The sequence below is a fragment of the Callithrix jacchus genome, chromosome 19 (assembly GCF_049354715.1).
Source record: "Callithrix jacchus isolate 240 chromosome 19, calJac240_pri, whole genome shotgun sequence".
Taxonomy (NCBI): domain Eukaryota; kingdom Metazoa; phylum Chordata; class Mammalia; order Primates; family Cebidae; genus Callithrix; species Callithrix jacchus.
The window spans coordinates 26,118,221-26,262,399 of NC_133520.1; positions in this window are offsets into that span (position 1 = coordinate 26,118,221).

Sequence of the window (144,179 nt, forward strand, 5' to 3'; positions counted from 1 at the left end):
TCTCCCCACTCCCCATCTCTCCCGCCTCCCAGCCTCTCCTCCCTCCCTGATGTTGTGTTGATACCCAGTTGGAGTTGGAAACCATAGTTAACCAGATGGGGAGGAAGGCATGGAAGTATACATAAGGCACTTTTATACCTGTAGTCCCTGTTTCTTGCCCATAGTTGCGTCTATCTATGGTAAAAGATAATCTTTTTCTTTAAATAAAATGAAGATTAAATTGGACTAAATTCAATAGCTGAATGGGCTATAAGACTTATTACCTAGATATAACCAGAAACATCATGGACATTCTCAAGTTTTTGTTTAGAGACAGGCAAAGAACCCATGAACAACTATTTAGTGGAAAGTGGAGGAAAATGTAAAGCTGAATCTTTTCATATACCCCAAGTTCCACTTGATTCGACCTGCCAGGTTACACCTTAATTCCAGGTGGTATTTAGATTGAACATAGATTATATTAAATCAAAGCTTCTGGGTTGAAGCTCTCCTCTAGCTCTTTGTAGTCTCCACTGAGTTGTCTAACCACACTGACTCTTGAATCGTTGATTCCCACCCCTGCTGAATCAGCTGCCTAAATAATTAACGAAATTCTCTCTCAGCATTGGAAGGGTGCATTAACCACTTCAGAGGCAGCTTTGCAGTCTCCTTTTATTCCACCAATAATCTAAGAACAAGTAGAGAAAGCTCCAACAATGGAAGCCACCTTGAAGGTGATGTGATTGAAAATGATGTGATTCCTAAGATATGGTGTGACTCCCATTCAGGGACCGAGTCGTATGGTCTGCTCTGCACCTCTCAGCCACAGCATCCTTTTTCTCCTTGTTTCAGCTTCGATTTATGTCTTTCATTAGACAATTGAGATACATGGGTCTCCTTCACACCTCACTGGAACGGAGGGAGATGACGAGAATCTCTCTCTGCCTTTTTTCCTCCCCACCCCACTCACATTCTCTCTCTCTCTCTCTCTCGTGAACATTCTTTAAGGCTACTTCGAAACAGGTCATAACATGTTTCTCTAGAAATAAAATCTATGAATCTTGGAGCACAAAATTAAAACTGTTCAATATGTTCTATGGTGCTGGGTGCAGTGCCTCATGCCTGTAGTCCCAGCACTTTGGGAGGCAAAGGTATAAGTATCACTTGAGCCCAGGAGTTTAAGACCAGCCTGGGCAACATGGTGAACCCCCATCTCTACTAAAAATACAAAAATTAGCTGGGTGTGGTGGCACGTGCCTGTAATCCAAGCTACTCGGGAGGCTGAGGCACAAGAATCACTTGAACTCAGGAAGCAGAGGTTGCAGTCAGCCAGGATCACAACAGTACACTCCAGCCTGGATAAGAGAGAGAGATTCTGTCTCAAAAAAAAAAAAAAAATACCATGGATTGGACAAAGTTAGATCATAAGCAAAGTGATTTGGAATAAGCAAATATTTATTACGTGTCTTTTTCATGAGAGGCAACATATTTGGAGTCAGACAAGCTAAAGTGCTGACAAAGAAAGGAGGACATAGCTGAGAAAGCTATAGCTGAAGCAGGACTAGCAGGATCTGGGTAGTTACTGGAGGTGGGGTCCAAAAGAATCAGATGATTTTCTCATATTAGTAACTGGGAAAAGGATTGTGCCATTGGCATAAACATAAAACCAGGAGGACAAACAGGTTTGAATTCTGATCTGAAGGTGAAGAGCAGAGGGTCTCAGAAGGGCAGCCAGCAGGCCTTGGAAATCAGGCTCCGAGCTTGGGTGTGAGGGCAAGACTAGCAATTCACACTTGGCTCTTATACCCAGAGCAGTGTCATTGGAAGCTGTGGGAGCAGATGTGATCACTAAGGGAAGAGAGAGTTGAAAGATAAGGCCAAAGTTGGAACATTTGTAAGGCCCTATACTAAAGGGGACAAGAGGAATAAAAAAAGTGAAAAAGAAAAAATATAAAGGTCGTATCAGAATCATTTTTGTGGGAGATGTCTTAGCATACCCCTTCAGAACTCTTTTCCTCAGACCTACACAAACTAAATTGGATTCAAGAATCCAAATTTAACAGATATGTTAAACACATGATATCTATCAGTAAAATGTTCTGTAATTATTAAATAATAAAATATGCTTATGTAAATCAAATACATGTCTTTATGACAAATAATAGGTGCTTTCCCCAGTAGTTTCCTTAGATCAGTGTTTAATTTCCTTTCACTGTTCCTCGGAATATAATGCCAACTTTATTTCATCATCATCACTGGAAAATTTTGGAAAGTAGGAAGAAAAGAAAAAAGTCTATCTTACTATTTAATAGTTTGATACAATGTATTAATAATCAAATGATAGTTACTTCAAGTAACCCTGGAATCTGATAGACAGGAATTCAGGGAAATAAAATAACTCAAATATGATTCAGTTAAGGACATGTTAAGTAAATTTTCCCCTTTCCTGTTTATATTTGTGCTAAATAAGTAAAACCAATATGATTGGAGAAGAATGGGAGGTGATACTACATTTATTAATAGAAAGGTCACTAGCATGACTCCCCCCAATGATTAAAATAATAAAATATACCACAAAAATTGAAAAGGAATAAAAATTCAAACAAGATTGGTATAAATTTTGCATTAGGAGCTACAGAGGTCAAGGATGAGGGCTTCAGACAAGATTTTTCATTTTTTAAATATAAAAAGTATTGTAAATCTTGAAAAATCATATTCTTTAGAGTTGAAGGTAGAAGTCAGATTACCATAGGATTCAGCGGTGTGTAGAGACAGAAGAAGGAGAGGCAGATTGTCTGGTTGTGTCTCTTATGAGGAACAGCACTGCAATAAAGAAAATAACTAGGGATTTTAACTTAATAGGTGACAGGATTGAGAAATGGTTTTCTTTCTTTTTTTAACATTGTAATTTTCAAAGTGTTTGTTGATTTAATGTCTGACAAGGGACGGAACAAATAACCATGTGATTGAGAGAGTGATATCCACAGAGAATTACATGCCCTCCTCAATTTCTCCCAGCCTCCCTGAGGTTAGGTTTGGGTCACATGGCTAGTTCTAGCCAATGGACTATAAGTGCAGTTGATGTGTGTCAGTTCAGAAGTGGATTCTTCAAGATCTCTTTCCTACCTGGAGGCAAATTTGAAGTCTCATGTTGCTATGGTTGAATCACAAAATGGAGAGCCTCTGGATTCCCAAGCTATCAGAATTTTACCTATCTATTGTTGTATAACAAATTACTCCAAAATGGATACTTATCGTCTTACAGTTTTTGTGGGTTAAGAACCGAGGTATAATTTACCTAGATGCCCGTGGCTGAAATTCTCACAGAAGGTTACTGCAAAACTGTTTTCTTGGACTCTAGTCTTCTCCAAAGGCTCAGCTGTGGTGAGGGAGTACCTACCTCCAAGGTCACTTAGGTCACCTTGGTCCCTTGCCATCTGTACCTCTCCACAGGAATCCCTTATAACATAGCAGGTAGCTTTTCCTGAGGTAACTGATTCAGAAGAAAGTTTGAAAGTGTTTTCAAGATGAAAAGCACAATCATTTTATAACCTACTATTGGAAGTGATGACCTATTATTTCTGAGTGTTTAATCATTAGCAGTGAATCAGTAAGTTCAGTCCATATCCAAGAATACAAGATGACTCAAGGAGACATAGAAGGAATGAATACAAAGAGGCAGGGATCACTGTAGGACCATCCTTAAGGCTACCCCACCACACCAAATGAAGGTGAATACCCACTAAAGGCAACTTCGCAGGAGTACAAACAAAATCTTTTGTTCTATGTTACTGAGATTTTGGAGGTTGTTATTTCAGTATAGCCTCATCTCTCATGACTAATAAAAGCTCTAGTAGGAGACAGAATGGAATTGAACCATAAAAAGCAAACTATAAAGAGTAGATGAAGATAATAGGGCATGATAATACATCGAAACTGTATTCAAATTATATGCTCTTAAGAGACTTCAAAAACAATGTGGTATAGTACTTTAGACATGACTATGTGTACCTTTCATTTTCAAGGCTATTCTTATATGATTTCAAATACCGTTAGTACTCCTAAATGATGTCAGTGTGATAGAATCTTTTTTTGTGGTGATTATCTAAGGCTGCCTGTATGCATGACTGTTAAAACATGCCTAGAGACTTTACAAACAGATGGTTCTTTGGATCTTCCCACAGACTGTCAGCATGAAAGTGCAACTAACAGCTTTCTGTGATCCTCTATACCTCTACTTCCTCCTTTTAGTTACCAAAATTGATTTTAATTTTTTTCTCACACCTCAAGTTTAGATAATCTAAAGTAGGTCACTCTGTAGCATCTAAAACACTCCCAGTAGCTCTGTTCAGAGTGTGAAGTCAGACACTTTTAAAGCATTCAAAGTGAAAGCCAGCACTGGGAACAGAAACATAAAATGTGTTCAAGTAGTTCTCTAACGTAACAAGAAACAATCTAGTTCCTTTAATAAATACAGTAAAATATCATAATAATTTTCAATGTTGTTTCCATAGAGCTTGGGATAGACATTGCGTCTTGTCATGACAAAAAGTCTTAGCATTGTTCTGTTGTTGGTTAGCTGCTTTCCTGCTCCTTTTGTATTTGCAGGTGGAGGGACATGAGCTCAGTCTCCAAAAGACCTACCAAAGAGGTGTACTGGGTTGAATGAAATCTCCCCCAAATTTACCAGAACCTATATAAATGTACCCTTTATGGAAATAGGCTCTTTATAGGTATGACCAAGTTAACATGAGGCCATGCTGGATTAGAGTGGGTCCTAAATACAGTATGAATACTGTCCTTACAACAATAGAAAAATGCTGATGCAGAGACACCGATACAGAGGGAAGTAGCCAGAGACTGGAGTGATATATTTATAATCCAAAAAGTGCCAAGGATTGCCATCAGCTACCAAAAGCTAGGACAGAGAGATGGGACAGATTTTCCCTCAGAGCCTCCAGAGGGAACAAAGCTGATAACACCTTAATTGCAGATTTCTAGGCTCCAGAACTGAGAGAATACATTTCTATGGCTTTAAGCCACCCAGTCTGTGTTTCAGGAGCCCCAGGAAACTGATACAAGAAGAGAGGAAGAGACTCATGCTTGGGCAAGTGTGGCCGCCCTGCCTCACCCTAGCACTAAACTCAGCCCCAGCCTCTGCTCTGGCTCCAGCCCAGCCTCAGATCCAGCCCCAGCCTACGCTTCACTTCTAGCTCTTCCTCCAGCTCCATCTCTATTTCCAGCTCCACCCCAGCCTCAACCCTAGTCCCAAGGGCAGCATTTTATCTCAGGCTCCTCCCTGTTTCAGAGGGTTGGCAGGAAGTGCAGTGAGGGAAAAGCTCCAGGCCCCGTCCCGGTCTCTAAAGTTCCCTGGAGCTTTAAAAGCAAGTTAGTTGTTCTCTGGAAAGTCCCATCAGTTAAAGAGCTTCAAAACTGAACTACGGAGACAAAGTTCCTGCTTTCAAAAGATCTATAGCATCTTTTCTCACTTCCTTTTCCTATTTCTTGTCTTTAATTTTACGGTTTACTTCTCCAATTTCAGAAAAATCCTTCTTTATTGCGTCTTTTATATTAAGGTTAAATTCAAGAGACTACGACTCTTAGAAGAAATCATAAGGGTAAATTTTTGTGACTCTGGGTTCAGCGATAGTTTTTTAAATATGACACCACAAATACAAGTGACAAAAGGAAAGAGTAGATATATTGGGCTCCATCAAAATTTAAAAACATTTTTGCTGCAAACTATACCATCAAAAGAGTGAGAAAACAATCCACAGAATGGGAAAAAGATCTTTGCAAATCACATATCTGAAAAGGAACTGGTATTCAGAACATACAAAGAACTTTTACCACTCAGTAATAAAATAGACAACCAAGTCCGGTGAAAATGAGCAAAATATTTGAATACATGTTTTTCTAGAGAAGATACACAAGTGACCGATGAGTTCATAAAAAGTTGCTCAATATCATTAGACAGGAATAAAGTACAAATCAAAATCTCTTTAAGATAACACTTAACACTCAATAGAACGGCTACAATAAAAAGGGCAGACAATAACAATGTTGGCAAGGATGTGCAGAAATCAGAACGCTGGTACACAGCAGCGGGAATGTAAAACAGTACAGCCATCTTGGAAAACAGTCTGACATTTCATTGAAATGTTAGCCATAGAGTTGTCACATGACCCTGAAATTCCTCTCACAGGTATATACCCAAAAGAAATAAAAACTATGTCCATGTAAAATATACACATAAATATTCATATCAGCATTATTAACGATAGTCAAAAAGTGGAAACCATCCACCTGTCTTATCCACTGATGGATGGATATATATAACTGATGTGTATATTCATATAATTGAATATTTGTAGTCGATAAAAAGAAATCAGAATCAAGTGATGTACATGCTATAATATGAATGGGACTTAAAAATAATCATATGACAGGAAAGCCAGTCACAAAAGACTACACATTGTATGATTCAGTTTATGTGAAATGTCCAGAATAGCTAAATCTATAAAAAAAGACAGTAAATTGGTGGTTGCCTAAGGGATAAAGAAAGGGTCTGGGTAATGGAGAGTGATTGTTAATGGATGCAGGAGTTTCTTTCTGGAATGATAAAAGTGTTCTAAAATTGAGTTACAGATAAACAACTGTTTCTGGGGGGACTGATAAAAGTATTCTAAAACTGGATGATGGTTACACACTCTGAAAATACTAAACACCACTGAATTTTTTAAAAATCAAGGACTATAGTTGAAGATCGTTATTATTTAAATACCACAAAGCAAGATGAATTTTAAATAATATTCAAATGAAAAGTTTTGTGTAGCTCATATTTTAAATATTACATTAAAAAGAAATTATCTAAAGGGCCTTAAATTTAGCACTCTTTTAGAATTAATGGTGAAAACATCTTATTTCAATAAATATGTTTAATCACTAGCATTTTTCAAGTAAAATTGATTGTTGTAAATGTTTGTTTAGTTTAAATTTTCGGATTAAGAATTTGAACTTTTCTTTGCCCTTGTCTCTTGGGCATGACCTAACTACTAGTTTGTAAGTCAGCTGGCTTCTCTACACATCAGCCTTCTCAGATTCATAGACACCTACGCGTGAGAGTTTTTGTCCCGGCTTTCCTTTTCCTGCCTTTCTTACTTTATTTTTGCCTCGAGATAATGAATGTGGAATGCCATACTTCTGCAGGGGCTTCTGTAGTTTTATGCTTATAATGGAAACCAGAGAGTCTTCTGCCATATTTCCATATTTTAAAAAATTAATTGTGATGCAAATGTAACTTTATTTCAGTCTATCAGTTAGTTTATCTAAATTAAAGCATTTTGCCATTCCCGAAGTTTTGTAATCTGTCCCTGCAACTTGAAAAGCACTTTTGGCTAATGTTAGGTGATTCTCTTGGTAAGAGTAAATATGAATTGAGATAAATTATTCTTTTTAAAAGTCAAAGGCAATTCCATTGTATTGTGTGATTTTAAACTTAGACACCGTTTAATGATAGCCACAGAGAAGCAGCATTTGCCATGTCCTTGTGGCTAAATGCCATATATACAACGTATTAGAGATGCTGTCTCGTGGGAGAGGGAGGCTGAGCACAGTCACACGCACCACAAAGAGAAAAGGGAAAACCAAAGGATTCTTTATGGGAGATAAAGAAAGAGGCTTATGCTACTGAGTGTTATGATATCTCAAATTCCATAGAAACATAGAAACAAACTATTTTTCTTTCTCAAAGGATATGTGAAAGACTTCCTGTTCAGTTCTTCTACAGTATACTATTGTGGAATTTTCCTTTGAGGTTAAAGTGCCTAAATTTTTCAGCAAGAGACTCCCTTTGAAGTCAATCTGAAATAGTGTCAAAACATATGGGAACTAACCCAAAACATTTAAAATACTCTCCTTAGAAACTGTAGAATTTCCCTCTTTAAAATAATCGTTGGAAGGCGGTAAGATGCTCGTGTTGAAAATGTTAGTGTTGCTCGGTTGTTTTGTTTGGATTTAGGGGAAGGGAAGGGATTACACTCTGCATTGCTTTCCTTCTTACTGGGACCATAGTATTGATTTCATTTAGCTCTAGTTTAGACATAAGCATTTTCAGATTTATGCTTTGCATGTTCTTATAATAAAGCTTTTTCATTCCAAAGACAGACAATTTCAGGAAGTGTTTAAATTTTTACCCACAAATATAGATTCCATATTCAATTTACACATTATTTCATGCACTATACCTCCAAATATTCTAGAAAATTAAGAGAGAACATAAAAGATTAGTAGCTGCTAAAATTAATCATATCCTGCACTGGGTCTGCCAATACATAAACAGTAGTCTGATTTGGTTGAAAAGAACCAATTGGGAATTTTTAATGCACGTAAGTTTTCCTTTTGTGGAGTTGTTTGAAGAAATCACATTCTTATTTATTCCTATAAAATCTCCTGTTAACTATTTGGTTCAGAATCATTCTATAATACCTGTTTGATGATTTGATCATAATTGAGTGGAAAATACAGAAAACTCAAGAAGAACTGCGTAATAGGTTATTACCATGGGGCATTTCCAAGTTATGTTGAATATTTCCATCTCTATGTTACTAGCATCTGAAATTCAAAATATCCCGAATTAAGTTGCTATACGTTATGTACTTCTCATTCCCAATCCCTAATCTTTCCATTCTAGTCTCTATCTCTACTAATGCTACAAGTTGTTCCAAAGCATCAAGTCTAGAAACTTTGAGTCATTACTACTTCTCACTTACTCACTTTACTTTTCCAGTCACTCACCAAGTTCTATATATTCTATTTCCGTGTATATTTCATATTCATATCCATCTATACATTTCCACTGCCACAATTATGTATTGCTTAGACTACTTCCAATCTCTTCAGCCATCTCACTTACATCTGTTTTCTTTCCAAATATAAGTCAAAAGGGTCCTGCTTTAAATTAAAAAAATCAAACAAATTATTTAAGAATGCCTTCACCATCTGGACTCACTGTATCATTCTAGCCTCATATTTCTTGAAATCCCCTAAAATTCTCTACTTTTGCATTCTTATCAAAAAATTCAGTCTACATTGCACCTACCTGGATCTTTCATGTTTCTGTGCATTTGCCATGATACTCTCTGAGCCTGTCAATAATTCTCCTTGCCTATCAAAAGGTTATCATATTTGGATACCCATATTGGATATGATTCTTTAGTTTCAAGTAAGAGAATATTAAATATATCTTTACAAATAAGGACATCTATTATCTCACACATCAAGAAGTTCGTTAATTTAGTAGCTCAAGATGTTGAAAGTTATATTATAATGGCCTCCCTGAATCCTTCCAAGTTTTCCTGCATAGTAAGAAAATAGCTAAAGTTCTCGCCATCGCATCCTAATGTGACCATATCTAAAGGCAGGAAGTGTCACATTCGCAGGTTATGTGCCTTCTCGGGGTTCTCCTTATTGTTCACTGACCGTGGTTACATCACATGCTCTGTCTACAGCAAAGGAATTATATACCATGGTTGGCTTTAACCAACAGAAGCATTATTATCCCTAAGAGTGTGAGAACTGATTGTTGGGGGATGAAAAAAGTAATACTCTTTTATGTACAAAGAGTAGGTAGATATACATACAGTACATAAATAGATGTATATTATGTCTGTGATATTAAAATGCCAAATGGGAAGGTAATTAGGAAAAAAAGTCTAGAAAAGCTCTTGAAGGGAAGGATAATAAAAGAAGGGTTGATAAACCCCAAGTTTAATTAATCAGCATTCATCCCTTGGCAAATGATAGTGTTCATGAAGCCTGTGACAACCTAACACTGAAAACAATCAGCATCTTATTAATAAACAATGACCACTGGTAATTTCTACCACAGCACTCAACTGAAATCGTAAATCTTTTGCAAAGTAATTCCTTATCTCCTCCAGTTGGATTTCTTATCCATCCTCCACGGGTGGACTTAATTGCATCCACGCTGCTCTGTCACGGTTTTCATGTTTGACCGCTATTGTACTAACTTTATGCTGTTCTCTATTCCCGTTCGTTGATTACAGATACACTCCCTACCCCAACTGCATGATAAGCTACTTCTGTTAAGGCAGGGTGTCTTTGGTATTTTTTTAGCTCTTCCAAAGATCCTCGAAGTAGGAGGCACTCAAATGTTTATGAAATTGTATTAACACATACACGTTCACTGTTATAGATGGAATGTTTGTGTCACAACTAAATTGAAATGTTAAAGCCCTAATTCCCAGCATGACATTATTTGGAGATAGGGGCTACCTTTGGGGTGTAATTAGGATTATATTAAGTCCTGAGGGTACAGCCCTCATGATGGAATTAGTGGCTTCATAAGAAGAGATTCTCTCTCTCTCTCTCTTCCCCCACCTCTCTCTATCTCTCTGTCTCTTCTTCTTCTGTCTTTTCTCTCTCCTTTCACCCCTTTCCCACTCTGCTCACACTCACTGAGGAAAGGCCATGTGAGGACATGGAATCTACATGCCAGGAAGAGAACTCTTGCCAAGAACTGACCTGGCCAGCACCTTGATTTGGGACATGCCAACCTCCAGAAATGTGAAAAATAAATCTCTATTATTTAAGCACCCAGTCTATGGTGTTTTGTTATGGTGGCCCAAGCATATGAATACATACACATATATATACACATGTACTCATAAAATGTATATAATTATATTCATCTATAATTTGGTAATTTGTTTTATAATGCAATCATTGAAAATCAGCAGAGCAAGCATTAATACTTATTTTACGGCAAGTATCAGCCATATTTTTTCACATGAGAAAACCTAAGCTCAGAGAAGCTAGATGGAAGAGCTATCAATGGCAGGAGTAGGACTCAAATTCACACTAACTTCTATGTTTTCTAAAATATCACCGTTTAATTACTACTGAAGTTGCATCTGAAAGCAGCAGACATCTAGTTATGAACTATAAACTAGATGTCATATGTAAGAAACGGTCTTACTGATAGCATTATTATATTCATGAAAGACCTGGCAACATGTAAATACTCAATAATGTTGAATGACTGAATTTTCAATTTACAAAATCCATTTTTCTATTAGTCCCATATTAACTCAAGCTTATTGCAGTTGGTTGTATTGGATCAGCAAAGACTTACATGTCAGTCATGAACTCTACTTAGAGCATCACCCTTGACTACTGTGTGACCACAGACGTGTTATGTAACTGTTATATTGACCAGAAAGGACATATGGAATACAATCACTAAAAACAATTTTTTAATCAGCTTCTGTTCCATCAAACCTCTTCTGTGGGGCTCCTGAAAGACATCTAGACCAAGTTCAGGACTTTTCTTGTTACTTATAGTTCAGTAACTATTAAACTCCATCCGATGTAATAGTGAAAATGTTTAACCTCATTTGAAACATTCTCTTTCCTCAGCTCTGGCTGACTTCTAGCCTGGCTGCCTGTGATGGAGCAGGTGACATGGTAGCTTCCTCTTAGTCCTTCCTAGTGTTTCTCTTCCTCCCCACTCATGGGCTGCCACTAGCTTCTCCAGGGTTGGGGAACTGAGAGGAGGAGAGAGGGTGAGAGACAGGCTGGTGCTGTTCAGGTGCTGGATGCTTTCTGAGCATGGAAGAGACAGAAACTTCATGGGAAAACTGCCAGAATCACTCAGAACCTCTCATATACAGTGCCCTTCAAGTGGGAAAATAGAACTCCTCTGGCTAATTGAGACTCCTGTAACCTACAGGATTTCAGCAGTGCCCATATAGCATTGCTCATCTCTCTAAAGAAAAATAAGGGATAAAGACTTGAAGCAGCATTCCCTGAACTATTTTTGGAGTGGGGGGATTGTTGCAACTTCCTCAGAATGGAAAAATCTAATGGAGGCTAGGTTACAACTGCTGATTCTTTGGAAGCAGGAAAACATTGCCAAAAAAAAAGGAATTGACAACATTATAAGAAAAGAATTATGAATATTGAGGTATCTAAATATATCAGTTTAAATTACAACAAAGCTTCCTTTTAAGGCCTTTTCTGTAATTTAGCATGTTAACCACAAATGCTGTTACCTTATGCCTTCAAAGATTAACACCACATTTCCTTGGATATGGTTAAGATTTTACTATGCAAGGTTTACTATAAAAAGGCTTACAAGAAGAGTAATAACTGGGAAAGGTCAAAGGACATGCTGTTTTGTTGACAAACCACTCCTGCATCTTGAGTGGCCTAAGTAGGGGATGATTGTAAGAAACAACAAAATTACAATATTATTCTGAAATGATCACTGTGAAATGAGAACAGTTGTCAGTCAAAACAACTGTGAGAAACCAAAAGTACTTACAAAGATTTTATTGACGTAACTGAAGGTGTCTTTCCTGGAATTTGGGTTGGATAAAGTAATGTACTTTATTTATTTATTTTTTATTGCATTTTAGCTTTTGGGGTACATGTGCAGAACATGCAAGATAGTTGCATGGGTACACACATGGCAGTTTAATTTGCTGCCTTCCTCCTCTTCACCCACATCTGGCATTTCTCCCCATGCTATCCCTCCCCAGCTCCCCCCACCGCTGTCCCTCCCCTATTCCCCCCAATAGACCCCAGTGTGTAGTGCTCCCCTCCCTGTGTCCATGTGTTCTCATTGTTCATCACCTGCCTATAAATGAGAACATGTGGTATTTCATTTTCTGTTCTTGCGTCAGTTTGCTGAGAATGATGTTCTCCAGATTCATCCATGTCCCTACAAACAACACAAACTCATCATTTCTGATTGCTGCATAATATTCCATGGTGTATATGTGCCACATTTTCCCAGTCCAATCTATCATCGATGGGCATTTGGGTTGGTTCCAGGTCTTTGCTATTGTAAACAGTGCTGCAATGAACATTCGTGTGCATGTGTCTTTATAGTAGAATGATTTATAGTCTTTTGGATATATACCAAGTAATGGGATTGCTGGGTCAAATGGAATTTCTATTTCTAGGTCCTTGAGGAATCGCCACACTGTATTCCACAATGGTTGAACTAATTTACACTCCCACCAGCAGTGTAAAAGTGTTCCTATTTCTCCACATCCTCTCCAGCATCTGTTGTCTCCAGATTTTTTAATGATCACTATTCTAACTGGTGTGAAATGGTATCTCAATGTAGTTTTGATTTGCATTTCTCTAATGACCAGTGATGATGAGCAGTTTTTCATATGTTTGTTGGCCTCATGTATGTCTTCTTTTGTAAAGTGTCTGTTCATATCATTTGCCCATTTTTGAATGGGCTTGTTTGTTTTTTTCTTGTAAATCTGTTTGAGTTCTTTGTAAATTCTGGATATCAGCCCTTTGTCAGATGGGTAAACTGCAAAAATTTTTTCCCATTCTGTTGGTTGCCAATTCACTCTAATGACTGTTTCTTTTGCCGTGCAGAAGCTGTGGAGTTTGATTAGGTCCCATTTGTCTATTTTGGCTTTTGCTGCCAATGTTTTGGTGTTTTGGTCATGAAGTCCTTGCCTACTCCTATGTCCTGAATACCTAGATTTTCTTCTAGGGTTTTTATGGTGCCAGGTCTTATGTTTAAGTCTTTAATCCATCTGGAGTTAATTTTAGTGTAAGGTGTCAGGAAGGGGTCCAGTTTCTGCTTTCTGCACATGGCTAGCCAGTTTTCCCAACACCATTTATTAAACAGGGAATCCTTTCCCCATTGCTTGTTTTTGTCAGGTTTATCAAAGATTGTATGGTAGTAGATATGTTGTGCTGCCTCTGATGCCTCTGTTTTGTTCCATTGGTCTATGTCTCTGTTTTGGTACCAGTACCATGCTGTTTTGATTACTGTAGCCTTGTAGTATAATTTGAAGTCTGGTAGCGTGATGCCTCCCGCTGTGTTCTTTTTGCTTAGAATTGACTTGGCTATGCAGGCTCTCTTTTGGTTCCATATGAAGTTTAAGCTGGTTTTTTCCAGTTCCGTGAAGAAGGTCATCGGTAGCTTGACGGGGATAGCATTGACTCTGTAAACTGCTTTGGGCAGTATGACCATTTTCATGACATTGATTCTTCCTAACCATGAAAATGGAATGTTTCTCCATCTGTTTGTGTCCTCTCTGATTTCACTGAGCAGTGGTTTGTAGTTCTTCTTGAAGAGGTCCTTTACATTCCTTGTTAGTTGTATTCCTAGGTATTTTATTCTTCTTGTAGCAATTGTGAATGGCAGTTCGTTCTTGATTTGGCTCTCTTTCAGTTTGTTATTGTTGTATAGGAATGCTTGTGATTTTTGCACATTGATTTTGTATCCTGAGACTTTGCTGAAGTTGCTTATCAGTTTCAGGAGTTTTTGGGCTGAGACAATGGGGTCTTCTAGATATGCTATCATGTCATCTGCAAATAGAGACAATTTGGTTTCCTCCTTTCCTATTTGAATACCCTTTATTTCTTTTTCTTGCCCGACTGCTCTGGCTAGAACTTCCAGTACTATATTGAATAGGAGTGGTGAGAGAGGGCATCCTTGTCTAGTGCCAGATTTCAAAGGGAATGTTTCCAGTTTTTGCCCATTCAGTATGATATTGGCTGTTCGTTTGTCATAAATAGCTTTTATTATTTTGAGATACGTTCCATCAATACCGAGTTTATTGAGGGTTTTTAGCATAAAGTGCTGTTGAATTTTGTCAAAGGCCTTCTCTGAGTCAATTGAGATAATCATGTGGTTTTTGTTTTTGGATCTGTTTATGTGGTGAATTACATTTATAGACTTGCGCATGTTGAACCAGACTTGCATCCCCGGGATGAAGCCTACTTGATCATGATGGATAAGCTTTTTGATGTGCTGTTGCAATCAGCTTGCCAGCATTTTATTGAAGCTTTTTGTGTCTATATTCATCATGAATATTGGCCTGAAGTTTTCTTTTCTCGTTGAGTCTCTGCCAGGTTTTGGTATCAGGATGCTGTTGGTCTCATAAAATGATTTGGTAAGGATTCCCTCTTTTTGGATTATTTGGAATAGTTTCAGAAGTAATGGTAACATTTCCTTTTTGTGTGTCTGGTAGAATTCGGCTGTGAACCCATCTGGACCTGGGCTTTTTTTGTGTGGTAGGCTCTTAATTGCTGCCTCAACTTCAGACCTTGTTATTGGTCTATTGACAGTTTTGGCTTCCTCCTGGTTTAGGCTTGGGAGGACACAAGTGTCCAGGAATTTATCCATTTCTTCCAGGTTTACTAGTTTATGTGCATAGGGTTTTTTGTAATATTCTCTGATGATGGTTTGAATTTCTGTGGAATCTGTGGTGATTTCCCCTTTATCGTTTTTTATTGCATCTATTTGGTTATTCTCTTTTTTCTTTTTTATCAATCTAGCTAGTGGTCTATTTTGTTGATCTTTTCAAAAAACCAGCTCTTGGATTTATTGATTTTTTTGAAGGGTTTTTCATGTCTCTGTCTCCTTCAGTTCTGCTCTGATCTTAGTTATTTCTTGTCTTCTGCTAGGTTTTGAGTTTTTTTGATCTTGCTCCTCTAGCTCTTTCAATTTTGATGATAGGGTGTCTGTCAATTTTGGATCTCTCCACTCTTCTCATGTGGGCACCTATTGCTATATATTTTCCTCTAGAGACTGCTTTAAATGTGTCCCAGAGATTCTGGTATGTTGTGTCTTCATTCTCGTTGGTTTCAAATAACTTCTTTATTTCTGCCTTCATTTCATTGTTTATTCAGTCAACATTCAAGAGCCAGTTGTTCATTTTCCATGAAGCTGTGCGGTTCTGAGTTAGTTTCTGAATTCTGAGTTCTAACTTGATTGCACTATGGTCTGAGAGACTGTTTGCTATGATTTCAGTTCTTTTGCATTTGCTGTGGAGTGCTTTACTTCCAATTATGTGGTCAATTTTAGAGTAGGTGTGATGTGGTGCTGAGAAGAATGTATATTCTGTGGATTTGGGGTGGAGAGTTCTGTAAATGTCTATCAGGTTTGCTTGTTCCAGGTCTGAGGTCAAGCCCTGGATATCCTTGTTAATTTTCTGTCTGGTTGATTTGTCTAACATTGACAGTGGAGTGTTAGTCTCCCACTATTATTGTGTGGGAGTCTAAGCCTCTTTGTAAGTCATTAAGAACTTGCCTTATATATCTGGGTGCTCCTGTATTGGGTGCATATATATTTAGGATCGATAAAATAGACTTTAAAGTAACAAAGATCAAAATAGACAAAGTAATGTACTTTGAAGAATATAACCTGAGGCATGTTGATAAGAACTAGATTCTAGAACGAAGAGAGGGAGCAGGAGGAAGTCAAGCAGTAATGAGCATTCTTTCTCTGAATCTTGTGACGTGCACATAGGGTCCTGACCACGGGTGTCTAAATCCCTTTCTTTATAAAGCCAGCCTATGAAGTTAGTTCTGAAGTTTCGTTTGTTTCCCACACACTCTCATCATTTGAGATGTCTAAAAGTAAAATATAACAAAATACATATGTTTGCATTGACAGAAAGTTAAATAGCTAAAAGAGAAAGATAAGATGCATGGTAAAGTGAAGAAAATAAAACTCTTTAGTTTTGGCCCTGAATGTTCAACTGTCTGCAACTTACTCAGATATACTTAGACCCTATCAGTTAGTGTCTCCACACCAATCGTTGGTCTAGTTTAGTCCTTCACACAGTGTGTTGCTTTCCTTTTGGTCTGCCTTCCTCACTGGATTATGACCTATAGGATGTGTGGCAGCACACAGGTGTGTCAATGAAGCATTAAGCTTACTGATACTTTATAATGCCAAAACAAGTTTATTTCTGAAATTACATAATGCATACAATTTAAATGAAGCAATTCATTAAAGTGAACTATAAACCTTTACATTGTCAAATTATATAGTCAAAATATTTTATCATATGTGATTGAAAGTATTTGTTTTGTGAAGTTTTTAGAATTTAATTATTAATTTGACAAAAAATAATATTCTGGTACTATTTTGTTTATTATATGGTTAAATTCTCAAATTTTCATGTGATTTTTATAATAGTCTTAAGAATTTTAAATAGCTATTTTTAAATCAACTTTCTCCTGTCATAATAGCCTAAATCTTTCATAATTACTTTATAAATGCATGCGTTTCATAAAGGCACTTCTTTTCTAATAATAGTATCTTTTAATTAAAGATAGAAAGTTGCAAGACAAACATGGCAATCTAAATTTTTAAAAATTGAGTTTGATTAAAAAATTAAATAAGCATCATAAGGTAGATTAGATAAAACTTGAATTTATGTGCCATATCTGATAAGTGTTCTCAGAGCAAATGCATTATTTTCTTATTTGCATAGGAAGTTATGAAACAAAACAACGGTTCAAGCAAACCCACATACACATTACACAGAAAATGACAACAAGATTTTTTGAAAGTTGGTAAGTGCAAAATAAGAAACAAAGTTACTTTTTAAGTTTAGTTATTTATAAGAGTATTAGTAAAAACTCAAGAAGCTAGATACAAGGTCATTTAATTAGTATCTGAAGTCAAAATGCCTCATTCAATTGCAGAATTGCTTATTTTATAACCTACATGGAAATTGTCAACACTATATTTAGGGACTAATAAAAAAATAGTACATTACATTCAAGTTTCTTGTTATAGGTTTTATTTGGATTTGTTACACAAACTCAATATTCAGCATATTCCCCAATGTTTTTGTTTTCTTTTCAAAATTATTAAAGAATATATAATAATTTTTCCAAGTCTCAAATTCACTCTAATTTACTCTCAGTTTGTTATGGAAATAATACAGTTTTCTGTATGGCATGATATGAAAAAAAAGGTTATGAATCACTAGACAAGTGATTTTCAATGATAGGAATATTGCTTACTAATTACATCCTCACCACATATACCTTCTGAAATGAAGAAAATAGTCAATAAATGTTTGATAAATAAATGCATGTATAAACCAATAAATTTTAAAAAGCACATTATTTTATAACTAACAAAAAATGTTTTCTATGATGATCATATTTTTTTCCATAATCCAGATAAGAAAGAAGATCATCAGCTTTAGATTGGGTCCCTTTTTATGAAGTTTTTATTATGACAATTTTCTAACATACACTGAAGTAGAAAGAAAAGTCAAATAAACACTCATATGTTCATCACCTAAACATTTGATTACAGTTTACCAGATATTTTTATTTTGTGTATATATGTAATGCATTATTTAAAGCACATACATGTATGTGTCTCCAAAAATGAAGACATTGTCTTCCATAAGGACACCACCATTTTCAAATTTTACCAAACTAATAGTAATCCCTAGTATTATTTAATATGTAACTCATATTGTAATGTACCAGTTATTCCCAAACATGAATTTTATGAGTAGTTATTCAAATCAGCTTCCAATAACTACAAATTGTATTTGCTTATGTTTCCTAAGTCCTTAGTGGGGTAAAAGTTTAAGGGTATTCTAGTCTCTATTTAAAACAATAACTTTTTGTTGTATATTTAATTCTAAAAATTCTGTTATTTTACTAGAGTCAGTTATTAATATTTGTTCATGCCATATGAGCCCTAAAAATAATAGTTACTATAACAAATAATTTTAGCCATTTTTTTCCTATTCTTCCATCACACAGGAATAAATTTAAAAACTCACAAGTATTTTTGAAAAACTAATTCAAAGGACCCAGGAACCTATATTTTCCATGCAAGTGATTCTACTGTGCATCTAACATACAACCAGGTTTGAAAAGTGCTGTTCTAGGATGCGCATAATGTCATATGAAAGTACAATACCTAGTAAAAATAAGAATTACAAACCATAATGTAAAAAAGCATAATAAATACAGTTATCCAAGTAGAAGAACAGAATTCAGCTAATAAAAAGAAAAAGAAGATTGTGAGATGCAAAATACACATAAGTGTAATACACTTATGGTTAAAGATCAAAATATGGTTTAAATCACTACACCAGGATGTAAATTTACCTGGTGCTTTTACCACAACAAAATTTTATATGATTTGCAAATAAATATTATTCAACCTGTACAGCCTTACTCTTTGCCTACAAAAGTAAAGAATTTTTGAAGGTGAGTAAAAGATGGAATAGTTTCAATGGCTATAGAAACTGTAGCCATTTTTCCTGGAAGGGAGAAAAGGGAAAATATACGTTTTAAGAGTTTCTTTAAGTCAAAAGAGAAGGTTAGTGAGCCTCATGTTCCATTGCATCATTTATTTATTTATTTTTTAATTGTACTTTAAGTTCTGGGGTACACGTGCGGATCTTGCAGGATTGTTGCATAGGTACACACATGCCATAGTGGTTTGCTTCTCCATCCCCCCATCGCCTACATCAGGCATTTCTCCCAGTGTTATCCCTCCCCAACCTCTCTGTCCCCCCCGTTCCTCCCCAGCCCCCCAACCCCCAACAGACCCCAGTGTGTGATGTTCCCCTCCCTGTGCTCATGTGCTCTCATTGTTCATCATTTATCAGGTGAATTCATGCTGTGAACTTTGCAAATTTGATTGGCAATGTGATAGCAAACAGTAAGTGGAACAGAAAGCAAATTTTCTTTGTCCTGTCTCTTATTCATGACTGGTTAAAGAACTGTTTGAAATAAGTCAAGATGAAATATGAAGGACTTTTTTGTGTTTTCTTTTTTCATTTTAATGCTACAGATACTCAAGTCAAAAAAAGAAAGCAAACAAACAAAAAACTCCTTGAAAGAATTTACTGAGTTAATTCCTGATTAAGAACTTTACCAATGAAATTTTGCTGAGAACACAGAATGTTAGCCATTTAGCAGCTTTCAAGATAGAGCTTTCTTATCGATCTGACATAACTCACCAAACATAGGAGACTTAAACCTGGTAGAAAAATGAGAAAAGAGGCATTGTTCACCTGTATAAGAAAGTATGCATATTCATATTCAAATGATGTAGTAGATTACACAGATGTCACTGAATCACAGATTTTGAAGAATGTAAATCTATTTTTGTGGAAATGAGTTCAGAGTTTCAGGACAGATTCAGTTTCGATAGTCTAATCATGCTCCAAGTTTGTGTGCATTATCTGAGATAACTTCGGAATCGTTCTGCACTGTCACTTTAAACCACATCAGTGTGATTTAGCTCCAAATTAAGTACAAAAATTAAAAGCAACATATCCTCTTAAAAAAGCAAGAGCAAAACAAAACAAAACAAAACTTTACTTGAATTTAGGGAATGACATTATAAATTGCAATGTGGCTTGACGAAACATGCCCATGAGTATTTCAAGATGAGTTCAATCTCTTTTGTATTATCTTGAGAATGAGTCTGTTCACTGTTACTGAGGCACCTACCATTGTTCCTGGCTCCAGCACATTCTCGTGAAATGCCTTTGGATTGAATGAGTGAATAAAAAAATTAATATTGAATATATATAATTTCCCTAAAAATTATTCAATGACTAATATTATCTCCTTAATTGTGCATTATAGTATAAACAAAGTTAATTTAACTGTTTTATCAATATTTTGCATAGCTGCAAATCTAGATTTCATCAGTACTATAAGCAAAACATGCATCTGAAATATTTCTTACAAATTTGTGTTTCCATGACCAAGTGGAAAACAAAGAATTGGTTTTACCAGAAAGTATTCAAGGTACTCAATGACACAAACTGTTTGGCTATATAGGCTAAAAATGACATAAATATTTCTAATTTTAAGCTTTGCTTTTGTTTTGGTGATTTGAATAAATGATTAGTATCTATCTTGTTCTCTGACTCTATAAGAGGGAATTCATAGAAAAGATCACACATAGGAAGCTACATATATATTTATTTTATATGTATATAAAATAACTATAACCATAAATGTAATATTTTTATTTTTAAAATTCTAATTCATGATTTATCTCTTTTCCTAATCCTAGATTTCTACAACAAAGTACGTTGTATTTCTTCATTTTTATTTATTCTTTCGTAAATCTGTATATTTAGATTATTGTTATATGTTCATGTATATGTCCATGTATGTGAGTACAAACACACACACACACACATATTTTACCATGTTCCAAATTACATTACAAAAGAAACCACTACCTAAGAAGTCAGAGTGGGGTCTTTTGTTCCAGGATGAGAATAACTAAGTGGATGAGAAGAAAATATTCTTTTTAACTGCTCAGACTTTTAAATAAAATTCATCAGTTATACACACATAGTAAAATTCTGATCGCTATGGTAGTTTAGGCTGGGCATAAGACTGTATAATTTGCCATTAACAGATTATATTAGGACATTCCAACATTCCAAAATTTTTAAATGATTCTAACTTATCAGCACTGCAGCTGTTCCACCTGGGCCTCATAATAGAATTAGAATCTGACTTAGAATTTCTTTATACAATTCCAACTATGGATAAAATCACAGAAACCCTTGAGTGCTAAGATATAATTTTAATGGGGATAGATATGCAATATTTAATTTAAAGGAGAGCATGAAACCATTGTGGAGTAGACCAGAACCAAAGAATTCTTAGCAGGGGTAAACTGTCCCAGCCATGTCCCAAAACAGACAAACTCACCAGCAACAGGTTTCCAACTCAACACAGAACCTATTCCCTCCATGTGAGATTTGTTTTTCAAAATAATAAAATTTTGCAGAGAATAATAAAAACAACATGGAAGGATATAAGTGAATTTGTATTTGCCACATCATAACTATCCATACAGGCTGGAAAAAGGGGTAGAAGCTTGGTAAAGTGAGACATGAGAAGAATTCGTTGATAATTAAACTCACCTGCTTCTAAATCTCTCTGTATGCTATTTGTCAGCACCTCGTCTCCACTCCAGAACATGCACTTTAAAACAAAAACTAAGAGGTACTTATTGTATTGAGGGCTTACTGGAATAAAAATGGTTACCAAAACTTTCTGAAACAGAATACATTTTCTTGGGAAAATAACACATAATTTAATGTTTAAGGGGTTTCTTATTACTCAAAATAAAATGCCGAAGAGAGTATAGCCAAGAAGGGATGAGAACAGAACTTGTATCCCACCAATACGAGTTCTACCTCAACCAATTTAACAGTTTCAAGAAGCTGTTCAGCTTCTCAGTGCTCAATGTTCTTATCTGCTAAATGGATATATTAATAAATAACCCTACTGCACAGATTCTTATAGGGATGAAATGAGATAATGACCATCATGTGCTGAGTACAGTGCCTGGCATATAATAAGTAATCAGCAAGTGTTGGTTTTATTACTATGAAAGCAGAAGAGAAGTAGTAAGTATCCTTTATTGAATACATTATAGTTGCTTGTCTAGCTGGGCACCATAGCAAATCTATTATTTTCTATCTCTCTCTCTTTTTTTTTTTTTTTTTTTTTTAGTTTTTACCTTTGTAAAATATATAGATTTTATACAAAGTCATTGAGATAATCAAATTAAACAATAGATGAAATTAACTTAAAAATTTCGAATGAAGTAAAAATGCCAGCTATCATCTCACATTCAATGCCTGCTGCATGGAAATTTAGGTCACCTAAAATTAAACTGAAGGAATAGAAATTGATGAAGTAGAAGGTGACTCTAGAGAGAAACGTGAGAAAAGACACTAGGCACATTCTAAGTTGTAGTTATCTTATTTCTCAAAATATTTTGAAAGTTACATTTAAATAACTATGAAATGGTTGGAATTAAATTCAATTTGAATGTATAGACATATTCCTCCCGTGTTCTGGATTATGCCTTACATGAGGTGGAAGGAAATATGTAGGATTCTGTATAACCAGTAGGCCAGCGTTCTCCTTCTCAGATCAATTTATGCAGCTTTTCTAAGGCAATGAAGAGAAAAGAATGAATTATTTCACATCTGCAGGTAATATCAAGTTGCCGAATTATTTTCAATCTCCTGCTCACCAAGCCCCTTATCAGACTTGCACACAAGTTAAGAATGAGCTTAAATTTGTTTCATTTCATTCTTTTTATGTGAGCATGCTAAGAATCAATGCCAGAATCAAGTAAATGATTAAAATACTAGTGCTCAAATATTTCTGAAGCTGAGCGATTAGTGCTGAAATAATGTAAAATGTATGATCTGTATTGTTTTATTTTATTGCTGTTTATTTTTAATTTACATTTTAAATGTTTTAAAAATTATAAAGACCTAGTCTCAGCACAAATGATAGGATATATTCAGATAATACTTATTTTTTTCTAAAATGTTCCAAAGTCAAAACTATTGATGCTTCAATCAGCCAAAATTTTGCATTATGGATCTTTATATATCGTGATGCTGTGTTCTTTACAAGAAAAGGAATTAAAACTTCAAAAGAAGTTTTAGCTGGAAGCTTGGAATTCAAGCTTCTTGGGACAAAAGGTTTTCACTGTGATCCCATTTTTTATTTTAAATAAAAATACATATTTAACCAACATGCCATTTCAGTTCCATGAAGAAAAGCAGTCAGGAGGCTTTATGGTAAAATATTTAAGAGAACCTTGAATATTAGTTAAAAAAAATGCCTGTAAACTCTCTTAAAACAACTCAGATCCAGAATTTTATTTGCTCATTAGGCTTGTAAGGGGATCAGGCAGCCTTTTATAAAGAAAGAGAAATTCCTTGCTAGGTTATGCCTCAAATAGTTTTGTGAACATATTTTAAAACAAAAGTTTAACAAACAAAAGAGAATAAGAGAAGCTCATAGTTTTTAAAGCAGCCCTAGAAAGACAGGCAGCATACTTGGAAGAGAATTCAGCGAGGATATGGATGGTAACTAAAATATGACATTAACAAAATACCCTGAAAAAAAGAAAAAAAATTATGGCAGTGAATTAAAAATAAACTCCCCAGAGAGCCTTTGTACAACCATAGCTACACATGAAGCTATGTATAGATCTGGTGGTTCAAACTGGGTCAGGGACAGTTAAATTCTTGGCCTTGACAATTGCTAGAACTGACCATTCCTTGGGATCAATGTGTTGTCCCATGTTATGAATTCAAAGGGATTTTGTAGTTGCTCAAAGAGAAAGAGGATCCCGTGAGTTGAGCGCAGTCCTATGACTTTCCTTGTTCTCGTGATTCAGTGCCTTGAATATACTCACTCAAATTCTTTCTACCTCCAGGGTGAAAATGTCATTCTTTTCCCTATGCAGTATTAGCCTCTGACCTATAAGATCTTTCTTCAATTTCCTTGTATCCCTATGTAGTGTACATGCTTCATTAAATTATCAATACTTTAGGGACTGGGTCTGTGTCTTCATGTCATCATTTCCTTCCCACAGACAGTTGAAGACACTAACATGCATAGAATAGGCATACCACAAGCTTCAGTCTGATCATATGACATAAATGCAACCTAAATTTAGACAGAATAGAATGTCATATAATGAAGCATTTGAATAGAATGCCCCATGTAGACAGACAGGACTCTTCCGTGCCTTGTTCAATTCTGCATCCTTATTTCTCAAAGCCATGTCTGGCCTATATGAGATTCTGTAAGTACTTGTTGGGTCAATGTCATTAAATATGGGGGCAGGTATGGTGGCTTATGTCTGTAATCTTAGTAATTTGGAAGGCCAGGGTGGGAGGATTTCTTGAGTTCACCAGTTTAAGACCAGCTTGGGCAACTAGACAAGACCCTGTCTCTACAAAAAAACACGCAAAAAATATTTAGCTGTGCATGGTGGCATGCACCTGTAGTCCCATTTACTTGGGAAGCAGAAGTGTGAGGATCTCTTGAGCCTGGAAGGTGGAGGCTGCAGTGAGCCAATGATTATGCCACTGCACTCCAGCCTGGCTGACACAGTGAGACCCTATCTCAAAATAAATAAATAAATAAATAAAATAATGTCACTAAATTTGTGAACAATATTTACCTAACTCCTCCTACGTGCAGTCAGAACTTGGTCCTATTGTGAGATTCTGTAGTACTATGGTGTTTATTCTCAAGGGGCGTAAAGGCCAGCTCAGGAGTTGATACATATGACAAGAAAACAGAAAGAACAAGATAGAATTGAAGGAAAAGAAAGAAAACATGAAGCCAAAGACAAAAGACTGGGTTCAAACCTGCTAATGGAGGAACTATCATTATGCAGATGGTTTCAAGAAAGCAGGAAATACAGAGAACATGTGTGCTTAGATACTTCTTGGTTTATAATTTGATGGGAAGAAAGAAGGATAGAGGATTAATGTTGCTTTAAGCCTAGAGAAAAGCTGAAAGCAATACCTAGAATGATTATCTCAGAGGTTTTATTTAGATGGACTCTAAAACAATCAACATGTAATTTTGCAGAAGAGATTTGAGTGAATTGGTGACCAGTGGTAAAAGTTAATGAAAAATATATATGAAAAAATCCACACAAGTAGGAGCACTACAGGCTCAGATCTTAAAAAGTAAAGAATTAACTTGTCTCTCAAGATAAAAAACATGTGACATTAAAAATTTTCTAAAGGCGAATGGATCATGAAATAATTAGTGGAGAAAGAAAGCGTGAATATCAACTACAGCCTTTGATCAGTTGCAGAAATGAGGACTGTAGTATCGACCTAATATCCTATTGATCAATTCATTTTCCTGATTAATAACAATAAGAAGCGAAAGCCAAGTGAAAACATCAAATCAAAGTAATCATTATGAATGAAATTTTTAGATGGAAAAGACTTTCTAGGTGCTGAGTAGAATTTTATTATAACATTTTATCATATGAATACAAAATAGAAAATCTTACACTTACTAGAGGAAGAGACAGACTAGAGAAAGGTCACCTTTAAAAAGTTAAGGGTCAGAATGGCATTAAATTTCTAATCAGCACTATGAGAAGCACTATTAGAGGGCAAAAACAAAAACAAACAAAAAACAACAAAATCGTCTTCAAGTGACTTAGGGCAAATGATTACAAATACAGAATTCTATACCTGGGCAGAATATCCATCAATTGTGAGGGCCATATGAAGACATTTTAAAACAATCAAGGACTCTATAAATTTACTTCCCAACCAGGCACAGTGGTTCATGTGTGTAATCCCTGCACTTTGGGAGGCCAAGAAGGAAGGATTGCTTGACCTCAGGAGTTCAAGACCAGCCTGGGCAATAGAGTGAGACCCTGTCTTTGCATAAAACTTTTTTTAAAATTGGCCAGGTGCGATGGCAGGTGCCCACAGTCTCAGCTACTTGGGAGGCTAAGGTGGAAAGATGGCATCAAGCCTCGGCAGTCGAGGCTGAGGTGAGCTGAGATTATGCCATTGTACTCTAGCCTGGGTGACAGTGAGGCACTGTCTCAAAAAAAAAATTACCTCCCACACATTATTTCTTAGTAAATTACTTAAGGATATATTCAGAAAAATAAAGGTAAAATCTGCAGAAGAAAAATATTTTTATAGGAATAGGAGAAAGCAATTGGGCAATAGGTTAATGAACTACAGAAGATTTTAAGAAAAAATAATCAAGGTTCCAGATAACCTTAGCAGCACGGTGAGGAAAGTGTAGTGTCTTGTATCAACCAACAAGAATAAAGTAATTAAAAACCCTAGAAAAAAAAGAAAATTTTAAAGCTTATATAAGAAACCAAAATATGGAATTGAATGAAAGAAGGCAAGAGAATTTCTTGGTGCTAAATGCTAGGAAAATTACTGGGAGAAGGGTGTTGACATTAGACAGAGAAGGTGTATTCTTAGCACACTATGCAGGGAACAACACCTATCTAGACATAATATTATGTCCAGGCAATATAAACCTAGACATAATAATGTAAATGCTATTTTCATCTTCAGCATTTACCTTCTAGAAGTAGCACATAGCCAAAAGAGAGAAAGCTTAATTTAATGTGGTTTCTGAACAGAATAAAACTTTTAACTCTCTTAAAAATGTGAACAATTTTGTAGCTGCCTGAAAATGGGAAGTGGAATATAGCCTGAATGATGGCCCCCAAAAGGACTTGTTCATATGCTAAGCCCCAGAACCTGTGAATGTTATAGCTTGGGGCAAAATGTGTGCTTCAATTAAGGATTTTGAGAAAAGGAGTTTACCTGGGTTATCTGGGTGAGCCCTAAATGCAATCACATGTATTCTTTTAAAAGGGAAGTACAGAGGATTAAGAAGAGGAGGAGGCAGTGTAACCACAGAAGCAGAGACTGAATTGATGCAGCCACCACCGAGGAACATCTGGAGGCACCAGAAACTGGAAGGAAAAAGAAAGGGATTCTCCAGAGGGTCCTTCAGAGAGAGCGCAGCTCTGCTGACATCGTGGTTTCACGGAGACTCCGGAACTGCTAGAGAATAGATTTCTGCTGTTTTAACTCATAAGGTTTGTGGTCATTTGTTACTGCAGTCATAGAAAACCAACACAAGTGGAGAAATTTGTATGTCAGTAAATCAGACACAAATATCACATGTTCAATCAAGAAAATAAGATGCACGCACATCACGTTGGAAATGGCAAAGGGACTACAAATATGGGTATGGAAGATATTTTAAAATAAGAAAATACTATTTATAACATTTATATAAATATGTTTAAAAACTTGAAGGGAATAATACATTTAAAAAAAACTATATATTTCTAAAATTTAGTGAAGGAAAGGGATGACAAGACTAGTACCTATAAAATAAATAAAAAATACAGCCCAGTTACAGATGCCTTTCAGAAAATTTCTTTAAAAATGTTATAAACACAGGTAATACCTGTATAAGCTAAATCAATGTGTAGAAAAACATCGAAAATCTTCTGAGGGTCTAGAAAAACCATCCATTATTAATACATTCATTCTAATTATTTATTTCAACACTAAAATCTTAAATAGAACACTATTAAAGGAAATTTAGCAGTATTTCATGTCTAATATATCTCATTCAGATAATATGGAATCATAATAGTTCAATAATAAATAATAATCATTAGATGAAAATATTTGAAAAAATAAAAACCAGAAAACAGGCCAAAATATTTGATAAACTGAATAGCTATTCCAGATTCCAAATTAATATAAAGGAAGATAAGAAGGAAACTTTCTTAGATTGATAAAGGGCATCTGAAAAAACCAACATAATAGTAAAATATCACAGCTAAAATAAAGACAAAAATAGATCCATTGTTGTCCAACATTGCACTAAGATTTCATAACAAAAAAGAAAGAAAGAAAAGGGCTTTTTTTTTTTTGAGACGGAGTTTCGCTCTTGTTACCCAGGCTGGAGTGCAATGGCGCGATCTCGGCTCACCACAACCCCGCCTCCTGGGTTCAGGCAATTCTCCTGCCTCAGCCTCCTGAGTAGCTGGGATTACAGGCACGCGCCACCGTGCCCAGCTAATTTTTTGTATTTTTAGTAGAGACGGAGTTTCACCATGTTGACCAGGATGGTCTCAATCTGTTGGCCTCGTGATCCACCCGGCTCGGCCTCCCAAAGTGCTGGGATTACAGGCTTGAGCCACCGTGCCCGGCCAAAAAAGGGCTGTTATAACTTTGGATGTGTGTCCTCACCCAAATCTCATGTTGAAATAATTGAATTATAGGGGTGGAATTGTTTCTCAGGAATTGTTTAGTGTCATACTCTTGGTACTGTCACTGCAATAATGAGTGAGTTCTTGTGAGATCGGTCATTTAAAAAATGTGTGGCACCTCTGTATCAGTCAGGGTTCTCCAGAGGGACAGAACTAATAGGATTTATGTATATACGAAAGGGAGTTATTTTTTTCAACTTTTATTTTAAGTTCTGGTTTACCTGTGCAGGATGTGCTGGTCTGTTACATAGGTAAACATGTGCCATGGTGGTTTGCTGCACAGATCAACTCAACCCCTAGGTATTAAGGCCAGGATCCATTAGCTATTCTTTCTGATGTTTTCCACCACATCCCTGAGAGGCCCCAGTGTGTGTTGTTTACGCACGTGTTCAAGGGTTTTCATCATTCAGCTCCCACTTACAAATGAGAACAAGTAGTGTTTGGTTTTCTGTTTCTGCTTTAGTTTGCTGAGGATAATGGCTTCCAGCTCCATCCATGTCCCTGCAAAGGACATGGCCCCATTCCTTTTTATGGGGACATAATATTCCAATGATTATTTAAAACTCAAGAAACAACAAATGGTTGGCAAGAATGCAGAGAAAAAGAAACTATTTTCCACTGTTGGCGGGAATGTAAATTAGCTCAACTACTGTGGAAAACCGTGAATCTTCTAGATTCAAAGATCTAGAAGCAGAAACACCATTTGACCCAGCAATTCCATTATGGAGTATATACCCAGAGGAATATAAATTATTCTGTTACAAAAATACATGCATGTGTATGTTTATTACAGCACTATTCACAGTAACAAAGACATGGAATCCACCCAAATGCCCATTCATGAGAGACTGGATAAAAAAAATGAAAGGGAGTTTATTAAGGAGAATTGACTCACACTATCACAAGGTGAAATCCCATGATAGACCGTCTGCAAGCTGAGGAGCAAGGAAGCCAGTAGTGGCTCAGTCTGAGTCCAAAAGCCTCAAAAGTAGGGAAGCCAACAGTACAGCTTTCAGTCTATGGCCAGAGGCCCAAGAGCCCCAAGTAAACCACTGGAGTAAGTCCAAGATTCCAAAAGTCCAAGAACCCGGAGTCTAATGTTTGAGGGCAGGTTAATATCCAGCATGGGAGAAAGATGAAAGCCAGAAGACTCAGCAAGCCAGCTTATTCCACCTTCTTCTGCCTGCTTTTTGTAGCCACACTGGCAGCCCATTGGATGGTGCCTGCCTACATTGAGGATGGGTCTTCCTCTCCCAGTCCAATGAACTAAATGTTAATCTCTTCTTGCAACACTGTCACAGACACACCTGGAAACAATACTTTGCATCCTTCAATTCAGTCACATTGACACTTAATATTCACCATCACAACCTTCCTCCTCTCTCTTGCTCCTTCTTGTGCCATGTGATGTGCTGGCTGTCCCTTAACCTTCTGCAATGATTTTAAGTTCCCTGAGGCCTCCTCAAAAGCTAAGCAGATGCTGCTATGCTTCCTGTTCAGCCCACAGAAGCAGACCCGATTAAACATCTTTTCTTTATACATTACCCAATCTCTTTCTTTCTTTCTTTCTTTCTTTCTTTCTTTCTTTCTTTCTTTCTTTCTTTCTTTCTTTCTTTCTTTCTTTCTTTCTTTCTTTCTTTCTTTCTTTCTTTCTTTCTTTCTTTCTTTCTTTCTTTCTTTCTTTCTTTCTTTCTTTCTTTCTTTCTTTCTTATAAGATGGGGTTTCACCATGATGGCCAGGCTGGTCTTGAACTCCTGACCTCTGGTGATCCACCCACCTCGGCCTCCCAAAGTGCTAGGATTACAGGCGTGAGCCACCGCGCCTGGCACAAATTACCCAATCTCACGTATTTCTTTATGGCGATGTGAGGATAGCCTAACACAATGACTATTTGAAACAATGAGACAAAACTCACATTATTTTCAGATAATAAGCTTGAGAAATCCAAGTGAATAAACTTTAAAAATTGAGTTACTAAGAGTGCTCAGGAAGTGAACTAGATGAACACTATAAAATCTGTGTAGAACATTAGAGTAAAACTGGCAGAAACATGTAGGAGATAGACATAAAATTACTAATCTTTATCAAGATAGATAAGTGAATATCTGAATGAATAGAGGAATTTCTGCTCCTGAATTGGATGAATCAATATTAATAGTTAATTTTCTCCAAATTAATGTCTGAATTAAATGAAATTTCAATCAAACTTTCAACTATTTACAGAACTTTACAACCTGATTCTGGTTAGCTAGCAGGAGTAATATACTTAAATAAGAATAAAGAATAATAATTTAAATAATATAGAAGAAATTGCTTTACCAGATATCTATCAAAATATACCATGTAGTCTAGTAATTGAAACAACCTAATGCTACCATAGATATAGATATATAGATGTAGATCATTTGCATAAATGTTTATAAATGTGAAGCAATTTTATGCTAAAGGTGGTATTTTGAATGTGTGGGAAAGATAAAATATTTATTAAATAGTGTTGAGACAGTGGCTATCTTTGCTAAAAATAATAAAGTTAGGTTTCTACTGCACATTACACACAGAAACAATTTATCAAAAATAGATGAAAACATTGAAATTTAAAATCATTAAATGAACACTAAGAGAATGTTTGGTTTTATGTTGTGAGTGAATCAAAGGTCCTGTTTTTGCAGAAACATAAAAATCACACTCATAAACTCTTAAAGAAATGCAAATTGTTAACATTTTTTGAAGATCTGTTACTTGACATTATCTTATCAGACAGAAATGTGTACATCACTTTTCTCAGCAATTCGACTTTTACAAAGCTATTAGGATGGTGCAAAAGTCATTGCGGTTTTTGCCATGTAAAATAATGGCAAAAACCGCAATGACTTTTGCATCAACCTAATGCAAAGCCATCTTAGAGTACTCACATACACACACAAAGATGCTACATGCCAGGGTACTCACTTAATGAAATGTGGGAACAGTTGAATAAATCATGACTCATTCATACCATGGAATACTTACAGACATTTAAAGATACATCTGTTTTAGAAGTAGCGTAACTCCCCACCACTTAAGTGTGGGCTATACATTATGACTTTCTCTTACAGTATGAAAAAGGGTGCCAAAAAAAGTAACTTTACAGTAGAAAAACATGAAAAATCAGATGATCAAGGTGAACATCATCAGTGACAAGTCACGTTAATGGCATATGCCCTTGCACAATATAATGAGAATGAAATTTTATTTCTATGGTAAACTTCCAAAACTCCCATAACCTGTACCTACCTATGAGGGAAACATCACAAGGAACCAACAAACGAGTTGAAAAGCATTCTACAAAATCCCTAACCAGCACTCCACACACTGTCAAAGTCATCGGCAAATAAAGAAAGTATAAGAAGGGTCACCATCTAGAGGCTAGTAAGGAGACATGACGACCAAACATCCTGTGTATTTGGGATTCTGGAGCAGAAAAAAGACATTAGTTAAAAAATAAGAGAATTGAGAAAATGTAATGTATGCACTTGAGTTTAATAATAACATCAAAATTGTTTTATTAGTTGTGATAAATGTACCACATAGTAATGTAGGGCGTTAACAATAGGGGAAGCGGGGCGAAGGTATGGGAAAACCTTTCTGTACTAACCTTGCTACTTTTCCATAAATCTAAAAACGATACTATAATTGAAAAAAATACTATTTTAAAATGGCATACTTAAATATATAGGTTTATATGGTCTTACAGAGAATCTTTAAGATATTTAAGGAAAAGCAAGTCACAGAAAATTCATGTATTATTTTACAGTAAAACCCCAATTAGGGGATTCATATATGTGTGATAATTAAGAGGAAAAACAGTCTGTAAAAATATACACCAAACTACTAAGTTTGTAGAGTGCAGCGAAACAATGGATGATTGTCAAGAGTTTCACCAAGTTTACTACTCCTTGGATGCGGATATGGTTTGGCTGTGTCTCCACCCAAATCTCATCTTAAATTGTAGTTCCCATAATGGCCACGTGTCATGGGAGGGACCTGGTAAGAGGTAATTGAATCATGAGTCATTTACACCTGTGCTGCTGTTGTGATTGAGTGAGGTCTCATAAGATCTGATGGTTTTATAAGGTGCTTTCCCACCTTTTGCTTGGCACTTCTCCTTGCTGCCACCATGTGAAGAAGGCCATGCATCCCAGGCACAAATGCCCCAAAGGGTAGTTCCAGGAACTTGCTCCGAAGGTAGGCCTCCACTTCGGAGACAAAGCCACATCAGTTATTTGAAGAGTTATTTCTTTTTCATAAAGAATTGTTAATTAGGGAAAGGGAAGCATAAATAGCATGTGTAAATGGGCAGCTACTACCACTAGGCTGAATTAGAGTAGACAATGAAAGGACTAAGGTCTCAGAAGACCTACTCTCCCTCTGACTCTCTCTCTCTCTCTCTCTCTCTCACACACACACACACACACACACACACACACACACACTTCAGGCTGAGTTTGAGACCTTTTGGACATAACTACACAGGTCTCACATGATCACAGGAAAGACGGTGACAGCAACTTGACACAAAAAGTAAAGCTCTGACAACCTCCCACATGTCGCTATTAATAAAAATACTTCATTAAAAATGAAAAGCCTATGACAAATGTTAAACCAAGTGGGACACCAGAATAACAGGCATAGCTGGGACTGTCCCAGACAAACCAAGGTGTATGGTCATCTTACCAATATGTTATAGTCCAAGAGGATGAAAATTACGTTTCCTATTTAACTTTCTTATCTTCAGTACATTCAATCAAAGTGCCCCAAAAAGGAATGGAGACATTTGAAAGACAAACAGACCTTTCCAATTGTCAGCCAACACATTGTCATTTAATATTTCCAGGTAACACCCTTGGAATTAATGGGGAGAATGACAAGGCACGAAAGAGGCACTAAAGGCAGCTTCCTGGTGGTATTATATCAGAAACACTTATTTCTCTTCAAATACAGACTCTGACAAACTAAGTAATGTGATGCTTTCAAACCGAGGTTCCCTGGATTCTGTACATTCCTGAGTCAACAAGTACTCCCCAATATTTCCCTTTCATAGCATGCTTTCATTTCAGCAATGAGCTGAACGTTTTCATATAAGCATGTTTTAGATTATCTACATGGCCACTTTATAGGTGAGTTCTCTTGAATTTAGGATCACATAGATGCTAAGTGGTACTATTTAATTGTAGCATGTTAGTGAAAAGTAAGAGGTAAATCTGACACAAATAATTAATTAGCTCTATGGACTAGCCACACAATGTCCAGGAAGGTTTTGTCACCGTTTAGGTAGAAATAAGTGGTGGGAGAACTGAAGAAAGAAGAGATCTGGGCAAATTGAATATACGTATTAGTAGAGTCACAGTTAATAGAATCAGCACCAGAGCAGCCAATTTCATTTCCAGTTGAAACAGCAATTTAGCTTCGGCAAGACAGTGTCACAAATCACAGACAAGGAGGCTCCATGGAGCCATCTAGGCTGGCTGCACTTGGAGAATGAAAACACCATTCCCTAAAGGTTCTCAACAGCCAGACCTTGATTCTTATGGACACATGCTCAAAGTAATTAAAATCCTCTTCTCTCAGTAAATGCATGAAACAATCTTTTTTTTTTCAAGTTTTATTTTACAATCATGGGGTACATGGACAGATTTATTGGATGAGTAAATTGCATTTAGCTAAGGTTTGGTGTACGAATGATCCTGCACCCAGATAGTGAACACAGTACCCAATAGGTAGTTTTTCAACCCTTGCCCTGCTCCAATTCTCCCATTCTAGTTAGTCCCCAATGCCCAGTGTCTATTGCTCCCGTCTGCATCCATGTGTATTCAACGTTTAGTTGCTAATTATAAGTGACAACATGTGGTATTTGGTTTTCTGATCCTATGTTAATTTACTTAGGCTAATGGCCTCCAGCTGTGTCTATGTTGTTGCAAAGGACACAATATCATTTTTTATGACTATGTTGTATTCTATGATGCATCGGGACCACATTTTCTTTACCCAGTCTTCTGTTGATAGGCTTCTAGTTTGATTACATACTTTGCCATTGTGAATAGTGTTGCAATGAACATGTGAGTACATGTGTCTTTTTGGTAGAATGATTTATTTTCCTTTCGGTATATACCCAGTAACAGGATTGCTGGGTTGAATGGTAGTTTTGTTTTAAGTTCTTTGAGAAATCTCCAAACTGCTTTCCACATGGGCTGAACTAATTTACATTTTTACCAACAATGTATAACTGTTCCCTCTTCTCCACAACCTGGCCAATATCTCTCTCTGTGTGTGTCTTTTTAGTAATAGCCATCCTGACTAGTGTGAGATAATATCTCATTGTGTTTTTGATTTGCATTTCTCTAATAATTAATGATGTCAACTTTTAAAAATATATCTGTTGGCCACATTTATGCCTTCTGTTGAGAAGTATTTATTCGTACCTTAGCCCATTTTCAGAATGGAGTTTTTTGGTATTTTGCTTGTTTAATTGTTTAAGTTCTTTAGAGACTGTGGATATTAGATCTTTGTCAAATGCGCAGTTTACAAATATTTTCTCCCATTCTGTAGGTTGTCTGTATCTTACTCCTGGATTTGTAAAAACCTTCAAATTCAGAGCTTCCAATCATCTTGAGTTTTCAGAATACTGCTTTTTAATAATAGAATTCTACCTTCAATAAGAACATTAGCAAACATAGAATTAAAATTAGGTTTAACTCTCCTGGGTCATTTATCAAAGTGTAGAAAACATGATATGCATGCTTATATTATTCCAAATCCTTTCTATTACTCAGGATATATGTGTGCTGAGCCAATTATCTTTATTTGATTCATTTGGCCAGAGCTTCACTGAGTAGCAAGTGCAGGGGACTTAGAGGATATTAAAGTTATTAGAAATATAAAGAATAGCAAATCAGCAACTATGTATTTCAAAACATCATATAGAATTGGGTATGTAATATTACTGTTTAAAGGATAACATTTATAATTCCCCAGATACATAAGAGTTTCATTTAGTATAAAAATTAGAGTAGAGTGAAAAAGAATTTTATTTTAGATTGGATTTACATCAGCAATGGTAGCTGATCATCTGTCAAATGTATAGAACACATCAAAAATTGGTGGATTTAAAATTTCAGCATAATTAAATCCTTTCAGATTTTTTTGAAATTACCTACATAAGAAACACTTAATTTCAGGGTAAGGAGTAACTAATGTTTAATAGTAAGTAAAGTTAGCTAGCTGGCAGAGGAAGTACATTGGGTGTGTAGAGGAAGCATTTGTGGCTTAGTATTTTCAACCAAGCCAGGAAAGAAAACCCTCTCATTTAACCTTTAATGGAAATTTTGATTTTAATTATGATAATGATGTTATTTAAATTAGCTTCAAATTTATTAACACATATACACTCCCGGGATCTCTAGGCACAAATGCCAGTGACCTTCCCCACGATTTGAAATGCCTTCTACCTTTCATTCAGAAAAGGGGAAACTTTCACAGCAGAGCAATAGCTTGAACAGATTGCTCAGTAGAGAGCATATTTCTAGGAAATATTCAAACATGGGCACACGCTACTGGAGTAGGTATATATTTATATACTGAATGAGTTTCAGAAATGCCAAGTTTCAGGCAGCAAAAGACATCCACTTTGTATTCAGAGAAAGAGGAGGACATTTAAAATAAAATAGATTTAGGAACTAATGTAATGCAAAACTTGAACATGTGCAGACTTTGTTACCGACCAGGTCCCCACTTCATAGTGTGTTTAATTAAAGATAAGGAAACTTTAAAGGTTGAGAAGTTTAAGTTCTCTGAAAATATAAATGACTCTTGGCTACTTCTCTGAACCCCTGTGAACATTTGACATTTTAGGAGAACCTACACATTATTTACTTCTGGAAAGCTTCTAGATTCTAAGTTATTATTGTCCTATTCCTCTTTAAAAACATTTTTCAAAAAAAATTTGACCAAGAGCCTAAGGTTAAATCTAACTAATGAAAAATATCAAAGAATCCTTTCTATCTGAGTGAGGTTGAGTGACAAAGTCAAAGTCAACTGCCTTAATAAGCAGCTACGTTCCCTCCAGGTGCTTCCTCTATGAAGAGTTCCTCAGAGAGGCTAGGATTTTGGCGGTAAAAGAGAAAAAAAGTCTGGCAAGGTAGGAGGAAGTTAAATGTGATGAGATCACGAAGCAAATATGTTAACTCTTTGAATCTTATCAGCATCCAGGAAACAGTTTATTCATTCAGTCAAAGGATCTCCCAAGATCCTCCATTATCTGAACTAGTGTGGTATTTGACGCACTTTGCAATTATTGCTGAAACCTAACTATAGAGTCTTATTTTTCATGGCACATGCTTGTGCGATGGTGGAACATAGTGTGTCAGTTCACACACCTGTGCTTTCTTTTCCCACTCTGTGGCCTCTTTCTGAAGTGTTCCCCCTCTTGGCATCCCTGACAGGTCAGATCAAATTTTACTACCTTGCTGAAACTCCCTGAATCTCAGGCAAAATTAATCACTTGGTTCTTTGTGCCCGTTTGAACATTGTGTTGGTTACATTTTCCTGTAACTATTTATATTTTTGTCTGACCTTCTCACCAGACAATGTAAAGGGCAAGGATATTATATTATTCACTTTTTAATCTTCTAAATTAAGCACCATATTTATCAGTGATCCATAGCATGTCATTAGGTTATATGTGAAGAAATTCAAAATATGTTCAAAAAGCATTCTGCTAAACAAAGTTAAACAGATTTATTTATGACAGGACTTCTTAGACTCTTAAATATGCTAATTTACATTAGTTTGCACCTAATATGCTATGTAGCATATTATAGTGGATTTCAGTTATGTGGCTGTGTAATCCCATTTAAAGGAAACCTCTTCAATTGAACGCAGTTTGGTGGCTGCCTTCTTAGCACATACTAGATACCCAAAGACTGTGTGTGAATTAAATATGGAAACCATTTTTTTTGTATACTATAAGTGATTTAATTTATCATAGGGTTTGGATTTCTCCACAGAAATAACACTGTCCCGTGGTTAACCTATTCACTTGGAAAATTAGTGTTGCCTTTTCTGGGCAATGGAATATTTGACAAATCACACAACTTGTCTTCATCTCTGTTTCCCTATGTTGGAGCAGGTAATAATCACTTTAGTAGTGCTAAAGAATTGTTTTGAAGTACTTAATTTTGTTGAACTGCAAACTGAAGTAAAGATATATGATTGTTTTAAAACAATTATAAAAAAATAACAGCTTGGTTTGGTATAGAGGAAAAGACCAAGTGTGTGTCATTTTGTCTGAGATATAATTGGTATTTTCAGCCATAATGAATAAGCCTTTCATTTTGGTTTAGTGGGAGTTCTTATATAGAGCAAACCATGTCCTTGGGGGGAAAAAAGGCCTCCTTACCCTCAATTATCTACCATAACTAATTCCTTCAAAGTCATTGGAAAAAAATAGACATATTTTCTGACTTTGGTTTCTGGCTCAAGATCTCTCTAAGTTCCCTGAATATATTTAATTAAAACCTTCATATAAAAATCACATGAAACAGATTTTTGAAGCCCTGTAATCTGGGCTATTTGTAGGAGTCGTCACCTTGCTATGGACAGACTTTTCTTGGTGGAAAAATGCTCTTAACCAGTCGTCAGCTGAAGGTCACTTGCAAGTGTGCCGGGCCTGGTCTTTCTCCAGGCAGTTTGGCATGACTTCTTGTTTCACTGTAGGTTTTCCTCATACTTTGCTTTTTTAACATGAAAAACATTCACAAAATTTTATTAGTGAAAATAATATTACAGTGATGTATATATAGTATAATGTCGTCTTTGTAAAAAAAGAAAAGTATTAATTTACATATCACTATAGGCATTGAAAACAGCCTGGGGAGTTTACACTTGTATTCTTTCTAGGTAGGGTGATGATGGTGATTTTTACCTTTTTCTTTTGGCTTATTTACATTTTCCACCATGAAAAAAGTGTTCTTTCTATCATAAGGAAACAAAATCTGAATTTAAAGCCAAACAAAAATAAAAAATCTCAATCGTATCATCAGCTGCAGCCTTCAAGGAAAATGCCCATAAATTCCCTCTAATGGGAAAAATCTATCTACTCATTCTCTTTCTCTAATTAAGCATGCTTTTCTTCAAGCACTAGTATCTAAGATAAATTAGGCTCATTTAATTCTATTTCCTGTTTTAGTTTTTGGCAAAAATATTGTTTTCTATGTCTTTTAAAATAATTGGTGTGCGTACTTTTAAGCTAGCAATTAGCCTCATAATTCAACTATCTTTCAAATAGAAAAAGCAAAGCATTTTATTGAATATTTTTATATACTTTACTGTACTGCAAACTAAATGTAATTTCTAACTAGAAAGATTTGACTAAGTACAACTATTTCACGCAAAGGGGGCTTGTGGTCAGAAATATCTGACCCTGGGATATTTAAAATTCTCCACCTGGAAGCTAAGCTTCCAAATTGTTTGTCCGCTATCATGGCCTTTATATTTCCTGGCAAATAGTATCCATGGAGAATAACTGTTGCAACCAAATAATATTATTCCATTGTGTTTCTGAACATTAGGGTAGGACATGTGAAACCAATATATTTCACCCACTTAATAAGCAAAAACGATTACATTTGGATTGATTCATTCAATAAATATTTACTGCAAGCTTTCTATGTGCTGGCCACTGCTTAGGCACTGTGGATAAAGCAATGAATCAGACACAGTTTCTGTCCTGATGAAACTTATGTTCTACTCTTTTAGTTCAGCAAAATATGAGTTTTTTTCTGTTTTGTTTGTTTGTTTGTTTTTCTCTACAGCTAAGCATCCCTTTCCAACGTTTTGGTTACTTTTTTCCCTGTGAAGTTCTTAAATTTTCTATGTGCTTTGCACAAATTCAATTCTGGAATAAAAAAAAAATAGTAATGCTTAACTTGATTCAACTGAGCAGATTAAGGTGATAACTTATGGTGAGAAATAAAGTTATTTCACCTCATTTTCAATGGATTACAGTTAATACGTATATATAGTAAGCGCATATGCCCAACTGAGATCACTAAGGTAGACATAGTTTGTACCCAGTCTCCCAAGCACCCAAATGTTTCTTCAGCAAAAGATGACCCTTTGTCACTCAAAACTGTCTCCAATCCTTGCTTAAACTGATTTCTCAGATAAAAAACATATGCCGGAGATTGGAAGTTCATACAGTAAAATTTTTCTTCACATAAATCCTTTTAGTATTGGCTCTGATCATTGCCATCCCGTGATACAAATAGTGTTAAGGAAGATCTTAAAAACTTGGAGAATTAGATTCAGAATGTTAGAGCTGGAAGACCAAGCAAGGATTCCGAGGATCCATTGTCTTCCACCCCAGTTCTCTTTACACACAGAGCCACCCTACATCCTCTTTATTCCTAAGTGCACTTTCTCCAACATAGAGAACAGTGTCAATAACAACTAGCAATACTGACTCCCTCTGTGAATCACTGCAGCAGCATATTACAATAAACCACTGAACCACTTACACTGGCAAAACTAGTAGTCTAAACATACATTTTTGTTTTTAAAATATGTGAAAGTTTCATTGCACAGAAAAATAATAAAATTAATTTTTCTGCATCTGATGGCGATTTCTTCAATTCACTAATCAAATAAGCTGTTCAGATATATAGAAGTTAATCTTCAGATAAAACTTTAGAGTTCTATTTTCAGATCTTCAGATCAATCAGAATCATTCATTTTCTTCTCTTTTTAGAACCTCTCCCTGTTTTCCCAAGCTCTTCCTTTTTTCTCCAATGCCACCATAGGGTATAATTTGCCTTCTCTCACAATCTCTTTCCTATTTCTCTTCACCAACTCCATAAGTATCTGCCTAACCAATTACCCCACCCCAAGTACTTGATCATGACAAATCAAGGCTTTGATCCATTTGCCTCAGTGTTGGCTAGGAAATTTATCACATGTCTATTAAAAAGTATAATTAGACTTGTTCTGGTTAAATTAAAATGTTTCATAACAATTAGTGAGAGGAATCTAGGGAACTTCCATAAATGACTAACCAGTAAGGCAAGTATTAAGTTGAGATGATGTGTGTGTACATTTGTGTGTGTGTGCATGTGTGTGTGTGAAAACTTTTAGCCCTCTGCAAGTCACTAAATGTTCTACTACAGATGTCTGGAAAGGCAGATGGACTTCGAAGATCTGTAAATGTGCCACTTAACGCTAATGACAATACTGTGCCATTGTAAATTTTCGTAAGACCTATCTCTAAGTAAACAAAGGCAGCTGTGAAAGAAGTTCCTAAATTTTGGATTGAAGATGTGCCAGAGGAAGGACGGATGGGAGGGGTCCTGAATGTTGATTATTCCTGCACTATCCATTCTTACTACAGTACAGCTGTCACAGATTGTGTTCTTTAGAAGCAGATGGTGAGACATAGTTTGTGGCATGCAATGTTTATTATAAATGTCTATGAAGGGCAGGTGAAAAACCAGCATCTGGCAGGAGAGAAAACAACCTTAACCATAACACAGGCCCAACGAACCCTCTTCCAAATACATGGAGAGCTCGGGAGAAGTCCAGTTGACCTTGAATAACCTAGGACGCAGCAATGCTGACCCTCTATGCAGTCAAATTCATGCATAGATTAATAACTGTTGACTCCCCCAAATTTAACTAATAGCCTACTGTTGAGTGGAAGCCTTATTGATAACATTAAAATCAATTAACACATTTTTGTACATTGTATTATATAGTTACTGTATTTTTATAAGAAGGTAAGCTAGAGAAAAGAACATGTTATTAAGAAAATAAGAAAAAATATATTTACTATTCATTAAGTGAAAGTGAATTATCATAATGGTCTTCATCCTGGTTGCATTCCAGTGGAATTGGCTGAGGAGGAGGAAAAGAAAGAAGAGTTGGTCATGCTGTCTCAAGGTGGCAAAAGTGGCAGAGATGGAGAAGGCAAAGGGGAAAGGGGAGAGGCAAGTTACTCGATATAACTTCTAGAAACACATTGTAATTTAACATTTTTTGCTTTTCATTTCTCTAAATGTGTTTTTATACAGTACCAATTCTTCTTCCACCATTTGCCATAGTCTCAGTGCTCGATGGCTTCGTGTCATAAATAAAGGCAAAAGCAGCCGTGAATAATCGGAACCCTACTATCAGACTGTCTACTATCAATTCATTTTCTGGCACTGCTCTTCCAGATCTTCTTTCTCATTATCTGGCACTCAATTCTACCAAGTCATCTTCGTTAATTCCTCTGATGGACTATTTTTTAGCTCTTAAATTTCTCCAAGATCCCTATCTTGAAACTTCCACTCCCAATTTTTTTTTTTTTTTTTTGCCATTTCACAATCTCTTTCATGATTTGCTTGATTGGCTCAATTGTAAATCCTGTGAAATCATGCACAACATACGGACACAGTTTTCTTCAACAGGAATGTATGATAGCTTTCACAGCTTTTTCTCTAACAACCATGATAACTTCAATGGTGTAATCCTTCCAGACTTTTATGATGTTCTTTCTACCAAGGTCCCCTTCTGAAGTGTTGAAGACATAGGAGACCATGTGAAATGAGCCTTCAAGATCCTTATGACCCCCGATCTAGAAGTTGAATTGGAGATATTGTGTTTGGGGGAAAGCAGACCACTTCGATGCCTTTGATGTTGAACTCTTTGAATTCTGGGTAGCCAGGATCATTGTCTACTATCAGAAAGGAATTTTAAACAGCAGTCCCTTGCTGGACAAGTACTTTTTGACTTCAGGGAGAAAGCATTGATGCAACAAATCCAGAGAAAGGGTTCTTCTTGTCCAGACCTTCTTGTTATGCAACTAAAAGACTGGTAGCTGGTACTGAACTTTCCCTTTCATGCTCAGGGGTTACTAGCTTTATAGATAAGGGCAGTTCTGATCATAAACACCAACTGCATTTGTACAAAACAGGACAGTTAGTGTATCCCTTCCTGCCTTAAATCCTGGAGCTCACTTCTTTTCCTTAGTAATAAATGACCTTTGTGGCTTTTTCTTTTTTCAAGAATAGAGCCCTTTCCAGCTACATTAAAAATCTGTTTAGGCAGATATCCTTTCTCCTGGATTATTTTCTTAATGGTATCTGGGAACTCACCTGCTGCCTCTTGACTGCTTCTCCTGTTATCTTGACATTTTTTAAGCCCACAATCTCTTTCTAAAATTCTTGAACCATCCTTACCTGGCATTAAATTCTCCCACTTTAGATCCTTTTAAATTGTCATATAATTACATCACTTTTTCTCAAATTGTATCAGTATCTATAGGTATACCTTTCTTAAAACAATCCTGCGCCCACATAAAAGCTGCATTTTCAACGTAAGAAGAAAAGGTGTCACAAAAAGTGCAATGTGTTTTGTCTGCCGGTATTGCTCTAGCACTGGCTTCATCATTTTCCCTTTCTTTTTTTTTTTTAAAGTGGTCCTTACACTAGATTCATTTATCTTGAAATGCTGGGCAAACTGCAGCTGCTGACCTCAATCTTCAGTGCATACGAAGCAATCAGCTTTTCCTTGTCACATTTTGACTTATCTCTGTTCCTTGAGAGCACTTCCAGCATCACTAGTGGCAATTTGTATGGGTTCTATGGTATTACTTAAAGTGTACAATATTGCACTAACATGTTGAAAAATATGCAAGAACTGAGAGATCACTTTTCACTGCGATACGCAATTTACTTGAGAGATGAACTGCTGATGAGGTGATGATTAGCATCACATGTTTTAAGCAGATACTCTCGACACTTAAGATCACTGTCATAGCAATAGGAGGGTGGCACCAAAATTGGTACAGTAGCACAGTATGTGCTACAATTAATTTTACACAGTTATAATATAATACTGCATCTTCATGTGTGTTTATATTTCTCTGCACTGCAAATGTCGCCATGTATGATCTAAAAGCGCTTGTGTTTGTATGAGTTTTGACAAATTTTAACTTTTGTAATAGAGATTTGTGTATTTCATGATGGTAAATGATAAAATAAACTAGTGTCTACATCTACTTTCTATGTTCATGACATATGTATTTTTTTCTTCATTTTTTCAATAGTTCTAGGCTCTGTGGTTTGTTTTACAAATTGTTACAAATCTCCAAAAAAATTTCTAATATATTTATTGAAAAAGTCTGCATACACGTGGACCTGCAGTCCCATATTGTTTTTTTTGTGTGTGTGAGTTTTGACAAATTTTAACTTTTGTAATAGAGATTTGTATATTTCATGATGGTAAATGTCTGACATTGACATTTGATTGTAAATGACAAAGAGATTGTCAGCAGGCCCATCCAAAGTTGGACTGTATTGTACTTCAGCATGACCAGGTTGGGCTGAAATGGCCCAGCATATTCCTCTCTTGCTCAATCATCAGATTCAGGCATCCCAGGGAAGAATGTGGCCTGGTCGGGGTGGGAGGGGGAGCAGAGGAAGTGGGAGGGTGGTTCTCTGCAGCAGAGGCAGGTTCTAAAACATCTGACATATGGAGGCTGGCTGCTGATCACAGCTGGGCAGCAAGTCCTTCCTTGAAGGGGAATCTGAGATGTATATCTTCATGTCTTCCACAATAGCTAAGAGAAATTGGGTACAATTCTAGACCTTATGTATAAATAATTTGAAAAGTTTTGATTTTGTTTTCTATTATTATGCTTTGGTAATATCACTCACATCTGGATGACTGAATTTGATATATTGTTGATATAATATGCTGTTTTCCTTCAGATAGCACATTATTCAAAGTACAGTTGTTAAAGAAGCTCAGCTTTTTTTATGCTCTGAGTATTCATAGCTCATAGCTTCTCATGACATAGAACTGATCTATCTATCTATCTATTATCTATCATCTATATATATATATATAGCAGTGGGGAGAGAAACGGAGTCTCACTCTATCACCCAGGTTGAAGTGCAGTGGTACAATCTTGGCTCACTGCAACCTCTGCATCCTGGGTTCAAGTGATTCTTGTGTCTTAGACTCCTGAGTAGCTGGCATTACAGGCATGCATCACTATGCCTGGCTAATTTTTGCATTTTTAGTAAAGATGGGTTTTCACCATGTTGGCCAGGCTAATCTCAAACTCCTGATCTCGAGTGATCCATCCACCTCAGCCACCCAAAGTGCTGGGATTACAGGCGTGAGCCACTATGCCAGCCAAATATTTTTAAAACTTGGAAAAATACGTCTTATAAGGATACCTCCATTCTGCATCCATTTTAAACATTAGAATGTCTTGCATGAACTTGTTAAGAGTCACATACATTGCAATGGCAGAAATAGGGTGAAGTGTTTTACATGGACTATGAGGGAGTTACTTTGATTTACTGTGTATTTAGTACCTCAAAGGTTAAAATCTCACTGTATAGACAAGGTATGAACATATGAAAAGTTCACTAGCTAAACAACAATTCAAAATAGCCATAAAGAACCTAGAATCAGGTATGGGTGATACTGGTGTGAGGGGTGGGTAGAGAGAGAGTAAAACAAGAAAAAATGAATATAAAATGAAAGTGATGAATCATTGAAGTAAACTGGTCTGAAAATTTTAAGAAAAATGTAAAGGTGCAGGTAAAATTTTGATAGGCAAGAGGGAGGGCTAGAGAGTTGCACCGAGGCCAGCATTTGGAGGCTTTTCACTATGGGGTTAAGAACTTTGGCTTTTATCCTCTAAAACCTAGGAGACATTAAATATGTGTAAGTAGTGGCTGAAATTATCAAACTAATATGATAGGAAGATTAGTTTGGCGACAATGTGAAGGATGGACTGAACATGAAAGAGACAAGAAATTGAAGGCAGAGTGGAAACACTAGGCTGAGAAACACTAGAAATGAGTGGCTGGCTTTTTGAAGTGAGTTCAGGGACACAGGTACAGATTTTGTAACTCTCACAGATATATTGGCTCATCTAAATAGTAATATTTTGAAATGCAAATGACCACCACCTTCTATTATTTGTTCTTAAGCAGGGATATTTGACAATGTCTGGGGACATTCTGGTGTTAGATTTCAGGGGTTGCTACTAGTATCTAGTGGATAGAGGCCAGAGATGCTGCTAAACACCCTGCTTGGCACAGGACTGTCCCCTCTCACCACCCTGCAACACACAAGGAATTATCTGGTCCAGAGTGTCAGTGGTGCCAAGGTGGAGAAACACTGCCTGAGTGAAAGGGCTCATTTATTTTGCTGTGCTTTTGAGCTGGCTCTTTGCCAGATACTTTTTATTCTTGAGAAGTTCATATTTTAATAGAGGCATACAATTATCTTGCTAAATTGGTGTACAGATGTTTGATAGTAAATTCTAATAGAAGAAATACTTTTTTAAACCTATTAATAAGGAACTGCTGAAATGATGTAAGGAAAGAATACTCTTCTGGTCCTTTTTGTTCTAATGGACACTTATACTAAAACATCTCGACATTATAGAAAAAAAAAGAAAAATTTTCATTTATGTCCCTTCTGCAGGTACTAATCCATTCTCTCTCTTCACATCTCTTCATATCCATGTCAAATGCCCCTAGCAGTTACACATCAGACATTCCCTGAAAGCCTTGAATAGACAAGGAATGGGTAGACATGGATGGCATTACACAGTCTCTTTGGTCTAATCCGAGGCAAAATGAGACCGTGGACTAAAATTCTCTTTATTTCCCTACAGTCCATTTCAATCATAAATATATCTTTTGTTCTCATATGTGCTTTTTCCACCTTCCAACAAAATTTTTCAGATAAAGGAGAGCAAAGAAATTGAGAAATATCTGAAGTGGTAGAGATGGTGTTTCTCACAGTTCAAGAAAGGCCCAAGCCACTTCCATTTTCTGAAACTTCTGCTACATTAATAAAATGAAACAAGAAGTGGCAAAGCAAAGCAATCAAAGAATAATTGAGATTTTATTTTATAATTTAGACAACTTCAATTTTGTACAAACAGTACAATATTCTTCAAAGGAAAATTAGATTTATAAAGCTATTAATTTATAGTCTATCTCAGATAGTAGGATATGATCAAGGGACAACAGAATCCATGTTTAATACTGTACACTGAACGATTTCATCTTTTTCTTAAAAAAAATTTTTTTAATTTAACTAATTAATTTTTAGAGTCAGTGTCTCTGTCACCCAGGTTGGAGTACAGTGGTATGATCACAGCTCACTATAATATCAAACTTGGGCTCAGGAGATCCTCTTGCCTTGGCCTTCCAAAGTGCTGGGGTTATTACAGGCATGGCCACTCAGCCTAGCCAATTTCTTCCTTCAAACTTGACAGTGGGAATCCATTTGGAAATAATATGAAAATGACTAAATTTAGTTACTTTTGAAATATTTCCTCCTACCCACATCTTACTGGGCCTTGAAGAAAAGGAAAAGAATGAAGAAGAAAACTGAGAAATGGCAAAGGGAAAAAGAACTGGGGGTTCTGTTCTAGACTTGAAGCATGTGATGTTGAAGAAGGAACAGATGTCAGTCTTCCCTGAAGTGGATGGGGATGGTTTGATTGTGTGCGGGGGAGAACTCCTAAAATGAAAAAAAAAAAAAAGTTGAAAATGAACTCTACTGTTTTATTCACTTAAATTGTTTCGATTTTCCGAATTACTGTTGATTTGTTTAAGAATAGTGACATTAGTACTGAGATTTGTGAGCTTTCACATTTTCATTGTAATTCTTCTAATTCTGGGAAGACAAACTTCCTGCCCTGGGCACCAAGAGTATACAAATATTCCCTCTTGTCTCAACCTATCATTGACTGGAAGAATCTCTTTACAGCAATTTCTATTTGAAGTTGGCTCCCTAAACTTTCAGATGCAAATAACATTGATTTTAACAGGCTGTATTGCTGTGTGCCCATCAAGAAGGGCTCCTACCTTGATGTTGACAAGTGCGCAGAGAAAAGGAAACATTCACATAGTGTTGGTGCAAATGTAAACTAGTACAACCTTTATGGAAAATAATATGAGATTTCTCAAAGAACTAAAAATAGAACTTTAATTAGATCCAGTAATCCACTATCAGGTATCTTCCCAAAAGGAAAGAAACTATATTTTAAAAAATACTTTCATGTGTAGGTTTATAGCAGCAGTATTTACAATAAATAGTTAAGTCATGGAATCAATCTAGCATCCATCAGTGGACAATTGGGTAAAGAAAATATTATATATATTTATATATATATATATATAACATATATATTATATATTACATATATATAAATATATATATAATATCATCTACCACAAAATACTACTCAGTCATCAAAAATAAAGTATGTTTTACTTTTCCTTGTAAAAGTCTTTCATCTTTTTGGTTATATTTATTTAAAGAATTTTATTTTTTGTAGCTATTTGAATGGAATTTCCTTCTTCACTTATTTCTTAACTAGCTCATTATTAGTGTATAGAAACACTACTGGTTTTTGTATGTTAATTTTGTAGTTCGCAACTTTATTGAATTTATTCAAAAGGTGTTTTTTTGTTTGTTTGTTTTGTTTTATTTTGGGTTTTCTTTGGTGTAATCTGTAGGTTTTTCTAGATACAGGATTCTACTATCTGCAAAAAGAGACAATTAAAATTTTTTTTTCCAATTTGGATACCTTTTATTTCTTTCTTTTGTCTGAACAAGATGTACCTCTCAGATTCCCTTTCAGGGTAGGACTTGCTGCACAGCTGTGGTACTAAAAGCCATCAATACTAGCTCTGGCTAGTAATTCCAGTAGTATATTGATTAAGAATGGTGAAAGTAGACATCCTTATTTCACTTCTTAAGGAAAGGCTTTCAGCTTTTCCCTATTGAGTATGATCTTAGCTGTTGGTTTGTCATATGTGGTCTTTTCGTGTTATATTTTTTCTGTGCCTAATTTGTTGAGGTTTTTTATGAGGAATTGATATTGAGTTTTATCAAATGCTTTTTATGCATCTATTGGGATTGTCATGTGGTTTTGGTCCTACATTCTGTTTATGTGATGTATCATATTTACTGATTTCCTCATATGTTGCACCATCCTTGCATTCCTGGGATAAATTTCACTTGATCATGGTGTGTTACCTTTTTAATGTTTTTGGATTTGGTTTGCTAGTATTTTGTGGAGAATGTTTGCACATCTGTGTACACCAAAAACATTGACCTGTACTTTCCTTTTGTTGTTATGCCTTTGGTTCTGGTGTCAGAGTAATGTTTGTCTTGTAGAATGACTTAGCAGAATTCCTTCCTTTTCAATATTTGGAGTACTTTGAGAAGAATTGGTTAGTGTTACTTCTTTTTTACAAGTTTGGCAAAATTCAGCAGTAGAGTCTTCTTGTCCTGGGCTTTTCTTTATTGGGAGACTTTTTTATCACGAATCCAGTAATCAGATTGCTGAGTTGAATGGTATTTCTGTGTTTAGGTCTCTGGGGAATTGCTACACTGTCTTCCACAATAGTTGAACTAATTTACACTCCCATCAACAGTGTATAAGCATTCCTTTTTGTCTACAACCTTACCAGCAACTGTTCTTTTTTGACTTTTGAATAATAGCCATTCTGACTAGTGTGAGATGGAATCTCATTGTGGTTTTGATTTGCATTTCTCTAATAGTCAGTGAAGTTTAACTTTTTTCACATGATTGTTGGATGCATGTATGTCTTCTTTTTCAAAGTGTTTGTTCATGTCCTTTGCCCATATTTTAGAGGGGTTATATTTTTCTTGTTAATTTGTTTAAGTTCCTTACAGGTGCTGAATATTAGATCTTTGTCAGAGCATAGTTTGCAGAGATGTTCTCTCATTCTGTATGCTGTCTGTTTAATCTGCTGATACTTTCTTTTGCTTGTGTAGAAGCTCTTTAGTTTAATTAGATCCCAGTTGTCAATTTTTGCTTTTTGTTGCAATTGCTTTTGACATAAAATTTTTGCCCATTCCTAGGTCCAGAATGGTATTGCCTAGGTTATCTTCCAAAGTTTTCATAGCTGTGGTTTTTACATTTAAGTCTTTAATCCATTTTGAGTTAATTTTTGTATACAGTGTATTAAAGCTGTCCAGTTTCAATCTTTTGTATATGGCTAACCAGTTATCCCAGAACCATTTATTAAACAGGGAATCCTTTCTCCATTGCTAATTTTGGTCAGCTTTGTCAAACATAAGATAGTTGTAAGCGTGTGGTCATATTTCTAAGCTCTCTATTCTGTTCCACAATCTATTGTGTGTTTTTGTACCAGAACCATGCTGGTTTGCTTACTGTAGCCCTTTAGTATAGTTTGAAGTTGGGTATCATGATGCCTCCAGCTTTGCTCTTTTTGCTTATAATTGCCTTAGCCATTTGGGCTGTTTTTGGCTCCTTATGTATTTTAAAGTAATTTTTTTTCCAGTACTGGGAAGAATGTTATTGGTAGTTTAATACGAACAGCACTGAATCTAAAAATTGCTTTGGACAGTATGGCCATTTTAACAACATTCATTCTTCCTATACATGAGCCTGGATAGTTTTTCTATTTGTTTGTGTTATCTCTGATTTCTTTGAGCAATGATTTGTAATTATCTTTCTAGAAATCTTTCACCTCTTGGTAAGCTGTATTTATAGATATTTCAATTTTGTGGCAATTGTGAATGGGACTAGATTCTTGATTTGGCTCTTCGCTTGACTGATGTTGGTATATAGGAGTGGTAGTGATTTTTGTATGCTGATTTTGTATCCTGATCCTTTGCTGAGGGAGGTTGCTTATTAGCTGAAGGAGCTTTTGGGCCAAAACTATGGGGTTTTCTAGATATACAATCATGTTGCAAACGGGATAGTTTTACTTCTTCTCTTCCTATTTCGATGTCCTTTATTTCTTTCTCTTGACTGATTGCCCTGGCCAGGACTTGCAATACAATGTTGAATAGAAGTGGTGAGAGAGAACATCCTTGTCTTATGATGATTTTCAAGGGGAAAGCTTCCACCATTTACCCATTCAGTATCTTAGCTGTGGGTTTGCCATAGACGGCTTTTATTATTTTGTTGTGTGGTCCTTCAATACCTAGTTTATTGGGAGTTTTTAAGATGAATGGATGTTTAATTTTGTCAAAAGCCATTTCTGCATCTATTGAGACAATCATGCAGTTTCTGTCTCTAATTCTGTTTATGTGATGAATCATACTTGCTGATTTGCGTATTTTGAACCAAACTGGCATCCCAGGTATAAAGCCTACCTTTGTAGGATAAGCATCCCAGGTATAAAGCCTACCTTTGTGATGGATAAGCATTTTGATGTGCTGCTGGATTCAGTTTGCCAGTATTGGTAGAGGATTTTTGCATTGATATTCTTCAACAATATTGGCCTGAAGGTCTTTTTTCTGTTGCATCTCTGCTGGATTTTTGTATCAGGATAATGCTGGCCTTATAGCATGAGTTAGGGAGGAGTCCTTCCTCCTTGATATTTGGAATCGTTTCAGCAGGAATGGTACAAGCTCTTCTCTGTACATCTGGTAGATTTCAACTATGAATCTGTCTGGTCCTGGGATTTCTTTGGTTGGTAAACTATTTATTACTGACTCAATTTCAGAGCTCATTATTGGTTTGTTCAGAGAATTTATTTCTTCCTGTTTTAGTGTTGGGAGGCTGTAAGTGTCTAGGAATTTATCCATTTCTCCTGGATTTTCTAATTTATGTGCCCAGAGGTGTTCACACTATTTTTTGATGATTATTTGTATTTCTGTGGGGTCAGTGGTAATAGCCGCATCGTTGTTTCTGATTGTGTTTATTTGGATCTTCTCTCTTCTTTATTAGTCCAGCTAGTGGTATATCGATTTTTATTCACTTTTGTCAATAAACCAACTCCTGGACTCATTCATTTTTTGAATGTTTTTTCATGTCTCTATCTCCTTCAGTTCAGCTGATTTGCTTATTTCTTGCTTTCTGCTAGCTTTGTGGTTGGTTTTTTCTTAATTCTCTAGTTTAGTTGTGATGTTAGGTTGTTAAGTTGAGCTCTTTTTAACTTTTCGATATGGGCACTTAGTGCTATAAATTTCCCTCTTAACACTGCCTTAGCTGTGCCCCAGAGATTCTAATATGTTGTATTTTTTCTCATTGGTTTCAAAGAACTTCTTGATTTCTCCCTTAATTGCATTATTTATTCAATAGTTTTTCAGAAGCAGGTTATTTAATTTCCATGTTATTGTACGGTTTTCAGTGAATTTCTTGGTCTTAATATCTAATTTTCTTGTGCTGTGACTTAAGAGATTGTTTATAATTTCAGTTTTTTGCATTTGATGAGTAGTGTTTTGTTTCCAATTATGTGATTGATTTTAGAGTATGTGCCATGTCATGATGAGAAGAGCATATATTCTGTTGTTTTTGTGTGATGAGTTCTGTAGATACCTATCAAATCCATTTGATTCAGTGCTGAGTTCAGGGCTTGAATATCTTTGCTAATTTTTTGTCTCAGTGATCTGTCTAATATTGTTAATGGCTGTTAAGCTCTCCCACTATTATTGTATGGGAGTCTAAGTCTCTTTGAAGGTCTCTAAGCACTTGCTTTATTAATATGGATGCTCTTATGTTGGGTGCATATATTTATGATAGTTAAGGCTTCTTGTTGAATTGAACCCTCTACCATTATGTAATGCTTCTTTTTATTTTTTGATCTTTGTTGGTTTAAAGTCTGTTTTGATTGAAACTAGGATTCTAACTCCTGCTTTTTTTCTGTCTTCCATTCACTTGGTAGATTTTTCTCCATCCCTTTATTTTCAGCCTGTATATCATTTCATGTGAGATGGGTCTCTTCAAGACAGCATACCAATGGGTCTTGGTTGTGCCTTTTAATTGGGGCATTTAGCCCATTTGCATTCAAGGTTGGTATTGACTTGTGTGGATTTGATCTTGTCATCATAATGTTAGCTGGCTATTTTTCAGACTTGTTTATGTGATTGCTTAATAGCGTCACTGAAATGTGTACTTCCATGTGTTTTTGTAGTGGCTGGTAATGGTCCTTCCTTTCCATATTTAGTACTTCCTTCAGGAACTCTTATAAGGCAAATCTGGTTATAACAAATTCCTTCAGCAATTGCTTTTCTGCAAAGAATCTTATTTTTCCCTTTGCTTATGAAGCTTAGTGCAGCCGAAAATGAAATTCTGGGTTGGATACTCTTTTTTAAAAAAATGTTGAATAATGGCTCCCAATCTCTTCTGGCTTGTAGGGCTTCTGCGGAAAGATCCACTGTTGGACTGATGAGCTTCCCTCTATCTGTGGCCTGACCTTTCTCTCTAGCCTCCTTTACATTTTTTTCTTTCATTTCAAACTTGGAGATTCTGATGACATGTGTCTTGGGGATGATTTTGTGAAGTGTTTTACTGGGGTTCTCTACATTTTTTGAATTTGAATATTCATCTCTCTAGGCTGGAAAAAGTCTCATAGATGCTATCCTAAAATATGTTTTCCAACTCTGTTCTATTCTGCTCACTTTCAGGGACAACAACAAATTGTAGATTTGGTCTCGATATAATTCCATATTTTGGGGAGGTTTTATTCATTCCATTTCAATCTTTATTCTCTATTCTTGTCTGACTTACTTCAGAAAGCCAGTCTTCAAACTCTAAGAGTCTTTTCTCTGTTTTGTCTTCTGTTGTTAATACTTGTAATTGCATTATGAAATTCTTGTAGTGTGTTTTTCAGCCCTATCAGGTCAGTAATATTATTTTATATACTGGCTATTTTGTCTGTCAGCTCCTGCATTGTTTTATCACGAATCTTAGCTTCCTTGGATTAAGTTTTAATGTACTCCTGTAGCTAAATGATCTTCATACCCATCCACATTCTGAATTCTATTTCTGTCATTTCAACCATCTTGGCCTAGTTCAGAACCCTTGCTGGAGAGGGTGATGCAGTCATTTGGAGGGAAGAAGGCGCCCTGTATTTTCAACTTGTCAAGATTCTTATATTGTCTGTTTCTCATTTTTTTGGACTTTTCTTCCTTTAATCTTAGAGATTGCTAACCTTTGGACTTCTTTCTTTGTTTATTTTTTAATTTTTTTATTCCCATAATTTTTGGGGAACAAGTGGTATTTGGTTACATAAGGTTTTTAGTGGATGTTTGTGAGGTTTTGGTGAACCCATAACCAGAGTAGTATACATTAAATCCAATTTATCCTATTTGATGACCTCAAGGGTTTGATTGTGTTATAAGGTGGATTCAGCCAACTGGCTTTGTTTCTGGGAGATTTTTGGGAGTGAACACTCAGCTCCCAGCTCCTAGACTGCATGCTTCAACTCTGGGGGACTCATATTAGGTACCAACTTTGTTACCTGGCTCCTCAAGCTTAGGAATCTACCACACCAGAATTGAGGGGCTGAGGTGCTTCTGGACCACTGGTCACTACACTCCAGTGGGTGGTAACAGCCAAAGTGTTTCATTGTGTGGTGACAGCAGAATTCAACCTCATTCACATGTGCCTGGGGCAGCTATAGCAACACCACAGTGGGGTGCACACTCATCAGCTGCAAGACAGTGCTAATGCAGCTGGGTGGGTGGGGGCCCTTGCTGGTTATTTTATGTGCAGTCACACTGGTGGTGGCGTTGGCTCCAGGATGAGGCACTAGTGGGCAAAGGTTTGTGAGCTTTCTCTATGTGACAGAAGCAGGAGTGCTCACTCAGAGCAGGGGAGGATCCATTGTTTTCTACCCCTAATTTCACTACTGTGGCAATGTTAGCACAAAGGCAGGGCGCTGGTGGGGGCAGGGCTGAGTGGCTTTGTGCCCACCGAGGCTCTGTCTGCAATGGTAGTTGCCAACAGGAGGGGGAGCAGACTGCACTCCCACTGTGGCAGTGGCAGGGCAGGGTGCATACAATTCATGCAGGAGGGACAAAGAAAGTAGACCCTGCCCATGCAGACGTGACAGCAAAGTAATGTGGGTAGTTCTAATTGGCCTGGTGGCTAACTGTAGTTTGGGGCAAGAGCATGTGGGCTGGTGAGAGGCAGCGGGGGCCATTCCGCTGGAGGTCTCTGCCTGTCAGGCAAAGTCTGCCAGCACAGAATCTATGCTAGGGGCCCCCAGGGCATGTGAGGCTGCCCTGCGAAGAGGCATGGTCAGGCTGGGGACCCAGAAGAGGCCAGCAGACCAAGGGGTACCCAGGCTGATGAGCCTGATTGCCCTGAAGAGTTCAGGACCAACAGTTCCCCCAGTGTTAGTGTTCTGTGGAAGCAAATTGAACCTAGGGGGATGTCCAACCTTGGTTATGCTCCACTACAGATGTTCCCACACCAAACCCTCTGGGCTCTATATCAGCTGGTTTGCTGCCCCTACTACTTCTCTAAGCAGCTCTCCCTGCCAATTTGAGCATTGATAATGGTTGTGAGGTCTTCTCCTGCCAAGATTCCAGGGTAACAGCGAGTTGCACTACTTTGCCAGTCCAACTCATCCATTTCCCTGGAAGCACTGGAGGCCAGGAATCACTTCGGGTGTATAGTAGCCTTATGTAGGGTTCTCAGCTTTCTCTCCCTTCATCCCAGCTTCTGTGTCTTCCCTCTGAAGATCTGTTAGGAGTATGCCAGTCATCTCAGTCCTTGGTGACAGCTGTTCCACCTGACTCCATCTTATCGGCCCTATTATTTCATTAAATAGATTTTCTATGCCTTTTGCCGTCTCTCCTCTTTTTTGAACTCCCATGGTATGAACAGTTGTGTGCATTCTGTTACCCATACATCTTATAGGCTTTCTTCACTTTTGTTTTGTATTTCATTCATTGAATTCCTCATTTGCAGACTTCTGTTTGGTTCTTTATAAATGATATCTACCTAAATTTCCCATTGACATCATAAGTTGTTTTTCTGGTTTAGGTGACTTGCCTATCTGTATATTTTTGTATCTCATTGAGTTTCCTTAAGATCATTATTTTGAACTCACCTTCCAGAAATTCATTTCTTTCTCATTGGGACCTGCTATTAGAGAGTTACTTTGTTTCTTTGGTGGTGTCATATTTCCTTGCTTTTTTCATGTTCATGTGTCCTGGCATTGATGTCTGTGCATTGGTGGCATAATTGCCTCTTACAAACTTTCTAGCATGGTTTATGTAGAAAAAGACTTTTATGTGCATTTGGGTTTTAGTATGCCAAGTGGAAAAAAGTATGTGGACTCTTACCAGGTAGATACAGTTGTGTATTCTCCATGCAGTGTCTTGAGCTGCATTCAACAGCAACAATAACTGTGGGTGCCTTAGTGGTCTATGTAGTGGAAGTTTGTGGCAGTGGTGGGCTGGTGTAGGTTGCTAAAGTCCTCAATGGCAAGACCTCTTAGAGTCTTCCTAGTCTCATTTTCTTCACAATGGGGAGACTTTGCTGAGAGGATTTCTGTTGCTGTGTTTAAGGTTTCACACAGCCTGCAAGCAGCTGCAGTGGTACTGGATTCCAGATACTGGTGCTCAGAATGGTTGTGGGGCCAGGATCCCAGGCTTAGGAGCTTATAATCTATTGTGACATCTGTGTCTTGCGGTACAGGTTTATTTTCTGTGACAGTATTAAATGTTGATTACCTACAGAGCCAATATCTGTAACTCTGAGGTATCTCCTAGAATCTTGGTCCCAGGGGGGCAGTTGATAGCTGTGCTTTTACCTGTGTGAATCAGAGCACAGCGCTGGCCCAACCCTTGAGAAGAAAGGGTGCTGTGGAAACATGGGCTTGGGAGCACAGTGTGGTTGTAGTTTGGGAGCCGACAGGAGTTCCCTGTTAAGAGCATACCAGTGGGAACAGGGTATGGCTGCAAAACCTCAGCCAACAGGATTCAATGGCAACCTGGGTACCCAGGAATGAGGCACCATTTAATGATGACTCTAGACCTTGGGATGGTGGAGTTCTATGAAGCCAGGTGCAACAAGTACCCAAGAATGGCAGAGCAGAGCTGTTGTTTGGGCCTGAGCAAAGGAGCAGCACAGTGATTACTCCACTCCCCAGAGAGAGGAGCGTCTCAGCAGCTCAGACTCTAGGGGGCTAGACCAGCTCTGAGAAAGCAAGGTATCAGAACTGTTTGGCCTGTAGAGTGGGTGTCTCAGCTCAGCCACTGTTCTGTTTCCCTAAGACACAGGGTGCTAGCTCAGCTAAGCTCTGGGATGCATAGCTCCTCAGCATAGAAAAGGCACCATTTCCCTAGGGAATAATATGCCTGTTCAGCTCAATCCTGGGAAACTCAACTATTCTGGGTGGTCCAGGCACCATTTCTCAAGAATATAAGGTATCACTGTAGCACAGACACTAGGGTGAATGATCACTCTGGACAGCCAAGGTACCATTAGAAGATAGGGTGCCGTTTCAACTTATGCACAGGGGCAGACATGACTATTCCAGAATGCCATGGATCAGGATACTACTTTGGCTCAGGCACAGAAGGGCATGACTATTCTGGGCAACCAAAACACGATCTCTCCATTTTCTGGCATTGCTTCTGCTCCAGCACAGGTGGGGCAGGGTGCAGTAACAGCTGGGAAGGTTTTTGGAGAAACTGTGCCAAACCACCATTTCCTTGAGAGGCAGTGTGCAGCTTCAGCTCAGGCCCCCAGGGGAACGGTACAGCAGCCGCTGGAAAGGGCATATGGAGCAACTCTGCCAAGGCACTGTTTCCCCAGAAGAGTGTACAGCTTCAGCTCAGGCCCCTAGGAGCAGCGCATAACTGCAACGCAGAGAGGTAAATGCAGCGATTCTGCCAAAGCAGCAATTCCCCCAGGAGGGACTGTACAGCTTTAGCTTTGGTCTCCAGGTGCAGAACCCAGCAATGACTGGGAAAGGTATATGGAGTCGTTCCACCAAGGCAATGTTTCCTTAGGAGGCAGTGCACAGCTTTAACTCAGGCCCTTGAGGGTAAGTCATAGCAGCAACAGGGAGGAGTCGATAAAGGGGATACATCACGGCACTATTTCCCAGGAGGGTAATGATGCACAGCTACAACGGAAGTGTGGGGAGACAGGTGGAGCAGCTCTACTGCTTCTTGGCTCCATGGGTAATGGGGTGATAGCTGGTCCTAGCTTAGCTTATGAATGTTGGGCCACCAGCTGGGGATGCTTTGGTGGTGCCTGGCCTCAGGAATGAAGATATGTCATGAGCACTCACCCCTGTACTTAGGCAAACTCTAGTGGTAGTTCTGGTTCCAGGATGGTGTAATGTAGTAGCGGCTTGGACCAGAGGGCAGGACACAGTGTCAGCTTCTTTTGTGGAGGAAGCACAGCTGTGTGGCCTCTAGCTAGCTCCTTCAGCTGCGTTTAGTGCCTGTGAGGACTGCAGGCATCCCCAGTGGTGAGGGCTGTATGTGTCCAAGATGTTGATGGTGGCCACTGGGATCTTATTGCTTACCTTTTCCCCATGGGGAGAAGTTGCTTCTGGTTTCCAGTTGATATCTACTAGAGGGTGAAATGGTGGAGGCCAGATGTTTATTTCTGTTCTCTATGGGGTTATCCTGCGTTTCTGTGCTCACCAGGATTTCTATTACTCCATTGATGTACTTCAGTGCTCCCCCTTAGCTATTTTCCTTAAAATATAGTTGTTCATTCATTGCTTTGGCTCTCCCTGTGGGGAGGAAGAGCAGTAGGGATTTCTAGTAGACCATCTTGCTGATGTCACTTCTCAGAAGTAGTGAGGTTTTAATAAAACTAAACAGATTAAAATTAAATTTTAAAGTGTTTTTTTGTTCTGAGAGTAAGTCCTTTGTTTTTCTTTTGGATATTAAATTTATTCCTTTTTTATTTAACTAATGGTAACAAGAGATCGTAGGTTTTATTTTGTACTTGGTTTTTAAAATTTGTACTTGACAAAATAAAAGTTGACACTTCATTTTGAATGGCTTTTTTTTTAATTGTGTGGACCATGAACTCTCAAAGCCTGGGAATCACTGATTTATGCCTTGAGGTCAGGCCCAAGGTTACAGCAACTCTGGGAAGTTGCCCCGTGTATCCAGTTAGCAAAGTGGATATTCAATATTCCAGAGTATTGGCATACCATATCTACTCCACACGCATGACTAGACCTTTTTTTTCTCCTACGTTTTCATGAAGCATACATTTTTGTCTTTCTAATTTACTTCCTAGAGCTTTATGCTCATTGCTTACAGCCAGTGACATTATATTTATCAAATATCTTAATTAAATTAAAAAACGGTCCCTGTGATTTATTATGGGGGAAGTAAAAACATTTAAAATTCATAAGTTAAAAGCAAAATTAGAGATCACATTAAATTCCTTCATTTTGTAGTCTCTGGGCTATAGATGCCAGTAGCTATACATTTTGCTGAAACTCAGAGAGATTTAAACAATTTGTCTGGGGTTTGGGATCTAGTTACTAGAAAACTAAAAACCTGGTTACTATGGCTATTTGTCTTCACTCATTTAATTAGGTTTAAGTCCTTGTAACTGACCTCTCAATTGATCTCCCTCGCCTCCCCACTGTCTTGCTCTATTCCACCGTCCCCACCTTACTGGAACTTTTGAAACTCACATGATAGTCTTATGCTATGCGATGTCATTCTTCTATCTACGGCCAGCCATGTTCATATATCCTTCTTCCAACTTTCTTTAGACAGCTGTACACATAACATTCTCTTGTCCAGAGTTTTTCAGGAGTTTGCATTACTGCCTGGATATCATTCAATCTCCTTCCATTAGGAAGGCTCCATTTAAAGCCTTCCCCAATCCAATTCTACACACGTATTTCTAAATTTCAGACTAAATTTCTACACATAGGAAAAAATAAAATTCTCTTCATTGAAAGAAGAAGGAAAACAAAATGAATTAATCATTGAAGGTCTACTAGGTGCTTCTCTTAGTTGATTTGGAATAATAGACAAATTCTCAAGGACACAGGGACTTACACAACAGAAATTAATTTCTCACAGTTCCAGAGTCTGAGTATTCCAAGATCCAGAGTGTGGTGAGGGCTGGCATCCTGGTTTCTAGATGACTGACTTCTCATTGTATCCTCACGTAGTCAAAAGAAAAGTCATTTCTATTTTTGAAGGGGCACTAATCCCATTCATGAGGGCTCCACCCTCATGACCCAATTACCTCCCAGAGTCCCTACCTCCTAAACCATCACATTGGCAGTCAGGGTTTCAACATATGAATTAGAGGGAAACAAATATTCAGTTCACAATAACACTAGACCATTTATACACATTTTCATATTTATTTTTCCCAGAATTTATGAAATAGATATTGTTATTACCATTTCACAAATGAGGAAACTGGGGCTCAGAGACTCTAAGAAACACGTCAAAGTTTATAAAAATGGTGAGCAATAGAGATGTAATTCGGGTCTTTCTGCCCCTCAAACGTCTGTTCTTTCTACTATTTAGTGCTCCTATCTTTTAATTTGGGAAATACATTTTTTTTGTTCCAGCCTAAATAATTATCAGCACCAGCTGATAGACAGAGACCATTTAGAAAAAGAACTAAAAGTTTCCATGCAGCCTCTGAAATTATGTCAAATATTTGGCCCAACACCTACCACTATTGGGAGCAGTAGCTCACAAATTCCAGACTTGACCAGGGAAGTTTCTCCAGGATGCTGAGAGGAACCGCTTCACTCAGGGATATTAGCATTTTTATGTTTCAATTTGACATTTCAGGACCCAAGGACAAGTGCCTCATTGATCCCATTTTTATCACTAGAAGTTCACAGTTCAGAGTGGGAAAGGGCCTCATTTAACTCCTCAACAAATGAAGCCAATGGAATCCAATGAGGTAAAGTGCCCTTCCTAAGGTCACACAGCTAAGAAAGGGCAAACAGAAGACCAGGAAGGTCAATAATATTAATATATGTAGAAGTCCCCTATTATTATTTGTTAATATGAGACATTCCTAACACAGAAAATAAAACAAATGGCCACCAACTGAATTTTAAAATTTTCATAATTCTTTCAATATTTAAAAGTTTAAGAGGCAAAAATGCTGTATTGATGAAAATCAAAGACTTTAATACTGAAAAACTTTAATGAGATACGTTCAGGAAATCTTGAATTTTACTTGATCCGGATCTTGAAGGAAAACAAGACATGCATAGGAACAACAAGAACAAAAAGCTCTATGATCCCAAGTGTCATTCCCTTGACCATGGTGGCAAAGTTAATTATGACCCTCTTTTACTGCCTAATGTGACTTCTGAATCCCCCTCACCACAGCACTTCAGGCAACCACCAGTAAGTGAAGTGACTGGACATGCAAAATGAAATCTATTTTCGTAATTGAGATACCAGCACCAAAAAGACATCAACATGGTCACATATGGGCCATTCAAGGGACAGTAAGTCAATCAGACTGCCTGAGTATAGTTCACAAATAGCACAATGTGAAATTAACATAAGGGAGGCTTTGACAAAAAGTTTAATTGAATTTTCTGTTTTAATAATGTGTTTGCCATATTTCAACTCATCTTTCCTAAAATATTATAACATACTTTTGAAAATGTTCAGATTCCTGAGCCATTAGCCTTTTTGTCCCTTGGTGAAGATTTAGTTTCATCTTTCCCGCTGCTTGTCGAATGGGGCAGTTTTAACCATTAGAGCATGTGCTGAGTGATCTGGGCAGCTCTTGGAATCACTTACAAATTGAAGCACTCAAACAATTTTACATCAATTTATTCTTCAGTGTCTGCACATGCCCAGATGTCTGAACACAAGAGAAGGACTGTCTTTTTTTTTAAAGGAGTATTTTCAGCAGCCTCAAATTTCTATGCATTATACATTCCTGGAACCCTGATAACATCCAAATTGAAGCACTCTGGGAAATTTGGAGAGCTTGTATAATTTTAAATTGTCCTATACATGGCTCGTAGATCATGTACTTCACAAACTGGAGAACCCTCTCAATTTTGAACATTTCAATAATTTTAAATCAAAGCATGTGCAACTAGATTTAATTTTGTACTTGCATTTTAACTTATACTTACATCACATAGACCAACTAAAAAATAAATCATTACATATTTCCAGTAACTCACTTTCATTTTCAAAGAGATTCCTGGTGTGTTTTCTCTTTGCTGTTTGTAATTAAACCAACGTAGCAAAAGTATTGCAGGTTGAAAAGGTATGTTTGCTCCACGAACAATTTAACCTTGAATATGTTTGCTACGCTTGCATTTGAAAATGCTAATACAACAATGTGCCTTGCTCTAAAAACTTAAAGTTGTGTTACCATTAAGGTTGACATTTAGCTATTACACTGAGTATCACAACTGGTAAGATCTGACCACAAAAGAAAACTTAACTCTTTTCTTAAAACACACTAAGCTACGATAAGCAGAGGCAGACAGTGGAAAAATTTGAGCTTGTAAGGCACTAAAGAGTTTTTATTTTCAAAGGTATAAATTATTGAATTTAGAATGAGAAGGAGCCTCTGTGGCTACTCAGGTCTACAGAGTTATATTACATGACTAAATGAATGAATAAAAGCTCTATACATTATAATTTGGAATGCACTGAATTAGCTTATCTCCCACATCCCCAACCCCCCAAAAGTAAAGATGTTTAAAGTAAAAGCAAAAGAGTCTGCCATTGAATCTCACAGAATATCTCCATGGGAATTCTCCACATGAAAGATTACAGGATATGACCTAGAGGATACATCACCCTACATAGTCATAAATTAAATTTACTGTAAGAACCATACAAACAGAGAAAAAAGAATCACAGAGCCATAAGAAAAGCAAGCCTAAATTTAAGGGTGCTGATCATTTGCCTAAGAAGTGAGAGCACAAAACCATAAAGTGATTAATGTTATTATTATTAGAGGAGCTCTCCCAGCCTCCTGTGCTCCCCACAGAACAGTGATATTGTTTTAAATGTTTTGCCACTGCAATTTTTTAATATGTCAGCCAAATGTTTGCTCTTCTCTAACTGCTGAAGCATAATCAGGAATAATTTTTAATTCAGTGTTAAGTATTCATTTGAAATAAATAAGTGCTTATGTTTTATGTGCAGTGGAAGGAAAGCCCACGATTCATCTAATTCTGATTTTTTCTGGTTGCTTTTCTCTTACATAAAATTTCTAGACAATATAGTCGCATTTTCCCTAAGTAAACATGAGTAAATCAAGCCCAGACCCCATTCTACAAACTGAGAAGATTGAAAAATGTAATTTCCCACCCTGAGCTCTCAGATGAATAGCCATGAGTACTTCTTAGCAGCTGGGACAAGAAGAAAAAAAGATACATGGGAAGTATACCTCTGTTTTTAAATAAAAGTAAAGACTTGATTTTAAGTAGAGGTTAGGGTCAGGCCAGGTCAGACATTTGATTCCCTGGGTCAGGCCTCTTCAGTCTGTGACCTGCCAAGAGAGGCATCATGTTCTAACTCTTCTCTGACAAAAGCAGCAAAAACAAAGCATTTTAATACAATCTGGACTAATTAGGCTTCCAAGTTAGAATAAAAGAACATGTTTTTTAAAAAAGACATAGAGCCTTTCCTATTTTATGGCAATTAAAAAGAGTATTGTGATCAAATAATGGCATATGTGAAAAGTGGCATGAAGCAAATTATCCTGTTTTCCAAATTTCAGGAAAATCATTTTTCTGAACTAATAGGATTACCCATCACAAAGAATGTTTGAAACTGCTATTTTATATGCCAACAAATCCAACCATAGAAAAAAGAAAACAGAATGAACAGCCTCAAGACAGAAACATAATGGAAAGGGCTCATGGGGGCTTGTATTTGGCCTATTATTTACAAGCGAAAAATTCCTTTGTTAGCTGTGAACAGACTTTATGGCAAAACCTGGTAGACCAGTCTCAGATCAAGCAAAATCCCTTATACTTGCAAAAATTTGATTTATGAAAACATAGGAGATCCTGGTCTCAGTCCTCACTATTTGCAGGAAAAATGTTTCTGTGTACATGATGAATAGAAATTATACATAATTGATTAGCTAATGAAAATTCCAGCATAAGACATAAGATGCCTGCATTCTGATTTTGAAATTTGAGAATGTCATGCTGTGGAATTTCTTTTGTGACTTTGAGGCACTTTGAATATATATGACTTCAAAAATATTTTTTCTTATTACAATGAAATTACTATTATGCTAACTCTTTAATTTGTAGTAAAGGAAATTAGTCATTTTATCACTGAATAAAATAATATTGCTAGAATAAACATTTTAGAAAATACTTAAAAACTGTTGAAGGAATAACATACATCCTATCATACATAAGCTTCCTTATACACCATGTCACTGCAAATATATTCAAGAAGTATCAAGAAGAAATATACAAGTTTATTTTTCTAGTTTTATTATTTTTTTTCATATTTAAGCTCTGGGTACATTATGAAAAGAAACTGATTATTTTATTCCTTATTTTGCCCTACCTGGGCTACCATTGTTGTTAAACCTCCCAAAAAAAGTAAAACTTTATTCACTACATGATCGTCTCCAACAAAAGTTTTGGCTTGGAGGATCAACTTGTCATATTTCTCCTTCACATGGTTCAATTAACAATATAGAAAGAGTCCATAATTTGATAAACTAAAGTGGACCCAGATTTTTTTTTTGCACAGTACAGAATTATTTATAAATATAGTTGATATAACACAGAAAGCAGACACTGTAGTAATGACCCCTTCTCTGTAAATACATGCTTATTCTTGCATTTATATGTTGGGCATGGACAAAGATGTATAAGTGGCTGTAGCGATTTAAAAAAAAAAAAAGATAAAAATGAAAAACTAATACAAAAGACAAAAAAGTCCCCAAATACGTTTTTTTCCAATGCTTGGTTAGTGGTAGTTTCTGTAATTTCTGAGAATTGTTTTGAGTGAATTGGTTATTTTTTAACCTGAAAGTGGTCATATTATTCTTATAAGCACAGCATTAGGGAATCCTCCCCTAAAAAAAAAAATGATAGGTTAAAGGAACATTTGGAAGACAAAAAGACAGGTCTATGAAGGAGTGAACACCTGTAAGAATCAAATGGAGAAATTAAAGTTAAATCCAAAAATTTCATGAATAGAAGGTTGACAGTAAAGGTAAAGAAAGAACTACACGTATAGCCTGAGGTGTAAGTAGTATAAGCAAACTGTTATGTACATGTGTATTTACAATGTATTTATTTTTAAGATGGAGAGACTAAATCACATCTGAAAACCAAGAAACAAACCAGTGCACAGGGAAAGTGAGTGAGGCCAGCCAGAAACCTAGAGAAGATTTTCTTGGATTGTTCACAAATACAGCGATCAAGACACAAATTTAGAGGAAAAGTTCGGGGCTTGGTGAAATGTTGGTTCCTAGTTCAGCATTTCTCTTTTAGCTGTATGGTAAAAGCGTTTTCAGGAACAGGGAGGAAAATGTCTGGCATCTTTTGGGACATCGTATCTAATAAAATCTCCTTTGGGATTGTTCCTTGGACCTATAGGAATATTATCTTCACATACACAAGAGAGCATTTGTGTGACACAAATTACTTGGCTTATATAGTCCTCTTTGGGAAATCACGTGTATGTTAGACTCTGGCCCAGATAAGAAGAAATTTCATTAACATTTTGCAGACATAGTTTACAGGATGACTATAATTAACATGAAAAATATGTGAGTGTGTTATATGCTGTATCAGGAGAGAAAAAAATTCCAACTTAGAAACTATTGCTTCAGTAGTTTAGTGGAAGTTCACAGTTTAGAATTTCAGCTCAGTAAATTTTGATAATCAGACTAACATTAGCATTTATACATACATATGTGTATATATGTGCACGTTATGTATATGTATATGTATATACATATATATATATATATCCTAGCATATAATTAAGCTTATGGAGTTGGTTTGAACCTCATTGTATGGGAGACTATGCAGTACCAATAATATCCTAAACTTATTTTGATTCTAATACAAGGGGTTTGGAATACATGGCAAACATAAAGATTATTAACTATACTTTCAGATGAAGAACCAACAACAGAATGAGATGCCATGGTGCTAGTTATTTTAACTACTCAAAGGGAAGAATGAGCCTTAGGCAGAGTCCACATAGTATGATTTTCAGGCACTGAATATCTTGGAACATTCCATACTTACTTTTTCAACTCTCAAAAATATTTCCCTCGAAAGATCTTTACTCTACCTAAAATTCAAACACTAGTCAATCTATTTTGAGTTCCAATTAGATTATTTAGAGTTATATTTAAATGCTTCTTTAGGAAGAGATATGTATTAAAACAGCAATAACCACAAAGTCTTTAGGGTAAATTAGTTTATTAGATTAGTTAGCCAATTATCTTGAAAATCCCAAAGAGACAGATCCATTTTAGTGCATGTGAGCAAGTCTAGGCTTGGTGTGGGAAAAGAAGAATTGTTTAAGAGGTTAAGATTGCATGAAGGACAATGTACTGTCCCTCTACTAGAAGAGAACAACTATTTCAAGAGGAAATGGAAGTTGAAAGAAAAAAGAACAACAAAAGGAAAAGGCAAAGATAGCATCTTAGAAATCTTCACTTGGATTGTCTATTACTGTACAACAAATCACTCCAAAACATGGTGGCTTGACTTCAAACTATACTACAAGGCTACAGTAATTAAAACAGCATGGTTATGGTACCAAAACAAAGTCATAGACCAATGGAACAGAACAGAGGCCTTGGAAGCAAAACACACATCTACAACAATCTGATCTTTGACAAACTGACAAAAACAAGCAATGGGGAAAGGATCCTCTGATTAATAAATGGTGCTGGGAAAATTGGCTAGCAATGCTCAGAAAGCAGAAACTGTACCCCTTCCTGACACCTTACACTAAAATTAACTCCAGATGGATTAAAGATTTAAACATAAGACCTAACACCATAAAAACGCTAGAAGAAAACCTAGGTAAAATCATTCAGGACATAGGCATAGGCAAGGACTTCATGACTAAAACACCGAAAGCAATGGCAACAAAAGCCAAAATAGACAAATGGGATCTAATTAAACTTAAGGGCTTCCGTACAGCAAAAGAAACCATCATTAGAGCGAACTGGCAACCAACAAAATGGGAAAAAAATTTTCGCAATCTACCCATCTGACTAAGGGCTACTATCCAGAAACTACAAAGAACTAAAACAGATTTACAAGAAAAAAAACAAACAAACCCATCCAAAAGTGGGTGAAGGATATGAACAGACACTTTTCAAAAGAAGATATTATGAGGCCACAAACATGAAAAAATGCTCATCATCACTGGCATTAGAGAAATGCAAATCAAAACCACATTGAGATACCATCTCATGCCAGTTAGAATGGTGATCATTAAAATATCTGGAGACAACAGATGCTGGAGAGGATGTGGAGAAATAGGAACACTTTTACACTGTTGGTGGGAGTGTACATTAGTTCAATCACTGTGGAACACAGTGTGGTGATTCCTCAAGGATCTAGAAGTCGAAATTTCATTTGACCCAGCAAAACCACTACTGAGTATTTATCCAAAGGTTTATAAATCATTCTATTATAAAGACACATGCACATATATGTTCATTGTGGTACTGTTTACAATAGCAAAGACTGGAACCAACCCACATGCCCATCAGTGATAGACTGAACAAAGAAAATGTGGCACATATACCATGGAATACTATGCGGCCATAAAAAATTATTAGTTTGTGTCCTTTTAGGAACATGGATGAATCTGGAAACCATCATTCTCAGCAAACTGACACAAGAACAGAAACTCAAACACTGCATGTTCTCACTCATAGGTGGATGTTGTATAATAAGAACACATGGACACAGGGAGGGGAGCACCACAGACTGGGATTTCCAGGGGGCCAGGGGAGGACAGTAGGTGGTGGGGAGTGATAACGGGGGAGAAATGCCAGGTATAGTTGATGGGGTTGGAGGCAGCAAACCACTTTGCCATGTATGCACCTATGCAACAATCCTGTATGATCTGCACTTGTACCCTAGTACCTAAAGTACAATTGAAGAAGAAGAGGAGGAGGAGGAGGAGGAGGAGGAGGAGGGGGAGGAGGAATAAGAAGAAGAAGAAGAAGAGGAAGAAGAAAAGAAAGAAAGAAAGAAAGAAAGAAAGAAAGAAAGAAAGAAAGAAAGAGAAAGAAAGAAAGAAAGAAGAAAGAAGAAGAAATAATAATGTTGGTAAAATAAGAAAAAATAAATAAAAGAACCACTCTCACTTTATTATGTCTTACAGTTTCTACGAATCAGGAATCTGGAAGAGCTTGTAAGTGTGGTTTTAGCTTCAGGTCTCTCATGAGGTTAGTTATCCAGTATATAGAATTAGAACAGAACAATGCAGGGCTCAGTCAACTGTCGACTAGATGAGCATTTCTCACTCTCTTTATGTAGTCTCAGACACTCTTCAAGTGATCACTTCATGTGGACTAGTTTTAACTTCTTAGCATGAAGCATGGCACCATAAGTGAGGCCAGATTGTTTATATGTGCTCAAAGGTTTCATGAGTCTAACAGCAAACAAAATTGAATGAACTTTTAGGATTTAGCATCAGAAATCACAGAGTATTACTTTTGCCTTAAGGTATTGGTTGATGTGAATCACAAAGAATCTCTTCAACAGGAGAGTCAAAGTCACACTGCAGGAAAACCATATGAGCTGGAAAATTCTGTTGCAGTCATCTTTGGAACATACAATCTGCCATAGCCTAAGATTAGCTTTAGACATCAACTTTAGCTTTACCACCCTTTGTACAACCATCCACATAGTCAGCATAATTACACCTGCATGTTATCACCAGTGCAAGAAAATTTCATCTCATGAAATCTTTCTGAAGATCATCTCAAAAACCATAGAAGACTGAAAAAACTATATCCATAATCAACTGCAATAAAAGTTCATATTTCTTGAGAATTTGCTATATACCAGCTCTATGCTTAGCTTATTAAATTCTCACAATTACCTATAATAAATGCATATAAGAAATTTGACAGTAGAGATTATAAATGAAAAAGCATTACTTCACTTTTCTGTAGGACATAACTAAATTTCCCTTAGTTACATCATACCTAGCTGACTTCCTTTTTTATCTTTTTCATAGCTGAATAGAAAGAGTGAGAGAGACCGTTACTCTAAATTTAAAATTCATATAGGTCTCCTAAGGTTTTCTGCCCTCTGAGGGAAGAGACAAACAATAAATGGACTAATTTTATGAAAATTTCAACTTTGGACCCATGCAGCTAAATTATTCATGTGTAATAAAATAAATGAAGAACACTTTCTGGGGGAAAATTACAATCTGAAGCCTCTATGATTCTTTATAAGCAATGTCTTACCTAGAAAAATAGCTTACAAAACATGAGAAGATAGATAAATAGAAAATATACAACACAAGGTAAAGAGAATAAATTAATGGAGCAGGAGAATGGGGCAAAAGTAGTATTTGAAGAGATAATGGCTAAGAATTTTCCCAAATTATTGAAAACAATATTGACCCCAGATTTGAGAAACTCAGAGGATACTAAGAATGATAATTAGAAAAAATAAAATATCCAGACACATCAAAATTCAAATGATGAAAACCAAAAACAAAGACGAAAATCTTAAAAGCAGCCAGATATTGATTTTTGCAAATTCAACATTAAATCTTATGACTGACTTTCGCGGTGAAACGATGGGACCTAGAAAAACAATGCAATAATATATGCAAAGTGCCTAAGTGGGAAAGAACCTGCCATTTATAGAATAGATTTATAGAATTACAACTATAGAATTTATCATTCTAATTCCCTAGTGTGTGTGTATATATATATATATATATTTCCAAAATTAAAGCAATTTAAACTTATTTTCAGATTCCCCCACCATCACCCCAAAGTGCTAAAAACTGTGTGTCAGTTGACCTGCATTATAAAAATGACTAATGAAGTTTTTTCAGGTTGAAATAACAGATGAAAGCATAAAGCCACAGGAAGAAAGGAGGAGTGCCAGAAAATGTAAACTTGAGAAATACAAAAAAACTGTGACTTTTAAAGCAAGAGTAGTGATTATACCCTGCTGTTTTCTAACATAAGGAGAAATAAATTGTGTCCATGATACCAAAAAGCATGGATAGGGGTAGTAAGTAAATGGAGTTAAATGCTTTCAAATGTCTTATATCATTCTAAAATGGTAAGCTTTCTAATTTAAGGGAGATGGTAATAAGTCAAGGACATATTTTAAACTTTATCATAACCAGAACATTATAATAAAATATATTTATAAATCTAATAGAAGAGATAAAATATCACTAAGAATATAGAATATGTACAGAATATAATTAACCAGCTAGACTTAATATTTATAAAAACCCTGTACCCGAGAGTTGAAGGATAGGTATTATTTTACAGTATTCAATGGAACATTTAAAATCATAAATTAGTGTGAGAATACAATATGAACAAATTTTAAAAGACTAACATTAAAAGTATGTTATGACAACAGAAATGAAGTTAAAAATCAACAAAACTAAAATCAAACAACTATAGCCAAAAAATCCCCACATAATTGGAAATTAGGCAGCATATCAGACTATCAAAATGAAAACTGGAACATATTTGACCTGAATATTAATCTCCCTCTGCCTATCTATTAGAAGGATATTTTTCATTGGATTCAGAGCCCACCAGGATAATCCAGGAAGAAGTCTTTCCCTCAAGATCCTTGACTTAATCAAATCTGTGAAGGCCATTTTTCCAATAAGTTAACATTTGTAGGTTCTGAGAATTGGGATGCAGACATATTTGTGAGGCCACCACTCAACCTACCGCAAACCTCAACAGAATTCTTTCTTGAAAATTAACAAACTACTTCTAAAATTATATAGGCATATCTCAAATAACCAAGTCCACATTGAGGAAGATGAACAAACTTGGCAGACTTATGTTTTCTGACACCAAGTTTGACTGTAAACCATGGTAACTAAGACAGTACAAATATAGACAGAGAGACCTGTGAAATAGAAGAGAGGCCAAAAATTTCACACACGGCTTATAACAAAGGTTCAATGTCAGTTTAGCAGGAAAAGGACAATCTTTTAACTAAATAATGCTGAAGTAATATCCACACAGAGACAAAGAAAAAACAAACTACCTGATTTCTACCTTACATTGTGTATAAAAATTAATTTCACATGTGTCTTAGATAAGGTCTCTAGAAACAGAGAGTTAATACTATGAGGTTTATTGATAGAGTGGTCGCCAGAAAAAAAGAAAAATATGGGAGAGACTGAAGCAAAATAAAGGAGAGTGAAAAACTGACAAGGATATGGTCTTAGGTACACTCTAGCCTTGACTTGATCCACAGTTTACGCCTCTGAAGCATAGACTGTATTACCTCATTACCTTTCCTTTATCAAGGAGCCTGGCATTTTATACAGCTGTATGAGTGAATTATTTGCTGTTACAATGGTTTGAGGGAGAGGTATAACTTCTCAGGTGAGTCTTTGAGCCATTAGTAACTAATGCAGCAGCCTGAGATAGATGGATGCACTGATCCAAAAAATTAGGATCTGGTAAGGGCACTACAATGCTTACTACAAGATACATCACAAAACTAAAACAACAAAACTTTTGGAAATAAATAGAAAATATATCTTCAGGTACTTGGGGACAGGTAAATATTTCTTTAATAAGGCACCAAAAAACTACTTATAAAAATAAATGGATTAAATCAAACTTTAAAAAAAATCAATAACTTCTGGTAAATAAAAAACAAACATCCTTAAGAAATTGGAAAGGAAAGCATAAAACTTCATATATCTACAAAGAAATTTATCTAGCATATATGAAGAACCTCTACAAATTAAATAGGTGCTATAATTTTAGAAATGGATACATTTAATTTGACTATTGTATATCAATATAACAAGATTTCTTCCACCTAATTACTCAAAGCAAAGCAAATTTCTAAATAAAGCATGTACGTTTTCACTGTCAATGTTTCACCTAACCCAATATTAGCAAGGGGATAGAGGATAGTGTATGTGTGAAGTGCAATTTTACAACATATTACAGAATGTAAAATGTATGAAACCTCAACAATCTCACTTCCAGGAATTTAACTTAATGAGATAATTATATAACCATGAAAACAAAAATAGGCACAACCATGTATATTATAGCATTGTTTATAATAGTAGTTGATATGATTTGGCTGTGTTCCCACCCAAATTTCATTTTGAATTGTAGCTCCCATAATCCCCATGTGTCACAGGAGGGACCCACTGGGAGGTAATTGAATCATGGGGGAGGGATTTTCCTGTACTGTTCTTTCTGGCCTGCCACCATGTAAGGTGTGCCTTTGCTCTTTCTTCGCCGTCTGCCATGATTCTAAGGCCTCCCCAGCCATGCTAAACTGTGAGTCAATGAAACCTCTTTCCTTTATAAATTACCCAGTTTCAGGTATGTCTTCATTAGCAGTAAGAGAATGGACTAATATAGTAGCAAATAAGATGAAAACACGTAAAGAACCAGCCAATACAGTATAACACATCCCAACAATACAATAGCAGACACTGACACAGGAGACATCCATTATATTGTTTGAAAATATACATATGAACTGTTGAAGAAAATATATAGTATAATGGTTTTATGTGAGATTGTATATGTATATACAATCGTGAGTGTATAAAATTTTACAAAATTATATACACATACACAGATTTATGTATGTAACTATAGCCACAAAGATGCCTACAAGATGTTCACAAAAATATGAAAGCTTAGTATCTCTGGGCTGAAACATTTCAAATGATTTTCATTTTCTTCTTCATATTTTTATATATCATTGAAATTTTTATAATCAGCAAGAATAATGCTACTATTAATTTTCCTTACCTAAAAAGTAATTTAAAAATCATTTTGATGTCTAATACTTCACTGTGGAAGACAATAAACAATGCTATTTGTTGGGGGACGGATGGGGGAAGGTGTGTTGGGGGAGGGCATATTGTATGTGAAGGCAATTAAAAACAAACTAAACACATTCTCAGATAATAAGATGAGTCAGATTATATGCACTCTCAAAATACTACTTGAAGATATGATCTAATTTGGGACACTGAAGCAAGTAAAACATGAAAGAACTAGCGATTACTAAATCTGACTAGAGAGGAGGATTTTGAGTGTGAATGAGAAAATTTGAAACATAAAGACTGATAACCGAATATAAAGATAAAGCCCAAACTACACTACTAAAGACCAACATATTAGTAAGGGACATGGAGAACTTAAGTGTGTGACACATCTGGTGTTCTATACGGGACCACAAAGGCACATCACAGGTTTCAGAGGAAGGACTTTGCACAAGGCAGATAGTTGTGTTTTTATTTGTGTGTGAGTTTAGACAAGTTACTAATTTCCCTTATCAATAGTTTTCTGTTCAGTAAGGATACTACTACTTTACTATTTATTCTTCTTATGATAATCCCACGCTCCTATCCATTCTCTTTCCTTCTCTGTGCAGCACTATGGCTCAGGAGACTGACTCCTGTGAGTACCTACAAGCTGCCAGGTAGGTTCAGCCCATGGAAGGCACTGGAAGGAGAAATGCAAGATCAGGGCATTTCTTCCCCTGTCTGCCCTTGTTTTGCTCTGTCTCTGGTAGTAGCTATGCATCTTCATGAGTATGATTATAGCTCCTGTTGTATAGCTGCTGCTCCTCCAATAATCCTCTCTGCTTCTGTAGTAACTCTCACTGATCCCCGGAAACACTGCTTCCTCGCCTTGCTCCTTCCCCCATGAGGATAACAAATTTTTGTCATTTCTGATTTGTGAGTATCATGCCTACCCCTTTCTGGTTTCCCTAAGCAAGCCCACATCTCTGGAAGCAGGCCCTTCATTGAAATCTTTCCACATAGATTATCTGGGGTAAATCCTGCTTCCTATTGAAACCCTAATTAATATAAGTATGCAAAACTAGTTTTGTTGTGAGGCTTATATGAGGAAATGCATCTAAAGTATTAATAGAGTGTTTAGCGTATTTAATAAACCTTAATTTTAGACTGGGCATGCTGGCTCACGCTTGTAATCCCAGCACTTTGGGAAGCCAAGGTGGGTGGATCACAAGGTTAGGAGATTGAGACCATCCTGGTCAACATGGTGAAACCCCATATCTACTAAAAAAAATACAAAAAATATTAGCTGTGCCTGTGCCTGTAGTCCTGGCTATTCGGGAAGCTGAGGCAGGAGAATTGCTTGAACCAGGGAGACGGAGGTTGCAGTGAGCCATTTGCGCAACTGCACTGCAGCCTGGGCAACGAAGGGAGACCAGTTCCCCCCCGCCAAAAAACTTAATTTTAAATTAAACACTTCGTTTATAAGTTTAGAAAACCATTCTCAAGCACTTCAAGACTGGCAAGACCACTTCTATTATAAAAATATTGACATTACATCTTATTTTGATGGTATTACATTATTTGATTCCCCCAATTCTCTACCTTAATTCTGTGTTCACAAACCAACCTTTTGATTTTCATTATTTCTCATTTAGATTCACTAGTAAAAAAAAAAATCCTGATAGCAGATGTATCATGATAGTCCATTCTCTGTGATGATTATTTCTTGTTTCATATTAATAAACTAGCATTCTAATTCTACCTTGACTCTAAAGCTAGCCTGATGAATGAAAATGAAAACACTGACTGTGGTGGTTTAAATATTGTTCTTTGATAATATTCTTATGGTAAATGAATAAATTGTAATTCTGACTTTATACAAAAATCTCATGAGCTCAGATATTTTGATTCCAAAATTCAAGCAATTATCTATCCTGCTACATAGTTCCATGACCTAGAGATATTTCAGTGCATTAAAAAAGATGAGTCCCTATTCACATGGATCCTACCTTCTGAGCAGGGAAACAGGAGTAAACAAATGCTTAAAAGGAAAAACAATAATCAGATGACAATAAGAACTATGCAGAAAATTAAAACATGGTGATATGATAGTGAGTAGGTGGCTAGTTTAGACGATGATTCCAGGACAGGCTTCTCTGGGAAGGTGATCTTATAGCTCATCCCTAGATGTCAAGGAAAAGGCAATTACGACAAGACAGGGAGAACCATTTAAAGCCAAAGGAATGGCTAAGTATAAAAGCCCTAAAGTGAGAATCAGTTAGATGTTCCAAAGATGAGACAATGATGTGTTCAAGGAACAGAAGGAATGCCACAGTGGTCTAGAAAATGATGGAAAAAAATTGTATGGGATGAAATAAGGAAGATAGCTAGCGATAAGTTCATCTAGGACTAGGTAGTAAGAGTTTGTGTATGCTGATTCAATGTTTATATGCTCTGGGGCATTGACAGGACAGGCAGATATGGTAGGCTTAACTAGGTTTGGGGTTCAGCTGGGCATAGTGGCTCACTCCTATAATCCCAGCACTTTGGGAGGCTAAGGCAGGTGGATCATGAGGTCAAGAGATCGAGACCATCCTGGTAAACAACGTGAAACCCCGTCTCTACTAAAAATACAAAAATTAGCTGGGCATGGTGGTGCACGCCTGTAGTACCAGCCACTCGGGAGGCTGAGGCAGGGGAATTGCTTGAACCCAGAAGGTGGAGGTTGCGGTGAGCTGAGATTGTGCCATTGCACTCCAGTCTGGGTAACAACAGCGAAAATACATCTCAACAAAAAAAACAACAACTAGGTTTGGGACTTTACAAGATGCCCATGACATAACAAAAAAAACAAGAGTAAGGTCGATAAACATATAAATAATCAGAATCTAAACTGGTAATAAGTACAAAAAGGTGGAGATGGAGAATGTCATGGCAGTGAGATCAATGACTTGAACATTTCATTGCCGAAGTAAAAATTCTGGACTGAGTGATGTAGAATCAGAGGTGTTTGTCAAAATGGGAAGCTTGGGATAGAGAATTTGAATAATATGTGAGGTTACAATGCTGAGTGTCTGTTGCTGAGGATGAAAAATTACATACTGAATACCAAGAGATGAAGGAAATGAAGATGATATAAGGTAATGTATTCCAGAGAACACAGTGAAAGTGATGGGAGGCAGAAAAAGGTGGAGGTGTGAGGCCTTTTAGGGGATACTTAGAGATATGGGGAAGAGAAGGAATTCATGAAATTATATGGCAAAGCTTGGGTTTCTAGTGAAAGCTAAGATAAATCACAATGTGAATTTAATCTGAAGATTCATTATTAAACCATGAAAACAATATGTCCCTCATAGCATCTCTTTCCTTATTTTGGGAAATAGGAAATTCCCAAAATAAGGCAAAGAAGAAATATTTACTAAAATTGAAATGACAATAAATTCTTGAAATGGAAAACGAATCATTAGATGTCATGCAACCTAATTCAGTGGGTTCTTAAAAGCCTGTATCATAAATAAATAAAAAGAGCGCTCCAGTGTGAAATCCAACAATGCACCCCGGAACATATAGACTTTAATGTCGGTATGTACTTCTTAGGGACCTATCTCAGTTCTCTACTGTCATGTGACAGCCAGCTTCTCTCATACTCACAGGAGACTGAAGCAATCATTCTGCTATCGCCCAATCCTTAGGCCTAAATTGTTCTAGTCTTTAAGTTGTTTCAAATTTATATTCTAGAAGATTCCTCAGAAAGAGCTTATGTGAACAATATTCTCTGAGTTCTTAAATGGTAATATTAGTTTTTCAGGAGACTTTATAATTTCAGTTTGGGTGGAAATAAAATCTTTGACTCACACTTTCTTTTTCTTCAAAAAATTCCCCATTTTCTTCTAGCATAAGAAAACATTAAAAATCTGATAACACTCTAGGTTATTTTTATTTATAAATTAGTTAGTTGTTTTGTCACAGTGCCTAAGTCTTCTTCTCTGTGAAGTCCAAAAGTTTACCAAAATATATCTGTATGTTAACCCATTCTGGGTTGATTTTCTCAGATATATGGCATGGAATTTTTACACAGAATTTCAATCCCATGTTTCAATCTTGTATTAGATAACATGTAATTTTAATCCCATGTTTCAATCTTACATTAGATACTTGATGTATACTTTATTGTAGTATAACATATATTACAATCTGCCATTTTAACAATTTTTATGTATACAATTCAGTGGCCTTAAGTACATTCACGATGTTGTACAATGATTACCAATATCCATTTCCAGAACTTATTCATCCTCCTCCTCAATGGAAACTCTCTACCATTCAAACAATGGCTCTCCATTTCTACTCAGAAGTCTACCTTGATCACCTGTATTCAATTTTCTGTCTCTATGAATTTGCCTATTCTGGGTACCTCCTCTAAATATAATTATATAATGTTTGTCCTTTTCCATTTGGCTTATTTCTCTTAGATAATCTCATCAATGTTCTGTAGCATGTATCAAAATTCCATTCCTTTTTAAGGCTGGGTAACTGCCCTTTGCATGCATTTTCTATACTTTATTTATCCATTAATCTGTTGATGGATATTTGGATTGCTTCCACCTTTTGGTTATTGTGAATAATACCGCTATGAATATTTGTATACAACTATTTGAGTCCTTGCTTTCATTCTTATTATTTTTTTATTTTTAATTTTCTTTTTAAAGATAGGGTTTTGCTCGGTCACTAAGGCTGGAGAGCAGTGGCATGATCATAATTCACTGCAGCCTTGAATTTCTCAGCTCAAGAGATCCTCCCCACTCAGCCTCCTGAGTATCTAGGACTACAGGTACTCACACCCTTCTTTTTATTTTTGTAGAGACAGGGTCTTGCTCTGTTACCCAGGATGGTCTTGAACTCCTGGCCTCAAGTAATCCTTCTGCCTTGGCCTCCCAAAGTGCTGGGATTACAGAAATTTTTTTAGATATGTATCTAGTGAAGTGAAATTGCTGGATCATGTTAGCTCTATTTTTAACTTTCTGAAGAATTGCCAGTTTTCCTCAGCAGCTGTAGCAGTTTACACTCCTACTAGCAAAGCGCAAGAGTTCTGATTTCTCCATGTCCTCTCCAGCACTTGTTAGTTTCTATTCTTTCAATACAAGCCATTTTAATGGGTGTGGGGTGGTGTCTTGTGATTGTCATGTGCATTTCCTAATGACTACTGATACTGGGCATTGTTTTACTTACTTATTGGTCAATTGTATACTTCTTTGGAGAAATGTCTATTTGAATTATTTGTCCATATTTAAATTGGGTCTTTTGTTTGTGTTTTTAAAAACTGTTGAATATAAGAAATTCTTTATACATTTTGCATATAATATATCGGCTCACCGCAACCTCCGCCTCCTGGGTTCTGGCAATTCTCCTGCCTTAGCCTCCTGAGTAGCTGGGATTACAGGCACGCGCCACCATGCCCAGCTAATTTTTTGTATTTTTAGTAGAGACGGGGTTTCACCATGTTGACCAGAATGGTCTCAATCTCTTGACCTCGTGATCTACCCACCTTGGCCTCCCAAAGTGCTGGGATTATAGGCGTGAGCCACCACGCCCAGCCACAGTTTGCATATTAATCCCTTATCAGATATATTATTTGCAAATATTTCCCCCATTCTGTGGATTAATTTTTCCACAGAAAACTCCCTTCATGAGCAAGTTTTTAATTTTGATAAAGCTCAACTTGTCTATTTTTTCTTTAATTGTCTGTGCTTTTGGTGTTACAGCCAAAAAGCTATCACCAAATCCAATATCATAAAGATTTTTCCCCATATTTTCTTCTGAGAGTTTTATACTTTTAGTGCATATGTTTAGCTCTTTGATCCATTTAAATTTTTTTTTTACATTCTGTCAGGCAAGGATCTAACTTCATTCTATTGCATATGGATATCTAGTTTTCCCAGCATCACCTGTTGAAAAGACTACCCTTTCCCCCATTGAATGGCCTTCACATCCTTGTTGAAAATTAATTGACCATTATATGCCAAGGTTTATTTCTGAGTTCTGTTTTTGTTGTTGTTGTTGTTTGTTGCTTTGGTTTGTTTGTTTTGAGACCAAGTCTTGCTCTGTTGCCAGGCTGGAGTGCAGTGGTGCGATCTTGGTTCACTGCAACCTTGGCCTCCCAGGTGCAAGTGAGTCTCTTGCATCAGACTCCCAAGTAGCTGGAACTACAGGTACATGCCACCATGCCCAGCTAATTTTTGTGTTTTTACTAGAGATGGGGTTTCACCGTGTTGGTCAGGATGGTCTCGATCTCTTAACCTTGTAATCCACCCGCCTTGGCCTCCCAGAGTGCTGGGAATTAGAGGCATAAGCCACCACACCTGGCCCTGAGTTCTGTATTTTATTCCACTTGTCTACATTTCTATCCTTATGCCAATATCACACTATTTTGATTACTGTAGCTTTGTAGTAAGTTTTAAAATCAGGAAATGTGAGTCCTCCAATTTTGCTCTTTTTCAAAATTGTTTTGGCTATTTGAGGTCCTTTTAGATTGTATGTGAATTTTAGGGTAAGTTTTTATTTCTGCAAAATATATCCTTGAGACTTTTTGATAGAGATTGTGTTAAACTGGTGCATTACTTTGAGGAGTATTATTATCTTAACACTATTCAGTCTTTTAGTCCATAAACTTTCAGTTCATGAAATGCCTTTCCATTTATTTGTGTCATCTTTAATTTATTCCAGTAATGCTTTTAGGTTTCCTGTGTATAACTCTTTTGTCTCCTTGGTTAAATTTATTCCCATCTACATATAGTTTTAAGTCTTTATTTTCAACATTGTATTATTAATTGTAGTATTGATGTAATTCCGTTTTGTTGGTATTGTTCTTTGTGACTTTTACATAGGTTTGCTGCATCTGATTGGCTTATCTTTTACATCTACTACACTCTCTCAAATCTGCCATATCTCTTCCTTCTTTTTTAAAAAATTAAAACAAATTTTCTCCTACCCAGCTTCTATATATTTTAAGGCATAATCTGTTGTGTTTATTTTTTCTGATGCTCCTTATCATTTAGTTTCCATTTCCAAAATGATTTTTTTATTTCTAATTACTTTCAACACCTCATTAGCCTTTTAAAAGAATGTTTCCCCATCACCTGATACTGTTTTCTAATTCTCATTGATGCTGTTAGTTTATAGTTCTATAATTTTCTTAACATTTTAGCTAATTTTGAAAGTTATACTTTTGAAACATAACATAAACATATCTTTTTCATAATTATGGAGAATATCTGACCACAGACCTTTTCTATTCTTCATGGAGAAGTAAGATGAGCCTTCTTTTATTATCAGGCAGGGAGGATGGGCAAGATGGTCCTAATTACCTTCATGGTTCTAGCACTCCCTCCCTCTAGTGCTTTTGTTTCCAGGAAGTGTTAAAAATATGACTGCATACGTTCTGTGATATGCTGGCCAGCACCCCCTCACTTACATCTGGACCATCTGTCTCCTTTGCCCCTACCATCCTTATCCTGCTAAATGTGGCTCTTAGTCCTGGTAGTTTCTGCTTAGTAGAGGGGTTTAAACTAGAAGGGATTTTCCCAGGTTAATTTCAAGAGTTCACACACCTAGACCCACCAACCACCATCCAATTTTACCACAATCCCCTTGCATTCCTCTGTTAATTTGAGCCTGTAAAACCCCCTCCCAGTTTTGACTGCTGTTTTCACATTGGTTTTCTTAAAATTCCAGGTGAGTACTCATTGGCTTATTTGGCATTCTCTGGCAATCCTCCGAAGTCCCTTTGCGTCACCTCTCCGTCCTGCACACGTGGGCCTTGCTGCTGTCAGTAGGTTAGCCTTTGAATCTCTATTGTAAGGTCTGCAGAGATATCTTCGTTTTGTTTTAGATTTATTGCAAACTTGTAGATTTTCCAAAAGCTATTTTTAATTTTGCTATCCTATTCCAGTAGCTCTATTTGTTTTAATGGGGTGGGGGGGAGGGAATGTGAGGGAACACAAAAAACGCTGTTCTTGCCATCTTGTTCTAATCTGCAAAAGTTTTTTTTTTAAAGAAACATTTTAACCTTTTATCATTTATTTATGTCAATGAATGATATTTGGAAATAGCACTGAAAAAATCTTTTCAGCAGCTGTTATGTTGTGGAGATACAGTGTTACACTGTCCTTGTTTTCTTAGTTGTATTGTAAAATACAGGAATAATATGTATTCCTATCTGTATCTATGTGTGTAGGTAGGTATAGATGTGTTTATGTACATATTTAACAAAGACAAGACCACTGAATTTTTCCCTTTTTGCACTGTCTTTATATTTTGAATAGCTTTTCTATAACTAAAACACTCAAGGGAAATTAACTGTCTCAGGCTTCTGCAAGCCACCAGCACAACGCCTACAAAGAATAAACACAAATAAATATCTCTGATGTTGATGAGAGTGGTGAGGCTGTTTATCATGCAAACTAAATTTTAACTGTTCAAACACAAGTTTTAAAGTCTCTTCTTTTTGTGCAAAAGAGGGCAAAACTATAATAAAACAATTATTTTGAATTGAATAGAATAAGAATTTCAGAACTTACCTGAATTTTCAACTTTCTTAGATTACCAGATGCACTTATATAATCAAATTGAAAAACCTAGCTTTTTTCCCCCTCACATTGGAAGCAAGACATCAGTTATCTGTTTTAATGCCTAAAATAGCTGATTACTTCAATTCTCCTTGGGATCCTGTTTTATTCACTGACACATAAGCTTATGCTGATGCTGTGTGAGGTGACTATTTCAAAGATGTAATTCTTAAAGATTTATATTACTAGCAAAATAAAATATAATCTTCCATGCAGATGTGTGAGAAAACTCTCATTTCTTAAGTCGGCATTCAAAATAGACAAGAGAGAAAAATGGAGCAACATTCAGAGTACATGTACCATATCAGGCACTGTAATTTGTATTATATTTACTATACACCATAATGATGTGGATAAACATGGGTGACATGATAAAAAGAAAAGAGGGTCCAGAGACCTGGATGTTAGACTTTCCTTTGTCATTAGGCTGTGTTGCTCCAAGCAATTCTTTGAAATTAATATATGACAGTGATTTCTTAGAAAAGGGATTTGTCTCGACTAATACACAACTTCATTTCCAAATTGTTAGGATGTACCTAATCAACATTCAAACACTTCCTATTTTGATGGGTCACCAAATGGTGTGAAGACAGGGCCCTGGCTCCCACTCCGGAAATCAAATTGAAGAAGGTGGTTCTCTCTATTCTCTGTTAATTAAAGGACAGGTTTGTGGCTTAGGTTTTTGACCAGATTTTTTTTTTTTAATTTATTTTTTAAATTTTTATTGGATTTTAGGTTTTGGGGTACATGAGCAGAGCATGCAAGACAGTTGCGTAGGTACACACATGGCAGTGTGCTTTGCTTTTCTTCTCCCCTTCACCCACATTTGGCATTTCTCCCCAGGCTATCCCTCCCCACCACCCCCTCCCACTGGCCATCCCCTTTTCCCCCCAATAGACCCCAGTGTTTAGTACTCCCCTTTCTGTGTCCATGTGTTCTCATTTTTCATCACCCACCTATGAGTGAGGATATGCGGTGTTTCATTTTCTGTTCTTGTGTCAGTTTGCTGAGGATGATGCTCTCCAGATTCATCCATGTCCCTACAAACGACACAAACTCATCATTTCTGATTGCTGCATAATATTCCATGGTGTATATGTGCCACATTTTTCCAATCCAGTCTATTATCAATGGGCATTTTGGTTGATTCCAGGTCTTTGCTATTGTAAACAGTGCTGCAATGAACATTCGTGTACATGTGTCCTTATAGTAGAACAATTTATAGTCTTTTGGATATATACCCAGTAATGGGATTGCTGGGTCAAATGGAATTTCTATTTCTAAGGCCTTGAGGAATCGCCACACTGTCTTCCACAATGGTTGAACTAATTTACACTCCCACCAACAGTGTAAAAGTGTTCCTTTTTCTCCACATCCTCTCCAGCATCTGTTGTCTCCAGATTTTTTAATGATCGCCATTCTAACTGGCGTGAGATGGTATCTCAATGTGGTTTTGATTTGCATCTCTCTGATGACCAGTGACGATGAGCATTTTTTCATATGATTGTTGGCCTCATATATGTCTTCTTTCGTAAAGTATCTGTTCATATCCAGATTTTTAAATCTCAAGGGAGGGCTGCAAAGATGAAAAGATAGACAGACATTACTTCTGTGACAGTGGTGAAACTGAGAGGAATAAGGCATCATTCGTACAGTGGTAACACTGGCTGGCTGACTTCTTAGGTGCCTAGCCTCAATTATTTCTAATACAATTTTCTGTGTTCTTTTGCCTTTCTATTGGTTATGCAAGGTACTATATCATTTCAACTTTCTTTTTCTTTACTACTTCTGATAAGCAGCATTGGTTTCTACCACTTGCCACCAAGAACCTTTACACAGAAAACAAAACTTTGATGGCTGAAGTTTACAGGATTAATTATTAAATGTGAAGTTACAATCTACAAAGAGTTTAATATCTTAACATTTTGAGATTGCTTTAAACTACTACTAGCATTCTTATTTAATAATAATATCACAATAATTTTTAAAAAATATTTTCACATAATCAATATAAACTTGTGAGCAACTAAAGATTATAGAGCTTAGACTACATAATAAAGACAGCTTACTAATTTTTAAAGGAATTTTAAAAACAATAAAACTGTCATCATTCAGACACAAAATTATCTTTTCTCAAATCGATGCTCTACCACTTAGTATATTGTGAGCTTGCAATATACAATTTACCATCTCTAAACTTCATTGTCTTCATCTTTAAAGGGAAAGTGGTAACAATATAATATTAGTCATGCTAATACTTGTTATGAATATTAAATATACTGTGAATCTTAAAATCTAGTAAAGTCTGGAATACAGAAAGCCACTAAAAGCCATGGTAACAGAGATGATTTTCCTATGTAGTTGTGATTTAGGTATCTTTTCATTGTACCAGTGGGACTCACAGAACCTGGCTTTGAAATTGATAGCTGAACATAAACTCTTCATAGTTTATCACTCCAAACTCCCTGATATGCATCCTTTTTGCTGTAATTTGATTTTTTTCTCAAAAAGAAACTCCTCATTTTATTTCTGTTCACAATCCCACAAAGGATCAGTCTCTGCCCCCCTGCACCTGATGCGGACCCCTCCCCCATCACCTTAAAAATTACCGATTTTCTAAAGCTAAAATGAACACTTAGTTTCCAACTACGGCCATTCCCAACCCTGCCTGTTCCTCCTCGTTTGCCTGTATATTCACCTGCTCTGGGAACTTGACCATCTTTTGGCTCCCTTTCCAAAGCCAGTTCCCCGAAGGGCACTTGGTTTGCTTTTCTGCTTTTATTACATGTGTTCCACTGTCAGAACCTCCCTTGACTTACATAACCAGTCAGCTCTCCTATTCTTTTTTGCATAGTAATTCTGCATAGCTTTCCGGCCCTACTTCCTTATTTTATCCCACAGCCACTCCAGAACCCACCAAAAACAACTTGCAAGAAACCACTGATTTGAATTTCAAGAGATCAGGTTTCCAAGCTCTGCCCTGCTCTCTGCATGCCCCACGTACCTTAGTTCCTGGGCTACCTGAGTAAACGTTGACTGAGGCCAAACATTTCACCATTCTGAGGAAGGAAGAGGAACCACATTCAGAAAGGGACAGGAGAGGAGAGACGATAAAACCAGAAGTAGGCACCCGTCCACCCTTTAGTCCCAGCTCCTTGGGAGGCGGAGGTAAGATGGCTTGAACCCAGGAGTTTGAGACAAGCCTGGGCAAAATGGTGAGACATTGTTTCCCTCTGCCCCCTTAAAAGGCAGGGGTGTGATAGTAGGAATGAAGTTGGAGACAAAGGGAGGATGGAGGGGACCCTCCCACCTCAACCCAAAACCAAAAGCTCCCCTTAACAACACGAAGTCCCTGCCCACCTAGCTGTGGTGGTCCTCTGGCTAGAACCTAGTGCACTGGCTAATCTCCAGCTTTGCTGACTCAGCTCTCTCCCTCAGCTTCTGCCCTGTGACTGCAGGACATGGCACCTGTCCCCCGGGCCTCACCTCTGCCCATTTCTTCTAGCAGTCCCCTCAGAGCCTCTGTCCTGTTCTCTTGCATGTGGTTCCCTTGGGTGGTGTCAGGATTGGGGCAGGAGACCAGATTAGAGGGGAAGGAGGCTGCTGTGGTGAGGACAAGGGCATCAAGCCCTTCCCCCGCCTGCCGGACTTGCTGAGGCAGGAGAGGCCTGCAAGTCAAGGGTATACAGGTTGGAGAAGGTCAAAGGTGGGGAGAGGGAGATGAAGAGACATTACCAGTGGCTGCAGTGGCCATGGGAACAGGTGGTGGGTAAGTGATCATCCTCTAATCAGAGTAAGTTTTCCATCTGTTCCAGCTCTTTCTTCAGGAGGGAGGCCGTGGCTACCAGGTCATGTGGGAGCAGGGAAAATGAAAGAAGGCCAGCTGGGGTCACATGAGGGGCTCTAGAGGGAGGAGGGCTGTAAAGTCAAGAGCTCAGTCACCTGGTCAGAGAAACCATCATCTGTCAGGGTCTACACCTTCCTCGTAGCCTGCTCTCCAGGACTCCCCCAAGAACCTTACAATACCCAAAGAGGTAGAGTAGAGGCCCGGGAGAGGGCCTCAGGGTCTAAGAGCTCACCCAAGCCCTGTCCACCTCCAGCCCCAGGCTCCCCAGGGGTGGGTGGCTGCAGCACGGGCTCTGGCTCTGGGCACCTGCGGTAGTGGAGGAGGCAGCAGCACCATCTGGAGGAGGATCTGTGTATTGCTCAGATGGTGCGGACAGGCACCAAGGAGAAAGTGAAGCCTTCCATTTGGGCGAGAAAAAGCAGCTGCCGCCTCACTGAAGAAAGAGGAAGCCTGAGAGCCTCGAACAGGAATTCTCCTCCGCCTGACTCCCAGGTGAGAAAAAAGGACACCTGACGATGGGAATCTTATTTGAACTTTTCATTTCTGAATTTTGCCCAAACAGTCCATTAATCCTCTCTGCCAAAAGTTGACTGTTGACTGTGTCCAGCTTGGTATTAAGATTTTCCCAGCACATACCTTGTCCCTACTTCTGCTCATAGGGACCGCTATTTTCCCAGGACACTCTGCATAAAACTTATCATAAAACTTTGCTCTCCCCGCCCTGCACTTAATCAGGGATCAAGTTCTGTCAATTCTTCCTTCACAATCTTTCCCAAACTCATTACCGCTTATGAATTCCTTTCCTTTACCACTATTGTAGTGTAAAATTAATACTTTATTACCTCTGATGTAGATCGCGGACAACTGTATATAGTTAAATAAATATACATAGAACATCGACACAAAACAGAGAGAGAGTTCAACATGTATCTCACCGTGTGCGAAAGAAAATTAGAGGTATATGTGTTCATATCTGCCTGACAAAAGGAAGCCAAGGACGGGATGAGAAGAGCTGGCATTTAAGTCTGAAAAATAAGTATTTCAATGGCTCCTGCATTTTCAGTTTCTCTTCTCTCCAAGTCATCCTCCAATCTGTGTGCTGGTCAATCTTTGCAAAATACTATTTTCATTTTGCAACGTAAGCAAAGGGGATAGATTGATATTTTCTAGATGACAAGTTAGGCATTTTTATTTAGGAAAAATGCAGTAATTGTAAGAAATGAATAGACATGAGACAATTAGGTAGTGTGAAAAGAATGCTTGTGGCCTAGTGTGGTGGCTCACGCCTGTAATCCCAACACTTTAGGAGGCTGAGGCCAGTGGATTGCCTGAGTTCAGGAGTTCCAGACCAGCCTGGGCCATGGTGAAACCCTGTCTCTATACTAAATAAATAAATAAATAAATATTCATTTAAAAAAGATAATCAAAGAAAAGAATATCTGCCAAAACATCTAAATATTTGTCCACTAAGCCTAAATAACTGAAATTTCCTGGAGGGAATGTATAAGTTTTTAGAAAAATGATTAAATAAAGAAATGGCTGCAATGATGTTGAATAATCTAGAGTTTCTAATATGGAGTCAATTTTGGACAAACCAGTGAAATTGATGAAGTTATCTGCAGTGCCTTGAATTCTATTTGTTGCCATATTTGCTATGCCTTCCCCTACTCAAGCATCCTAAACCTTTATATTTTTTATAACCCCTTTTCTAAATCTATTTTCAGGTTCTTTGGCCAACTGAGGGGTCAGTTACTGACACCATCCTATTAATGAATATTTTCCAAGTAGATTTGTAGGTGAATACATAAAAAATCTTTTATTGGTACTATCTTTGTATTCCTAGCAAATTCCTTGTATTCCTTTGTTTTCGTTAAATGAACAAATAGAGAACAAACAAGAATTTAAAAATAAATGATTGAATTGAAGATATAAAGGAAAAACAAATGAAGAAGATGAATACAAAGAAAGACAAACTAAAGGGGAGAATAAGAAAGTCCAACATTGAAATTTCTGGTATTAACCATTGGGTAAGAAAAGTCAGGGGAGAGATACTGATATCTTCAAATATCTAGTGAAATTATACCAAGACCCACATGCGGTGGCTCACGCCTATAATCCCAGCATTTTGGGAGGCCAAGGTGGTCAAATCACGAGGTCAGGAGTTCGAGACCAGCCTGGCCAATATGGTGAAACCCCATCTCTACTAAAAATACAAAAAGTAGTTGGGCATGGTGGTGCACACCTGCGGTCCTAGCTACTCCAGAGGCTGAGGCAGAAGAATTGCTTGAACCTGGACGGCAGAGGTTTCAGTGAGCTGAGGTCACACCACCAAACTCCAGCCTGGGCAACAGAGCAAGACTCCATTTCAAAAAAAAAAAAAATTATACCATATACAAGGTCATCAATTGTGTTGATGGTTGTCAGACAGAAGACTAATATGCGATATTATAATGAAGAATGCAATGAGAAGTCCGATGTTTTCTAGTTCTTCAATATTTTTGTGTAAAGCACCTATATGTGAAATACTGTGAAACAAATCATCACCTAAAATTAGATGCTATTATCATTAATGGAAATACATATATGTGTATGTACAAATGATATATCTTAAAAAAAAATACAATTGAAAGCAAATGACTGAGTTTAATATCTAGACATTTTGTAACAGTTCTAATGCTTCTTATAAGTCTAAAAAATTCTCAGGATGCGGGCAATCTTCTTAATTTCATCATTTAGAAAAAATACTTGGAATGTAGAAATATTTTCTGAAATCGAATGTATGCAATTGTAGATAATAATATTGGAATAATAGTGCAAATCCAACTATACAGTATGGAAAGTTTTCCTCTCTTTTCTGACTTACATTCATCTAATGACAGGCCTAAAAGGGAAAAGCTATTTTATTTTATTTTTTTAAGCTTCCCTCCTCGTATCTTATTCAGCATACATTTTGAGGACAGCTGGAGAAGTCCATAGTGAGTTACATTAATAACTGAAGACTAAGAATGATGGGCATTCTTAAAGGTGGGGGAGAGGAAAACTGAGAACATGCAGATGTTTGTGTGCAGCCAGGGGTAAATTAGCCATGCATGTAGTGCATCTAAGTTCAGAGATGAAGACATCATGAAAAGGATGCCTGTGAATATGATTCTTAGCACCATAGCAACACCTGACATGCTGGCATGCCATTACCTTGAAGCCACACAGCCAATCAATGCAGTTACTCTGCCTAAAGAAAAATAGGAGAAAAACTCACTCAAACTTACTCCTCTTTAAAAACTGTCTCTAAGAGAAATTTAATCAATGAGAAGTTTGTTTTTGCTAGAAAAATGTCATAAACTAGAAGAAGCTACTGCTTCATTACTATGAAGGAAGGCACAGAGGGGAAAGAACTTGAAAGGAAAATAAATTTAATTTTTCATGGAAATTGGGAGGGAGATAAAAGTAAGAATTTGACTTGTTTTTCATCATAAGCAACATTTCATAATCCCTTGTTAAATGACATAAAAATAATATAAAAATTAGATTCATAAAATAACTGTAAAAAAGACTTGCAGCAAGTACATTTTGATAAGCCATGCTATTTTCCCTGTCTTTGATTTTTTTGCTTTTAGTGTTTCTATTTTCTATAATGCAATTGCACCCTTAAAGTCAATGTTATCTGTCCTAATTTTATCTATTCTGATTGAAATTGTATTCTTTTTAAGGCTCTATTTTGTTTAACCTAAGTATTCTTGGTTTAGAAAGATTTACCTATGTCAAGGCAAAGATCCCTTCATGTTCATTTAAATCTAATGTAACTACCAGACCATATGTGAGCAAAGGGTTGGTAAGATAACTATTTAAATTGAACTCTCCATGAGTAGGAGTAGGGCTTCAGATTACTATGTCAGATTACTGCATAGCTATTACCAAAATCCATTTTCAGTTATACCTACAGGCATTTTGCAGAAGTAAAGGTTAGGAGATGCTATGCAGAGGGTATCAGTACTTATATAGCTAAGAAATGACTATTTAAAGTTTATAGTGCAGTACAAGGTATGTGCTTTGTTTATGTCCCTACCTGAATTAAACTACTAATGATATCCACTACAAATACAAGAGAATGCATTTGTAATGGAAAAGCTCTAATTGATATTCCTTTGTTTTGGTTCATTAAGGAGGAGACAATAATGATTTGAGACCAAATGAAAACATAATTTAAGAGGAAACCCAAAAAACAAGAAAAATATTAGTGACTGAAGAACACATGAAATCACTTTACTCAGCAGAGAACTAGAAGATACTGGGATAATAAATGGATCTGGAACCCCTGTGAACAATAATTTCGGACTTGCTAAAAGAGCGCCTCTTGCTTTCTAAGGCAGTTAGTTCTTATACTCATTCCAGCACACCACAAACCATCATCCTCAAGTGGATCTCCTAAAGCATGCCTTGCCTTGAGCAAAGAGAACATGTGATGCACAATTATCATTTGCTACCTGTAAATGCACTTCTTTTTCATAGCTCTATTAGATACCCTGGTGTGTTATAACACTCTGGTTGAACTCCAGTCATTCAAAATAAGATAAAAAGGCATAAGCTCTAGCAAAAAGTGAGAAGAATCTTGCTGTTTACCCCAGATGGAGATAAGCATGATAATCTATCATAACCGAATGATATTCCTTCTAAAGAGGGTGTCCGAAGTGTTATGGTTATCCTGCCATGATACATCTAACAGACTCATTACTACCTATTTCTGCTGTTCCACATGTGGAATAAAAGTAGACAGAAATGAAATATGTATCTGAAGATATTTATATTTTTAGTAGAAAATGAAAGTGAATGACTACCTATTTATGTAGTATGGCAGAGCTGGTTATAATTTTTGAAACATACCATAAAAATACTATAAGCATAGGCTGTTGGCAAGAGTTGCATGAGTGCATATCAAGAAGCTGTCAAAAATGTGTCTGACAAATTATTTCATGAAGTAGCTTGATCGAAAGGTATTTGAAATTAATTTAGGTGTGGAGCTGAGAAATAAACAGATACAAATGCAAACATAGACAATAGAAATAGCTATAAAAAGAAATCATTTGGTGAAGGAGAAATCCAGGAATTGCTCATTAAAATTAAGATGATGAAAAATGGGGAACAAATGTTATCACAGGTCTACAGACAAATACACTCAGGTCAGATGACAAAGTAAGCAATATAGAAAAGGAAATGAATCTCATTAGATGCCATTGCAAAGGTGCAATTTAGACTTGATTGAAATAGACTCATGGCTAAAATCCATCACTAAGGAAATATGCAATGTTTAAAAATAAAAATAGTTTTACTAAAAAAAATTTTATTTGTATAATGAATATCCACAAAACTGAATACGGTAATATGGTGAAGATTATTTGTTTATGAACTAAAAATAAAAAGAACCAGACCAGTTTCATAAGGAAACAAACTGTACTTTCCTGGCAGAATTAATGATATGCACGATGCTTTCTAATGTGAACCACAGAATCGGCACAGAGGGTATGTTCTGATAAGAGGCTTCAAGAATTTCAGAAAACATCGCATTTTTAACATAGTCAAAGATTGACGTTTCCTATTCTTCTCTTAGAAAATACCCAAAAGCAATTTGGAAAGCAAGCTCCATTTTGATAAAATTAGAAGAGAGCAGTAATCTCAAATCACAATATATGAATAAAAAGGCTACCAAACTTAGCAAAGGACAAACCGAAATGCAGGAGGATCCTTAGAGGATGTCAGATGTTGCGCATCTCAGATACAACTGGTAAGACACAAATCTCTCAAGTAAGTGGCCTTTACTGAGGGCCAATATATTCCTTTTTCAACATGAGAGAATTGTGAGCACTGGTTGATGGCTGGAGATTTTCTGAATCCGGTTGACATGCCAAAGAAGCTGGTAGGGAGAGAAGAATAAGAAATACAAGAAGCCTCATTTGCAGTAACAGGAAGCAAAGAGTTGAAGGTGAGGGAATCTGCAAGGTGGCTCCAGTCTCTAGTGGCCAAGACAAGTAAAGGCTCAGAAGGCTAAGAGGACTTCTAACTATTACTAGAAAAACTCACCAACTTCAACCTAATAATCTGAAAAGAATCAACCAGTGCTCACCATCCCTAATCATGAGGAAAATGCAAATTAAAACCACTGTGTGATATCACATCACAATTGTTAGGATGGCTAATAACAAAAGGACAAAACATAAATGTTGATGAGTGTGTGGACAAAATGAAACTCTAGTATACTGCTATTGGGAATGTAGATTGGTGTAGCCATTATGGAAAGTGGTATGGAGATTCCTATAAAGGTTAAAAACAGACCTACTATATGACCCAGCCATTCTTCTTCTGAGTGTATACCCAAAGGAGATGAAATCGCCACTTTACATAAAGAAATCTGCATTCTCATGTTCATTGCAACATTATTCCCAATAGGCAAGTTACTGAAACAACCTAAGTGTCTGCTGGACTACGCAAGTGCACACACAATGGAATATTATTCAGCCTTAAAAAAAAGAAAAAAATTCTGTCAATTGACACAACGTTAATGGACCTGGAGAACATTATGCTAAATGAAATAAGCTAGACACATAATGAATATTTCATGATCTCACTTATTTTTGGAATCTTAAGAAAAATGATCAAATATACAGAGGTAGAGAATAAATAGTGATTACCAGGGGGTAGAAGATTTGGACAGAAAATGCAGAGATGTAGGTCAAAGGATAAAAAGTAGCAGACACATAGAAAGAACAGGTTTACATATGTAATGTACATATAAGGACTATAAGTAATAAAATTGTATTTGGAATTTTTGTTAAATAAGTAGATTTTAGCTGCTATTGTCACAAAAAAGTAACTCTGTGACATAATAGATACGTTTATTTGCTTTACTGTAGTAATCGTTTTACCATCCATATATCCCATAACATCATGATGTAAATCCTCAAATACACATAATAAAATTCATTTAAAAATTTTTAAAAATATAAAATAGAAGTAACTAATTAACGACCTATACACAATGACTAAAAAATAAAGGAAGAAAGATATCAAGACATAAAGTAGAAATTATAACAGATATAGTAATAAATGCAATGCAATAAATCGAAAAAACTTTAATAAACTTTATTGGGAAACAAGAAGAGGTACAAGAACTCAAAGAAGATATGACAAAATACCATAAGCTGGCAGAGGTTCTTAGGAAAGAAGTGGAACAGAAAAAAATCAAACTGTTACAGATTTGAAGTCCACACTGAAAGCAACATAGCGGAGTATAAACCTATCTGAGAACATAGTAATAAATATATGAACAGCACTGATGAAACAAGCAAAATACAAAGTAAGAAAATCATTACTGAAAAAGATTCTAGGGACAATGTAAATATACAATACTGATAAAGGAAAACTAACATATACATAGTTGGTATTCCTAAAGAAGAAAACCAAAATTATCAAAAATAAAAATATACAAAAATATAAATCAAAGATACTCTCTAGAAATACAAGGACCTGTCATGTCAGAAGAAAACCTGACACTAAAAGATCAAAGCGAGGCATATCCTAGTAAAGTCATTGGACTTCAAAATTAAAGAATTCTTGCAATACCCAGATGAAAAGATTTAAGTCACTTGTAAAAGATAAATAATCAAGTGGGCCTCATATATCTCCATAGTGATAGCTCATGCTGGAGGGCAATGTTGGTAACCAGCGGAACAAGATTAAAATTTATCTAAATCAGCAACAAAATTATATAAGTGCATATAAACAGACCACATATATATATTGCATTTTTCATATATATGTAAAAACATAAAGAACAATATAAATTATAATCAATGGATAATGATTTAAGTAGTGTAATATGAATGAAAATTGATTAAACTATAATATTAAAAGTAAACAGTTCTTATATCAGCTTCCAAAGCCAGGACTAAGCTACATTCTGTATATACATACTGCACATAAAACACAAGTGATCAGAAAGTTGGAAAATAAAGGATGAATAAAGAAATAGGCAAATGCACCAAAGGAAAGCAGGAATAATGAATCTAATGATAGGTAAGTTAAATTCAAAATGTAATCAAACGAGGAGCACTTACAAGGAAGACACAGCAGTTTTGAATATACGCCTACATTTCTAACCACTACACTGAATACGAATGCCTAAACATGACACAATATAGCATTAGCATTTATAAAACAAGAGTTACAGGAATAATAAGCTAAAATAGAGAAACAGCACCTGCATAAAACTTTAATTCACTTTTCCAAACCCATGAAGAACAAGGACACAAGTAGAAATAAGGATAACAGTAACACTATTTAACCACTTGTAAGTCTTACTATGCACCAAACGCTAATTTAAGTGCATTATATGTGCTAATGGGTTTAATCTTTTTAAGAAACTAATGAGGCAAGAATTCTAATCTAACTCTAATTCTAATTCTAACCAGTTTAAAGATGAGGAAATTAAAACACAGAGAGGTCAAATATCTTGTTCAAGGTAAAATAGTAAGTTAGGAAAGATAGAAACTTGAACTTCACTAGAATGTCTTTATGGATTTCACTCTTAACTACAACTGCCTCTCATGTAGAAAGAGGTAAGTAACGTAATGACAATGTAGGTCTGTTTGGTATGTATCAAACTTGTTGCCTGAATGCCTTCTTTGCAAATGCACAGTTTACTAGGTCACAAAAATATCTCAAAACATTCTTTTTCTGCATCTATTGTGATGATCATGTGATTTTTGTTTTAATTCTGTTTTTGTGATATATTACGTTTATTGATTGGCAGATGTTAAACCATCCCTGCATCCACGGTATAATACCCATTTGATCATGGTGGATTATCTTTTAGATATGCAGTTGGATTTGGTTAGCTGGTATTTTGTTGAGGATTTTTGCATCTATGTTCATCAAGGATATTGGTCTGCAGTTTTCTTTTGTTGTTATATTTTTCCCTGTTTTTTGTATTATGGTGATACTGGCTTCACAGAATGCTTTAGGGAGAATTCCCTCTTTATCCTGTGGAATAGAGTCTACGAGGTTGATACCAACTTGTCTTTGAATGTCTGATAGAATTCAGCTGTGAATCTGTCTGGTCCTGAACTTTTTGTTGTTGCCATTTTTAAAATTACCATTTTAGTCTCTCTGCTTATTATTGATCTATTCCAAGTTTCCATACTTCCTGGTTTAACCTAGGAGGGTTGTATATTTCCAGGAATTTATCCATCTTCCCCAGGTTTTCTAGTTTAAGCACGTAATGGGGTTCATAGTAGCCTTGAATATTCTTTTGTTTTTCTTTGGTATTAGTATATTATCTCCCATTTTGTTTCTAATTGAGCTAATTTGTATCTTCTGTCTTCCATTCTTGGTTAATCTCATTAATGGGCTATCAATTTTATTTTATTTTTTTCAAACAAACAGCTTTTTGTTTCCTTTTTCTTTTGTATTTTTTTTGTTTCAATTTCATTTAGTTCTGCTCTGATCTTTGTTACTTCTTTTCTTCTGCAGAGTTTGGGTTTGGATTGTTCTTATTTCTCCAGTTCCATGAGATGTGACCTTAGATTGTCTATTTGTGCTCTTTCAGACTTTTTGATGTAGGCATTTAATGCTAGAACTTCCCTGTTGGTACCACTTTTGCTGTATTCCAGAGGTTTTGATCTGTTGTCACTATTAGCATTCAATTTAAAAAACTTTTACATTTCCATCTTGATTTCATTGTTGATCCAATGTTCATTCAGGAGCAGGTTATTTAATTTCCATGTATTTGCATGGTTTTGAGGTTTCCTTTGGAGTTGATTTCCAGTTTATTCCATTGTGGTCTGAAAGAGTACTTGACATAATTTCAGTGTTCTTAAATTTATTGAGACTTGTTTTGTGGCCTATCTTATGATCTATCTTGGAGAAAGTTCCATGCATTGATGAATATAATGTATATTCTGAAATTGTTGGGTAGAATGCTCTACAAATATCTGTTAAGCCCATTTGTTCTAGGGTATAGTTTAAATCCATTGTTTCTTTGTTGACTTTCTGTCTTGATGACCTGTCTAGTGCTGTCAGGGGAGTATTGAAGTCCCACACTATTACCATGTTGCTGTCTATCTCATTTCTTAAGTCTAGTAGAATTGTTTTATAAATTTGGGAGCTCCAGTGTTAGATGCATATATATTTAGAATTGTGATATTTTCCTTTCACCATTATATAATGTCTGATACGGTTTGGCTGTGTCCCTACCCAAATCACATCTTGAATTCCTACATGTTGTGGGAAGCAACTGGTGGGAGGTAACTGAATTATGAGGGCAGGCCTTTCCTGTGCTGGTCTCATGAAAGTGAATTAATCTCATGAGCTCTGACGGTTCTGTAAGGTGGAGTTTCCCTGAACAAGCTCTCTCTCTGCCTGCTGCCATTCATGTAAGATGTGATTTGTTCCTCCTTGCCTTCCACCGTGGTAGTGAGGCCTCCCCAGCCACACGGAACTGTAAGTCCATTAAGCCCTTGTTCCTGTATAAATTACCCAGTCTCAAGTATGTCTTTATCTGCGGCATGAAAGGGGACTAAAACAATGTCCCTCTGTCTTTTTTTTTTTTTTTTTTTTTTTTGAGATGGACTTTCGCTTTTGTTACCCAGGTTGTAGTGCAATGGCGCGATCTTGGCTCACTGCAACCTCTGCCTCCTGGGTTCAGGCAATTCTCCTGCCTCAGCCTCCCGAGTAGCTGGGATTACAGGCATGTGCCACCACGCCCAGATAATTTTTTTTGTATTTTTAGTAGAGACGGGGTTTCACCATGTTGACCAGAATGGTCTCAATCTCTTGACCTCGTGACCCACCCGCCTCGGCCTCCCAAAGTGCTGGGATTACAGGCTTGAGCCACCGTGCCCGGCTCCCTCTGTCTTTTTTAACTGCTGTTGCTTTAAAGTTTGTTTTGTCTGATTTAAGAATAGCTACCCCTGCTCACTTTTGGTGTCCATTTGCATGGAATGTCTTTTTCTACCCCTTTACTTTAAGTTTATGTGAGTCCTTATGTGTTAGGTGAGTCTCTTGAAGGCAGGAGATATTTGGTTGGTGAATTCTCATCCATTTTGCAATTCTGTATCTTTTAAGTGGAGCATTTAGGCAATCTACATTTAATGTTAGTATTGAGATGTGAGGTGCTGTTCCATTCATCATGCTATTTGTTGCCTGAAAACCTCGGTTTTATTTATTTACTTATTTATTGTATTTTTGTTTTATAGGTCCTCTGAGAGTCATGCTTTAAAAGGGTTCTGTTTTGATGTGTTTCCAGATTTGTTTCAAGATTTAGAACTCCTTTAGCAGTTCTTGTAGTGCTGGCTTGGTAGTGACAAATTATCTAGTTTTTCTGTGAAAAAGATTGTATTTTTTCTTCATTTATGAAGATTACTTTCACTGGATACAAAATTCTTGGCTAACAATTTTTTTTTAAGGAGACTTAAGATAGAGCCCCAATCCCTTCTAGCTTGTAGAGTTTCTGCTGAGAAATCTGTTGTGAATCTGATAGGTTTTCCTTTTTGGGTTACCTGGTGCCTTTGCCTCATAGTTCTTGAGATTTTTTTTCCCTTCATTTTAACTTTAGATAACCTGATGACTATATGCCTAGGCAGTGATCTTTTTATGATGTACTTCCCAGGTGCTCTTTGAGTTTATTGTGTTTGGATGCCTAGATTCCTACAAGGCCAGAAAATTTTCCTCAATTATTCCCCAAATTATGTTTTCTACCTTTTAGATTTCTCTTCTTTCTCAGCAATGCCAATTATTCTTAGGTTTGATCATTTAACATAATCCCAAACTTCTTGGAGGCTTTGCTCATTCTGCCTCCTCTTCCTAAATTATCTCCTCTACACACATAACTTTACCACCTTTATGTAGTGTACATTACTTTAAAATCTCGAGCCCAGACGTCATTGAGTTTCAGATGTATATACAAAACCACTAGTTTCAATGACATCTCAAATTCATTATGTATAAAATCAAATGTGGCCTCTTCCTCTTCTATGGTCTTAGTGAAAGATACTTTCACTAACTCAATTGGTCAAGCCAGAACTACGAAGCCATCCTTGACAACTTTCTCTCCCTCTACCTTCCCATGTTTAATCTGTTATAAACTCTGCTGATTTTATCTCCTAAGTACACTTTAAATCTATCCAATTGTCTTCATACTCACTATTGCTTCTATAATTCAAAATTAAATGGCTATAAAGTAGTTAACACATATTACTAAATTTTGGACAGTAATAATACTTAATAAAATATGCAAAATATAAAGTAAAATAACACAGGAAGCCACGTTCCATTTTCTTAATTTGAAAAATAAATTACATAGCTATGCTCAGCCCAAGTGCTGCTCATGGGGGAAAACCAACTTTAAACCCAAGCCATCTTAGAGGACACAGTGTGATTGAAACAAATCTAGTAACAAACTCAACTTACTAGAAAATGGAGGATTCATTCCTGTGTTTGGCAGACTTCATAAAACTTTTCCTGTTACCTTAGTGGAGGTGGAATTTGGAAATTTCGTAAGGAGCAATAGTAAGTAGAAGGTATTAGTTTCAAATACATCTCTCTAATTTGCAAAGTAATTTATGAATGTGTTTAATTGTCATCTCAAGAGGTAAATGTATCTTGAACATAAAGAGAAGAAATAGAAAGTTCCATAGATAACACAATCCCTTCTCCATTTAGCGGCATCACTTAGCATTCAAGTCAGCAACACAGATTCGACATGCTTTAGCTTCAAAGTCTTGCTCTTAACCACTGTGCTCCACTATACTACCTGCCATTCAAAATAACAACAACTTGTGAACCAAAGACAATGAACAGAGACAAGACAGAAAATAGTGTCATCAACTGTTGAATATGCCATGCGGGGTTGATAGGACTTAGTTTTCAGCTCATGGGAAACAAGTCCTTGGCAGTCCAAAAATAATAAATCCTTTTGGTAACAGTCAAGAAAGCCTGCCTCAGTGAAAAACAGCACTCAAGCTTTCAATGATTTAAACAGCAATGGCTTTATTTCTCATTACTACTCCACATGTTCATCGTTCTCTTTTAGAAAGTGAAACTAAGGAAGCGTCAATCGCTTTGATTTCACCATTGCTGAAGCAGGAAAAAAAGGGAGATGACAAATAGTGTCCTGACTCAGTTTCTGCCTAGAAATGACATAAATCACGTCTACTCACATGCTCTTTCCCAACGCAAATTCTCACAAAAGGGGTAGGAAAGTATGATCCTACCTTATGCCCAGAAGGAGGAGAGTAAGACATATTCGATGAATGAAACTAATACCTAGGAAAGACCTTGAATCAGAGGACCCAGTTAAGCCATACCCAGCTTCCTGACCCACAGAAACTGCAAGGTAATATATTTGTGTTCAGCCAGTTTAGAACAAGCAAGCAAACAAACAGACAAAAACTAACAACTACAGTAATAACCACAACTTTACAGAATGTTGGGGTTTTAAATCAGAATGTTGTTGCAACACCCAGTGAAGGATAGGGAGGGCTGAAGTCTACCCTGTGTCTATTCTTGTCTAACCGGTGGCTGCTCGTGCATCAGGGCCAGAATGGCAATAAGCTGAGTATGATCTGAAAGTTGCTTGGTATTCACAAAGGTAGGGCAATGGGAACCAGTTACATGGTTCAGACACTTCATGACTTTCAGTGGAGGTAATTTAAAACATCTATTTCCACATTGCATTTTACCAGGGATAGAATAGATTAAACCTCAGACATTCTCTCCCCTGGATATTGTTGGCACAAACACCTCACTCTTTCTTATGAATGTCTCACAAATCGGCATTATTCTGGAAGTTGATTATTTTGCTGATCAGACCAATGGTGAACTAAGTTTTCTCTGGTCGCCAAATTCACAAGACAATACTGTTTTTTTTTTTCTGTGAGTTAGGGTTGACACAAACTCTGAACTGGGAGTTCAATAGTCTTCTTAGCTGTAGCCTAGGAGGGTCAGGATGAAATACTCCAGATTCAACTGTGTGTCTAGACCAGTCCTCTAAACCAAGGGTAATGTAAAGGAGACTGCAGAAACTGGGCTTCACATAGAAAAAATAATTGGTTTGGACTGTTGTAAAAGCATTAAGCTAATTCTTAGGAACTAGGGAGGTATCACAGGTGTCACCTGAAAATCTGTCACCACACAAGGGGAGCCTCATTATTACGGAGTATGTTGTTCTTATCATTAAAGAAAAGGGCCATACCATTCCTCAGGAGGCTGTCCTAACTCATCCTGTGTGTCCTTGGACAGCCTAAGGCCATTGTCCTCATCCTGCTGAACCGGAGAGACTGAGGGTCAGAGGAGCATGGGCTTCCTGCCACAGTCTGATGCATATGTTTTATATTTTAAGCACTCCCTGCAGCGGAAAGATACCATCCTTCTTTGCACTTGTTATGGGTTGAATTGTGTTACTCCAAAAGGTTAACAGTCCTAACTCCCAGGACCTGTGCATGTGGCCTATTTGAAATTATGCTCTTTGCAGATGATCAAGTTAAGATGAGGTCATTAGTGTGGAGCCTAATCTAATATGATTGGTATCCTTCTAAAAAACAGAAATTTGGACACAGGGACAGACATGCATTCAGAGAGGACAGCACATGAACATGAAGGCAGAGATCAAGATGATGTATTTACAAGGCAAAAAATACCAAAGATCGCCAGTAAACCACCAGAAGCTAGGAGGATAGGCATGAGACAAACTCACTCCCTGGGGAGCGGGGAGGGGAACCAGACTCAGCCCTCAGAAGGAATGGGTCCTGCCAACACTTCAACCTCAGCCTTTCAGCCTTCAGAACTGTGAGGTGATACATTTAAATTGCAGAAGCTCCACCGTTCGTGGTATATTAATACAGCACTGCAAGTCCATGTCTCCCTGAAGACGCTGATAATGTCGAGATTTCATTTGCCTGGAGTTCATTTCCTAAAAAAGACCATCTAAGCCCATGCAAACCAGTTAATCTTGCTTTGAAGTCCTACATTTTTCCTTCAGAGACCAGATTTCCCTGTCTCACATACCGAGATCCAATAATATCACTATTTCAATAAATATGGAAAATGGAAAATTTTTCCTGAAACAGGACTCTTTGATGACATAATTATAGAAATCTCTTTGAAAAAATATATTCAGTAATATGAAAATTGAAATTATATTGGTGACAGTCTATTGCACACAGCATGTTCAAGATTACATGAGCCAATGAATTTAGCTATGAATGTTTGAAAGGACCTGTCCCATTTAAAACAGTTTGGAAAAGTAATGCATAGGATTAAACAATATAATATATGAACATATTGATATTTCCAGATTACCAAACTAATACTGAATAAATTCTCTCTAAATAGAAGTGTTCTAGAAAGTTTCTTAAAAAATAATTCCATATTGTTTACAGTTTTTGCGTTTAAAGTCCTCTCTACCCCGTGGGATGTAAACTTATTTGCAGGTTTCATTCAAAATTATATAAAGCAGTATAAATAAATATGTCTATTACAAATATTTTATTGCTATGTCTTTATGGATGGTTTCAGAGAAGAAATTTTGTAGACTATAGATTGTGTTTAGTACAGGAGTTTCTCTTGTAAAATCACTACAGGGGGGCACTTAAGTATCAGACTGCGGTAATCAGATTATAAAATAAAATCCATGTGTTTACTCAGTCTAGTGTATATCAAGGCTCTCTCTGTCTGACCTGCCCATGCATTCAGAGTCCTGAGTGCCACATGGCTCACCAGTGGCAATTCCACTATCTGCAGCCTGGCTGGCCCACAGAATTAAAGTGGCCACTAGGCCGGGCGCAGTGGCTCATGCTTGTAATCCTATCATTTTGGGAGGCTGAGGCAGGTGGATCACGAAGTCAAGAGTTTGAGAACAGCCTGCCCAACACAGTGAAACCCTGTCTCTACTAAAAACAGAAAAATTGGCGGGGCATGGTGGGAGGCACCTGTAGTCCCAGCTACCCAGGAGGCTGAGTGTGGCAGGAGAATCTCTTGTACCTGGGAGGCAGAGGTTTCAGTGAGCTGAGATAGGGCCACTGCACTCCAGCCTCGGTGACAGACCTAGACTCCATCTCAAAAAAAAAAAAAAAAAAACGGCCACTCACCTGGCTCTGTGTGTTGGTTGAGGAGACAGGACTTCACTGGCTGGGATTAGACTCTAGGATATACAATTTGCTACTTGTATGACCTGAGTTGAGGCACCACATTAAAACTGAGGATAATAATAGGTTTTATGATGATTAAATGAGATAATATAAAAAATGATGAACACACTGCCAGGTATATAGTAAGCACTGAAATGTATCCACTCAAATTATTATCCTGTATTTACAAATCTCCGATGTTGTCAGCCACTGTGCTGGCCCAGAGGGACCTGGAATGAATTCATCATTGGCATGAATTAATCACAAGCTCAGCCTTTTCAAGTACATATTTGCACCTAACACATTAGTTTTTAACTTTCCTTGTATGTTACCAAACCAGAGCTTAAGTGCCATCACAGATGTAGACCAGGAGACGTATATTCATAGAAAAATGAGTGACAGGACAGTGTAGTGGCTGAAAGGATGAGCTCGAACCGGATCTCAGCACCTTTGCTACTTTGTGCAATCTTGGCCTTCTTTATCTTTTCTGCACTTTAGTTCCCATAATTATAAAAGAAGAGATTATAATACTACCTACCTCATAGGGTTATTCAGAGAGATAAACAAACATATAAATGTAAATGTAAATAAAAGAAAAATGCTAAGAACAACCTGGACACATAGAGAGTGTGTTACGAAGCGTCTGCTAGCCTTAACTAAAGCTAAGGCTAACACAGAGGAGATACAATTAAGTCATCCTGAGGAGAATTAGCACTTGAGAAAGAAGATGGAGAAGGGTTTGAAGATTGAGAAGGGCTTTTTGTGTTAAGCACTGTGGCTCCCACCTGTAATTGCAATACTTTGGGAGGTGGAGGTGGGAGGATCACTTGATCCCAGGAGTTCAAGGCTGCAGTAAGCTATTATGGCACAGTAAGCTATATAACTGCACTCCAGCCTGGGGAAGGCTCTGCAAGCAAAAAAAAAAAAAAAAAAAAAAGAGAGAGAAGGAAATGGGCAGGTGCAGACTTAGGAGAAAGGGTGTAATGCATTTTGGATAGAAGACATCATGTGCAAAGGCAGACTTTGAATAATGTAACATAAAGCAATAGCTAAGTGTGGTTTTGGAGCAAAGAAAGCTCAGTGTAAGAGGTAGACAGTACGAATTTATGTTAAGAAGCAAATACCAAATAGATACACTGCAGAATGAACATTGTATGATGCCCTCAGAGGTGCAAATTTTATTTCATCAGCAATGGGGGTGCCATCAAAGGTGTCAGAGCAGGAGAAATGCATATTGACTTATTATTCGGTAAATGTTTATTGAGTGCCTTTTATTTTAAGCAATGTGGATACAGAGAGTAATAAATGAGACCAGTTCCCTTTTGTTCAGAAATCTACATTACAGTAATAACAGAAAGAAAATAAACAATGTGAAAACATATTAAGAGACTTTTTGATTATGTAATTACAGAGGATGGTATTATGATCACAGGGCATTAGGACGTTTTATATTGAGTGATCAAGAAAAGACTCTCTGAGAATATAAATTGGAGCTAAGATCAGAAAAAAAGAGCAGGAGACTGCCATACAGGGAGAGAATGGGATCAGGCCAAAGGAAGAGAACAGCAAGCATGTGGGCCTTGAGGTAGCAAAATGCCAAGTGTATTCAAGGAACAAAAACAAGGTCACCTATGGCTGGAGCAAAGTGAGCAATGGGTGTGGTAGAGACAACAGCTCCCCACCGAGGATCTGTGCATTCATATTGTGGAATTGTAGCTAGGAAGCCAAAATCTAGCCAGTCATCTCCCTCCCCTCTTGCGTCTTGATGGGGCCATGCAAGATGCAATTTGTTAGCTGAGTGTCCCCAGGTCAAACCTGGAAGCTTCTTATTGAGGGTGGAAGAGCTTAGTCAGGCAGGGTTTCTGAATTACTGGGTGGCACAGATCCTCTGTGGCTCACTCATTCTGTTGTCCTAACTTAGATTGCTGAATGAGCAAGAAATTAGCACTAAAATGTTAAGGTTGGTTTCTTGTAGCAGATAGCAATGCCTTAACCAGTATACGGGGTAAGTGGTATAAACGGAGGTCACAGAAAGACTAGATCAGGTAAAGTTTTATAGGTCTTAGCAAGGAATTCAGAGTTGTATTTTCAGATATCTCTGTGAACAGTGTCCTATAAAAACCTCCAACTCACATAATAACTGAACTCATCATTTTTCCTCACCCCTACTTGCTTTCCCTCCTGTATTTCCTCTTTGTTGTGAATATAAAATTGTTGGAACTTACAGATTCTCTACAGAAGAGAGAAAGATCATAGGAAGGAGAACACAGTGAAAAGAATGCATAGAGGAAGCATCCCCAGGAGAGAAGAAAGCAGTATGGTACATTGAGAATTACACTGACTCAATCCTTACTCTCAGATGCTTCTGGATTCCAGTCCTGGTTCTACCACTTACTGGCTGAAAAATGGAGGACAATTTACTTAACCTCTCAGAATGTCATTTCTATTACATAGTTTCCATGGCTAGGCCAACTATAAGCCACAAATGATAAATTGTAATTGACTACTCTGATATAAGTCAGTCACAAGATATTATCCATTCAATTAAAAAATTTAAAAAAATTCAAAATATTTTAAATATGCCAGGGATTTTTCTTTCACTTTAGTTAAAAAACATATGCAATTCTCAAGATATTATGTACAGCAGCGTACAGGACATATAGTATAGTATATATAGGTCTTGCTTATTAAATTATTAAATGCATTTTTTTCCTGGTCTGAAATCATGAGTGACCTTGTTGACTTCAGTGCTAGTGATTTCAGAACTTATTACCATAAAATATTTCAGTGTAAAGCTTGGGTAAAGCATTCCACCTTTTTCTACTATCTAGTGATTCATTTAAAAGCCTCATATGTACGGTGACCATCCAGGCCTCTGCAGCGTTCAGAGGCCCCACAGGTACACAAGCAGGGAGAGGCATCTTTCCAACAATTCTGAGTAGTTGCAGGTAGAAAGTTTTGCTTTTTGAAAATTAATTTGGGAACCTAGAACTTAAGTTTACACCATCTCCTATTATCCTAGTCCAGGGCTGTTATTTGGAAAACAAATGTTTACCAAGGACATTTGATAAATAAGTTGTCTCAGTATCAATTAAAAACCTATATAGTTCAGGAGGTAATTCTATCAAATAACTGTTCTAAATGCTAATTAGAAATTTGTGTATCTTTACATTTCTGACTTTGGTTTACATGCATTTTATTATTCTATTAAACATGAATGCAGTGAAGTATGTAATCTTAATTAGGGTTTCCTAGTACTAGTAATTTTCTTCATCTTTTTCCTTCTCCCTCATTCTCCCCCTTTGATCTTTGCACAGGTTATTGTAAAGAAATTTGAAATTTCTTTGCAGCTTTTCTACTAAGCTGTGATGCAAATATGACCAAATTTGACTTTAAATCTCTGGACTCTGGTCTCTTCACCTATTGAATGTAAGACCCTTCTAAGCCTTAATATGCAGGTATGTATATCTATGTAGAGATACAGACACAGATATAGATTTTATTTTAAGCATGTCCATCATGGGCAAATGAACAGAGAGTAGAGCAGAGTATATAAGAGACATACTGTGGAATCGAATGCAGTAAATTTAAGTCCCATCTCTGCCAAGAACGAGTTGTGTGGCTTTGGCCAAATTACCCTCCTGCAGCCTGATTTCCTCAACTGTAGAATGTAGATAAAGACACTGCCTGACTCAGGGTTGGGCTTGTTACGTAGTGCACTTACTTCAGTGCCTGAAAGAGAGTAAGTGCCCTTAAAAATCCCAAATAGTTCTTGCCACTATTATTCACAGGGATCCCTCCGTATATGGATGACAAAGAAAAGAGCTCACTGTGGGTAGATTCAATACCCGGAACACAGTTTAGCCAGTGAATGGCATCTTTGTACCAAGGAATGAGCATCCCTCCCTTTGGGCACACAGTCCTATAGGAGGTCCCAATCATTAGGGGTAATTGCAAAGCAGACAGTCTCACTAGAACTGAACCTGCTGTGAAAGCAGGAGTAGTGAACTGAAAACAACAGACACTTGGCAATCTGGAATGTTCTATCTTAAAATTTTGAAAGAGAAATCAATTATTTTACACAACTCTCTCATCTAATTGAATCTCCTTAGAGTGTTCTCTTTTAATCTGAGCAGAAGGTTAGAGAAAAAGAAACGATAGTAAAAGCAATGTGTCTATTACTGAAGAGCCTAATGAACTAGAAATTGCGCTGTACAAATAAATGATGCAAATTGTAATCATTTTAAATTCAGAAAAGGAAGGATTTCATGCATGGCTTGTATGTGAAATACAAACATTGTCAAAGCACCTCACCCCCTTTTTTCTGTGAAGAAAAGAACTATTTGTTTTTCCTGTTTTCTGAAGGTGCTGTGGGAGATAGAATTCCTAAAATGCCCCCATCCAAAATTGTCCCACTCTAATTCTAGGAAGCAATGAATATGATGATATATCTCTTCCATAATGAGGCACAGTTGACATTAAAATATGGAGATTATCTAGGTGTGTCTGATACAATCACATGAATCCTTAAATATTTACAAGATCATTCAGGTTGTTGGCAGAACTCATTTACAGTTTTGAGCTAGTTATCAGCTGGAGACCACCCTCAGTTCCTTTTGGGCAGCCTTTTTATTTCTCAACATGGCTGCTTATTTTACCAAGCTAGCAATGAGAGTCTCTCACTCCAGCCTGCCAAAGCAGAGTCTCAGATAATGTAATATAGTCACAGGAAGGAGTCCAGCAGCTTTGTCTGAAGACAAGACTACACTAACCACAGGAGTGACACGCCATCCCTCTTGCCATATTTTGCTAGAAGAAAGTCACAGGTTCCATTCACACTCAGGAGTAGGGGATTACGGGCTGCAAACATGGGAGCCACCCTAAGAGTAGTCTGCTATAGCCTGTTTTCTGGTCTCAATAATTCATGTGTCTCCCACATGCAAAATACATTCACCACTCCCAAGGTCCAAGAATCTCATCCTATTATGTAACCACTAAAAGTAAAACATTTCATTCTCTAAATCAAGTGCACATGTGGATAAGGTCCCTGGTTATGATTCCTTCAGAACAGTTTCTAGGCATAATTCCTCACCATCTCTGGGCCCATAAAACCGGAGAGATAAGTTATTTGCCTCAACACATCCAACATACAATAGTAGAGCAGGCACAGGGGAATAGCTTCAGACACTGCAGTTCAAGAAGGGTAAAAAACAGAAGTAGCAAAAGAATCACTATGAGATAGCACTTCAGAAAGCCAGCTGGTTACATCCGGCCAGGGTACCTTATTAGGCTTCAAGGCCTAGAATGATCCTCCAAGGGTTCTGGCTGCACATCTGGGTTCTTCATTCTATCTTTTTGTCATCCTTCCTTTTTCACAAAGGATACATTTTTGCAGCTGAATAGTAATCAGCAGGATCCCCACCAGTAGAAATGTAGGGGTCCAGTAGCCTCTTTCTTCCTTTCACTTTATTCTCTCTCCCTTTCCATCTCTCTTTCTCTTCCTCTATCTCTGTCTCTGTCTCTCTATCTATCTCGATCTCAGTCCAAGCTTAGCAATGTTTCTGCCGAAATAATTTTCTCAAGAACTTTGTGTTTCTCATGGCTTTTAATGGAGTTTGTTCTGTTAGACTAAAGCTACATTTACACTTCTTTTTATGAGAAGTCCTTCTGGCCAGGTGCGGTGACTCACACCTGGAATCCCAGCCCTTTGGAGGCTGAGACAGGTGGATCACTTGAAGTCAGGACTTTAGAGACCAGCCTGGCCAACATGGTGAAACCTCATATCTACTAAAAACACAATAAAAAAGAATAACTGGACAAGGTGGCACGTACCTGTAACCCCAGCCACTTAGGAGGCTGGGGTGGGAGAAACGCTGGAACCCGGGAAGCAGAGGTTGCAGTGAGCTGAGATCACACCACTGCACTCCAGCATGTGAGACAGAGCTGAGATCACACCACTGCACTCCAGCCTGTGAGACAGAGTAAGACTCCATCTGACAAAAAAAAAAAAAAAAAAAAGGAAAGGAAAAGATAAATCCTTCCACACACTAGCCTTCTTCTGAGTTGTCTAAGGAACATCTCCCTTTAATTTCCTAAAAGTCCCTTGGTTTGATTGAGAGGACCTGTGAAGCACATCCTTAATTCTTGTGACTAAATGCTCTGACTTATTTTTCTGAGGTTTCACCAGAAGTTTATATAGTGGCATTCTCGGCCCTTTCTCTAAAGCATGCTTTCCTGTCAGGAAAACATCTCCTCATGCTAGCATCTTTCACCCTCTGTAAATGCTGGGAATTTTCAAATTATCAATTCCTGGTTTCTTTGTACATAACAGTTCTTTCCTTAATTTTTTCCCTTTTTGCATTTTATGATAAGCAGCAAGAAGAAACCAAGCAGCCCAACGGCAATCCAGCTGACCATTGCTTGGAAATGTCCTTAGCAATACATTCCACATGATCATTTACAAGTTCTGCCTTCCATGAAACTATAGGAGACAAGCTTTCTGATATGACCTCATAATAAGGATCCTTTTCCTCCAGTTTCCAATGAAATATTCCTCATGTTCTTCTGAACCCACACTATCAATCTATTTGAAGTTCAGATTTCAATGAAAAGTCTGTTCAAGGCAAATTATATTTTTCTATCACGCTCTTGAAAATTTTTCCAGGTTGTGCTCACTGAGCAGTTCCAAAGCTGCTGTTGCATTACAGGTATTTGCTATAGCAGTCCTTGGCTTTGCTGGAGCTTAAAACACAATACCGCAGAGTAGGGCACATTGGCATGCTGAGTACTTTGAACTGAAGGAGACTGGAAAGGCTTCAGAAGCAAGAAGTTTTCTCTGATCTTCTCCAACCCTCCTTTTTTCTTCCCTCATTTCTGCTACTCTCCTTTCTCCTTCCCTCTTTCTTCCACAAAGGAGAGTCACAGAAACTAGAATTCCTCTTCCCCAGGGCAAATCCCAGAAACTAGAACTCCTCTCCGCCAGCACAGGCCATAAAACCTAGAGGTCACTCTCTGACATACCTCCCCTGAAAGCAGGCACTAAGACCCTCATTCCAGAAGGGTCCTGCTGCATACCTGGGTGAGGTATGCTACACAGAGAGGCCAAGAAGAATCTGATCAAACAGGCCTTATTAAGTTCCCCTCATCTCCTTCTAGTCCAATCACATATTTACATGGCTGTCCATTCTTCATTGAACCTAAGCCTAAAAACACACAAATTTCCCTGGGCCTTTGAGTCTTCATTTTGCAAGTTTCCTGTGTCATGTAAAACTTTGATTAAATGAATTTGTCATGCTTTTTCTCTTGCTAACCTGTCATCTATTATAGGAGCTGTAAACCTTCTAACAACACTCAGAAACCCAAATCTATATTTGTGTTCTATGAAGTTTAACAATTTACAACAAAATTGGCAGCTTAAGAAACATACACATTTGTTAGGTCACACTGTCCATGGATCAGGAGTCTAGGAAGGGCTTAGAAAACTTCAGAAGCAAGAATTTTTGCTTCAAGAAGGGTGAGGCTCCCAGGTTGCAATTAAGGAGTCAGTAGGGCTGTATCGCATCGAGAGCCTCTACTAGAAAACAAGTCAATTCAAAGCTCACTCAGGATGTTGGCACAATCCACTTCCTGGCTGCCATATGATTAAGGGACTGGCCTTTGGCCATCAGCTGCAAGGCCACCTCAGGCTCCAGGAGCTGCCCTCTTCTCCAAGTGCTGCTTACAGTTTCTGGCTATGTGAGTCTCCTTAACATGGCTGTTTAATTCATCAATCTAGCAAGTAGAATCTCTTAGTCCAGACTGAAAAGACAGAATCCTCAACATAATGTAATCACAGGAATGATCTTTTATCTTTTCTAGACTCCACTGATTAGAAGCAAATCACACATAGCTGCTGCACTCAAGGGAAGAATATTTATACAGGGCCTGAGCATAGGGGTCCTCTGGGGCCTGTCTGCCACACGGCACTTTTCCTTCATTCTCCTACTGCTATTGTTTGTACTATGTTGTTAGAATACAAGGACTTTGGATCATGAGGAATAAGGAGAGGAATGGAAACTCAAGTCTCCTTTTTCCCTTGAAACCTCTGCAAAAGTAGTTGAAAATACACAAAAACTGTGTCTTTTCTGAAGTTCAGCTATCTATGTTGTTCCTGTGCCCAATTACCACAGGTAACTGAGATGATGACATTGAATTTTAAGTTTGTTAAATCCATCACAGTCAGTACCTGCAGTGAGTCACCCCCTTCAAGTCATTAAGACACCATACCCAGGAGAGAAAACATCTTTATTGGTGAAGGAGTTTAGTTTTGAACATTCTTCATAAAATGTATCTAGATAGAAACAGACATTCAGCTAACACACAGCTACTGGTAATAGAGAATTAAATATGGTTGGGGTCCTAACCATATTCCTCGAATGTACTATACAAAATAAAATGGCCATTAGAAACCAAGAAATTTGGTTTCAGTTCATCAGTCATTGATTATAGTATAAAGGTTAGCTTAACTTTTAAACATTTGTTTTAAAAGCCCAAGGGCAGTTCCATTTTAGAGATGCTCTTGGATTTTTGAAGATATCTAAAGCATCTAGATGGTACCAGAATAGCCTTGCAGGACAGGCTCCCTCCCTGCTAAGTTTACATGACTAACTTGCTGCCTGGATCCTGGTAGAGGGCAGGCCCAGATGGTTAGTAGACATTAACTACCCAATACCACTTCTTTCTCCCTTCTTTACTCATCTAATGTCTAATGGGCACCTTTCTTTCTGATGACTCCTAGTAAAAAGTTTTGCACTAAGATTACCTGTGTGGTAATTTCTGTACTGTTCTAAGTTTTCTTAGCAGAAAAGTTTCATATCACCAGTAAGTTCTTTTTAGTCTTTTATTGTTTTGAGATCTGGTTACCAAGTGTCTTTGGCAGCAAGAAACACCTGCAGTCCTAGCTCTCAAGTGGAACATTTGAAGTCAAGGTTAAAAGTTCTCAAATAGCATTGCCGATTGCTTAAACATATTCAAATACCTTGTCTAAGTTCAGATGACTTTGTTTGCCAAGCAGTTTTTATAAATTAGTATTGCTTATCTCAGTACAAAATTGTGACATGAACAGTGCTATTTCTTCTATTGTTTTACACCCCATAGTTTTGATTCCCTCACAGGATTGTAAATGTTAAATGTTCATGTAGTGACAGGCCATGTCTTCTTCTTAGAAGACACATAGTAGGCACATAGTAGGCTCTCAGGAAATGCATTCATTGATAGAGTCAGTTTCTAACATTTTAATCCCACTTACTAGTTCCACTTACCTGTCTCTGCTCTTAATTGTACAACTGAATCTACATTTACATTGAAAACTCTTTGAAATATATTACATATTTTTTTCTTTGACAAAGTGATCACTTTACTGGTAGACTTCAAAGTAGAATAATGAAGTACAGTACATATCTTCTAATCCAGTCATGCAATTATAGCATTTCTTACAGTATTAACACTCTATCACTAGAAAATCCTCAGGCAGTAATGACTAATAAGGAAAGCATTTCCTGGCAACTAATGATCGGCATGGGGGCGCTTGCTCTTGACACAAAGCCAGGAGCCCTCAGCCCAGCTGGCTACTGCCTAAACCGGACATGCCAGGCCTCCCTCTGAGGTTACTGTGTATTTATTTATAAACTGTTAGTATAGTGACAAGAAATTCAACATGAGGCAAGGTTTAGGTGCTGTTCAGAGGAAGGTACCTATGGGTAGATCACGACACTTTTTTAGTTGTAATTACATGACCCAGATTCTTCTTCCTGTCTGTGGGTGACATCATATATATTCAACATTTAGGACTTAAACATTAAATAAAATCTGCTTTTGGAAGCACACAGAAAGTGTAGAGGAGAGAACAGCAATAACAATAACAATAATATAGCTAGCACTTATTGAGCCTTTATAAAATGCCAAATTCTATGTTAAGCACTTTGCATGCCTTAGTTGATTTAATCTTCGTAATGAATCTTCAGGGTAAGAAGAAACAGAGGCACAGAGAGGAGAAAATAACACCCCCAAATCCGTCAGTAGTAAGTAGCAGAGCTTGGATTTAAGGCAATATATCCAACTTCAAAGCCCTTGATGCCAACTGTTATTTTGTTAACACAAAATACAGCTCTAATAGTAAAACAAAGCAAAAGCATTTAAGCCATTATTAACAAATTGTAAAATACCAGAAGTCTTGTATGTATTATTCTATATTGTTTCTCTATAAGATTGCCTCAAATTTTTTCAACAGAAAAATATTTGGAAGTTATGAAATGTTCTGCAGTTACCTTAGATAACAACCAACAAATAAGACAAAATAAACACTTAAAGTAAACCTAAAAAGCATTGTCAGTATGACTATTTTCAGAGTCCATGAAAATTTTGAAATAGATTTTCATCTTATGATAATAATATTGCCAGAAATTCACAGTTAAAACTTTGTAAGAACCTATATGAGTAAAGAGGAATAAGAATGCGCAGAGAGGAAGCTTTTCTTTCCCGAAATATTTCCCTTACTGTCTGGAAACTTCCTTTACCCTTTTTCTTATTACAGCACTGTCCAGTAATTGGCAATTTACTTTGTTAACAAATTTCCATTTTTAAAATGCAAGTACCCCTGGAGGGTCAAGATAGCCTCCTCGTTAGTTACTCACATCAAGGTAAAAATTATTTCAATGAGCTTTCTCTTGATATCCAGCTTCATGTCTAGCCCTGGGGTAATTTGAGTTGCAAAAGATAGTTGGAATGGTGAGTAGAGAGCTGAGTTACTTTGAAACAGGAGAGTTTGAGTTGTAGGAGCTATTGTGAGACCCCACCACAGGGAAGCCTCAGGCAGGAACTGGAACACACATGGGGACCAAGAAATAGATATTACAGGGAGAGCTTATCAGATTTGCAAATGCAAACACTGTGCCCTCAAATGCATTTAGAAGCAAGGGCTTATCCCTTTTCCAGACTCAAAGAACTCACTGGGAAACAGGTGATAGCGATGCCACAGCACTAAGAAAGTCTCCTCCTACTTGGCCTGGCATTGCTGGGGCAGAGCCAAAGCCTGGATCCCTGCTCCCTCCAGGCCCATCTACAGTGCCCTCTGCCACCTGCCACCTGCTACAGCCCATCAGGTGTTCTCAGTCCAGCTGCTTTCAAGGTCCACAGTAATTGGCAGCTGAGTTCAGTACCTGAGAAACTGTGTTGCCTTTTCTCTGTGTCTGGGACTTATTTTATTGCCTTAAAAAAAATTTAATGGCTCACAGCAGTCTAGCACTATGGCACAGGGAATTATTTTAATCTCATGGGGCATAGGGTACAATGCAAACATGTTCGGCTCTCTGTACTTACTGGTGCTTTCCAGGACAAAGAAGGACCAGCCCCCTGACATTAGCGCTTTAGCTACAGAGTTGTCACTTGTTGGTTCTTAACCTTTACTCTGCTACTACAGACTTAACGGATGAAGGTCACATACGCATCATAGTATATCTATGGGCATACTGAATTTAAAATTTTTTTTTAAATCTGATTTAATCTCATTTGTCTATTTTTGTTTTTAATTGACTGTGCTTATAATGTCACATTCAGAAAATTATTGCCAAGACAAATGTCAAGAAGGATCTCCCCTATGTTTTCTTCTAGGAATTTTACCATTTCATGTTTTATGTTTTAATTTTTAATCCATGTTGAGTTTTTTGTGCATGGTGATAGTAATACAATTTCTTTCTTTTTTTTTTGCATGTGGCTATCCAATTTTCCCAATACCATTTGTTGAAGAGAACATTTTTCCCCATTGTGTGTTCTTGCTACCCTTGTGGAACAATAGTTGATGGTAAATGTGTGGGTTTGTTTCTGAATTCTCTGTTCTGTTCCATTAGTTCACATGACTGTTTTCTATGACAGTACCATACTGTTTTGGTTACTACAGCTTTGCAATTTATAATTTGAGATTAGGAAATGTGATGTATTCAGCTTTATTCTTGTTCAGAATTGCTTTGGCTATTAAAGATCTTTTATAGTTTCATTTGAATTTTATTATTTTCTATTTCTGCAAAAAGATGCTAATGAGATTCTGATAAAAAGATTGTGTACAGTAACAGAAGCAATCAGCAAAATAAAAAGGGCACTTACAGAATAGGAGAAAGATGTGTATATCATCTATCTAATGAGGAGTTAATATTCAAAACAGATTATAAACTCATACATCTCAGTTAAAAAATGGGCAGAGGATGTAAATAGGCAATTCTCAAAAGGAAAAATACAGATGGCCAACAGACAAATGAAAAGGTGTTCAACATCTCTAATCATCAGAGAGATGTAAATCAAAACCACAATGAGGTATCACCTCACACCTCTTAGGATGGCTAGCATCAAAAAGACAAAAAATAGCACGGGCTGGTGAGGATGTGGCATAAAGGAGACCCTTTTACAATAATGATGGAAATGTAAAACAGTACAGCCATTATGGAAAACAGTGTGGTAGTTCCACAAAGGATTAAATAGAGAACTGCCATATGATCTAACAATCCCATTTCTGGGTATAGATCTAAAAAAATTAAAGCATGATTGCAAAGAAATATCTGCACCTTCATGTTTATTTAGCATTAGCCAAGATACAAATACAGGTTCACTGCAGCATAAGCCAAGATATGGAAACAATATAAATGTCCTATGACGGATGAATGAATAATGTGGTATGTATGTATGGGTTATGTATATACATACATACACACACATATATATGCACATACATATATATACATACATACATATATACACACAATGAAACATTATCTAGCTTTAAAAAGAGGAAACCAACCATTTACAACAACATCAATGGAGATGTATAGCTTTATGCTAAGTGAAATAAGCAACACACAAAAAGAGAAATACCACATGATCTCATTTATCTGAGGAATCTGAAGTCATCAAACTCATAGATGCAGAGAGTAGAATGGTGGTTGCCGGGGTCTGAGGGAAGGGGCAATAGGAGAATATTAATCGAAGGATGCAAAGCTTTAGTTATGAGGATGAATAAGTCCTAGAGATCTAATGTACAGCGTGGTGCCCATAGTTAAATAAATGGTAAATTTGCTATAAATTAAATAGTAAAAATATTATGTTATATACTTGAAATTTCCTAGCATTATAAATCTTAAATTGTCTCACCATATATATACACACATACATCCACACACACAAAAATAAATAAATAAATAAAAATTTAAAAAATAATAAAAAAAAAAGAAATGGTAACTCTGTAGAGGTGAAATATGTTAATCATCTGGAATTTAGTCATCATTTCACAATGTATGCAAATAACATAATTTTTATTCCTCCATATCTCAGTAAAGCTGTTTTAAAAATTAAAAATATATATATAAACAAATCAAGTCATATGGTTTGGCTCTTTCCCCACCCAAATCTCATCTTAAATCGTAGCTCCCATATTCCCATGTGTTGTGAGAAGGGCCCGGTGGGAGGTAATTGAATTGTGGGAGTGGTTCTTTCCCATGCTATGCTCATGAAAGTGAATGAGTCTCACAGGATCTGATAGTTTATAAAGGCAAGGTTCCCTGCACAAACTCTCACTCTTCTGTTTCTGCCTACTGCCATTCATGTAAGACGTGACTTGCTCCTCTTTGCCTTTCACCATGATTGTGAGCCCTCTCCAACCATGTGGAACTGTGAGTCCATTAAATCTTTCTATTTTGTAAATTGCCCAGTCTGGGCTATGTCTTTATCAGCAGCATGAAAACAGACTAATACACCAAGCAAGCACTTTTACATGAGAAGTAAGTTGTAATGACAACAATTACTGGCATTTCAATATTGGTAACACACTCTACGTGCTGTAGAAAGGCTGCAGGCTGTTGCCAGTACCATTGTAACATCCTTCTTTTCTTCAGAAAAAATATTCACTGCATATGAGCAGGTTATAAAATAAGCTTCAAACCTACTCTAATTATATATTTTCTTGCATATCTATACAATATCATTTTTCATAATATGCTAGTCGTGTAAACATTGCATTAAGTAGTAACTAATTATTTTCTATACCCCTCACAAGTCATGTCACTCACCAGTATGTCATGGCCCATCATGTGAAATCATTGCATGAATAAATTAAAAAGCCAACATCAAGTCTGATGTGGATATTACCTCTCTGTCTTACAAGGTGTAAATGAATGCAGGATTCATCAATTTCTTGATTGGTTATTGGTCTAGGCTTGAATTGTGTCCCTCCCCCACCCCACCAAAAAAATTATATATTAAAGTCTTAATCTCTAGTACCTCAAAGGTGACCACATTTGGATATAGGGTCTTTTAAGGAGGTAAGGAAGGTAATAAGAGATCAAATGGGTGGATCCTAATCCAATAGGACTGCTGTTCTTTTAACGAGGTTAGGACACAGACACACAGACCATGTGAAGACAGACACAATCCACTAGTCATGGAGAGAGGAGGAAACAAACACTGCCAGCAAGCAGCTTGATCTCAGCCTTCTAACCTTAAGAACTCTGGAAAAATAAACTTCTGTTGTTTACCAGTTTATGGTACCTTATCATGGCAGACTCAGAAAACAAGGTCATTGACTCTAAATGGTTGAATTTTACTATTGTTAGATTTCTTTTCTAAATACATCACAAAATACTGAAAAAAAAAAGGTCTGGACTAAAAATCAAAAATGTGTGTTTTTATTTGAGTTTTCTTATTAATTACCTTTGGTAAACTAAAAATTTGTCTTTGTCTAAATCACCCCTTCTGTAAAATTAGAAATTTTACTAGATTTGGTCTCTCCTGCTTCAACCAGAACCACTCTAATTTTATTAATATTTTATATCATGGTCTTATGTAAGATTCCATCTGAAAAAGATTACTAAAGATATTTTTGAAAATCACTGAACTAAAAGGTCCTAAGACCACAGCCAAATTCTATAATTCCACTTGCCAGCCACCTGCTCTAATTCTATTATATGGTAATTGTCAACAGTCTATTCTGAAACATAGAATATATATATTGTGAATCTGTGGTAGTTCTAGCTTAAAGTTATTACTTTGCCACTTGAGTGCCTGATATCCATTTAAGACTTTATTTCTGAGATGATCTATAGGTATTTTATACTTAGCAAATAATGGATATTAGAGTCTATAAAAGTCCTTCTTACTCTCTCAATTCAAGATAAATCTGTAGGGTTACCTCACTTCTATTACATGCTTTTCATGTTTAAAAAATAATGAGGGCAAGGAACACCTTATAGGGATACTTTACATTTATGAAAATTGTTTTCTCTGTTGCTTTCTGGATTTAGTGGCCTACAAACCAAATGGAAAATCCTCTTCCTTCAACACCTCAGCTCCAGTATTCTCTTGGATTTTCTAAAGTTGTAAATAGTCATAAAATCTAATAAATTTTGGTACTGGCCTTTTGAATCTCATTCAGTAAGTTTAAGTGTAGCTAGGGAAGCTTTATTGATTTTTAGTACATTCGCCAAATGGTTCTGATGAAATGGGTATAAGGATTGGCTTTGAGGAAATACTGCATCACACGACGTCAGTGATAAGATGGGGATGAGGAGGCTGGGCAGGTGGATGAGTGAAGGGGCAGAAAAACACTTTATCTTGGGTTGGGGTTGGAGTAGGGATCATGAGGTATGGAAAGGGAAATAAGATGGAAGAAATTAACACTGTGTAGAAATAAACCACGGATTATGCAACATCCCAGTGTGGTCATTTATTCAAACTATTCTGACTGGCTTAATTTTCCCATTGCCAGATTTCTTCTCTAAATCCATCACCGTTTACTCACGAAGGACAATGAGATCGATGGGAAAGACTCATGTAGAGATCCCTCCTTGAAGACAAATTTCTGAAAAGAAAGTCGTCCAAAAGAAAACTGATTTTTAAAAGTTTTAAAAGCACTGTTTTGGCCTTGATTCCAGTCACCAAGAATTCCCAAGATGCAGGTAAAGAGTATCCCATTAAGCATTCAAGCGATGTTTTTAATAACGAAGGGACACATACATTTTCTTTTAATTTTTTTGTAATCCCCAAATGTTAGATATCTGTGAATCTTAGGATGAATCACATTTTCCTTTTGGCAGGAAACATCACTTGCTGAGGGAGTTTGAAATGAAAGTGTCCCCTCGTGTCCATGGAAGGATGGGTGACAGGACACTTCCTGTGTAGCACTGTTAGCATTGCCCCCTGCAGTACAGATCAGCACAGTTATACCTGCCATCCATCACATGGAACACACAAACACACAAAAGAGAGGAAAAAAGATTCTTGCCATCTCTCCATCAGGATTTTAAAATTAGGATGCCTGTGAATTACAAACATTTGCATTTCCTTTCTTGGCTCTCTTGTATTTTTCTCATCTGTAATTATACTCTTCCATTATCTTGTCTAGAAATCCAACTGCTACATAGATCTGCCGCTGGGGAAATTCTATGCTTTTGGGTCAGCTTCTTGCTTTGCCTCAGGAGTTCTACCATTTGACCCATGGAGTGTCCTTCACTACAAAGTTCTGTGACTCTGAGAAAGAGAAAGAGCCTCTGCTTCCCTCACTCCAAACCCTCCACAACCTGTCTGGCTGGGTCTCAGCCCACAGTTTCTGCGTTGGCATCAGACAGTAAGTCCCCGGAAACAGTGATTGGGCACTCTGTGGCCCTTAGCACTTTGTACATCAAAAACAGTAACTCACAACAAACATCTCTCTATGGACAGTGAAAAAAAATTGTATTTTCCATTTAACAAAAGCTATCATTATGAGAAATTTTAATTTTTATACAAAACAATTTTAAGTTCCAGGTCAGCACTCTGATAGACATACTACACTCTGCTTCATTTAAGCTATTCTGATGCCTTTACATATCTATAAATTTGTTCATCAAGTCCCCTCTTTGGCATAATATGTCAAAAAGTGATGCTCCAGACTATCAAAGAACTGGGATTGCCTAACACTGGAACCAGTAACAGCATAAACGGATTACAATTCATTATTTTCTGGTCATCAGTTTCAAATTTGTGTAAGTTAGATTCTAAATATCTGTGTGCTCTTTTAAATCTGCTGTTTTATCTAACATTCTCTCTAATCCTGACTTGGTAGACATATTTGGGGAAAAAAAATCGTTGATCATATTATGTCTCAGACCATTTAAACAAATAATAGAGATCACTTCCACTTAAAATACACCTACCATGTGCTTCTTGATAAAATTCTTTAATTACTTAATTCCCTTTCTAAAATAGTGAGCTTAGCTTCTCAATTTGCAGAACGAGAGCCTTTGCAGTTCAATTTGGAATTGAGCCAGTTATATATATATACATACATATATATATATACACATACATATATATATATATACATACATGTATATATATATATATATATATTTTTTACTGGCACGTTTTAATCTCAAACTAATTTAAATGCCACTATTTTTTTAAATTTGTTGTTATTATAACACACACATTTAAACTCTACAGAAGAGTATATTATGGAAAGATATGTTGTTAACCTCTCAAATAAAAAATAAGTCGTAAAACCATATATAGCCCTATTTTATCTATTTATTATCTGTCTACTCATGCCTAATTTGGTTTCAAAAGAATAGGACACAATTATATCTTGGCTATTCATATACTGAAAAAAGGTACCACTAACTCTGAATTTTGGACATTAAAGGTCAATATATATTATCCTACTGAAAAAAATTTGAAATACTTTTTCAAATTGAACTGTAAAAGCCACAGCATAGAGATTGAAGTAGTACTGGTAACCAAAGACTCAATATAGTACATAGTTCCTAAATATTTTTTCCATGGTTTGTATTATGTCTTCAAAATTTGAAGGAAACAATATATAATATAGGGCCTGGCGTGGTGGATCATGCCTTTAATCCCAGCATTTTGGGAGCCTGAGGTAGGAAGATCTCGAGCCCAGGAGTTTGAGACCAGCCTAGGCAACACAATGAGATCCTGTTTCTACAAAATGAAAATTAAAAAAAGAAAAATAGCCAGGCATGGTGGCAAGTGCCTGTGGTCCTAGCTACTTGGGAGGCTGAGGTGGGTGGATGGTTTGAGCCTTGGGAGGTTGAGGCTGCAGTGAGCTGTGATCATGCCACTGTACTCCAGCCTGGGTGACAGAGTAAGACCCTATCTCAAAAATCAATGAATGAAATAATAGTATAATATGTATCTGTGAAACAGATGTTTTAATAACTTATTTCCATTTGTTAGTATACATTTTATAGTTTAAGATAAATAATTATCTTGGAAATAATAAAATACACTTTAATAACTATATTTTTTAATCCACTCTTATCCCAATGGTCTACTGGCAACCTTCTCAACATGATTTTATTATAGTTATATACCAAAAGACACTCTCACTTTTGTAACACAGCAAGCTTTGAGCTATAGAAGTTTGTTTTAAAGTTAATCTTCCAGAAATATCATGTAGTTTCTAAGCTCCAAAGTCTGTTTGGAGTCTTTTTTACTTATTCATTCATCCATACAGTAAATATTTAATGAGTTTCCATTATGCACATTAGTCTGCTAATTTCTGGAGTTACACACAGAAAGGAAATGGACGGAGGTCTCACTCAACGTTATTGTAATGTGGTAGGTTAGATATGTCCATATTTAACCATAAAAGGAAATATAAAATAACTGCTGTGGAAGAGGTTCTGTGTGAACCTACATGAGTTCCAAAAGTTTGGTCTGGGAAGGAAAGAAAGAAAGGCTTGGAAGAGGAGGTAGTATCCAAAGTGGGACTTCCAAGTCACACAAGCAGAAGTGGATATAAGAATCTGGAGAACGTCATCCTCAGCAAACTGACACAAGAACAGAAAATGAAACACCACATATTCTCACTCATAGGCGGGTGATGAAAAATGAGAACACATGGACACAGAAAGGGGAGTACTAAACACTGGGGTCTATTGGGGGGAAAAGGGGAGGGCCAGTGGGAGGGGGAGGTGGGGAGGGATAGCCTGGGGAGAAATGCCAAATGTGGGTGAAGGGGAGAAGGAAAGAAAAGCACACTGCCATGTGTGTTCCTATGCAACTGTCTTGCATGCTCTGCTCATGTACCCCCAAACCTAAAATCCAATAAAAAATTAAAAAAAAAAAGAAAGAAAATGGTCTAGGGAAGACATTAGCAAAGTCAGAAAGAAAAGAAAGCTTGCATCATATAGAGAAAATAATAGGTAATTAACTTGGCTCTGGCTCATGAAGAAGAGGCATGGAAAATATGCATGGAAAGTTTGGGCCAGATTCTGTAGGGTCTTACATGCTAACCTATTTGACTTTGACAATTTGTTTGTGGCTAGCAAGATAAGACACAAATTCTATTCTTGGCTTTCAATGTATCCTGAGACCTAGCCCTGGGCAATTTTTCCAACAGTGGTTGTAGGTGCTCTATTAATGTCTGTTGATTTGCACTGGAAGTGAATTCCCAACCGTGCATTCCCATGCTCTCTCCAACTTGAGGAAACTACTTTACTTAGCGTTTCCCACACAGAGCTTGAGGTCTCTAGTACTGCGGCTTTGCTCACAGTTTGCTCCATTGGTCATTTCCTGCCCATTTTGCTTATCAACATACATTTTTTCCTCATCACCTATGGTTCATTCTCAATATCCTAACTAGAAACATATCCTATCTTCTTTGCATTTCTATTATTTTTAGTTGTAGCATTTATCACATTCTGCAATATGGTACGATAATTTGAATATATTTTTAACTTTCCTCTAGGATTATAAATATTTAAAATGCAAAAAAAAGTTTAAAACATTGTCCCATTAAATTTCAGTGAAATTTCATCCATAATTATTAATTAAGCTCCTGAGGGTATGAAAAGAATTGGGATTTGGCTGAGATGAGATGAACAGGACAGACACCCTGAGTGCTGGGGACTTGCAATCTAGTGTGGAGATTAAACACCTTTACCACTCAAATATCAGACAAACTCAGTAAGTATACAGGGATAGCTCCCTAAACCTTCTAGAGAAATAAAAACCTACACTGTAGAAAAAAAAAACAGCGTTATAAAATAATCCCCAACCTACTAATTAGCTCCATCTAAAAGTAGCAGCAAAAATAATCACATAAAATGAGCACATTATTCAATTCTCCAACTTAAACTCACCTAATGCTGGGGACTGAGTAGTTACTTACAAGTCTACTCTATGAGCTCCATCTTTCCCAAGATATTTTTCATTGCGTGTATGTGCCAGAAAACTGGGAAAACATTTAACTTACTACAAATGATTGATCCAAAAGTGTGGCAGCAGTCCTGCTATCCAAAAATACCAGGTGAAATAGCAGACAGCCAGATATGCACAGCTGGATATGTTTTGCCTGTTTTGGGTCGTCCAAGTTTACCACATGTCAGTTCAGCAATTTAGGGTAGATTGGAGACAATCCAGTAGAAAGAAAGGGAAAGTTGTGTTGGTTGCAGTCGGCAGAAGTTCTCTTCCATTCATCTCTTTCTCAGATGTTTGTGGTTTGTTTGTCTTTTCAGTTGTGGCAGTGGTTAATACTGCTGATGGGAAAATAATTCGTCCAACCTGGGCAGATATTTTTTAAGTTGCAAGTTTACTGAACATTAATCTGCAGGTGCCCAAATATTACCTATTTGAAAATCCATGTCATCATTTCATAAACTAAAATTTGCATCCATCAATGAGATTTGCCAGTTTTCTTTTTAATCCTTTACCACCCACTTGAAGTTGCTAAATTTAGACGTATTCCACTGTCTGCCTCACTCATTTAAATAACTGCAATAACAAGTTGACCTGCAAAATAAAGACCCATAATAGGATGCTGACTTAGATCAAGCTATCTTAAATATGTTTAAGAAATATGACTATTCTAAGGGTCCTTAACAAGATAAGGGTTAGGCCAAATTTGAAGAACAAGGGGAAACTATTCTGTCAGCCATTGCCCCAGATCTGGCTGTAGTAAAGGAGGTCTACTTGCTTACAATTACTTATAATATGAATCTATTTCACTAAATATTTATTTTTCTAATTGAAAGTCGCTATCATTTTTTTTCAGCTGCATTACTTTTTAGCACTTGCCACGTCCCCCAATCCTCTAACATTGCCTCTTTCTATTCTCCCCATCAGAGCATCAAGCATCAGACAGTAATGCTTGCATTTAATTGTGAAACAGCTGATTTGCTGTTCTGACATAAAGGATATAGGAGCAGGGTTTGGGCTGTAAAAGAGCACTAGGCTAGGAGTCTGTTTACATTGCTGTCTTGCTGTGAGCCAACTGTACAAGCTTGGGCAAGATGCTGAGCCCACAAAGGGTTAAAAAGTTCTCAAATTTAACCATTCTCCTCCATTATTCTTGACAACAGGGCTAGAGAAGTGCAGTCCTCTTTCTCTATATAAAAATAAAGAAATGCCCAGATGTGTGAAATTTGTAATACATTTTAATGTTTATACTTAAACAAATCTAACACACATACAAATGTACTCTGTATAATTACATGTGGAAATAACACCAACACTCTAAAAATGTGGGCTCTTTGTGAATGTGAGACTTGGGTAAATGGCTACTTCTCTCATACATACCTCAGTTTGGTTGTGCCTCCCATTGACTCATTTTTCTTTCTTTGCATTACTGATTTGTAACTGTACTCCATAATTCTAGTCTCAGCTTCACTTTGGAGCCACCCTTGATGCTGATCAAACCATAATATATATGCGATTGACACTCAGCCCATTGTTTGACGCTATTCTATGGTTTGACCTACAGCTTAACCATTATGAACTACCTACTAAAGTTTTAGAGTATCTCATTCTCTCTTACATATGTGTTTGAACTAGTTCTTTTCTCTCCCTAGGAAAGGGACATTTCTCAGATATCTACTTTTGTTTGAAATTCAAGACATCGTGGGCTAGAGAATACCATCCCTGACACACCATTCTTAGCAAGGTCAGAGATCTGTCCTCTAAAAGTGGCCTGATTTTACACATCACACTCTCTAGGTAATTAGGTGTTTCTAATTAGCATGGCTCAGATAAATTTATAGCTAACTCATGATTTCACTAAATGTGTGTTTAAAAGTATTTGGAATTTCAATAATCAACCTGTTCACAATACACCATATTTAATTCAAAACCAATATGATTTCCAGTATTGGCATTCATTAAAACAATTTGGTGGTAAAAGAGAATAATTAGGTTAGATAAACAGCACTAGGATGAAAGATGAATATTCATAAACTAAATTATGTAGCAACAAGAACCTTGCTGAGCCATCTCATTAGCTCAAGTAGGACTCATGGGTAGGGCTTTGGGAAACTTCTTCTTTAACTGCAGTAAAGCTCATTTACACCAGAAGCAGATTATTTTCTAAAGACCAGAAATTCATTTCAGGGGCAAATGAATGAATGATGACAATGTCAATTGTGAATTTCTATCCAAGCACTTTCAGAATTGGAGTGGAAAAGTGTGTGTGTGTGTGTGTGTGTGTGTGCATAGGCATATACGCACATATGCACACACGCATACCATTCTCAGTAACCTAAAATGGTATAAGTAATTTTGCCCCTATATGTAATACTGTATTTGTGGTGATTCTCTTCTGATAAATTAGTATTAAGTTTCTTTAAAAACCTGTACTAAATTTCATATTTCCCTTGAATTCTCCAATGTTGCTTGGCACATAACAAACATTTATTAAAATTACAGCATTAGTTGATATTTATTATCATTGCCTACTGAAATAATATGAATCAGGAAAATGGTTATGCTCTTACACTTCAAAAGTTGTTTCCCCAAATCATGAGCTCCATTTTTTTTCTCTAACTGAAAGAAGACTCAAAGCCTGGAGACTGAACCACATGAATCCTCAAGGTTTCTTTTCAACTTTTTGTTTTATCACTATAGCAATAAATTGGAGGAACCCACTGCTGTGATTTGACCATGACCTTCAGCATTGATTCATCCCAGGATCCTCAAAAGCATTGCTGATTTGCAGTGTCAGAGGATCCAGATCAAGTATTTAAAGTGCTCTCAATCAAACGCAAAAAGAATTGACTACCTTAAAGATCTAGGCTTTGATTTCAACAGCCAAGAAATTATTTCTGGCTCCACTTTCAAGGAAAACCAAAAAGTTAAAAAGAGAGAGATGGTGATAGAATATAAATATTGTTAAAATATTTATAAGCTATAAGATTGCATTTGGCAAGATCAACTTTTCTTCTACAATAGTGGGAGATGTTCTGTAGCATTCCAACTTGTCCTGTAATGATATATTCTCAGTATTAGTGTGTCATTTGGGAATGTCTTGATGTTTCCCACATTGAATCTCATGTCACTTACCCACCATGCCTGCAAAACATTGTAACAGGCACAGGAAACGGGGAACAGAAACAAAAGTTTCAGGTACCATGACAAAAATGAGAAAGTCTCCTTAGCCTTGGGTGTGGAAAAGAGCAGCAGCCCGGTGCTTCTCTAGAGCAGCTCTGACAGTCACCAGAAGAGAAGGGGACAATATAAGCAACAGTAGCCAATGGTGTGCAAAGAATTTGAGAGATGGAGAAAAATGCCAGGAAAAACACAAGTTCAGGATACTACTTTGTACTTTATGGAGTCATAAAATCTTTATTCTAGAAAGTTCAAAGCCCTTGACAGACATTTCATTAGTCCTCCCTCTCTCCTTTGAGGTACACAGGTGGCAAATGTAATTACTGTCATCTTTATGAATGGGAAAAAATGAGGCATGGAAGGTTAAATAACACATTGAAAATGACATAAAATCACATACACCAAAGACTCCACCAACCCCCTCCCTGATGCTTCCTTAAATGTCCTATGACCTTTTTCACTATGTTGGTTGGTCTTCTGTCACGCTTTTCCTAAAGGCAACCACTTTAAACAGCATCTTCTGTTCATTAGTATACGCTGTTTCTAAAACTTGGGGGAAAAAAGGGGAAGCTAAAAAATAAACAGAGCCTTGGCTTGTGTTTCAAACGACCAAATAATTCTTTCAATGCTACTGATATAATCTCATATATCAAATTTATTACATTTTTAACAGAACTTCCAGTTGATTTTCTTAGTGCCAGCACTTCATCTAAAAGACTCCTTAAATTCATAGTGCTCAGGCACATCCTCTGATTCTAGAATCTATATGTTAAAATAAACTCACGATACTGCTAAGGATCTCAGAAAAGATGAGTCAGATGACTGCCTGCAAGGGCCAAGAAAAGAGAATGAACTCCCCTTCCTCCTTACAGCTGGCAGAGAACCAACGAGTGGCGATGTTGGAACTGTGCACTGCACTCCACCTCCATGTCCTGAAAAGACATCTTGGCTTGGCAGCTCTTCCAATTGAAACATTAAAAAAAAAAAAAAAAAAAAAAAAAAAAGATGGTAATAGCAACCAAATGGAAAAAGCTGAAAATTACTAGAGAAGGGGAAATTGTAACTTCTAAGAAGATATTAGAAAGTGGAAACTTTATAAAAGTTCTTCTCACCAAGGAGGTTGTTCAAAAATCTACCAAATTTATTAGAGAATAATAATAACCAAATTTGTGCATGAATCAGTGATGATGTAAAACTGTATCATATAAGCATGACTGAATGTTTTTTTTTTCTATTTAATTTACCTTTGAAGTAAGGTTTCAGGATGAGATTTTCTACCGCACTTCATTATGCAATGCCATGTTGACTTGATATATTACCTCAGATGTGAATCTAATATCGTTTGATTTGTTATGATGAGACTAACATGAAACATATCACTTTTTTCATGTCTCTTTCTTACAAGCACAAGGCGCAATCAACAACCAGTTTGAATATGGGAAGTGTGTTGAGCCTGACTCTTAAAGGCACCTTTAAGAAGACGACTTCTTCTACCATATGCAGTTTATATAGAAAAGTATAATTGTGTAGCTAAACCTCTATTTCTATTAGTGCTAAAATCAAATTGAAAACCAAATGCTTGGTGATCTCATGAAGATAATTTATAGGAGTTTACACTGCCTAGCAATATGGAGTGCTTTTTTCTTATCTGCCTTTATACACGTACAAACTGGAAACCATTAGGAAAAAAACGGTTGAGCTTTATCCCATAGGTTACTAATTGCTCTCATATCAACATATGAACATATTTTTATGTATAAATACCACGTTTTCCTTTTGTCTTTTAATATACTAAAATAAATGCAGATTTCTAAACACTAGCTTTGAAGCTGGTCTTAGGCTATTAAAAAGGCTGTCAAATACAATATTGATTTATTAATAATTCCCATATGGAAAAAAAAACTTTCCAGATTTTTAACATATTTCAACCATTGTAGTTAATTGCTGTGTTGAAATAATTTTCTTGATCATTCTTACCTAATTCCTCTGTATAAGATTATACTTCCTTATTTTACTGCTTAAGAATTCACATTGCTTTGGAGTTCATTTTTTTCTGTAAGAAAATATTCCTGTGAGGGAGAAATGCAGCTGTGAAACAAATGTAATACGTGGTGCGCTATTGTAAAAAGACCTTCTAAACTCTAATTTCCTGGGCCGAAAGTGAATAATACCTATTTCTATGCCTAATAATCTTCCATAATACTTTCTTTTTTTCTAACAAAAATGACTATCAGTGTTGGCACATGTTATGAAATGAAACACTTAGCATATTACCAGTTTCCAACACATGATTTATGGTCAGAATAACATTTGTTGTATTTATGTTACCACTGCAACTACTACTATCATTTATAATATGAAAGGTTTATTTCCTAAGTTACACAACTTAGAAATTTAATGAATAGGTGATTGACAGATGGAAATGCTTAGCCATTTTTAGCTCAACCTCAACATTGTAAAGACAACATCTGATATTTTGTCAGTGCCTTCTTTTCTTTCTGACATTCCTAAATACACAGGCTTGGAAGTCATTACTTTCCTGACTCCCCATTGGTATCTGTTTATAAACAATACCACTTTTATAAGAGATCTCTCTACTATAAAATCCATCAGAGATTGTTCAATACACTTCTCCTGAATCCCACTTTCCCTACTGTCATATTTTTGCTTTGTTCATTAATTCTCAAGATTAACTTTTATCCACAAATAAATGATCTAATGGAAGAAGGGCATATACTTTTAAGTCTATTTTATTGGCAAAGGATGCCTATAAAACTTGTTTAGAATAATTCTGAGGTTATGTAGAAGGTCTTTGGAAACGGCTCCATTGGTTCTAAAAGGGAAGGACCAATATGTACCTCCCTAATCAAGATGTATCTATATTTCCTTAGGAAAAACAAATTCCCACATCTCTATCCTCAGTGGAAACTGGGTATCAACATATATTGAACTGCAACCAAATTCAAGTTGCCTAGATGAAAGCAATGCCACATTAGCATGTCTACTAAATAGTCAGCATTTCTACGTTTCTATTTCCAAGGTACAATTTCTAGCTGCAGACGAGTCAGAAAAAAATACAGATCATCTACTCTGTAGAAAGAAATGGTAGGATAATTTTTTTTTTTTTTTTTTATGAGACGGAGTTTCGCTCGTTACCCAGGCTGGAGTGCAATGGCGAGATCTCGGCTCACCACAACCTCCACATCCTGGGTTCAGGAAATTCTCCTGCCTCAGCCTCCCGAGTAGCTGGAATTACAGACACGCACCACCGTGCCCAGCTAAGTTTTTGTATTTTTAGTAGAGGCGGGGTTTCACCATGTTGACCAGAATGGTCTCGATTTCTTGACCTCGTGATCCACCCTCCTCGGCCTCCCAAAGTGCTGGGATTACAGGCGTGAGCCACCGCGCCCGGCCCTAGGATAAAATTTTAATTCAGTTGATTGCTTTTAAATTTCCAGGGACATACATATTTTTCACTTGACAATAAACATGCAAAACATCAGCAGAGAAACTGAATGCAAACATTTTTTAAGATAACTCTAATAAAATGTAACTAATACTTTGATTTACTGGGAAATAATTTACCACCTAAAATACAACAACTCTGATGTTCAAAGTACATTGAACATAACTCATTCTCTGTTTCAGGATGTACTGCATGACTTCACAGTGCAACCTGGTCATGTTTATAAACACTGATTATAAAATAAGGACCTGAACCTGGACAGAAGCAGTATGTATAGTCTAAGCACTGGAGGCAGACATCCTGTGTTCGCCTCCTCACCCCATCATTTTTATTAGCTCTGTGCCTCAGCTTCCCCATCTGTAAAACGGGGATGATAGTAATATTACCTACAGTTCTGACAATACCATTTAACACATAGCAAGCACTCCCAAAGCATTAGTCATTATTCTCATTGTAATGTTATAAAGTATGGAAAACTGACCTGGATTTTTTTTTCATAATTGAAAGAGATATTCAGAAGTGTTTGTTGTGTCTATCTGTTGGGTTTGGTAGTATATTTAAGCATTGTGTTTATTTTGACAAATCCATATTTTGGTCTACTTTCTCATCATGTTTTTCTTATGTCTAACAAAATATGTCCTGAATGCATGCCCCCAAATATAGATATTTGTACCTCCTGATATTTGAGCTGATCTAGATAGTTTACTGTTTATTTTGGTCTTTTATAACTTCATATCTATTATCTGATGAAGATAAATGTTTATTAAATAAAGTCATACCTTTAATATAAACTCCACCATTTAAAAAAAAATGAACAGGCAGTTTTGGAATGACACCCATTGATTTTTATAAAGAAATTCTTTTTAAAAATGTAAATTGATCTTTCTTCTTAAACTCTGAAGACATGGTATTTTCATACCTCATTGAGTGAGATATTGTTTTATATGTTCTACTTCAAAAGAGGAAAATTTTTATTTTAAATTTTGCGGTTGAGCAGTGCATATGTAAGCTGAGTGGAAACTTTTACCCAGCTTGGATGCTGTGCTGAAGGGTGCTGAGAATGAGATTAGAGCTGGGTCCTGGATGCCTAATGAGTAGCAGATTTTGATATAAAAACAGAATTCTGTATTTGGATATCTTTGATCTAAGACTACTAAAAAGAATAGTAATTGTGGTTGTAGGCAAGGGCCTATTAAAAGATGGGAAAATTAGAACTTAAAAAATAATCATTGACTCTAAACATCCAAACTAATTTCTAAAAAGAAATACATTATTTAAGTGTGAAAATATTTGACTTTTTTTTTTCTCTTGCCAGTGTCTTTTCTCATATCTGTCAGCACTAAAAGCCCTGGCGTGCTATAAAAGTTTGTTTTGTCAGTCTTAGATCCCACAGAAAAGAATGCAAGTGACCCTATGGGTACTACATTTATAACCTTAGATATGTAGGTTTTGATAAGCATTCAAATATTCTGTTGACTAACCACATCAAATCAAAGCTGTGAACTTGCCAATCACTAATGATTCCAAAGAACTTGGATGAGATCACTGTATGCAAATCTCCAAGGGTTTAGAGCTTAACCCAGGACCCTTGAAGGTAAAAGGCAAACCCCCTCTTGGCTGAGTCCTCCTGTTAGTTTTGTGTAATTATCAAATAGGCCCTGGGAATCTGTCCAGCAGCCATCCAAAAACAGAAACATATACATTTCACTTACAGTTAGCACTGCAGCTACCTTGGAATAGAAGAAAGTCAGCAGGTTCATGTTTATGTAAAATGCTTTGAGACTTTAACTCTGAACCAGTCCAATGACCTTTGGCATTGGGAGTGCTAAAACATCGAAAAGCACTCCACCTCCAATGCTGGTTCTGGAAATGGCAGAGCAAATTAGTTGATGAGGCTGTGAAACTCCCAGAAGCACTTCTTCTGGATACTGCATTCATGGGAGTGGGAACTAAACATATCTAAGGGGCGGGAAATGTCACTTTACTGCTGGTAATGCTGTAACTCAGCTGTGAGCAATTAGGAGTCTTGCAAATTGAAGGCACTCAGAATTCCACAATTCCAGGCAGCAGGGAGCTTGTAAATGTGTGCTTGTAATATGTGTCCCGAGTACACACCTTTTTGATCAAATCATTGGAAATCTTTGTAGAAAAAATAATAGATCGTGAGTACAAAATTCTAATTTGTACTTTAAATGTTTCATGGATAGAATATAAAGGTGGGTCCTCTTGATTTTTAATCCTATTATAAGGCTATAAAGATTGGATGGCTATGAATGCAAAGTAATCTTGCCCTGCTCATGTGCAGTAATACGTGTGCATGCTAGGAAATAGGTTTCATGATCATTATTCTTGCTTTGTGTTTGAAACCAAGTGTTAATATTAGTTGAATATAACTTCTTAGAATGAACATTTCCATTTGATTTGTTGATAAATTACTTTATAAAATATATTTTAAAACTTTCCTGCCAAAAATTAAGAAAGAAATTGGTATTTAAGAAGCAAAGGTACATGATACTGTGCACATACAATGTGCCAAAGGTACATTCAATGAAGCGATATGCTAACTTGAAATATTGATGAATAATTAGTTCCTAGTGCGTTAGAAATCAAGACTGAAGCACATCCATAACTTTATGACTTACTCTGCATTCAGAACTAGCTACAGAAAGCAATGGCTTTGGTGTATCACAGATGTTCTTTAACCCAGCAGTTTTAAAAGGCCCCATTTGCTTTAAATAATAAGACAGCACCCACTGTAAATGTTTTTATTTCTTAATTTTTAAAAGTAATTCCATGATTTTTCCACTAAACAATCCTCAGTCCTGACAGTGCACTCTTTCTGCTAGGACATGAGATTCTCCCCAAAATATCTAAAAGACATAAATATTTTGGAACCTTTTCAGCAGAAATAAATTCCTGACTGTCATAAAAACATGAGTTCAGTCAAGCCAGGCTCAATAGCAGTTGCCTGGGAGGGGGCGGGCAGATAGATTAATCAAAACCAGGAATTCTCTCTCCCACACCTCTAGGAGTGAGTCCCTAACATTTCTGTAGCATATAAACAATTTGCCTATAACATAAGGCAGCTAAAGGGAATATTCTTAATATTTAATATATAATCTACTTTGTTCCCTTCACAGAGTTTTTTTTCACCTGTGTGCTTAAATATTTTTATTTCACCGGTTATACTTTCTCCTCTGTTCTTCAACTAAATTATTTAGTAAATGCATTAATCTCAGCCTTTATTTGTGCTCTAATGCTTTTCTGATGGGCTTCTCCTCCACAGATGCCTTTTTAAAAGCTGCATTCTGTGTACCTTTTAGACAACTCCCAATATAACCAGATGCAAGCATACCTGGGGGCAGCTGGAGATATTCACCATCTATGTGGAAAAGAACTTGTGTTATAGTATTAACCCCGTGCTTTCCCTGCCAATAACTTTAATACTTTAGCGACATGTGATGGTGACAATGACAATAATTTGCTGCTGCTTCTTTCCTTCTTCATTCCTAGTTCTTTCTATTTGATTAACTTGACACAAAGTTGCTCAGGGTGAGACAAATCCTGTGGAAGGTTGGAGAACACAAGAAACAGTTTGTATGGTGAGTGGAGCCTCCCAGCTCCAGTTAGGGCCATTATCTACTTGCAACTCTTGCTAGGGCTGTAAATGCAAAAGTTTAAAATATTAACAGACAGTTATCAAACGGAACTGGCTATCGGGGTCAAGTTTCTATCCCTAGGATTCGAATAAGTAGTATATCATTTTCTATCTTCACCCAGCAGTCCAATCATGAAAAAAAATTTAAAATTGCTTTTATTTGATACATTCTAAGCATATATCCTAGGATCCTTTCTAATCGGAGATCCTACTGACTGTGTCACCTACTGAAACCTGAAACTTCCTGTTTGTCCTGGAATGCATACCTAACATTTTCCTGTTGTCTGCATGAAGCTGAATACGTTTTCTATTTATCTCAGCCTTCTATTGTTCTTTCTTTCTGATTATTCTCTTTATTTTTTCCTGGGTTCAGATCTAAAACTCATTCTACCTACACCTTTCTTGATTTCTGAGAGTTCTGTTGTGTTAATATATCAATGGTCTTATCTTTATCAAGATAAAAATATATCTTGTATTTTTAGGTTTACTTTAATATGGATTTTCCTCCCATTAAGCTTTCCAGTAACTTCAGGACAATAACTTCCTTGCTTACATGCCTGCTATCAGTGTCATCTGGAGACTCACAGTTTTAAGTCTCTGGCTACCCAGGTTTGGTACTGCAGTAGACACAGATTTTTTTGTAGGCATGTAGTGATGACACCACTTGGAGGTTCCTCTCTAGGAAATTCAAGAAACCCTTTACACTACTGGATATCTGAGAATGGGTGTTCTATTGCCATGAGAACTATCAAAACTTATTTGGACACATGCAGTACATATGTCCTTAGTATATATTTTACAGAGAGGTCATTTAAAGTTATCAATAGCACAGAAAGTCCTTTTTCCTCTGTGAAAATGATGGTGTTCTGTTTTTCTGGGGATGGAGTTATAACTCTTGTAATTTTAACCTTTCACTTGCAGGTTGTGTTGACCTCCCACAGAAAAGCTCCCATATCTCTATTTCACAAATGTCTCTCTGCTTGGACTGTAATTACTGCTTCCTAGCTATTTAGAATAATGCTGCTCAAAGGTCTTTGGTGTCTTTCAGACTTAATTTGGTCTTTGTTTTTCTCAGCTGAAGGCACACCTGTTTGCTTTTTAGGCCCTATTTACATGTGCACTCCAGCAGAATTGAATTGTTGAAAGTATTATAGCAAGGTTGGTGAACTGGCTGCATTCCAGCGCTTTGTTGTGGGTGGTCCTGTCTTGTCATTGGCTGTTGAACATGACATTAAGATTATATTTGGAAAACTGCTCAAGGAGCAGTGAGTGTTATCCATAACAGATCCAAGTCTCCAGCACTAATTGACAGGGCATGAGTTAGATGGCTAATCAATACTCATTATGATCTAGTCTCCTGCATGCTGGCCTTTATGCTGTAATTATCAAATTTGTGCTTATTTAATTAGTGTTCTTCTAAAACTGTGAAATCTGTTCTTTTTATAATCTGTGTGATTGTAGCTATTAGTATGAGACACTTGTCATAAACCGTGCTGCCTTTAAAGTAACACTAGTACACAGTGTTTTGACTATAAAGACAAGGGAAGATAGAAAGTCTAAAATCTGTTGCATATGATTTACTTTTCTACTACTGGCATAGTAATTGGCATTTAATAGTTTTCTAATCTTGCAGCCTTTATGTAGCACTTTTTCCTGCCTGCTTACAGAGATGAATGCACCAAGAGAGCCTGAAGTTCATGGCAGGCACATACTTCCAGGTGTGCTATCTTGGCTTAATCACGATTCTATAGGATAACTGAAAACTAGTTAATAGTTTGAGTTGTAGACTCCATTTATGTTATTTATATGACATATTGAATGGGACTCATCTATGAGCAAGTATGTGCCAGGCACTGGGGAAACAGAGGACCTGGGTTGGGAAGGGATAGACCCACTTTGCTGGATGTGGGAAAGTTACATGGAGAAGAAGACAACTGAATGGAGTCTAGAAAACATGGAAGGTTTGAGGGGAGGGAAGAGGAGGTGAGTGGAGGGAAATCCAGTATAGGAGCAAATGGTAAAGCTCAGAGATCCAACTCAGCATAATATGTTTCAGGAAATACAGACGATAGTGATTCTATTTGTCAGTTGTTTATTGTGTGACAGGCCGTGCTATAATTACATTATTAATATCATTTAGTCATTTGAAACTCTTTGTGGGATAAGGTGGATTTTTTTTTTTTTTTTTTTTTTGAGACGGAGTTTCGCTCTTGTTAACCAGGCTGGAGTGCAATGGTGCGATCTTGGCTCAAGATGGAATATTAATTAATAGATAGATACATACATAGACAATTGATAGATTGTGCATGTATATTTAATTCTTAAAACATCCTCACAATCTGAATAAAATTATCTTAGCATAGATAGTAACACTAAGAATCAGAGATACTGAGAAATATTTCTTGTACATGTTAAAACTGTCTCTAGTACATGTTAAAACTGTCTCCAAAGTCCAAGTTCCATTTTCTGTCCCACACTATGCTTCTGTCAAGTTATAGTCACATGTCAAGTCATACTCATAATGCATCTACAGATAAGGCAAATTGTAGTTTCCTCCAAGGCAGCTGCCATGTCTTATAATCCCTTTCAATTCTCAGAATCACTAAAATATGGCACATTTAATGATGATAATATCTTTTTAAAAATTGCTTTTCAGCTCTTTTAAGTCAAATGCAATGACTTAAAAGTTCTAAGTAAACATTGCAATTAGAATTCAATGACCCCTTTACCCTCCACACGCACAAACATACACATCAAGGTCCACAGCTTTGTACTATTCCAGGTAATATCTGGAAAACAAGGTAAAAAATGTATAATGACTAAAAAAATTACTGTAAACATATAATAAGTAAATTCCTTGGGCTAGAATTTTTATAAACAAACTAATTGGAATAATATATTTGTAATAAATCTAAATACTTCTTGATATAAAATATCAAAATTTTATAGGGACCAATTACTTCCTTTCTTGGGAATTCATTCCTAGAAACCCCTCACTGCCCCACACCACAAGGTAACAAACAAAAGGTAACAAACCTTATTATTGATAATATCAATTATAAAATGTTATATATCAAATATTTAACAATGGGTGAATGACTAACTGATGGTTGACCCTCTGCTAAAATTTGCACCTCTTCTAGAGTTTACTCCTCTTCTAGAGTTTCACATCTCAAAATAAAATACCTAAAACTTGATATAAAATAAAAGAACGCCTGTCAATGCAATGTTGCAGTATTGTTTCAATGCAATGTTGCAGTATTATTTCAATGCAATGTTGCAGTATTGTTTCAATGCAATGTTGCAGTATTGTTTCAATGCAATGTTGCAGTATTGTTTCAATGCAATGTTGCAGTATTGTTGAATAAACACACTCAAGGAGGTACCTTTATGTGACTCACATATATTACCTACTAAAGGCTCCCATTCTGTTAAAGTGCATGTAAACTTGAAGATTTTTGTATTATCAAGCCAGCAATTATGGTTTTATTGAACTACAGCATATTAACTACCTTGGTATCTAACCTAGTGATTCTATTCCAGCACTCCTTCTTCAATCCTACATGAATCCTCTCCCTCTAATTCTCTTTTGAACCAGCTCTATCTTTCAGTTGATTTTCTCATTCATAATATTTGTATGAGTCTTATTTTTAATTATTTAAAAAATACGTATTGACTTAGTAAAGGGCACCAATTGTTTTAGCCAAAAATCTTGAGGCCAGCCTTAATTTCCTCTTTCTCTTACATTTTATAATTAACCCATTAATAAATCATGCTGCCTCTACATTCAAATCTTACTGTTTCTATCTGGCCTAAATTACTACCACAGCTGTCTAATAGCTCTTCAACAACCCCGCTTATCTCTGTCTATGACCAACCCTCCACAAAGCACTCAATAGGTAGGTCAGGTCAACCCCTACTTTCAAATTATCAGACTCCAACATATGGATAAATACAAAGTTTTTATTTATTATGTGTCCCCCACCCCAGTCCTATACATTTGGACTTTCAGTGATGCCAACGTCATTTCACACCCCTCTGTGACTAGATGAAAACATTCCACATGGACTGGCTTGCTTTTTTCTCCAAACTTGAGGCATGATTACACCTCAGGGCTTTTGAACTTTATCTTCTCTTCCCTCTGCCCATGCTTTTCCCCAAGATATTTTCATGACTCACTTCCGCCCTTTTTCACATCTCTCTTTAAATGTCTCGACTTCAGGGAGATTATCCTGACCATCTTATCTAAAACAGCCTCTCACCCACTGGCTTTCTATCTCCTTCTCCTGATTTTTTTTCCTCTTTAAAACACTCCTCACTACTCATCATCTTATTATACATTTATTGAATAAGTCACTGCCTCCCTGACTAGAATGTAAGCTCCATGAGAACAGAGCTTCGGATCTTGCATTCCCTGCTGCATGCAGCTGTAGGACAGTGCCTGGAATTTGGTGAGCACCAAATGAGTATTTGCTGAATAAATGAATTGTGGGTTTAAATAGATGACAGGATATTTTGCAACCATTAGAAAGTTGGAAGTTGACATGAAAAGACATAAAATTTAGTCATCTTATATGAAAACTTAGTAAAAATGTCCAAAGATCTCTGCTCACAAAAATAAATATCAAAAGAAATGGAGAAATAAAATTTGCTTTGTAAGTAGAAGTATAATGATTTCTACTTTGTTTCCTGAATTACTTTTATGTTAACAGTGACTTTTTGTTTAAATGCCTTTAGAAAATCATTATATAATACCTTGAAAAGAAAAAAAATCCATATGGTGGTTTCACATTCTTAGGTTTTTCTGCCTATTCCTTTCTCTGTATTTCTTTGGTGTTGAATGCCTTAGATTACCTGTGCCTAATATCTAGGACAGTCATTGGTGAAATTCTGTATCAGGGAGATTCCTTACCCACTTTTTGTCTGTTTTCCTTTCTTAACCTCCATTTCTTTGATCCTTCTCAGAAGATGTTTATTCCTGCTCTTCCTAAGGACTGAATTCTGATAATACTAAACATGTAGTTTGTCGTTCTTCCTAGTGGTATTTTTACTTAAAGGGAATACTCAAATCTTAAAGCAGATTTTTTAAAGGTGCAATTTGAGACCCTTGACTTGATCCTCAGGTTTTATTCAAAGATGCTGCCCTGTACCTGCACCCAGGTCAGAGTTTTCTCTGTAGCTGTTAGTCACTCCTACTGGCTGTGTTTGGGATATAAGCATGTAATCTAAAATTGCCACTTGAGTCTCCAGTTCAGTTGAGAAGGAACCTAGCTGAGCGTTTTTAGTAGCCATGGCTAGTCTCCCAATTCGTGATCCATGTGGAACTTATACTTCAGGCATGCAAGTATGTCAAAATAATTTATCTTTGACAAGCAGTGCTTTCCAGAGAGATGCCTAGCTCTAGCCAGTCAGTGTGGGCTTGAACTGTAGCGTCATTTCTGGCAAGAACTTTCAAGCCTGCTTAATGTTAACATCAGTTGCCGTAATGCACTTTGACACTACTTGGGATTTTACACTAGGTAATCTAAGCTCTCTCAAGTCAAAATCGATGCCTCCAAGAATACATTAGAAATGGAAAAGTTCAAGTATATTCTAGAGTCTGCTTTACCCCTACTGTGGTCCTATACCGACTATAATGGATGTTCTGCAAAAATCTGTGCCTCACGTATTTTCAGACAAATAATTTTTAAAACTGATTTAGAAAAAATCAGATTTGGGATTGTGTATCACTTTGAATTGTGCTTTATAAGTTATTTTACATTCTTTTTGGAGTAAAGCATTCTTATTCAAAAGTTACATATAGGTAGTCTCTATAATGATATATGTTTCCCAGTAAAGCAGTTAGGGGTGCTAAGTACACTTCTTATACTTGATGAGATACTTCCATAAGTAGACAAGATCATTGACAAATAAAATCACATGACTGTTTTTCTTTCCAATGAGATAATTTTGAGTGAAGGTGAGGTGTGAGTAAAATCAATCAGACGTCTTATTTGACTGATTTATACACCTTTTTTTTTTTTAATCAAAGTGTCCATTTGACTCTCTGTATAGACACACCCCAAAAATAATGTAAACAAGTCAAGTGTTCATTGCGCTGGAGTCCAACTCCACCAGAAGGCAAGAAGACAAATTTTATATGCTAAAGTCCTTCCTAGCTCTATGAGTAACTAATTATGAGATACACGATTATGAGTTGCATTAAACTCAACAAGATGAAACTGGACTCCATTTTTGAGACCCACTTCTAATTTCCATATTCAACATCTACGTGAATAAAAACTGCCTCTACACAACAAAGTTGTTTTTTTAACTACTCTTCCTCTGGTACATCAGTCATATTCATTTGCCTTTCCACTCCTTTCAATCTAAGATGGTTAGTTTCTAAGCTGGTGTGTGTTGGGCTGAAGAAGAAAAGAATGGTGAGAAACTGGGGAAAAACCATTTCAATGCCTACCTATTTCCTGATTGGTATTCCATATTATTGGTGAGAAACTGGGGAAAAACCATTTCAATGCCTACCTATTTCCTGATTGGTATTCCATATTATTGGTGAGAAACTGGGGAAAAACCATTTCAATGCCTACCTATTTCCTGATTGGTATTCCATGTTATTCTTCGGAAACATTTGGAATTATATGTTGAGATTTAGGAGCTAGTTTTATAGCCCCATCTGGCCTTAATTCTGTACATACAATTGTACATCATGAACTGGTCCACAATTTTGGTTTATGTCTCTCTGTTCCTGTTTGATCTGAAAATGAAATCTTACTCTGCACTAAATGAAGAACTTGGCTATGAATCGTGCTTATAAAATAAAACATAAAATTTTAAATCTTTAAGATTATGTGTGAAATAAAAAAAGATTTCCTTTGGAAACAATGAATCATATCTTCTAATGCATATCCAATGCAAGGTTTTCGCAAGATCAGTTTTGCCTTTACATTGATCATTAAACTTAGATATTTATTAAACATCTACAAGGTGCCAGTAACAATTCAAAGCACAAGAAAGGTGGTCCCTGTTGTCAAAAATGTTAAAAAGCTGTGTTTTGCCCTTGTGCATAATCACATGCTAGCCAGAGAAGAAGCATTTTTATCAATGCCCATCAGAGCTGCTGCTTTGTATGTGTATACGTGTGTGTGTGTATGTGTGTGTATTGTTAGGATGTATCCACCCTACTAGTATAATTCTAGTTAAATGCCACAAAATCTGCAGTAAATGCTTTTGAAGGTGCATATCTACATTCCAACATTCTTTTCAAAATTAAATTAAATTTGAAAAAAGAAAAGAAGATAGGTAACCAGATAACAATAGCTGGAAAGGAATGAATCACAAAGATTGGTGGGACAGATGGTCCCTGCTATGGAAATGATACATACAATCAAATTAAAGTGCACAGAATCATAAGGAGAGATAATGGAGGTTACGTTTTTCATCTAGCTTATATAGCACAAAGAGATTGTAATGAAAGTTAAAAGAAAATAAAGTCAGTTTGTGTAAAAGGAAGTAATTCTTCATTCTGTAAGTAATAAATGTTTAGAATGGTCTTCCAGGAAGAATTTTTGAGGTGAAGGACATCGGGGTTATTCAACAATTGGATGTCTTACTGTAGTAAATTCTAATCTGCTAAATACTATCTTTTTCTTAATTCTTATGTTGTCATGAGTGTGCAGTCAAACAATAATTTTCAGACCCTAATTAGAACCAAACCTATATAAATGATGTTCATGAGAAATCATACAGGGCAAATGGCAGGAAATAAAGGGAGCTATAAATGCATGCCTGAAGTCAAATCTGTGCTCCTCATATCTCAGTTATAAGAAAGAAAATATACTGATTCATTAATTTTAAGTACCATTAGAGAAATTTTAAGTGTATTGACTTTTCATCCCTCAATTTGTGGCTTTAATATATGTTTTAGATCTTGATAATTTAGTAATTGTATTGATGCTAAGAAAATAGATAAATAGAGAGATGATAGTCTTATTTGTTGAAATGTGTATTTAATATGTATTAACTATATATTCATATATAATCTAAATTAACAACAACAATAAACAATTTAAATGCCTTGGGAAAAGGAACTAATGAAACAACAGAATTGGAACAGGCCTCCAGAGGTCATATGTCATATTTGCTACACAATTCCTCTCTCCAGCAACACACACACACACACACCCCAGGATTGCATTATACAACCTAAGTAATGCTTACTTTCTGGTTAAAAATAAAACGAAAAAGTTGTCAGTTCCCATATCTCTGCATTTCTAAGTTCTCATATAACGCTATTATATGTGAAAGCATTTAATGTTCACGTACAGTGCCTTGATGATGCATCCTAGCTTCAGTAGATTCTGGAAAGTTCTTTAGGTCTAAGTAGCAAAACTTTCATTTATTCATTCTTCCTGCTCTTCATGGATGCTTAATGCATGCTACCAGGTTAGACCGCTGAGATATAAAGATGATCAAAACATCATCACTGACCTTTAGGAATTTAGGTGGCATGATATACAAATAGGCCAGTATACAGAGTGAATCGTAAGAGTGATAATACAGCATGATGAATCTTAAAAGAGATCTATACATATTGTCATGGGAGCACCAAAGAGGGGCATATAAATCTCACTGGGAATTCACAAAAATATTCATAGGGGAAAAAAATGCTTATGTGGAAATTAGCTGAACAGAGACAACAACCAAGGACATTTGAAGTAGAGAGAACAACATGGGAAAGAAACACCAGGTATATTCAGCAAACCAGTAGTAATTCAGAACAGCAAATGCAAAAAATGTGCATGGAACCCTGGCAAGAGACTGACTAAAGGGATGCATAGAGCCTAACAATGAAGGGCATAACATGGAAACCTTTAGTCAACCTCTTTCCTGTAGATTCAGGAAGCCGTTGGAGGACATGGAGCATGCCCGAATCTGAATTTGTCTGCAATACAGGGGACAGCTTGGAGGAATGTTAGTGCAGGTCAGGGAGGTGACATCTATAAGTGATAAGAGTTATGGTGATAGTTCAGAAAAACAGAAGTCTTGCTGGGAGTGGAGAAGAGCAGACTGATTTTACAGTTACTACAAAGCAAGAATCTATAAAACTTGGTGACTAGTTGATTTTGTAGATGACATGAGAAAGGGAGATCTGGTATCCCTCCTAAGTCTCTTAAATGAGAAATAATAGTTAAGAAAAAAAAACTAACAAGTCTGGAGAAAATAATTACCCATTTTCTGTTTCATTCGATATTTCTGTGGCATACCAGATAGAGATGACCAGTGAGCCAGATAATGTGAAGCTTGTCAAAGATATAAGAGTCAGTAACAGTTAATACCCTGGCTTTGGAGAGAAGGGTATATAAAATGAGATGAACTAAGTTCTGAGGATGAATGGCTGTGAGTAAGGTTATGATGTATCGATATGGTGAACTATTTCACAATAGGAAAATAAATATTTCTATGCAAGTATCTAACACATGCCAATATCTAACTATCTATATATACATATGTACATATCTCCATATATGTATATATATGGAGAGAGAGAAAGAGTGAGTCAAGGGTCTCACTCCCACCCAGGTTGGAGTGCAGTGGTACAATCATGGCTCAATTTTCCCTCCACTTCCTGGGCTCCAGAGATTCTCTGGCCTCAGCCTCCTGAGTAGATGGGAGTACAAATGCACATCACTATGTGCAGCTGATTTCTCTCTCTCTTTTTTTTCTTTTTAGTAGAGATGAGATCTATGTTTCCCAGGCTGGTCTCCAATTCCTAGCCTCAAGCAATCCTCCTGACTCAGCCTGCCAATGTGCTGGGACTGCAAGTGTGAGCCACTGGGCCTGGCCATGCTAATACATTATATTGTTATACAATTTACAAATAAGTTTCTTTCTAACCTACTCAAAATGACTGTACTTGAGGTTTCTTAAATGTCTATGATGAGAAAACAAAATGCCTGATTGAAGTAAGGCACACTGAGTCTATGTTTCTAACTCAATGGAAATCACCCATAGGGCCCTCAGAAAGGGCAAATTTTAAGAGGTTTATCCTTCTTAAGGATGAAGGATGCTCATCAAGTACAACTGTTTTCTTTTTTTCATATTTCTATGGAACAATCACCCTCTCTAGGTGAACCTCAAGACTACAAGATGCTACATTTGGAACATCATTAAAATATCCATGTTTTCTCTGCAGCAATGTAGAAATACTGTTTATGTATTTGTTTATTCTACAAATAATGAGCCTCTCTACTGTGGCACTGTTGCTGGTGCCAGCAATACAGCAACGACAAAGCCAGTACTGCCCTGATCTTACGTAGCTTACATTCTAGATAAGGGTATAAAGAGAGACTGCAGATTTTAGGGTAGAATAGACAGCTTTTTTAGAGAAAGTTGTCAAGGACAGTCTCTCTAATGAGATTACCTGCAAATCAAAGACCTTCCAAATGGAAACTAAACAAAGGGAGATGGAGATGTGAATATCGGAGCAAGAGCATTTCCGGCTGAGTGAACAGCAAGTGCAATGGCCCTGAGTGGATTATTCTGTGTGTTGAGAAGAATCAAGGAAGCCAGTGAAACATAAATGCAGTGATCAGCGGGGAAGGTGGAATGACATGGTGGTCACGATCCATAACATGTAGGTGTTTAGGAGATGTGGGAAGACCTTGAATTTACCAAGCACTTTAGAAGTCCTTGGAGAGCAGAGTTGGAGAGAACTATTTCATTTATGTCACCCTGGTTGCTGTGTGCAGAACAGACTGCAAATACTCCGAGTAGAAGCAGGAAAAATAGGAATCTATTGCAGCGATCCAGACGAGAGGTACAACATCCTGAACTTAGGAAGGCGCAATTAACAGGAAGCAGCTGGGTTCAGGACCTATTCTGAAAATAGAGTGACTGGCTCGCTGTTGGGTTGTCGATGAAGTGTGTAAGAGAGTCAAAAAAGAAATGAATACAGTTTATTAATTTAAAATTTAAAAATTATACAACTATATTTGAGCTTACATGAGAGGAAGTGGGCCATGATGTAAACTAAATCATTCTTTATTATAGTAGACATAAATAATGACTGATAGTAATTTAAAGAAAAGGTCAGGGAAAGCATACATTGGTAATATGAAAATAATTTCTAGAGGAAACAACTAGAAAAATTAAAAATAATTGGTTCTAACAAATGAGAATAGGTAATGTGGAGCTAGAAGAGGGAATAGAGGGTGCATCTTTATAAATCTGTTAATACTAGCAGATTTTAAAAATTTATGTGTATGTTTTCATTTAATAAAATAAGTGACTATATATGCATATAATATTTTTATGTAAAATGAATACATAATTAATGGAGGAAGCAGGTACAGGTTAAACATTTTAAGTTTGATAAGAATAAGAAAGAGAAAGATTGAATGAGAACAATATGAAGAAGCCAGGGTGAGCAGAGTATCTTGGTTTGCACTAAATATGAGTGTTTGAGGGGAATCATACCCAATCTCCTTTTGAATTTAGAATGAGCTATTAAATTGACCAAAAAAATCAAAATGATAGAGTTGAAACTATCTACCTTCTCTCTGGTTAAAGCTGGTTTAGAAAATACAGATGAGCCAAAATTAGGCCTCTATCTACACTCCAGTAATGTTTAAACCTTGAGAAAAGCCCACTCGCTGCCCCGGATCTGTTGAGCTCCAACAGATGATAGAAAAAGAGATGGGTCTCTAGGCCTGCCTTCAGAAAAGAAGCTTCAGCCCTGACTCTGGCTGCTCGCCATCTGGAACCTGGAGCAGAGCCAAACACCCATTCTGTGGGTAGGTAAGAAAATAAAAAATTCAGAAAGATGAGGATATGCATCACGATTTCCTTTTCTCAGTCATAACCAACTATGTGAGTAAAGCATCAGAGAGAAGGGTGGAGCCTACTTCCAAGGAAAAAAAAGGGAGAGAGAGAGGAAATCCTGCCCAAATTTAAAGCAAATTAGATTCCAAAGAAGTTTAGGTAAAAATAAGAACATCTGAGAATTTAATCCTAGATGTTCAATGTAATGGGACTTAATATACCATTACAAGTGTTTCTAAGAGAGAGAAGAGATGCCTTTCTTCCTTGATTTTGTAGAAAACCAACACAAGGATAATAAAGTGCTGAGATATAATCCTGTGAACAGTTTCTATGAAATTTGATTTTCCCACATTTCTCTGTAGCAATGGAGAAGCAACAATCTGCTGATTAAGTGGGAAAGGTGGGGGGGAAGCTGGAAGAGAGAGGTTTTAGAGAGATACATATTTATAATACATTGTAAATAAAGATGTTAATCAATTTCTCATTGAAGAAAACTGATGATGGCATGTTTTCACACAAAAGAATATGGGTCACAAGACACAATGAGAATAACAAACACATCTGAGAAACCATTAAACATTCTTTTTGAGAATGAATATGCCTCTCATACTCAGGCAGGTGCCCATCTTCTATATCTAATTCTTCTAGGCAAGAAAGTTGTTCATACAGAAAAATCAATCCTCCAAATAGTTGCCCATTTAAAAACAGCTTACCTTTCTAACACACGTCCCATATGATCTGTTTCCACCTCAGTGAGTGAGACTGGAAATTTATGGGCTCCATGAGACTTGAGAATGTAACAGCCACATTGTCGTCCACACGCTGTTGTCCTGCAAGTCTCATGGCTATAAGAACTTGAAGGGTGTCTTGCTTTGCTCAGCACTTGCCTTCACCAGTCCTTTAGAACCATCTGCACTCATTCTCTTATGAGGTATGTCATATGAATGTCATTTTAAATAAAAGAAGGCAACTCTTTGCATTTAACTAATTCTGTTATTCAAGTGTCA